General features: G+C 35.5%; 4 protein-coding genes across 4 annotated transcripts; 3 read left to right on the plus strand and 1 right to left on the minus strand.

Annotated features, from left to right (window-relative positions):
- The first annotated feature begins 2,799 nt into the window (after positions 1-2,799).
- LOC132554411 (uncharacterized) lies at positions 2,800-5,258 on the plus strand. Its single transcript, XM_060218729.1, has 3 exons — positions 2,800-2,941; positions 4,188-4,641; positions 4,805-5,258. Exons 1-3 carry the CDS (start codon positions 2,800-2,802, stop codon positions 5,256-5,258), a joined length of 1,050 nt encoding a protein of 349 aa, XP_060074712.1.
- Positions 5,259-16,074: 10,816 nt separating this feature from the next.
- On the minus strand, positions 16,075-17,141 carry LOC132554419 (uncharacterized). Its single transcript, XM_060218741.1, has 2 exons — positions 17,094-17,141; positions 16,075-16,623 (listed from the first exon to the last, which is right to left on the minus strand). The coding sequence occupies exons 1-2, from the start codon at positions 17,139-17,141 to the stop codon at positions 16,075-16,077; spliced, it is 597 nt and encodes a 198-aa protein (XP_060074724.1).
- A 9,045-nt stretch (positions 17,142-26,186) lies between these two features.
- Positions 26,187-37,339, plus strand: LOC132554429 (putative ammonium transporter 3). The gene is made up of 8 exons (XM_060218752.1): positions 26,187-26,328; positions 29,457-30,006; positions 33,185-33,256; positions 33,654-33,713; positions 34,592-34,668; positions 36,174-36,322; positions 36,603-36,770; positions 36,995-37,339. Exons 1-8 carry the CDS (start codon positions 26,187-26,189, stop codon positions 37,337-37,339), a joined length of 1,563 nt encoding a protein of 520 aa, XP_060074735.1.
- Positions 37,340-54,547: 17,208 nt separating this feature from the next.
- On the plus strand, positions 54,548-113,985 carry LOC132554037 (alpha-2-macroglobulin-like). Its single transcript, XM_060218337.1, has 39 exons — positions 54,548-54,605; positions 60,723-60,874; positions 61,660-61,839; positions 63,711-63,763; positions 68,311-68,383; positions 68,603-68,716; positions 69,808-69,892; positions 70,132-70,255; positions 71,565-71,679; positions 71,793-71,908; positions 72,771-72,944; positions 75,555-75,779; positions 76,285-76,444; positions 76,614-76,759; positions 77,185-77,355; positions 77,993-78,142; positions 79,035-79,143; positions 79,486-79,556; positions 80,240-80,333; positions 81,603-81,756; positions 89,924-90,152; positions 90,491-90,637; positions 92,575-92,673; positions 92,958-93,009; positions 94,522-94,608; positions 95,773-95,949; positions 97,689-98,011; positions 99,254-99,413; positions 99,910-100,136; positions 100,586-100,801; positions 101,561-101,685; positions 105,542-105,632; positions 107,195-107,269; positions 107,543-107,645; positions 109,105-109,257; positions 110,348-110,379; positions 110,717-110,795; positions 111,840-111,980; positions 112,793-113,985. The coding sequence occupies exons 1-39, from the start codon at positions 54,550-54,552 to the stop codon at positions 112,945-112,947; spliced, it is 5,193 nt and encodes a 1,730-aa protein (XP_060074320.1). The 5' UTR covers positions 54,548-54,549; the 3' UTR covers positions 112,948-113,985.
- The last annotated feature ends 12,680 nt before the right edge of the window (positions 113,986-126,665 follow it).

Below are 126,665 nucleotides of genomic sequence, written 5' to 3' on the forward strand. Positions count from 1 at the left end.
TACAGAAAATGTAACATTATTGGCTAAGTACAGGGCAATAGAATGTAACATTCTTGGCTAAGTACAGGGCAATAGAATGTAACATTCTTGGCTATATAGGAATAATATATGTATAATGATTATTTACAAATGATCATATTCGTAAATATTTTTTTCCTACAGGCTGTGGAACTTTTAGAATGAAATAACATTTTGATAATTGATGGCTAAAGTGGTCGTTTAGATATCAAAAGTAAACAAACGAATTTATTGTAACTTTTATCAATCTACTAGTTTAATTGATTTCGTCTTATTTCTTGCAAGAAACAATGCATAAATGATATTCTATTCAAACTTATATTGAACCCATGGAAATCATATTTTCATTGGAAGCCGCATAAGCTGGTACATAACTATGATATACTGTACAAGCTAAAATAAGACATTGTGTAATTACTAGAACGTTCGGAAAGCAATTTGTTATCACATCTATTTAAATGGATTTTTCCTCTAAATATCAATAAGTTACAATGATAATTGATTTATGTTGACATTGTAATGTTATGCCCCACTTCTTGTCAAGAGAAACGATTTTTATAATTGACGCGCCGGAATTCTGTAGAGGAAATTAGATATAATAACTCGTTGTTGTTAAGAAAAATACCATAGAAAAGTCGTTCCGTTTTTACTGAATAATTGGTAGCTCTCTCTATAAAAATTATAGTCAGTTTCCTCACCAACCCTCAAAATCGTACAATTCATCAACAAAAATTCAACGTCATGAGAGTTACATTTACCTTGGCTACGACATATGTATGTATGTATGTATGTGTGTGTGTGTGTGTGTGTGTGTGTGTGTGTGTGTGTGTGTGTGTGTGTGTGTGTGTGTGTGTGTTGGTGTTGGTGGTGGTGTGAGTGGGGGTGGGTGGGAGGGGTGTGTGTGTGCGTGCGTGCGTGCGTGGTGGGAGGGGGTGAGTGGGATGGGGTGGTGTGTGTGTTTGTATGTGTGTGTGTGTGTGTGTGTGTGTGTGTGTGTGCGCGTGGTGGTGGAGGGTGAGTGGGGTGTGTGTGTGTGTGTGTGTGTGTGTGAGGGTGTGTGTGTGTGTTTGTATGTGTGTGTGTTGCTGAGACATTGCTAAATTTCCATACGCACGTTATTGCTTGTAAGAGAAAGAAACTCTGAAGTTGTCCTAGATTTCGTCCATCTTATGCCACTGATGTCGGTTACTATACAAACAAAGAACAAGACTGCCATGTAATGACTCGATAATGTGGAAATTATACGTTCTCTGTGACGGAAAACAAATACTTCCGTTGTTGTATGGCTTCTGTATTGTTAGTGATCGATGTTCCTTGTTTCTTGTGTGATAATGATAAAATACATTTATAACATTCAAAAGTCACTCATTGTTAACAATCCCTGTCGGAACACAGCCTTTAACATAATCGAATTCTCTTAGACTATCTTAGTGACCGTTCAATAACAACGACGAAAAAAATAGAATTTTATTCAAAATAGAAACTCCGTGGAACTATGCCAATAGGAACACGGGCCATATTTACATAGAGACCCTGGAAAAGTCAAATAAGACCAGGCCCCACTTGTATAAAACATCTCAACTTGAGATTTCCTCAAGTCGAGATTTTCCTCAGCTGATATTTCCTCGAAAACGGCTTGTATAAAATTTTCTCAGGGAACAGGAGGAAGTCATCGGCTATGATGTCCTGAAATTCCTTAAGGAATTTTCATTCAAGATATTTTCAAGGAGATATTTGCTGAGGAAAATATGGGCTTGGGGAAATCTTAAATTGAGATATTTTATACAAGTAGGGCCAGGTGTTCTGGCAGGGTGAGCTATTTCATCTTTATCGACCACACCCGTCGTGAAAATCATCTTAATCAATCTCAGAAGTAATATTACATATACGTTCTAGTTAAAACGGAACCAACAAACAAACTAACGAGTATCAAACACATCCAACATCATATCGCACAAATCTTTGTGAGGTCATTATGACGACCGTATTACTTTAACGCATCTCTTGAAACCCTGTGTTGTAATTTTCTGTCAGTAACCGACTCTGGTGGGTATATACAATGAATATGGTTAATACATTTCTTGTTATTAAAGGCAAGACGTCATTAATATATTTGATAGTGAAATTGAAGGACTTCGCAAGATCTTTGTAACCTATTTTGATATTTTCGATAAATTGGAAACGCCATCCTGATATCAGTGGCTCAGAGAAAACAAATTGTATCGTCGGTGTCACTTCCAGCTGTATTGTCTGTCGTTTATAGCTGTGTATTTCATTTTACTTTCCAACACCACAGTCTTTTCGAGAAGCATAGCAAGGTGTCGCCTATCAGATGACATATACAACACAAAGTCAGCTGAGGATTCCTTGAGAAGTCGTCGTCATGTTCTCTTTAACAAATATCATATTATGATATATACATGTTGACGTACTTCGTTTTGTTTGTTAATGTAATGTCCATTGCGACATCATGGGTGTTGTCGGTGAATCTGAAGTCACTAACCCTTCCGGAACGTCTTGTTCTCCTTACATCTTAATCTGTAATCACAAGAGTAAAACATCTCATCACGATTACTTGCGTGCATAAAAAACATGTAAACTGTTTGTATTCTGTTCTACCATTTACAAGTGTAAACGCTATCGTGCAACGTGAATATTGCAGAAGGTTCTGCCATAAAGAATATTGTGATTATAACCCTTCCGTTTACATTCATGTCTAATCGACCAACACTGTGTTGTTTTACAGAATGAGACATCCCACTTAAAGGACCGAACGGCACAATGTACTACCGTAATGGAGAAAGGTCGGACACGTGTCCACGAGTATTACAGAAGCGATCTCAGTCAGCACGTGAAACCTACCACCCGTCAATCACAGACCTCAGCGAGCAGGCACTTAGGCTCTCTAACGGCTTCGGCTCAGGTAAACATTGCAAAGGTTCAATGAATCCTGTGTTACGTTGTATGAATATGACCGTGTATCTGGTCAGTTTGACCCCAATTAGACCCATACCCTGTATACTATATGCCAATATGCTATTTAGTACACCTGTCGACGGCTTAGGCTGACATGCTCGTAGAAAACCCAGGTATAGCCATGCTGTCATGTTGTACCGTAGAACAAGTTTATATAGAATAAACCAGTTCTGTTATATATTATATATTATTATATTATAGTTGTGTCTTTTACACGTGTTCAATTGTCTGATGTAGGTGACCGTGTAGTCATTGAGACATCACACTCTAATCTTTTACTGGATGTGTTATAAAACGAAGGTGACCGTGTAGTCATCGAAACGTCACACTCTAATCTTCTACTGGTTGTGTTATAAGATGAAGGTGACCGTGTAGTCATCGAAACGTCACACTCTAATCTTCTACTGGTTGTGTTATAAGATGAAGGTGACCGTGTAGTCATCACTACGTCACAATCTAATCTTTTACTGGTTGTGTTATAAGATGAAGGTGACTGTGTAATCATCGAAACATCACACTCTAATCTTCTACTGGTTGAGTTATAAGATGAAGGTGACTGTGTAATCATCGAAACATCACACTCTAATTTTCTACTGGTTGTGTTATAAGATGAAGGTGACTGTGTAGTCATCGAAACGTCACACTCTAATCTTCTACTGGTTGTGCTATCAGATGAAGGTGACTGTGTAATCATCGAAACATCACACTCAATTTTTTTACTGGTTGTGGTATAAGATGAAGGTGACTGTGTAATCATCGAAACATCGCACTCTAATCTTCTACTGATTGTGTTATAAGATGAAGGTGACCGTGTAGTCATCGAAACATCACACTCTAATCTTCTACTGGTTGTGTTATAAGAACTTCCATTCTATTGCAATTACCAATCTGAAGAAAATGTTCTAAGACATGGACTTTTGTTCTAGTAGATTTCAGGAGTAAGATTCATGCACGAACTTTGATCCTACTCAAAACAATATCATAAAAATTTAATCATTTTACCAACTTCTTATCAAGTATTTTAATCATATAAAATAATTTAGTATATAAAATGAGTAGGTGGCACGATCATATAATAAAATAAATACATTTTGTACCAGTTCAATTTGGGAATATTATAAACCATCAATGTGACTTACAATAAAATCGAATAATTTTGATTTATTATTGAATTTGAGTTTATTTTTTTTCAGATGAAGAGACAAGTATTTACCCTTTAACTAATGGGCACTTCGGCGACAAGCCAGTTAGACTGGATCTGACGAATGAAGATTTAAGCTCGAGAGGAGATGATATCACTAATGGGAAAGTCTCGGACATAAATGGTGGGAATCACGTGAACGACAGGTCATCATCTCGACCACCTAGTATTCGTATACAATGTATGAGGCTCCCGAAGGTTCCCGATGGTAGTTACAGAGAAAGGGTTTGTTTGTCCGCCAATAATCGGTATAAGATCGGTGCCTATTACCGACGCCCGCGCAGTGTTGAAATAGGGCGACTCTCGTCAGCTCGATCGCCTCGTTCTATTCCGAGTGGATGTTCAGACTCTGACATGGAAAATAACAACTTTGTACCACCAAATTTTATAATAAGAAACTCATGTTCGACTTCTCCAAATAATGTCAAGTCGGTCTCCAACTCAAAGTAAGTATTGTACAATGTCACTTATCGTTTTGGATGATGGTGACACGATGTGTACATGAAATAATTCGTAAAATTTGCAAATGAATCGAATGTCACGACTTTATAGTTGCCAAGTGTTACTGTATAATTTAGACTTTATTTAACGATTTTGATTTGTTGTCAGGAAAAACATGGATGACAATCAACAGCGACCACAAAACAAGGGGAGACAACTAGGAACTCAAATGTCTGACGGTTGTGAAGAAAAAGTCAATGGATTTCACCAACATCTGGTTAATAAACATCCCCTCCTGAAACAAAGAATATCTCGTTGGTTGACAAACGGTTTCAAAATTCAAAGCTTAAGATCAAAGAGTGTTCGAAATTTACCGGGTGATCGCCGACCGTCTTCCGAACGGCATTCATGGAGCCGAGGATCTCGAAGGAAGTTTTCGGAACACAATCTAGTTGAAGAAATGAGGAAAATAAAATTGCGTCAGCAGAACATTACAAATGATGTCGAACCTTGTGATCAAAATGACTGGGCATTGACATCATCATTAACAATCACAAACCTGTCTAGGGAACCAAGTATTAGTTCACAAAGAACCATTTCTCTCACAAACTCACATGAATGAAATAGCATTTAATATTTATTTGGCAAACGGGAACCCTTAGCGGTCTCCTTCCGTCCATTTTCAAAATGTGTTTGTAAGTTGTGAGATATTTTTATAGATAAGTAACGCTATAAATCAGCCATTAAGACCACCAATATACTGACAATTTGGTTAAACAATATACTACAACGATAAGCATACTGACGGACACGTGACCAAAGTACTACAATGATAAACATACTGACGAACACGTGACCAAAGTACTACAATGATAAACATACTGACGAACACGTGACCAAAGTACTACAATGATAAACATACTGACGAACACGTGACCAAAGTACTACAATGATAGACATACTGACGAACACGTGACCAAAGTACTACAATGATAGACATACTGACGAACACGTGACCAAAGTACTACAATGATAAACATACTGACGAACACGTGACCAAAGTACTACAATGATAAACATACTGACGAACACGTGACCAAAGTACTACAATAATGAACAAACTGACGAACACGTGACCAAAGTACTACAATGATAGACATACTGACGGACACGTGACCAAAGTACTACAATGATAGACATACTGACGAACACGTGACCAAAGTACTACAATGATAGACATACTGACGGACACGTGACCAAAGTACTACAATGATAAACATACTGACGGACACGTGACCAAAGTACTCCAATGATAAACATACTGACAGACACGTGACCAAAGTACTACAATGATAAACATACTGACGGACACGTGACTAAAGTACCACTAAAATGCCAAAATGGCGGTCACATAACTAAGGCAACATGTAGGTGGTTTTTCTGACATTCACACAACATTCATGTCATGAAGATGCTTCATTCACGAGGACAGTCATATTGACGGTCACGTGATGAAGATATCTCATTAGATGGACAAAGTCATGGACAAGTAACCAAAGTATGAGATAGATAACCTTACTTACACTTATGTAATCAAGGTATCAAGGTTACACTGTAGAATACATAACACGATGATTTTGTGTTGTTAAATATACGCACTCCACACTTGTACTAGTGTTTTCGATGATTGAAACTGTCCTGGTTTAACCGAAACCTTGGTGCAAAAACGAAATCTGCTAAATTTAGTAAAAGGTATTCTGTATCAATGTTAAAGGTGTCTGTTTTCTCTACGTTATTCCGTTCTCGAAAATAGCCGAACTAGTTAGCCAAGAGAATATCATTATTTATAGTATCATATGTATGAGGTTTACAGTTGTATCGTAACAGCCTCAAAAAATATGATAATGTACCTGTTTTTACCGACAGTGGATAACTTACAAAGTCTTAACAGATACTACATCTATGATAACGAATCATTGAAGACATCAACATCAAATGTGCAGATTTTATCATCGTTATACATGTTGTGCTTAATTTGGTAGCTTAGTGCTTTAGCTATGTAATCTCCCACATTTATCACTTTATCTTCACAACAAGTTTAAGTCTGATTCGATTCCAGCTGTGTTTTGAAAAAAAATGTCAAGCCACTATTTCCCTATTTTGCTGAATGTCCATACATATGCTTTATAAAAGGTAGTCCTACTGTTTTCGGTATTGTTTTCTCTCTGCTAGCTAGTTTTAGATTGGAACACCAGGATTGATATCACCAATTTACAATAAACTTCATCATTTACCAGCCAGGTTGGTAAGTTTGATACGATAAATATGTTTAATTGTTTTCCAATAAGGTTAGCTAGCAAGTGTTTCAATATAGCGACGGCTTCTCTTGTCTTAATGTCATTTACTAAAATGAAATAAGATATTCTGAACTTCTACCATCAAATAATGAATCTGTCTATGTTGAGCTTTTAGTTGGTTTTTACAAAATTAACGTCGTAAGAACCGCCACACAAATACACCGAAACTAGTAACCCTGAATTGACGATTCTATGAATATCCTGTCAAAACTTAATTGTCATTGTGTACCTTCAATGCTATCCTTGGACCTACACGAGACACTGAATACACTATGGTGAGGCGCTGTTTCACCTACAAACGTTATTGTTGCTTTCCGACTTGTTATATGTCAGCGTATTAAGTAATGTGAAGCATTGCCGTTTATTTGTGTAATATTTAATTTATCAATATTCTGTATACATTTTTAGTCAATATGTATATATAGAAATTTTATTTGGTACATTATCGAGAAGTGGGATGTAATTTATGTGTAATCCGTCCTCGTGGTGATGATACAATGTCACTTAAACCACGGATATCGTGTATTGTTTGTATCACACACATAGCGATGACTTTCTTTACAAAGCAGTATTGGTTAAGTACATATCACATGAATGAAGTCATGGATATATTCTTTACAGATCAACTACACAAACGTGTCCTTGTGATGGCAGGCATGACGACGACAGTTTCTGTACAAAATACAATATTTATGTATCCTCGAAATTAAACAAAAATAAAATCATTCGTCGTGTTCGATATTTGTGTTCCCTTTTGTCCTACAATACAATTAGATAGTTTGGAATGTCAGATTTAGGATACGTCTTCAGTGAGAAAAAAACTCACCAAGAACATCTGTATTTATAACCAGTTTGAGTTGTCTCCCTTCATTTGTATTTATTTTCATTCAGTATACATTTAACTACTCATATTTATTCATAACAGTTTGGTAAAAGTTGTATATGATTGTTATGACACCCATGTAACAGATTGGTGTATGAGGTGATGTTATATACCATGATTTGTCGTCATGGAAACTTAATGACGTTATAACTCGGACAATAAATCTAGGACTTAAATGGCTTCAGTATGGAGTTTTCTTCCTTCATCGGAAATAGCTGATATCGCCATCAATATCTAAAGATATATTACAAACAAAACGATTTTTATTCATTTTTTTATCAATTTAATCATACAAGACATGCATACAATAAATTCAGATTAAAACTGAGTTGATGAAAGATTCTATGCCCTGCTAAATACAATTAATGGATTTTATGTGTAATTTGAATGTATTTCATTTAGTATGCTGTGAGCATACTTGATTTGGCACAATCAAATTTTAGCACAATACCAATTTTTAACAATAAAATACAATAATAAATTAGCAATATTTTTTACTTGAAACTGAAACATGAAAATCATATCTTATCGCAATATCTTTATCCCAAAAAGCGCCGAAATAAGATAACCGCGAAATCATGTGGGTTTACAGTATGTCGCGGTCTTGCAAATCATAACTTATCGCAATATCTTTAGCCTGAACAGCGCTGAAATAAGATAACCGCGAAACTATGTGGGTTTACAGTATGTCGCGGTCTTGCAAATCATAACTTATCGCAATATCTTTATCCCAAAAAGCGCCGAAATAAGATAACCGCGAAATCATGTGGGTTTACAGTATGTCGCGGTCTTGCAAAGACTTCGCGGTATATAAAAATGGGAGTACGACCAAAATGCAATATTCAATTGAACGCTTGTACCAATCAAGTCAACGATTGGGGAAACGTTAAATATGTAACCGTTTCTAAACATTTTCATGTTAACAGTATGAATGTTTGTGTCATGAACGTTCCGTTTTCTGAACAGTATTGACTTTTTTTTATTAAGAACGGTCAATACATTGTGTGCAGTGGACGAAACCTATAATAAACATGGCCTAATGCTTATCACAGCCACTTTAAGTTGTATACATACCGGAATAGATTTTGTCTCATTGCTATAGGATCTAAATTATTCAACACATTTTTTTTCACACAAACTATCGTACCACTTTTTAGAAGTCCAGCCTTACTGCCTGACATATTGCCTTGCGTTGCACTAAGAATCCATCAAGTTGTCAGATTAATTATTCATACGAGATATAAACCAGGCAGAACTGGCCCACTGACCTAAACAAAGGACGCTGGGGTCTACCGCCGGGTACGCGACCTTCCAATCCCAATGGGCTGTAGGATCAATCCCCAAGTGTTCCCACGACTTAAATATAACTACAGTTTACATTGGTAGATTCTGTCAATTTTGATGAGACATACGATTGCAATAAAACCCATCACCCATCCTCATTAGGATTAAACATTTAGATAAAAAGAATTTGTGTGTACTGTGGAATAATGAACGGACGACATTAATCTGTCAATACTAGCATGTTGGTACATACAAAGGGACCAACAGGGCCGACTTACAACTCCTCTCTATAATTATCACTATTATTTACTTCCTATGTCTTATCCCTGCTGTCCAAGCTGTCTACATGTCGATGTTAATTCAGACCAAGTAGAACCATTTCCGTGACAGATGTTGATAGCTGACAGGGAACAACAAGATCTCGGTGGAATAGTGTTTGCTGTCACTTGCAGTTGCTGTTGCTGCTACTACCACCACTATGGTTTTGAGAACGTCACATCTCGTGTATCTGCGCCTGCTGAAATATTTGATAGAACCCTCCTTCCTCCTGTTTTAGGACCAGCGAGTAAACGTTTCAATGTTTATAATCTTTCCCTTGAGTCTTAGTTAGAATTGCGATTTCCATCCCGATTATTGTCTTGGGAAAGCATAGATACAGACATAGTTCCGTCTAAGAAATTTATATATCTGGATATAGATTCTCACACACTACATCAGACAGTGTGTGTTATTAACTGATGAGAGGAAATACTAACAAAAAGGCATGTCTCAAGCCATATAGCTACTGGAGACACCAGGCAGTCAGCAAACATCACAGAAAACAAAACAACCGGGACAAATGTACCATAAAACAAACCAAATAACAACAACAGAGAAACAACAAGAAATACTGGCATGTTAAAAATCTCAATACCAATAATAAGAAACTTTCAAAGCAAAACGACATCACCATCTGGAACACACTGAGCATCAAAACAAACCGACATCACCATCTGGAACACACTGAGCATCAAAACAAACCGACATCACCATCTGGAACACAGGAGCATCAAAACAAACCGACATCACCATCTGGAACACACAGAGCATCAACACAAACCGACATCACCATCTGGAACACAGGAGCATCAAAACATACCGACATCACCATCTGGAACACACAGAGCATCAACACAAACCGACATCACCATCACGAACACACAGAGCATCAACACAAACCGACATCACCATCTGGAACACACAGAGCATCAACACAAACCGACATCACCATCACGAACACACAGCGCATCAACGCAAACCGACATCACCATCTGGAACACACAGAGCATCAAAACAAACCGACATCACCATCTGGAACACACTGAGCATCAAAATACACCGACATCACCATCTGGAACACACAGAGCATCAACATAAACCGACATCATCATCTGGAACACAGGAGCATCAAAACAAACCGACATCACCATCACGAACACACAGAGCATCAAAACAAACCGACATCACCATCTGGAACACACTGAGCATCAAAACACACCGACATCACCATCTGGAACACACAGAGCATCAACACAAACCGACATCATCATCTGGAACACAGGAGCATCAAAACAAACCGACATCACCATCTGGAACACACAGAGCGTCAAAACACACCGACATCACCATCTGGAACACAGGAGCATCAAAACAAACCGACATCACCATCTGGAACACACAGAGCATCAACACAAACCGACATCACCATCACGAACACACAGAGCATCAACACAAACCGACATCACCATCTGGAACACAGGAGCATCAAAACATACCGACATCACCATCTGGAACACACTGAGCATCAAAACAAACCGACATCACCATTACGAACACACAGAGCATCAACACAAACCGACATCACCATCACGAACACACAGAGCGTCAAAACACACCGACATCACCATCTGGAACACACAGAGCATCAAAACAAATCGACATCACCATCACGAACACACAGAGCATCAAAACAAACCGACATCATCATCTGGAACACACAGAGCATCAAAACAAACTGACATCACCATCTGGAACACACTGAGCATCAAAACAAACCGACATCACCATCTGGAACACACTGAGCATCAAAACAAACCGACATCACCATCTGGAACACACAGAGTATCAGAACACACCGACATCACAATCTGGAACACACAGAGTATCAACACACAGTCAAAATAAGGAACACACTGGGTATCAAAACAAATCAAAACCAAACGGAACATTCAAACCAAAACAAATTAAATACCAACAACAGGAACACACGGGAACAGAAAGACAGACGAACATCAACGAATGAAAACCAATCAAACCAAAGACTGAATACACTAGGACAAAATATGAATAATGACCTGCAATGGTCGTTTAAAAAGTTCAAGAAGGTTAAGATTCATTTTCGCTAGACAAGGGTAACCCTTCGCTAATGAAGATGAGTCAGATCATATTTTCCGGAACGTTTAAGTAACAACAAACTGGAGGACAAAGAAGACGTTGTGTATTTATAGGATTGAACAATACCGTACAATTACCAGATACACAGTCATGTACATCACTTGTTATTCTAATCTCTGGATTTCGATAACTACACGATCGCCTTCATCAGACAAAAAAACTGTGATACTTTGCTCTATGTTCAACGTAGTTTTACTTGGCTATGTTTTAGACGTTTAGACTCTATGTTGGACATTGTGATGTTTGACTCTACTGCAGAGGTTGTGTTGTTTGGCTCTACTGTGGAGGCTGTGATGTTTGACTCTACAGTGGAGGTTGTGATGTTTGGCTCTACTGCAGAGGTTGTGATGTTTGACTCTATGTTGGACATTGTAATATTTGCCTCTACTGTGAAGGTTGTGATGTTTGTCTCTACTGTGGAGGTTGTGATGTTTGACTCTACTGCGGATGTTGTGTTGTTTGACTCTATGTTGGACATTGTAATATTTGCCTCTACCGTGAAGGTTGTGATGTTTGTCTCTACTGTGGAGGTTGTGTTGTTTGACTCTATGTTGGACATTGTCATATTTGACTCTACTGCGGAGGTTGTGATATTTGACTCTACTGCGGAGTTTGTGATATTTGACTCTACTGAGGAGTTTGTAATATTTGACTCTACTGCGGAGGTTGTGTTGTTTGACTCTTTGTTGGACATTGTGATGTTTGACTCTACTGCGGAGGTTGTGTTGTTTGACTCTATGTTGGACATTGGTTGTCTATAGGTTGTGTTTTGTTTGTCATACTCTACTGCGCAGGTTGTAATATTTGCCTCTACTTTGAAGGTTGTGTTGTTTGGCTCTACTGTGGAGGTTGTGATGTTTGTCTCAACTGTGGAGGTTGTGTTGTTTGACTCTATGTTGGACATTGTCATATTTGACTCTACTGCGGAGTTTGTGATGTTTGACTCTACTGCGGAGGTTGTAATATTTGACTCTACTGCGGAGGTTGTGATGTTTGACTCTTTGTTTGACATTGTGATGTTTGACTCTACTGCGGAGGTTGTGTTGTTTGGCTCTACTGTGGAGGTTGTGATGTTTGCCTCTACTGTGGAGGTTGTGTTGTTTGACTCTATGATGGACATTGTCATATTTGACTCTACTGTGGAGGCTGTGATGTTTGCCTCTACTGCGGAGTTTGTGATGTTTGACTCTACAGTGGAGGTTGTGATATTTTCACTACTGCGCAGGTTGTAATATTTGCCTCTACTTTGAAGGTTGTGATGTTTGTCTCTACTGCGGAGGTTGTGTTGTTTGACTCTACTGCGGAGGTTGTGATGTTTGACTCTATGTTGGACATTGTAATATTTGCCTCTACTGCGGAGGTTGTGTTGTTTGACTCTACTGCGGAGGCTGTGATGTTTGACTCTATGTTTGACATTGTAATATTTGTAATATTTGACTCTATTGCGGAGGTTGTGATGTTTGACTCTACTGCGGAGTTTGGACTGCGGAGGTTGTAATATTTGACTCTACTGCGGAGGTTGTGATGTTTGTCTCTACTGTGGAGGTTGTGTTGTTTGACTCTATGTTGGACATTGTCATATTTGACTCTACTGCGGAGGTTGTGATATTTGACTCTACTGCGGAGTTTGTGATGTTTGACTCTACTGCGGAGTTTGTGATGTTTGACTCTACTGCGGAGTTTGTGATGTTTGACTCTACTGCGGAGGTTGTGTTGTTTGACTCTATGTTGGACATTGTAATATTTGCCTCTACCGTGAAGGTTGTGATGTTTGTCTCTACTGTGGAGGTTGTGTTGTTTGACTCTATGTTGGATATTGTCATATTTGACTCTACTGCGGAGTTTGTGATATTTGACTCTACTGCGGAGTTTGTGATGTTTGACTCTACTGCGGAAGTTGTGATGTTTGACTCTTTGTTTGACATTGTGATGTTTGCCTCTACTGCGGAGGTTGTGATGTTTGACTCTTTGTTGGACATTGTGATGTTTGACTCTACTGCGGATGTTGTGTTGTTTGACTCTACTGTGGAGGTTGTGTCGGAGTTTGTGATATTTGACTCTACTGCGGAGGTTGTAATATTTGACTCTACTGCGGAGGTTGTGTTGTTTGACTCTATGTTGGACATTGTCATATTTGACTCTATTGCGGAGGTTGTGATGTTTGACTCTACTGCGGATGTTTGACTCTACTGCGGAGAGGTTTGTGTGATGTTTGACTCTACTACAGGTTGTGTGGAGGCTGTGATATTTTCTCTACTGCGCAGGTTGAAATATTTGCCTCTACTGAAGGTTGAAGGTCTCTGTGTTGTTTGGCTCTACTGTGGAGGTTGTGATGTTTGACTCTATGGAGGTTGTGACATTTTGACTAAGGTTGTAATATTTGACGGAGGTTGTGATGTTTGACTCTACTGCGGAGGTTGTGTTGTTTGGCTCTACTGTGGAGGCTGTGATGTTTGACTCTACTGCGGAGGTTGTGATGTTTGACTCTACTGCGGAGGTTGTGTTGTTTGACTCTATGTTGGACATTGTAATATTTGCCTCTACTGCGGAGGTTGTAATATTTGACTCTACTGCGGAGGTTGTGTTGTTTGACTCTACTGCGGAGGCTGTGATGTTTGACTCTACTGCGGAGGTTGTGTTGTTTGACTCTACTGCGGAGGTTATGATATTTGACTCCATGTTGAACATTGTAATATTTTACTCTACTGCGGAGGTTGTGATGTTTGACTCTACTGTGCAGTTTGTGATATTTGGCTCTATGGTAGACATTGTGATGTTTTGCTATATGTTGGACATTGTGTTGTTTGGTTCAACTGCGGAGGTTGTGATATTTGGCTCTACTGCGGAGACTGTGATATTTGACTCTACTGCGGAGACTGTGATATTTAGTTCTATGTTGAACCTTGTGATATTTGGTCTCTTTCAGCCATTATGGTATCTTTTTTTATCGATTTAAGCTCAATGGCGAGTATGAAAGCGATAAAAGAGCCGTATGACACAGTAATGATTGATTACTTGGCTATGCTGTTTTCAGTTCTGAATTTGTTTTGAAAGACACACAACAAGGCGTATGCCACATTTTGCTTTATTAAAATATACTAATTGATTTTGCATTATTTTGCTCAAAAGCAAATCATAATTCTGTTGAATTTTCGGGCTAGTACCCCACCATTTCTGGGTTTGGACATCCTTTGTATCACTTGATTGTCACTACAGGAATTTAATATTAAATATATTCATTCGACAAAGATTTTTTTTCTTTTTTTGGTGGTATGTGGGTGGGGATATTTCATTATGAAATTCCCGGGTTCGGATCAGAGTCTACCAATATGTGCATTGATTAGAGTGGTCCTATGACAACGACATCTTGTGTTAAGTCAAGTGTTTGGAGAATGTCAGAAGGTAATTAAGTAATTTTAGTCTCCTATCAGGGTTTTCCTAATGTAATTCTCAAGAGATAAATTGATGCTGATTAGGGTTATAAGAAACAGTCTAATGGTGTTGAGTTTAAAGAGTTCGCATTCAGTCCCAGTAGCAAGTATATCACTGTCATCATGTTGATGGCACACTCCCACGTGATGTGCGCTACCTTCAGCGAATATGTTTTGTTTCTTAAGCTTTAACGATAATGATATAAAAATAAAACAATATCACATTACCCAGTATCCTAGATTCTAAGATTAATCATCTCCAATCCGGCCGTACAATCAATGGTTCACAAATAAATGTACAAGTACATTGTCAGGTAATGTTACATTAAACATTTTATCTGTGTTTATATAGCAGAATATATCATTAACACATATGTACACACGTGTACACAGGTGTATTAAATCAAACATTCTATGAATTTCAGTTAGGTCAGTAGAGAAAACGTTTCAGACAAACCTCACGTAACTGCTTCCTTCGCTCATATTATTAAACGTTCTTAAATACGATCACTAGTAAAAATTCAATGTCTTTACTTCAGGTGTAGGGCTTCCAGGAATATTCTGATATCTTCAGGTCAAGGTTTGAACACTTAAATGTTTTACCTTTACGCTGTGTACAAAATGACGAAGAAAAATTAAGCGAAGAAACATCAGTTGAAAACACATTTAAAGCGGCTTCACTTTACCAGGAGGGGTTCGTTTTACTATGATGGTAAAATGAACTGCGGTTCACTTCACCACTATAAAAGTTTGACCCCGGTTCATTTCATCATCAATATTTGTTGAGACTTTAAAACATTATTTATTTTCGTCATTTCAATTTTATCATTGTGATAAATGTAATAAATTATTTCTTTCATAATTTCATAAGTCAAAGTATCTTATTGATGATATTTTAACGGTTACTTAATTATCTACTTTTCTTCATGTTGCATCCTGCGGTTCTCATCACTTCTCCAGTCTCACCTGTTTTTCATTTACCTCATTACCTCATTTGGGGTTCTTTGAGCCGATGATAAACGGTTGGACGGGTTGGGGGTTCTTTGAGACGATGATAAACGGTTGGACGGGTTGGGGTTTCTTTGAGACGATGATAAACGGTTGGACGGGTTGGGGGTTCTTTGAGACGATGATAAACGGTTGGACGGGTTGGAGGTCTTTGAGAAGATGATAAACGGTTGGACGGGTTGGGGGTTCTTTGAGACGATGATAAACATTTGGACGGGTTGGGGGTTCTTTGAGACGATGATAAAAGGTTGGACGGGTTGGGGTTCTTTGAGACGATGATAAAAGGTTGGACGGGTTGGGGTTCTTTGAGACGATGATAAAAGGTTGGACGGGTTGGGGTTCTTTGAGACGATGATAAAAGGTTGGACGGGTTGGGGTTCTTTGAGACGATGATAAAAGGTTGGACGGGTTGGGGTTCTTTGAGACGATGATAAAAGGTTGGATGGGTTGGGGTTCTTTTAAACGATGATAAAAGGTTGGACGGTTTGGGAGTTCTTTGAGACGATGATTAACGGTTGGACGGTTGGAGGTCTTTGAGACGATGATTCTCAACTCCGTTCATTTATTTAATCTCAAGCCTTTTTCTTGCATGCATTGTCAGTATAAGATTAAGTTCTAATCGTTTTATCTAAAAGGAAACTTGTTCTGTGAAGAACGAATGTGTATACAGGAAAACTTACTAGGTATACAATATTTCCAGTGAGAAAACATTATTTAAATATTGTTTCCACCAATAATTTGTATGACGACGGTTCCTATGTGTTCCCAAGTTTCGGAAATTTTCCTTCTGATCTGTCTATTTTCGTGCGAGCATCCACTCACATCTTACAATTATCTGCTGTTAGTGTTTATTTGCCTTTCTTGTGACTTAGGATTCACTCTGTATAGAAGGATGGAGATGTGATAGATTAATTTATTTGGTTGTGATATCATAATTGAAGTTGATCCTTGCATTGAGAACATCACCTATTCTGACGGTCATCACCAACAAATTCACTTGCCATAGAGATTCTGGTCATCATACTCTCCACTCCATATTTAGATGACATGTTTGAGTATGTCGTTATGATAAATTTCCCTAACGTCGATCATTCTACATCAACAGGAAAGATGACCGCCATCTTTAGGCTAGCATCAGACTATTCATGACTATATTGGGAATTCGATCATGAAAACCAACCAATAAAAACGCGTTACATAACCATTATTTTAAAATTAATATTAGATCAGATGTTTCACGAGTCTGGATCTTGATATTCCATCAGTATCCTTACCTATAATTTGTATTGAAAATACGAAGATGTTCCCTGAAGACTAAGTGAAGATTTTCTCCTTTTCAATAAAGTATATTTTCATACAAACTTTTAATTATTTTGTAGGAGATTGGTGGCATGAGTTCAATATCGGGAACTCATCTGTGATCTTTAGGGAGCCATACACCTAAGTAATTATGGACGTATGCACTCACAATATCATTTCTGTCATTATCAGTACTCACGGCACTGCTGGGACTATGCCATCCAGGTGGTCGACGACTGGCCTTTACTTAATCAAGTATGTATGGCGGGATTTGTATTTTTACTATATGAAGAGATAAATTATACTAAATACTACAAAGAGAGCGACATAAATTAATTTAAATTAATCTTAATCTAAAACATTGTTTACACTCTCCGAACGATAATGATATGAATTAGTGAGGGGTCGCTCCTATTTTATTTCAATTTTTTGACGTTTTAATAAAATGGTTATACAAACTTTAAAATATTACCATTAACAGAAATTGCGCCATTTCAACAGACATGTTTTATAATGTTTTCTGTCAGTGAAGAACTGAATATCTAACCATTTAGTCAATTAAATACTTTGGTGACCTTTCGTCCAAGCAAATGAAAAAAATATCTGTTGAGTCGAAATGATTGTCATCTAATGCATGGAGTGTTACATAATTCTGTTATCAGAATGGCATTGCTAATGTGTTAGAGAAAACGACTTGACAATGATCTATCTATCTCATTGATTAATAAACGTATTCGGAATTCAAAAATCAATGTCGGCCATGTGATGAAATTTAAAAAAATGAAAATGCATTGTAACGAAAATTAAATGTAAGTTTATAAATAACTGACCTTTAAAATATGGAAGTTGACATTTTTCTATTGTGTTTTAAAAGTATGGATAAACGTCATTAACGAAAGAGATACGTGGACTGTTTTAAGAGATTTGCTGAATGTCACGGGATAATGGTGTTTATCATACCTTACACAACCTCGGAATCATAAACAGATCTGCCAAGGTTAAACTCGTGCATCGCGCAACCACAACGCATTGACAAGACGGAGGTCCAGAGACTGCAGACATACGACACTGGTGAGTGTTTGGCAAGAAACCATCAATAATCGTAAGTATTGGTATAACACTATTTTTATTACATAGTTTGATAAACGTTTGTCTTGTACAGTAGAAATCATAGGTAAAGAACAAACACTTATACTACTTAACATTTATGTGATTTATTGGTCTATATTCTATAACTTCGTTGATTACTAATGACTTTTAATTGGACGTAAATCAAACAAATAAAATATATAATGTAAGTATATTTTGTCTAGGTCACATGGTGTAAGTGGTAATGAGTCCATATAGGTATAGAATATAGATCTCAATATTGATATCGGACAACAAAGTGTGTCTTTATCTATATAGAACTGTATGGCTTAGATGTTGATAAATATATAGGACTGTATGGTGTATGTGTTGATAAATATATAGAACTATATGGTGTAGGTGTTGATAAATATATAGGACTGTATGGTGTAGGTGTTGATAAATATATAGAACTGTATGGTGTAGATGTTGATAAATATATAGGGCTGTATGGTGTAGGTGTTGATAAATATAGAACTGTATGGTGTAGGTGTTGATAAATATATAGAACTGTATGGTGTAGGTGTTGATAAATATAGAACTGTATGGTGTAGGTGTTGATAAATATATAGAACTGTATGGTGTAGATGTTGATAAATATAGAACTGTATGGTGTAGGTGTTGATAAATATACAGAACTGTATGGTGTAGGTGTTGATAAATATATAGAACTGTATGGTGTAGATGTTGATCAATATAGAACTGTATGGCGTAGATGTTGATAAATATAGAACTATATGGCGTAGATGTTGATAGATATAGAACTGTATGGTGTAGATGTTGATAAATATAGAACTATATGGCGTAGATGTTGATAAATATAGAACTGTATGGTGTAGGTGTTGATATATATATAGAACTATATGGTGTAGGTGTTGATAAATATAGAACTGTATGGCTTAGGTGTTGATAAATATATAGAACTGTATGGTGTAGGTGTTGATAAATATAGAACTGTATGGTGTAGGTGTTGATAAATATATAGAACTGTATGGTGTAGGTGTTGATAAATATAGAACTGTATGGTGTAGGTGTTGATAAATATATAGAACTGTATGGTGTAGATGTTGATAAATATAGAACTGTATGGTGTAGGTGTTGATAAATATACAGAACTGTATGGTGTAGGTGTTGATAAATATATAGAACTGTATGGTGTAGATGTTGATCAATATAGAACTGTATGGCGTAGATGTTGATAAATATAGAACTATATGGCGTAGATGTTGATAGATATAGAACTTTATGGTGTAGATGTTGATAAATATAGAACTATATGGCGTAGATGTTGATAAATATAGAACTGTATGGTGTAGGTGTTGATATATATATAGAACTGTATGGTGTAGGTGTTGATAAATATAGAACTGTATGGCTTAGGTGTTGATAAATATATAGAACTGTATGGTGTAGGTGTTGATATATATATAGAACTGTATGGCGTAGGTGTTGATAAATATAGAACTGTATGGCTTAGGTGTTGATAAATATATAGATCTGTATGGTGTAGGTGTTGATAAATATAGAACTGTATGGTGTAGGTGTTGATAAATATATAGAACTGTATGGTGTAGATGTTGATAAATATAGAACTGTATGGTGTAGGTGTTGATAAATATACAGAACTGTATGGTGTAGGTGTTGATAAATATAGAACTGTATGGTGTAGGTGTTGATAAATATATAGAACTGTATGGTGTAGGTGTTGATAGATATAGAACTGTATGGTGTAGGTGTTGATAAATATAGAACTGTATGGTGTAGGTGTTGATAAATATATAGAACTGTATGGTGTAGGTGTTGATAAATATAGAACTGTATGGTGTAGGTGTTGATAAATATAGAACTGTATGGTGTAGGTGTTGATAAATATATAGGGCTGTATGGTGTAGGTGTTGATAAATATATAGAACTGTATGGTGTAGGTGTTGATAAATATATAGAACTGTATGGTGTAGATGTTGATAAATATAGAACTGTATGGTGTAGGTGTTGATAAATATACAGAACTGTATGGTGTAGGTGTTGATAAATATAGAACTGTATGGTGTAGGTGTTGATAAATATATAGAACTGTATGGTGTAGGTGTTGATAGATATAGAACTGTATGGTGTAGGTGTTGATAAATATAGAACTGTATGGTGTAGGTGTTGATAAATATATAGAACTGTATGGTGTAGGTGTTGATAAATATAGAACTGTATGGTGTAGGTGTTGATAAATATAGAACTGTATGGTGTAGGTGTTGATAAATATAGAACTGTATGGTGTAGGTGTTGATAAATATATAGAACTGTATGGTGTAGGTGTTGATAGATATAGAACTGTATGGTGTAGATGTTGATAAATATAGAACTATATGGCGTAGATGTTGATAAATATAGAACTGTATGGCGTAGATGTTGATAGATATAGAACTGTATGGTGTAGGTGTTGATAAATATAGAACTGTATGGCGTAGATGTTGATAAATATATAGAACTGTATGGTGTAGGTGTTGATAAATATATAGAACTGTATGGTGTAGGTGTTGATAAATATATAGAACTGTATGGTGTATGTGTTGATAAATATATAGAACTGTATGGTGTAGGTGTTGATAAATATATAGAACTGTATGGTGTAGGTGTTGATATATATATAGAACTGAATGGTGTAGGTGTTGATAGATATAGAACTGTATGGTGTAGATGTTGATAAATATAGAACTATATGGCGTAGATGTTGATAGATATAGAACTGTATGGTGTAGGTGTTGATAAATATAGAACTGTATGGCGTAGATGTTGATAAATATATAGAACTGTATGGTGTAGGTGTTGATAGATATATAGAACTGTATGGTGTAGGTGTTGATAAATATATAGAACTGTATGGTGTAGGTGTTGATAAATATATAGAACTGTATGGTGTAGGTGTTGATAAATTTATAGAACTGTATGGTGTAGGTGTTGATAAATATATAGAACTGTATGGTGTAGGTGTTGATAAATATAGAACTGTATGGCTTAGGTGTTGATAAATATATAGAACTGTATGGTGTAGGTGTTGATATATATATAGAACTGTATGGCGTAGGTGTTGATAAATATAGAACTGTATGGCGTAGGTGTTGATAAATATAGAACTGTATGGTGTAGGTGTTGATAAATATATAGATCTGTATGGTGTAGGTGTTGATAAATATAGAACTGTATGGTGTAGGTGTTGATAAATATATAGAACTGTATGGTGTAGATGTTGATAAATATAGAACTGTATGGTGTAGGTGTTGATAAATATACAGAACTGTATGGTGTAGGTGTTGATAAATATAGAACTGTATGGTGTAGGTGTTGATAAATATATAGAACTGTATGGTGTAGGTGTTGATAGATATAGAACTGTATGGTGTAGGTGTTGATAAATATAGAACTGTATGGTGTAGGTGTTGATAAATATATAGAACTGTATGGTGTAGGTGTTGATAAATATAGAATTGTATGGTGTAGGTGTTGATAAATATAGAACTGTATGGTGTAGGTGTTGATAAATATAGAACTGTATGGTGTAGGTGTTGATAAATATATAGAACTGTATGGTGTAGGTGTTGATAGATATAGAACTGTATGGTGTAGATGTTGATAAATATAGAACTATATGGCGTAGATGTTGATAAATATAGAACTGTATGGCGTAGATGTTGATAGATATAGAACTGTATGGTGTAGGTGTTGATAAATATAGAACTGTATGGCGTAGATGTTGATAAATATATAGAACTGTATGGCGTAGGTGTTGATAAATATATAGAACTGTATGGTGTAGGTGTTGATAAATATATAGAACTGTATGGCGTAGGTGTTGATAAATATATAGAACTGTATGGTGTAGGTGTTGATAAATATATAGAACTGTATGGTGTAGGTGTTGATATATATATAGAACTGAATGGTGTAGGTGTTGATAGATATAGAACTGTATGGTGTAGATGTTGATAAATTGATAAATATACAGAACTGTATGGTGTAGGTGTTGATAAATATAGAACTGTATGGCGTAGTTGTTGATAAATATATAGAACTGTATGGTGTAGGTGTTGATAGATATATAGAACTGTATGGTGTAGGTGTTGATAAATATATAGAACTGTATGGTGTAGGTGTTGATAAATATATAGAACTGTATGGTGTAGGTGTTGATAAATTTATAGAACTGTATGGTGTAGGTGTTGATAAATATATAGAACTGTATGGTGTAGGTGTTGATAAATATAGAACTGTATGGCTTAGGTGTTGATAAATATATAGAACTGTATGGTGTAGGTGTTGATATATATATAGAACTGTATGGCGTAGGTGTTGATAAATATAGAACTGTATGGCGTAGGTGTTGATATATATATAGCTCTGTATGGTGTTGGTGTTGATAAATATAGAACTGTATGGTGTAGGTGTTGATAAATATATAGAACTGTATGGTGTAGGTGTTGATAGATATAGAACTGTATGGTGTAGGTGTTGATAAATATATAGGGCTGTATGGTGTAGGTGTTGATAGATATACAGAACTGTATGGCGTAGGTGTTGATAAATATATAGGGCTGTATGGTGTAGGTGTTGATAAATATAGAACTGTATGGTGTAGGTGTTGATAAATATAGAACTGTATGGTGTAGGTGTTGATAAATATATAGGGCTGTATGGTGTAGGTGTTGATAAATATATAGGGCTGTATGGTGTAGGTGTTGATAAATATAGAACTGTATGGTGTAGGTGTTGATAGATATAGAACTCTATGGTGTAGGCGTTGATAAATATATAGGGCTGTATGGTGTAGGTGTTGATAGATATACAGAACTGTATGGTGTAGGTGTTGATAAATACAGAACTGTATGCTGTAGATGTTGATAAATATATAGGGCTGTATGGTGTAGGTGTTGATAAATATAGAACTGTATGGCGTAGATGTTGATAGATATAGAACTGTATGGTGTAGGTGTTGATAAATATAGAACTGTATGGCGTAGTTGTTGATAAATATATAGAACTGTATGGTGTAGGTGTTGATAGATATATAGAACTGTATGGTGTAGGTGTTGATAAATATATAGAACTGTATGGTGTAGGTGTTGATAAATATATAGAACTGTATGGTGTAGGTGTTGATAGATATATAGAACTGTATGGTGTAGGTGTTGATAAATATATAGAACTGTATGGTGTAGGTGTTGATAAATATAGAACTGTATGGCTTAGGTGTTGATAAATATATAGAACTGTATGGTGTAGGTGTTGATATATATATAGAACTGTATGGCGTAGGTGTTGATAAATATAGAACTGTATGGCGTAGGTGTTGATATATATATAGAACTGTATGGTGTAGGTGTTGATAAATATAGAACTGTATGGTGTAGGTGTTGATAAATATATAGAACTGTATGGTGTAGGTGTTGATAGATATAGAACTGTATGGTGTAGGTGTTGATAAATATATAGGGCTGTATGGTGTAGGTGTTGATAAATATATAGAACTGTATGGCGTAGGTGTTGATAAATATATAGGGCTGTATGGTGTAGGTGTTGATAAATATAGAACTGTATGGTGTAGGTGTTGATAAATATAGAACTGTATGGTGTAGGTGTTGATAAATATATAGGGCTGTATGGTGTAGGTGTTGATAAATATATAGGGCTGTATGGTGTAGGTGTTGATAAATATAGAACTGTATGGTGTAGGTGTTGATAGATATAGAACTGTATGGTGTAGGTGTTGATTAATATATAGGGCTGTATGGTGTAGGTGTTGATAAATATAGAACTGTATGGTGTAGGTGTTGATATATATAGAACTCTATGGTGTAGGCGTTGATAAATATATAGGGCTGTATGGTGTAGGTGTTGATAGATATACAGAACTGTATGGCGTAGGTGTTGATAAATACAGAACTGTATGCTGTAGATGTTGATAAATATATAGGGCTGTATGGTGTAGGTGTTGATAAATATAGAACTGTATGGTGTAGGTGTTGATATATATAGAACTCTATGGTGTAGGCGTTGATAAATATATAGGGCTGTATGGTGTAGGTGTTGATAGATATACAGAACTGTATGGTGTAGGTGTTGATAAATACAGAACTGTATGCTGTAGATGTTGATAAATATATAGGGCTGTATGGTGTAGGTGTTGATAAATATAGAACTGTATGGTGTAGGTGTTGATATATATAGAACTGTATGGTGTAGGCGTTGATAAATATATAGGGCTGTATGGTGTAGGTGTTGATATATATACAGAACTGTATGGTGTAGGTGTTGATAAATACAGAACTGTATGCTGTAGATGTTGATAAATATATAGGGCTGTATGGTGTAGGTGTTGATAAATATATAGAACTGTATGGTGTTGCTGTGATTATTTACAGCGAGCTACATGGGCTAGGTAGTAAGATTAACATAGGGCCATACGGTCTAGGTGTCATTATTTATATAGGGTTACATTGTGTAGGTGTGGTTATATACAGCAAGCTACATGGGCTAGATAGTAAGATTAACATAGGATCATACGGTCTAAGTGTCATCATTTCTATAGGACTGCATGTTTTCTGAAATGTTACACTGTCAAACTAAATGACAATAGACCTTGACTGTAATCCTTAACAACCTCTCTTTCTTTGTACACTTGTAGGCATTCTATCTATCACCAATGCTATAATACAAATCATGTGTTATTATCGTTATAAAGGTTATCATCTAGAGATATAAACTGTCCTGTTTTATTATGTGTGGCTCCATAGATATAGAACAATAGAAAATAATAGAAAGTTTGGTGTTAGGGGGGAAATAATTATTATTTTATATTTATATTTATTATTGATCTGTCATTAAGTTATACAATTTTACAGTTTCTAACACTCCGCGTGAAATGTATGTAAATTATACCGCCTTCTGAAATTTTCACGTGATTTAAATTATTCTGAATTTCTTGTTATCTTTATCTAAAATTGATTAAGATGATTTCTGCGTCGGTATGTTTGTCTTTGAAAGAAGCCTGCTTCAGAGAGTTCATAAAGTAATCCAATTGTAAAAATACTTCATTTTATTTATCAAGATTAGATCTCCCATTCTTTTAAATTTCAAAATTTAATCTGAAATCTCGCGGGTTTTTAATATTCATTCCGTCTTCGTTTACGTGGACGATAACCTTTTACAGTAAAGTCATGACATTAACAATACACTGTTAACTATTCCTTAGGGAGATAGAGATGGGCATGTCCATAGAAAGCCGTAGGTGATTATGTCTCAGGTAATTAAAATGGCTTAAGGACAGATACACCTATTTACCCACCTATAGAGGACATTCCAGGCATCGACCAGTGTAGAAATTTCTGATACGTCACCAGCAAGTCTAGTTCATCTACTAGAGGGAAATTAACTCGCTGCTGAGCCTGATAAATCGAAAATAGATGTTTTATGTTAATCATTAATGTATGTGAAATGAACAGGTCAGCTGTCAGATCGTCACTAACAGAGCATTACTTCTGTTTTATAGGGCTAGATAAAACATATCAGATCATAACATCTGGAGCAGCATGTGCATTTTTAAAGTTTAATGGTTTACTCTCTCATTATCACAAAAATGGAAGTTCTTATAAAAACAGGTCGCCAACACAATACTAGAAATGAGTACAGAAAGCACAGAAAACTTTTCTAGTGCCGCGGGTGACTCCCCAAACATGGGCGTGGGCAGTATCGGGCCTATCACCTGGGACGATGCCACGTGGATACTCACAAGCTCCTTTATTATTTTCACTATGCAATCAGGTAAGAAATGTGATTAATTTATAATCAACGGTTTACAATCTGAAAATAATATGCAAATGTATTACAAAATGATTTTTTTTAGGCTATTTCTAATCCAGTCTCATCCTCAGACAGGAATGATGTCAACTTGGCCTACAGTTATTTACATCAAAATTCGTCAAATTACTTAATTTTTTATTGTCGGCATAAGTTTGAGATCATAAAGACATAGAATATATATATGAAGTAGCATTAACGCTGTACAATTATGGCGTATACATTACAAGTATTTGATTGCAAAAGATTGAAAGCGCCACGATGTAAAAAGAGGATTTGTGTTGAACAATATTATACTCATACATTTTCCATTTGGCTTTTTCAATATTCAGTTCATGTATAATAAAGCTGGGAAACGGTGAAAATTTATTGTTATATTTCCATATACACATTAATTTAATTTAATTACATTGTAAAGGGTCTCAATTTTTGTGTTTTTGTTTTCAAGCGATTTTGTGTACGCTTAATTTTATACATAAATGTAACGCAATACATTGACATGTGCTTATTTCAACAGTTCGTGGAAATACGAATACATGAATGAAGAGTACACAAAAATTGAATGATAATAAATTCCACTACAAAATAGATCATTTTAAAGTAGTTCAGCATTGTCTGTACATTTGTATTTGGGGCAAACTTTGCATAATCTAATTATCATTTATATCACACATCTTTTTATAAATCGTCGAAATAACACCAGCGTATTCTCATCAACTTTAACATCACAGAGAAAATAAAAATAACGTGAATTCCCAATATAAAATAAAAATGCCTTGCTTTCTCGAAAGTGCATTTGGAGTACAAGAACATGGAAGAATGTCATGAAAACAGGACCGTGCTCTTTATAAACCCCGACAATCCTTTCCATTACTTATGGACAATGTAGACTACTGTACTGCACTGTTCCCTATATATAGTAGGACAATTCTCTATGATATAAAATGATATGTGATATTCTTGGGGGATATTCTGTTTCCTCCTTAAAATCATATATTTTACGCAACGCTATTAATCCCTTTTCAAATCCAATTACAACTTCAATTTTCTATATGACTGCCCTAATTCAGAATTGGATACTGTAGAGCTAAACAATGATTTAAACTGCATCATACAGATGTTTCTACTTCCTAGGATTCGTCAGTGATGCTCAGGGCCTAAGTTTGGAAACCGTGGAGGCGATTGGGAGGAAACCGAAATTTATCTTTGTGTTCTCGTTTGAGTTGTCTTCGATTTGATCAGTAGAGAAGAATATTTAAATGTGTTTCGATAATATGAAATATTTTTTGTTACTTATTCTTATCGTTAAATTGTTTATTAATATTTGTAGGTTATGATAAACTTCTAAACGCCAAGCATAAGTATTATGTTATAGTCATGTTTTAATGTAATACAATTTACGTGCGGTATTCTAAACAGGATAAGTTATAAGTTTAAATGTCCTCACTAATGGCTTATAATCTGTAATAGAACCACAGCAAGCCGGGGACACAGATACAGCCGATAGTTTTTATAATATATTCTTACTACACAACTGCTATTTGTTCACGCATTCTTCAATTAATGAAAGGGATTTAGAATTTAGACAGAGAATTGTTTGTTATAACTTACTCGTTTCGGCACTTAACCACTGTAACCATGGTCAATAAGGTGCATTCGTGACAGGTACTCGTTTCGGCACTTTACCTCTGTAACCATGGTCAATACGGTGCATTTGTGACAGGTACTCGTTTCAGCACTTTACCACTGTACCCATGGGTTATAATCCCCGATGCATTCGTGACAGGTACTCGTTTCGGCACTATACTACTGTAACCATGGTCAATACGGTGCATTCGTGACAGGTACTCATTTCGGCACTATACTACTGTAACCATGGTCAATACGGTGCATTCGTGACAGGTACTCGTTTCGGCACTTTACCTCTGTAACCATGGTCAATACGGTGCATTCGTGACAGGTACTCGTTTCGGCACTATACCATGGTACCCATTGGTTATAAGGTGCATTACAATCACCCTAATATGTCATACATTTGTAATTTTTATAGGTTTTGGACTTTTGGAAGCAGGCTTTGTTTGCGGTCAAAATCAAATCAGCCTTAAGTGCAATCCTCCTGGTGAGAGTTAAATTAGTCCCGCATATTCTATATTGATGAAGTTCGTGTTTCTGTCATTCTTGTTCCTGGATTTGATTCAGCGTCTTGGAAAATATCAATATCAACATTACTTATTAAGCTGATACAATACATTTCTTTGGTAACTATGCATAGATTATAAAGATATTAAAATAACATCTCCGATCTCATAAAATTTCTTTGTTTTTATATACAGTTTGATTAAATCGGATTAAGAACTTTCAGGTTTTCACTTCGCTATAGCTTCGTTAACTAATTAGAACTTAGAGTTTAATTTCTTTTTTGTTGGCCTAGATTAGCCTTTCATTTTCTAATGTTCAGTTAAAAATTGTGTGGACATCACTCTCCGCAACACACATTGAACGTGGTATATAGGAATTATCTGCAAAAAATGTAGGCGAGTTGAAAATCAAAACGGATGTTTCTGTGCTATCTAATCTGCTGCGACTTTCCTCACATTCACCTAATAATGAGAAATGCTTCTAATACAAAATATATTTCACTGCAAGTTTCTTTTAAAGTCATTGTAATAGAAAATTAATGTAGGATTCGTTTGAGTCCGCAAAAGTCATTTGGAAAACTTTATTTGATTACAGATAATTTGTGTGTTACTGTGGCGTACAAAGAACAAGAATGACAGCCCTAACACAAACTCGTCTCCTCAACACATCAACTGTTACTTGTTTTAGTCTAATCACTTACACATTAAGATACAGCAGAAACATGCAACAATGATGAATTTTTAATGTAGGATAGCTTTAAGATAATGTAGAAATTCTTTAAAGCTTGAAGATATGGTTTATGTAAATAGCAACATAAAAACAATCAAAACGGTTCTAAAGATAACTTTCTGACGGACCAAATCATTCCTATATTATGTGTTTTTAAACAATTCCAATAATTTCTTTAAACAAGGATTCTATTTAGATAATAACTGTTTGGGGTTTGTTTACAGGTTTCGGACTACTTGAAGTAGGCTGTGTAACAGGAAGAAACGAGGTAAATATTATGATGAAGAACGCCGTAGATGTTATTTTCGGAGGAATATCCTACTGGGCAGTGGGATATGGTCTCAGTTTCGGAATGGATTACGGTTCCAACCCTTTCTGTGGCGTAGGTGAATTCTTTGTGGATTCCAGTGACGAACGCATGGGGCTTTTATATGCAACATTTGTATTCCAGTTGTCCTTTGCTACAACTGCAACAACCATTGTCTCGGGTGCTATGGCGGAGCGGACCAAGTTGACGGCCTACATATTGTTTTCGGTGTTAAACACATTCGTGTATTGTATACCTGCTCATTGGGAGTGGGCAACCAACGGGTTCCTGAGGACCATGGGGTGCGTCGATATCGCGGGATCCGGTGCTGTGCACCTTACTGGTGGTGTATCGGCTATGGTTGCCGCCATCATCCTTCAACCTCGCTCAGGAAGGTACGAAAATGGCACTAATCAGAAAACGCCACCAAATCCAGTCAGCGCCCTTGTTGGCATGTTCATGCTTTGGTAAGTTAACTCTATCTTACATGTTTTGCACATAGCTTATGTTATTTTCCAATACGGGTTAGGTGAGCTATAGACAAACCGCGGAGTCCGTTGTCAATCCGTCAACATTTCCTACAAATCGCTATTAGGCATAAACCACTGAGCTGATCTTGTCCTAATTTGTTCCGAAGTATCCAAATTCCTTGCGTTAAGCGGAATCAATTTAGTGTAAATGGTGGGTCTTGACCCCCTTGGGCGGGAGTGGCAGAGCCAAATAGGAGAAATAAGGGACATTCTTTAAAATCCTACTCCTCCTGCAGGAATAATTGGTCAGAAGTGTTCTAGGCTTCAATGGTGGGTCTTGAATCCAAGGGGCATGAGGGATGAGCCCAACAGGTGAAATAGAAAATATTCTTTAAAATCCTACTCCCACTGATATTTTTTCCCAAATTTGGTTTGAAACATTCTTTTGTAAAGGGAATCTTTTTTTTACATATGGTGGGTTTTGGCTCCATAGAGTGAGAATGGCAGAGTCGAATAGGGGAAATAGAGCAATTATTACAAATCCTGCTTTTTCTGTAGAAATACTTGGATGTTGTCCTAATTAGGTCTAAAGTATTCAAAGGTGAAAGGGAATCAATTTTGTGTAAACGGTGGATCTCAGCCCCATCGGGCGGAAGGGGCAGGCCCAATAGTGGAACTAGTGCAAATGCTTTAAAATCATTCCTCTTATGTAGAAATACCCTAATAATGTCAGAATTTGGTCTGAGACATTCTTGGAAAAAATTATTTAAACAGTGGTTTTCGGCCCTCTGGGGCGGGCAGGACGGGGTTCAATACTGGAAATGGAGCAAATTATTAAAAATCCTTCCTGTGTCGAAATGATTCAATTTTGTCCAGATTTGATCTGCAGCATCCTTTGGTGACGAGAACTTAGTTTAGTACAAACAGTGTATCTAACCCCCTTGGGTGGAGGGGCAGGGCCTAATAGGGGAAATAAATACAAGCGTTATAAACACTTTTCCTTCAGTTTAAAGTGATCAAATTTAGCAAACTCAACCAGGTATGAAAGAAAAATATTTACAGTTAATGAGTTTGTTGCAATGTGTTTTTGTGTAATAGTTCATAAAAACGTTCAGTTACTAGCCTTTATAAGAAATGTCATAGATCAGATACATTCCGGATATTACAAAAGAAAATTATCCCTAAAATAATATCTCCTTTATGACAACGTGTAATTAGATAAGAGTTTTTACAACAACAAAAAAAAGGGGGGGATCATCTTAAACTAATGGACTTCAATGTCGAACACAAGCATCACTTCTGTTTCTATTTGTGTCGCAGTGTGTGATATTTAAAATGTAGTATAACATTTCTTTAGTGTACTTTAGTGTACTTTAATGAAGTTTTAGTCTATGTGATGTGTTCGACATTAACTTAAGTTTCAAATTATAGACGTACACGCCATGTAATCGCCTAGTCTTTTAACGATCTTCCGCCTACAGACTACTCATGATATCATCAAATACTTACATTCTAACAAAGGTGGGATTATAAAACAACAGAACACACGCCACTGAAACATTAGAAAATTGCGTGAAACCTGTTTAGAAAAGAGGGTTTGTCACTTACATCCTCCTCCAATAGTGTCTATTACCGGTCGTGCCACCGTATACAGATTGACTAAGTTGTATTATCGGTTAATTTATGTAATAACCCACTGCATGTGGCTCTAGGTTCATAAAGCTTGATAAAATCAGAGTACCTTGGTAAGAAAGTTTCGTCCGATTACACCATCCCGCCCTTGCGCGTTCCCAAGTAAGCTGAAAAGAGGATAAGTTGATATATGACTTGTGGCTAAAAGAAATGGTTTTTATTTGTAACAACAAGCCCATGTCAGGAGAGTCATAATCCAAAGTCAGATTCAAGAACACTTGCTCATAATTTGAACAAAAGGATTCTCACGGAAACACATGAAAAAGGAGAATAAGACCAGCTGTTCCAGATGTGTCAGCGTCTTCTGTTCCATTGACGACACCAGCCATGTAAACCTTGGTCATTCCAATTAAACAAATTTAGTAGACGACATATTCTGTGTCTAGTCAGATAGTTTAAATCATGGAAGTCGATTTATGTCGGCGGATAAGGCATTCAATATATTGAACTCTGTCGACAAACATTATAACATTTCCTGCTTACAAAAAGAACTATGTTTGCTTGAAAGCCAAAGAAATGCCTACTTTTACACTATCAAATCTTTCTAGAGACCCAATACTAAAACAGCCAGATATATTCAGAAAAGAAGTCGTTCATTTCATATTAAATCTAAGTGTTGATACAATCTTGATTGTAACGATTATGGTGTGACGGTTGTAAAGGTTGTATAATTTTTGCTGTCTAAATCTCAATGGGGTGAATCTGTTAAATATCAGTTTTGAATTAATGAATGTTCAAATGATTTTCGATCATCTATTTTCAACAAGTATTTATACATTTCAACACTAGACTAAAGCTCTATTTCCACATGAGTGCCGATAGTGTCTGCGGAAGGAAAACGGTTTGGGGCGTGGTATATGTGTGGGGAAAGATCGGATTGTATCAGTTAACTGAAAGCTGAAGTTCTATATTAGGATGGAATTTTAACACCAGTGGCTCTACTGTTTTTAAGACGTTTTAGCGTTGGCGTCATTTTCAAGCAGGATAACGCCACAGTGCACACCAGTCGCATCAGGAGAATTTTTCTCTTCTGTCACCATGATAATGTTTGAAAGGTTCTTGAGCTAGGCGTGAGGTCATCAAAACCAGTTGTCATGCTTGCAGAAGCTGGTCTAAGCCTTGAACAATAGAACCTCTCCTTGAATTACCTTCCAGTTTACTAGTTCCATGCTGTTTACCTCGCTGTCTACCCATCACTCACGGATTACATTTGATGTTGTTCTTCTTGTCTTAAACGTCGAATAAGACCAACAAGTTTGTAATTAACGAAGACAGCAGTTTCAAATCCGAATTAATTGATTTTTGATAAGTACTTAATGGAGATATATGAAGGGAATCATTGATTAAATCACAATGTAAGTTATCGTTACATTTCCTTTTAGTTTAGTATATATCATGTTTGCTTTAATTGTCAGTCTATGATATTCATAATTTGCTTTCTTTCTAATTCTGCTTTGGAGATATAAAATTCTTTTCCTTTCAGGTGGGGTTGGTTAGCCTTCAATTGCGGTAGTACATTTGGTATATCCGGTGGAAAATGGCAGCTTGCATCAAAGTACGTAAATGTCAGAGACGGCGGAGGGTTTGGTTAATCATTATACTTAGTAATAACACACTGTTAAACCAAACCAGTGTTAAACAGGGTACAATATGAACGAAGAGTTTTTTTCCTTTGAAAATTATCAAACGTAAAATACGAATGTCTCACAAAAACGAGATTTTCAATTCATATCGCGTCTACATAGTGTTGCACTTCACTATCATTATCTGATATTAATTATTTGCCAATCGAACTCTTCAGTTGTTGTTAACTGTGTAAAGAGAATAATATATCGGTACTACGGGTGTAAAAGACCTGTGAGTACATATGTAACAATGTCCCTACAGGTATATTCTACAATCACAGATTCCCTCAGGTTCCTTTATCATATTTCTGATTTTTTTCATTACAGAGCAGCTGTTGTCACGTTGATTGGTTCTATGGGTGGAGGGGCCACGGGAGTCATTATTTCGTAAGTGCAATCGTTTGGTAGACACTGCTGGTGGACTTTCAGTCCCTACGGTTTGCTTTAACCTGCATGCCAAGTTGAATTCATTCGAATAGTGGCACGGTTCAGAATATACACATGTACTTGACGCTGTTCTGAAATTATCTGATATATGAAATTTAAGAAATTTATTTAATTATTTTCTTTCGCTTACTTTGAAATTTTCTCTGTCGTCTCCTAGGCGTCATAACTTAGGCCCTTAGCCTCACTGAGGAGTCCTAGGAGGACGAAATAATATTTCATTGTTTCCCTGTATCTTATACTATATCTTATCTTAAATCTGTATTTAAAGGGGCTATTCACTTGTGTGTCTTTTGCAAAATCTTATAACTGAATAGAAAAATATATTTTTCCAATCCGTTAATATATTCGTTGTTACAATTCCCGAGGCAGTGTCACCCGTGCAGGTGACAAGGAAAGTATGTACATTATATATATCACTGCTTAACATAAAAAACGAATAACAATATGCATATCGTGGATGATTTCTCCTAATCAAGGGAAATCCAAGGGTCAAACAATGGTCGTATAGGAGGCGACTAAATGTGGGCTCCCAGTAGAATAGGACTTTTTCTGGGTCTTTCTTCCAACTGGACATTAAAGAGACCACTTGGGACTTTGATCCTTTTTATTTCTCTGTAATTCTGCTCTGTTCTGTGATATTTTTTACGCTCTAGGTGCCTCTCTTGACACTCGTCATCGTATCATCCTGATTGTTGCATTAAACCCTGTAGATAAAAAGTAAAACAGGCCGAGGTAATTGTGATACCTATGGTAATCTCAGACTCTTTAATTTCATTATTCGCAATAATTTAGCTTGATGTCGTTCTCTCTTTGATCAGCTTTATCATGAATAACCGGAAGTACAATGTGGACTACTTGGTAAACTCTGTACTCTGTGCTCTGGTATCGATCACAGGTAAGTCTGTACCTTGTTTGTATCACAAGTTGAACTCTTTAAAATAAACACGTGACCAGGAAGTGTAAACAGACCTACTCGTGTAAAAACAGAAAAAGTTACTTACATCAGAGAATATAACTTGGGGAAAGTCGTGTCTTATACATCGGAACAGCCATTGTTTATGTGACAATTATGGCATTTAATTGCTATAGGTTGCTCACTGAACAATGAAGATGATTTCAACTATAATAGAATACAAGCATTTTTATGAGTTGTTCGTTTGATAAATCTTATACTGTTTCCATATTGCATGCAAATGCATCATTTATATGACAAAACAAAAAATAAAAACATTTCCTTGTTCAGTTATCGATAATGACGGATGCTAAATAAGAGGCGTGAAAAAAGTTCTGGACCAAAATCTGCACCCTTGTAAATATATCTCAGAAACATTCGTTGTAACCTTTGTATTTCTAAAATGTGATGATAGAAAGTGCTGTCTCAGTATATAGTGTTAGATAAATTTAAATCCACTGGGTAATGAACACTGAAATCGATCGCACAGATCCTAAAATAAGGTTCGGACTTCAATAAGTATTGATAAGTTAGACATTTAATGGTTAATGGAAACGCGTCGACCAAAATAAGCTGTATCAGTATTACAGAAGTATTAACACTCTTTCTCGATTTATATATGAATACCATATTTGTTCAATATCCCGACTTATGAATTAGGGATTAAAACATTTAACCTTTGATCTTATTTTAACATGCACTTATATAACATATTAATGATATATCATCACATTTTGTAATGCTGTGCTGTAATCAGGCCCTGTAATATAGTCCCGTTTGATTTACTGTATACTATACATGTTTTACAGCCGGCTGTGCTGTAATCAGGCCCTGTAATATAGTCCCGTTTGATTTACTGTATACTATACATGTTTTACAGCCGGCTGTGCTGTAATCAGGTCCTGTAATATAGTCCCGTTTGATTTACTGTATACTATACATGTTTTACAGCCGGCTGTGCTGTAATCAGACCCTGTAATATAGTCCCGTTTGATTTACTGTATACTATACATGTTTTACAGCCGGATGTGCTGTAATCAGGCCCTGTAATATAGTTCCGTTTGATTTACTGTATACTATACATGTTTTACAGCCGGCTGTGCTGTAATCAGGCCCTGTAATATAGTTCCGTTTGATTTACTGTATACTATACATGTTTTACAGCCGGATGTGCTGTAATCAGGCCCTGTAATATAGTTCCGTTTGATTTACTGTATACTATACATGTTTTACAGCCGGCTGTGCTGTAATCAGGCCCTGTAATATAGTTCCGTTTGATTTACTGTATACTATACATATTTTACAGCCGGCTGTGCTGTAATCAGGCCCTGTAATATAGTCCCGTTTGATTTACTGTATACTATACATGTTTTACAGCCGGCTGTGCTGTAATCAGGCCCTGTAATATAGTCCCGTTTTATTTACTGTATACTCTACATGTTTTACAGCCGGCTGTGCTGTAATCAGACCGTGGGAAGCACTCTTAATCGGATCCATTGGAGGTGTAATAGCTATTTTCTCCGTCAAACTCATGGACAAAATGAAAATTGATGATCCCGTGGGAGCCGCTGGTGTTCACGGGGCCGGGGGAATCTGGGTAATATCAGAATAATGTTACGTATCGTGTAATATTGTTTCTACAGTAGGTTGAAGGTAAAGATTGTTACCATCTAGAAATAGGATGTATCAGAATAACATGGTGAATTTCTATCGTGGAAACTAAAGGGCTTTGTTTCCTTTCATATCAACGAATGCTTTATGATTTTATGGGCGATCACATTCAACGAACATGAGATTGGCTCAAATATATTACCTAAATTTCGTCTGAGAAGGGTTTGAAATAGTATTTATTTAAATCTGTTTTCATTCCTTTTTAGGGTATGCTAGCGGTAGGTTTGTTCGCCCAGAATGACTCGTTAGAGAACACAACTCAAGGACGATCCGGAGTGTTTCACGGAGGCGGTTTTTATCTAATAGGAATACAGCTTCTCTCAGTCGTTTGTCTGATAGTGTGGAGTGCTCTAACTTCTCTCATATTACTCGTGGTAAGGCACAAACTTAAGGTGTTAACCGTGTTTCCTTAAGTTTCAAATACTATTCCATCTCTATAAAATTCTTGTAACGTAAACCGGTCCCAAAGCTGCGATGATATTTGTGATATGAATGGCATCATAATGAACGTGTTCTGTCAAACGATATGTACATTGTATATCTATAACACATGCTGTCAGTGTTGGTAAGTTCATTATATTCCATTTCTTTAACATAGATTATCAAGTATACAGTTGGCCTTCGTTTGAGTAAAGAGGAAGAACGCCTCGGGGCAGACTTCGTTGAACACAATATCGGAGCGAATATGATCACAGGTCAGTTTCTTAGTAGACCAGACAGTGTCTTCGCCATTCGCCAAGACACAGTATCACGTAATCACGTCACTGTCGACGAAACAACGACCGTCGAGTCGAACGAATGCACGAGACGCCGGGATTCTGTTACGTCCAGAAAGTTGAAGACCACTGCCACCGCAACTGTTCATCACCAACGCAAGATGCTTCGACGACAGGACAAAATTGTACCTGAAAGTATACCTGGACAGTGTGTTTTGTATCAGTAATACCAAGTCGTGGATAGTGTGTCTGTTATAGCCTATGTCACAATGTATACTATAATATAGTACAATAATATAGTAATTTTGCTGTCAATACATACAGGTGTATATAAACTACCAGCACAGAGCTTTGTGTAAATTTTCCCTTATACTGTTTATTGTCAGAATTCTGGAAATGGTATAAACATTTGTAGTTTTAAACAAAAAACAAAATAACGGAAAAAAAGACTGACAAAGAGTAATCATTATAAACAAGGAGAGAAATAAACTTTTGGGAAATTGAGAGATTAAAATCCACAACAGATTAACGAACTGAAGAAAACTGATACATGTTGTTGTTTCAGTCTAGTCGTTAATCCCAGCTCTGAATTACCAAGAGTAACTGCCATACTCATGTTAACTGCAGCAGTTTTGTATAATGTGATCGCTATTTTTGTTAAATCGATTCACTTCGATTTACCCGGAAAACCATACAAGTCACCGTATTAAAGTTGTAAACGATATAATTTTCGTATCCTCAGTTATTGTGCATTGTCTCAAACAATAAATAAACAGAAAAGTTATTATTCATAATGAAAGGCATTGTATATTGTTTCTTGTTTAATGTAATCAACATCACAATATGCCGATATGTTATAGATCGCGATCATAGGAAAAGTAATTATATTAGAACCCTTGCTGGTGATGGGAACTGTTCTTGTGACTGGATTAGAGCTGATGGCGAGAGTGGGATCTGTGTAGTGACGGTATGTAACGGGAAACAGTGGAGCTGGTGGTAACAGTGGCGGTGTGTAATGAAACGGGTGGCGGTATGTAATGATACAGGTGGCGGTGTGTAACGAAACGGGTGGCAGTGGCGGTGGTGGGAATAGTGACGGTATGTAATGAAACGGGTGGCGGTGGTGGCGGGAATATTGGTGATGGTGGTAATAGTGGCGGTATGTAATGAAACGGGTGGCGGTATGTAATGATACGGGTGGTGGTGTGTAATGAAACAGGTGGTGGTGGCGGAGGTGGGAATAGTGGCGATATGTAATGAAACGGGTGGTGGTATGTAATGATACGGATGGTGGTGTGTAATGAAACGGGTGGCGGTAGCGGTGGTGGGAATAGTGGCGGTATGTAATGATACAGGTGGCGGTGTGTAACGAAACGGGTGGCAGTGGCGGTGGTGGGAATAATGACGGTATGTAATGATACGGATGGTTGTGTGTAATGAAACGGGTGGCGGCGGCGGTGGTGGGAATAGTGACGGTATGTAATGAAACGGGCTGAGGTGGTGGCGGGAATATTGGTGATGGTGGTAATAGTGGCGGTATGTAATGAAACGGGTGGCGGTATGTAATGATACGGATGGTGGTGTGTAATGAAACGGGTGGCGGCGGCGGTGGTGGGAATAGTGGCGGTATGTAATGATACGGATGGTGGTGTGTAATGAAACGGGTGGCAGTGGCGGTGGTGGGAATAGTGGCGGTATGTAATGAAACGGGTGGCGGTGGGTAACGAAACGGGTGGCAGTGGCGGTGGTGGGAATAGTGACGGTATGTAATGATACGGATGGTGGTGTGTAATGAAACGGGTGGCGGTGGCGGTGGTGGGATTAGTGGCGGTATGTAATGAAACGGGTGGCGGTGGGTAACGATACGGGTGGCAGTGGCGGTGGTGGGAATAGTGACGGTATGTAATGAAACGGGTGGTGGTGTGTAAAGAAACGGGTGGCGGTGGCGGTGGTGGGATTAGTGGCGGTATGTAATGATACGGATGGTGGTGTGTAATGAAACGGGTGGCGGTGGCGGTGGTGGGATTAGTGGCGGTATGTAATGAAACGGGTGGCGGTGGGTAACGATACGGGTGGCAGTGGCGGTGGTGGGAATAGTGACGGTATGTAATGAAACGGGTGGCGGTGGGTAACGAAACGGGTGGCGGTGGTGGTGGTGGGAATGGTGGTGATGGTGGTAACAGTGGCGGTGTGTAATGAAACGGGTGGTGGTGTTGGTGGTGGTGGAAATAGTGGTGGTGGTGGCGGTGGCGGCGGCGGTGGCGGTGGTGGGAATAGTGGTGATGGTGGTAACAGTGGCGGTGTGTTATGAAAATGGCGGCGGTTGAGAACGCAATGATAGTGGGAATTGTGATAGTGGGGACCAGAATGGTGATAATGGTTATGATGTGGTAGAAAATTTGCAAACGAAGGGAAAAATTATCGCTTGTGGTGAGAGTTGTTATAGAATAAATGGTGACAGTAACAATAGCTATAGTGGTAATGGCGGTTAAGTACAATAAAAGTAGGATGTGTTCACAATACTAAAACGTCACTGATGTTTACTTAACAAACCATCAGATTTAATTTGCTGTTAAAATATAAAAGACACTACTATTGATCTTCAATGTAATTCTTTACAGTATTTCGAGGTTTACCCATAATGTGATAGTTAATGAAAAACTTTAGAGATGATAGATGACGTGTTTGTCATACCTTCTTTAAATCTACATTATACATTAAGTAAAACAATAGAGCACCTTTATTGTCGACATTGTTCCCTATTAATTACTGACAACATCCCCGGATATAACACTCTATACCCCGACATTGTTCCCTACTAATTACTGACAACATCCCCGGATATAACACTCTATACCCCGACATTGTTCCATACTAATTACTGACAACATCCCCGGATATAACACTCTATACCCCGACATTGTTCCCTACTAATTACTGACAACATCCCTAGATATAACAATCTATACCCCGACATTGTTCGCTACTAATTACTGACAGCATCCCCAGATATAACACTCTATACTCCGACATTGTTCGCTACTAATTACTGACAACATCCCCAGATATAACACTCTATACTCCGACATTGTTCGCTACTAATTACTGACAACATCCCTAGATATAACAATCTATACCCCGACATTGTTCGCTACTAATTACTGACAACATCCCTAGATATAACACTCTATACCCCGACATTGTTCCCTACTAATTACTGACAACATCCCTAGATATAACACTTTACACCCCGACATTGTTCCCTACTAATTACTGACAACATCCCCGGATATAACACTCTATACCCCGACATTGTTCCCTACTAATTACTGACAACATCCCTAGATATAACACTCTATACCCCGACAATGTTCCCTACTAATTACTGACAACATCCCCGGATATAACACTCTATACCCCGACATTGTTCCCTACTAATTACTGACAACATCCCCGGATATAACACTCTATACCCCGACATTGTTCGCTACTAATTACTGACAACATCCCTAGATATAACACTCTATACCCCGACAATGTTCCTTACTAATTACTGACAACATCCCCGGATATAACACTCTATACCCCGACAATGTTCCCTACTAATTACTGACAACATCCCTAGATATAACAATCTATACCCCGACATTATTCCCCACTAATTACTGACAACATCCCCGGATATAACACTCTAAACCCCGAAATTGTTCCCTACTCATTACTGACAACATCCCCGGACATCTATACCCCGACATTGTTCCCCACTAATTACTGACAACATCCCCGGATATAACACTTTACACCCCGACATTGTTCCCTACTCATTACTGACAACATCCCCGGATATAACAATCTATACCCCGACATTGTTCCCTACTAATTACTGACAACATCCCCAGATATAACACTCTATACCCCGACATTGTTCGCTACTAATTACTGAGAACATCCCCAGATATAACAATCTATACCCCGACATTATTCCCCACTAATTACTGACAACATTCCCGGATATAACAATCTGTACCCCGACATTGTTCCCTATTAATTACTGACAACATTCCCGGATATAACACTCTATACCTCGACATTGTTCCCTAGTAATTACTGACAACATCCCCAGATATAACACTCTATACCCCGACAATGTTCCCTACTAATTACTGACAACATTCCCGGATATAACAATCTGTACCCCGACATTGTTCCCTATTAATTACTGACAACATTCCCGGATATAACACTCTATACCTCGACATTGTTCCCTAGTAATTACTGACAACATCCCCAGATATAACACTCTATACCCCGACAATGTTCCCTACTAATTACTGACAACATTCCCGGATATAACACTCTATACCCCGACAATGTTCCCTATTAATTACTGACAACATCCCCAGATATAACACTCTATACCCCGACAATGTTCCCTATTAATTACTGACAACATCCCCAGATATAACACTCTATACCCCGACATTGTTCCCTACTAATTACTGACAACATCCCCAGATATAACACTCTATACCCCGACATTGTTCCCTACTAATTACTGACAACATCCCCAGATATAACAATCTATACCCCGACAATGTTCCCTACTAATTACTGACAACATCCCTAGATATAACACTCTATACCCCGACAATGTTCCCTACTAATTACAGACATCCCCAGATATAACAATCTATACCCCGACATTGTTCCCCACTAATTACAGACAACATCCCCGGATATAACACTCTATACCCCGACATTGTTCGCTACTAATTACTGACAACATCCCCAGATATAACAATCTATACCCCGACATTGTTCCCCACTAGTTACCGACAACATCCCCGGATATAACAATCTATACCCCGACATTGTTCCCCACTAATTACTGACAACATCCCCGGATATAACACTCTATACCCCGACATTGTTCCCTACTAATTACTGACAACATCCCCGGATATAACACTCTATACCCCGACATTGTTCCATACTAATTACTGACAACATCCCCAGATATAACACTCTATACCCCGACATTGTTCCCTACTAATTACTGACAACATCCCTAGATATAACAATCTATACCCCGACATTGTTCCCTACTAATTACTGACAACATCCCCAGATATAACACTCTATACCCCGACATCTTCCTATACTAAGCACTGACATCCCCTGAACCAATGTATACCCTGATACCCTGACATTGTTCCATTAAATCATGTTAAATTTCCAATATTGCTTGCTGTTTCCAGATCATTTACTATTTCTTTCTTTGTTTAGGTCAACAATATGATATGTAAGCTTACATTGTTTAATATGTGAATACCATATAAGGATATTTTCGTTTTAGAGGTGGCTATAATTCTTATTTCCAGTCATGCCAGTATCTTCATTAATTAAATCTTTAATTAAATGTAGTGCAAAATGATTTGTATCAAAATATATCCATATATTGTTGTTGATATCCCCGTTAATGTGCAGGACTTCTTTTATTTTTATACAGATTTGATATGACAGTATAATATACCACTTAAGAACGAATGTTATCATCAGTGTAACATTCTTGCCGATCTTATACACTTGACCTTCAGTTATGTAGTGTGCTTGACCTTTTAATCTGACATGGCAAACATTTCTATAACGGACGTGATACCGGAAGTGGGAAAAGTGATTCACATCACAACTAAAGAGTCAGCAGTTACTGCTATAGTAACAGCTTAAAAGTTTGGGAAAGAGAAAAATTCACAAGTATCTTGGTATATTTTAGAGTTTCATACAACGTACACGTTTAATACGTTCATCTATTCCGAGCGAATAATATAAAAGGCTTGCCTGTGTGTGTAGGGGTTGGGGTAGGATAAGGATTGCTGATGATCTGTGTGAGTGGGTTGTTGGTCAGTGTGAGTGGGTTGATGGTCAGTGTGAGTGGGTTGATGGTCAGTGTGAGTGGGTTGATGGTCAGTGTGAGTGGGTTGATGGTCAGTGTGAGTGGGTTGATGGTCAGCGTGAGTGGGTTGATGGTCAGTGTGAGTGGGTTGTTGGTCAGTGTGAGTGGGTTGATGGTCAGTGTGAGTGGGTTGTTGGTCAGTGTGAGTGGGTTGTTGGTCAGTGTGAGTGGGTTGTTGGTCAGTGTGAGTGGGTTGTTGGTCAGTGTGAGTGGGTTGATGGTAAGTGTGAGTTGGTAAATGGACCTTGGGAGTAAGCTGGTCTGCGAAAATGTGTTTAAAGACTGTGTGAGCATTTTTAGGTAATACACAATCCATGTAAGTAATACATAATCTATGTAAGTAATATACAATCTATGTAAGTAATACACAATTTATGTAAGTAATACACAATCCATGTAAGTAATACCGACCCATGTAAGTAATACACAAACCATGTAAGTAATACCGACTCATGTAAGTAATACACATTTTATGTAAGTAATACACAATGCATGTAAGTAATACACAATCCATGTAAGTAATACACATTTTATGTAAGTAATACACATTTTATGTAAGTAATACACAATCCATGTAAGTAATACACAATCTATGTAAGTAATACACATTCCATGTAAGTAATACACAATCTATGTAAGTAATACACAACCCATGTAAGTAATACACATTTTATGTAAGTAATACACAATCCATGTAAGTAATACACATTTTATGTAAGTAATACACAATCCATGTAAGTAATACACAATCCATGTAAGTAATACACAATGCATGTAAGTAATACACAATCCATGTAAGTAATACACATTCCATGTAAGTAATACACATTTTATGTAAGTAATACACAATCCATGTAAGTAATACACATTCCATGTAAGTAATACACAATCCATGTAATACACAGTGCATGTAAGTAATACACATTGCATGTAAGTAATACACAATTTATGTAAGTAATTCACAATCTATGTAAGTAATACACATTGCATGTAAGTAATACACAATTTATGTAAGTAATACACAATCCATGTAAGTAATACACAATGCATGTAAGTAATACACATTCCATGTAAGTAATACACAATCCATGTAAGTAATACACATTCCATGTAAGTAATACACAATCCATGTAAGTAATACACATTCCATGTAAGTAATACACATTCCATGTAAGTAATACACATTCCATGTAAGTAATACACAATTTATGTAAGTAATACACAATCCATGTAAGTAATACACAATCCATGTAATACACAGTGCATGTAAGTAATACACATTGCATGTAAGTAATACACAATTTATGTAAGTAATTCACAATCTATGTAAGTAATACACATTGCATGTAAGTAATACACAATTTATGTAAGTAATTCACAATCTATGTAAGTAATACACAATGCATGTAAGTAATACACATTCCATGTAAGTACTACACATTCCATGTAAGTAATACACAATCCATGTAAGTAATACACAATGCATGTAAGTACTACACAATCCATGTAAGTAATACACAATCCATGTAAGTAATACACAATCCATGTAAGTAATACACAATCCATGTAAGAAACATATGAGAACAAGGTTTACTACAATGAAATCACCAGGTAAGCTAACGCACATGAAATACATCTAATGTCGCTCAAGGAAATAGAATGTTTCCCAATGAAACATGTTGGCCACTATACATTTTCACCAAAAGCAACCACGGAACCTGTTAAACTACGGCACAAATAGAAAACATTGTCAATTGAAACAATGAAGATACAGATAATATGCCGTAACAACACAGGACCAATTTAAAACATGAAAAAAAGGAGTGTACAAAAGACACATGAAAAAAAGGAATGTACAAAAGACACATGAAAAAAAGGAGTGTACAAAAGACACATGAAACAAAGAGTGTACAAAAGACACGTGAAACAAAGGTGTGTACAAAAGACACATGAAACAAAGAGTGTACAAAAGACACATGAAACAATGGTGTGTACAAAAGACACATGAAACAATGGTGTGTACAAAAGACACATGAAACAAAGAGTGCACAAAAGACACATGAAACAATGGTGTGTACAAAAGACACATGAAACAAAGAGTGTACAAAAGACACATGAAACAAAGGAGTGTACAAAAGACACATGAAACAAAGGAGTGTACAAAAGACACACGAAACAATGGTGTGTACAAAAGACACATGAAACAAAGAGTGTACAAAAGGCACATGAAACAAAGGAGTGTACAAAAGACACATAAAACAAAGAGTGTACAACAGACACATGAAACAAAGAGTGTGCAAAAGACACATGAAACAAAGGAGTGTACAAAAGACACATGAAACAAAGAGTGTACAAAAGAAACGTGAAACAATGGTGTGTACAAAAGACACATGAAACAAAGAGTGTACAAAAGACACATGAAACAATGGTGTGTACAAAAGACACATGAAACAAAGTAGTGTACAAAAGACACATGAAACAAAGGTGTGTACAAAAGACACATGAAACAAAGAGTGTACAAAAGGCACATGAAACAAAGGAGTGTACAAAAGACACATGAAACAAAGAGTGTACAAAAGAACTATGAAACAAAGGTGTGTACAAAAGACACACGAAACAAAGTTGAGTACAAAAGACACATGAAACAAAGGAGTGTACAAAAGACACATGAAACAAAGAGTGTACGAAAGACACATGAAACAAAGTTGAGTACAAAAGACATATGAAACAAAGAGTGTACAAAAGACACATGAAACAAAGGAGTGTACAAAAGACACATGAAACAAAGTTGAGTACAAAAGACACATGAAACAAAGGAGTGTACAAAAGACACATGAAACAAAGAGTGTACGAAAGACACAAGAAACAAAGTTGAGTACAAAAGACACATGAAACAAAGGGGTGTACAAAAAACACATGAAACAAAGGAGTGTACAAAAGACACATGAAACAAAGGTGTGTACAAAAGACACATGAAACAAAGTAGTGTACAAAAGACACATGAAACAAAGGAGTGTACAAAAGACACATGAAACAATGGTTTGTACAAAAGACACATGAAACAAAGTTGAGTACAAAAGACACATGAAACAAAGGAGTGTACAAAAGACACATGAAACAAATGAGTGTAGAAAAGGCACATGAAACAAAGAGTGTACAAAAGAACTATGAAACAAAGGAGTGTCCAAAAGACACATGAAACAAAGAGTGAACGAAAGACACATGAAACAAAGTTGAGTACAAAAGACATATGAAACAAAGAGTGTACAAAAGACACATGAAACAAAGTTGAGTACAAAAGACATTTGAAACAAAGAGTGTACAAAAGACATATGAAACAAAGGAGTGTACAAAAGACACGTGAAACAATGGTGTGTACAAAAGAACTATGAAACAAAGGAGTATAGAGAAGACACATGAAACAAAGGAGTGTACAAAAGACATATGAAACAAAGAGTGTACAAAAGACACATGAAACAAAGGAGTGTACAAAAGACACATGAAACAATGGTGTGTACAAAAGACACATGAAACAATGGTGTGTACAAAAGACACATGAAACAAAGGAGTGTACAAAAGACATATGAAACAAAGGAATGTACAAAAGACACACGAAACAAAGGGGTGCACAAAAGACACATGAAACAAAGGTGTGTACAAAAGACACATGAAACAAAGGAGTGTACAAAAGACACATGAAACAAAGGAGTGTACAAAAGACACATGAAACAATGGTGTGTACAAAAGACATATGAAACAAAGGAGTGTACAAAAGACACATGAAACAAAGGTGTGTACTAAAGACACACGAAACAAAGGTGAGTACAAAAGACACATGAAACAAAGGAGTGTAGAGAAGACACACCAAACAAAGGAGTGTACAAAAGACATATGAAACAAAGAGTGTACAAAAGGCACATGAAACAAAGTGTACAAAAGAACTATGAAACAAAGGAGTATAGAGAAGACACATGAAACAAAGGAGTGTACAAAAGACATATGAAACAAAGAGTGTACAAAAGACACATGAAACAAAGGAGTGTACAAAAGACACATGAAACAATGGTGTGTACAAAAGACACATGAAACAATGGTGTGCACAAAAGACACATGAAACAAAGGAGTGTACAAAAGACACATGAAACAAAGGAATGTACAAAAGACACACGAAACAAAGGGGTGCACAAAAGACCCATGAAACAAAGGTGTGTACTAAAGACACACGAAACAAAGGTGAGTACAAAAGACACATGAAACAAAGAAGTGTACAAAAGACACATGAAACAATGGTGTGTACAAAAGACATATGAAATAAAGGAGTGTACAAAAGACACATGAAACAAAGAGTGTACGAAAGACACACGAAACAAAGGGGTGCACAAAAGACACACGAAACAAAGGTGTGCACATAAGACCCATGAAACAAAGGTGTGTACTAAAGACACACGAAACAAAGGTGAGTACAAAAGACACATGAAACAAAGAAGTGTACAAAAGACACATGAAACAATGGTGTGTACAAAAGACATATGAAATAAAGGAGTGTACAAAAGACACATGAAACAAAGAGTGTACGAAAGACGCATGGAATAAAGGAGTGTACAAAAGAAACACGAAACAAATGAGTGTACAAAAGAAACACGAAACAAAGGAGTGAACAAAAGAAAGACATATGAAACAAAGAGTGTACAAAAGACACGGAAAAATGACTCGTTAATAGAGTAATAAAGTACAACTGAGGGGAAAATACATACAAGTCATTAACACAGAATTGGAAGAGAAAGGATACCAAAACAGAAATAATCGATACAAAAACATTTAGAACATATACCGGACAAATTAACCTTCTACAACTGGGTTAGAAAGAGCAGTGAACGGACAAGAGAATCTTCTACAATTGGGTTAGAAAGCACAGGTACCGGACAAATTAATTATCTACAACTGGAATAGAAAGAAGAGATGTCATTCTACTTATCTGCCACCTATATTGCATTCACATTGACAATAAATACAATCTGACCGTCGTACATTGGTTAAATAGAGATAAAACAAATCACATTGCGGAACAGATACCAACACAAGCTAATAACGTACAAAGAGATATATTTCTAAACACAACACCTACTTCAATTTTACATTGATATGTTGTGCGTATATCTGTAAACTTCTGTATGAATCGGGTGGAGCAGTGGCGTGGTGGAGGTATATCGTTAACAAGAAAAGTAAGACAGCAGGTCAAGGTCACGACGAAGCGATGGGAATTCCCCAGATTCATCATATACAAATCCCACGTGGCGTTTGCTCGTGAAAAACATTTGGTAAACACTTTATTTCAGGTCAAAAGACATTCTTTCAAATGAGTTCTTATAATGGCAAGTTAACAGCATTCTTGCGTTAATTTGAAAAAAGGCCCGTGTATCATTACAGATTTGTTCCACCATATTAACTCTATCAGCGAAATGAAAAAATAGATGAATGTTGATGAAAAATAGATGAATATTTATGAAAAAAATGAAAGGTCGACGAAATTCCTCTTGGAAGAAAAATACATCATTTGAAAAATTAATCTTCGGTTGAAAAATTGTTTACTTTACGACGTGGCAAAGCGAACAAATGAGGGAAGGGGGATACCTATGGTGTGTATGATAACGAGGAAACCCAGTCAAGGTCAGGACATCCTAACTTTGGTTTTCCCTAGTCCGTCACGCAAAACCCCATGATTAACTTTGGTAAACATGGTACAACGAGAGCTAAAGCGCTGCATGGATCGCCGATTAAGATGTAGATATTTCTAGAATGAGCTGGTACTTAGTACAAAATCTGAACTTTATTTTTTCTTTATCATTAATAGATTAATTTGTTACAATGTAACTTCATCGACAAATTTCTTGACTTATACAATGATACTACCTATACATGCTATTTACTTCCCATGTTTTCAATGTACAGTGTATGTAAGAACAGAGTTGAAGAGGGGGTACCATATTATTCATATGTACTAGGATCCTTTTGTTATTAGTATTTTATATTGATCTAGAATTTGAAATAGCGACCGCAAATTGCCTTTCCAATCAGTCTCAAATCTAAACATAAGGAAGCATCAACGATAACCTAGATATAAAACTTTGGTTAGATAATTTCTCAAAGTCCAAGATACTTTTTTTCGCGATTGTACCCAAAAATGAGCACCAAGCTCTAAGGACCAAGGAAAACCGACACATATCGCGTACGAATTTTGTGGAAAGGATCCCTCCATTTCTTCCTAGAAATAAAGGCAACAATCCTTTTTATCTTATCGACGGTGCGGTCCCAAATATGACTCTTTATACATGAAGAGAATGACCTCTAGAGCTATTCGCAAGAAATAGCGACAGGAATTTTTGAAGTTTATCGTATACCTTTAATCGAGTCTTGTATTTACAAATGAATGTCTATTTTATATGTGTTTATCATTGCCCTAAATGACTGCTAAACCATGTAGTATATTGGCACCGATTAACACCATCTGTGTTATGGAAAGTCCGTTCGAAGAACGCGTTAAGGATGGCCCATGTTGCGCGTAATGAGCTAGAGGTAAACAGATCAAGGTCAGTAAACCCCAGCGATGGGGATTCCATTAGTGCGTCATGTAAAATCCCGAGTGACGTCACAACCCATCTACAACTGGCATGGTAAAACTAGGCATATTGGGAGAATGTGTGATGAAAAGAATTTCAAACACTTATTTCAACAAGACCATAACCAAGATTTTATTTTTTAAAAACCTAGAATACTCGCAACATATAGCAAATTGCTCATGACAATGCTTTGTGTTTAACGTGTTGTCTTTTCGTGGGGGCACAGTGCTTTTAGTGGTATTTGTGGTGATAGCAAATATGTGTGCAGTTGTTGTTACGATGCTCAGTTTCATACAGTCCTAAACTATGATACGTAATTAATTGGATAAGGAACATCATATCTGACAACGTCAATGGCTATGGTGGATTCAGAATGTTGAACTCTGACCTTTGCACAAAGAGTGGTAGCTGTCTGTGTGAGATCGAGGTGCAATATAAGAGGTTAACTGTGACATGTGCGCGCTAGCCTTAAGTAAGAACAATGCACATGTTGTTATGCAACTTACACATCCCATCCCACTCCTTAAACAAACAAAAACATTTCATTGTCAAAATACATTTAGTAAAAGGGACAGACACAAGTTATTATAACCAGAGACGTATATAACACCTGGCCCCACTTGTATAAAACATCTCAACTTGAGATTTCCTCAAGCCCAGATTTTCCTCAGCTAATATCTCCTTGAAAATATCTTGTATGAAAATTCCTCAAGGAATTTCAGGACATCCTAGCCGATGCCTTCCTCTTGTTCCTTGAGAAAATTTTATACAAGCCGTTTTTGAGGATATCAGCTGAGGAAAATCTCGACTTGAGGAAATCTCAAGTTGAGATGTTTAATACAAGTGGAGCCTGTTATATATGTCTCTGCTATAACATTGTTGGATGTCCAATCATCCCGTTCTAATCATCCCGTTCCACTCCCTGAGTTGTCCTCTGTTGCTTTTAACTTGAAATTTCTGTACAAATGAAAGATATTCGGCTGCATTTCAATCGATCTGTTTAGAATACGGAAGTATATCATTTACTTACAGTTAGTTTAGCGCAGTTCATACTGAAAGGCACCATTTTATTCGGATTAATACAATTTTGGTGTTTTTTATTAATGTTCGTCGAGTATGTTATATATTTTTATTTATTGTTTTTGCTCGATGTGTGTGTATATGTACAATTGTATATAAACATGTATTCTGACAAATTGATCGATTGATTGATTGATTGATTTACTGACTGACTGACTGACTGACTGATTGATTGATTGATTGATTGATTGATTAAAGCCTGATACTTTTATGATTTCCATGTACTAAAGACGTATGATATTCTTTGTTATATGTATATCATATTATATGTGTATATGTGTATCATATTATATGTGTGTATGTATATCATATTATATGTGTATATGTGTATCATATTATATGTGTATATGTATATCGTATTATATGTGTATATGTGTATCATATTATATGTGTATATGTGTATCATATTGTATGTGTGTATGTATATCATATTATATGTGTATATGTGTATCATATTATATGTGTATATGTATATCGTATTATATGTGTATATGTGTATCATATTATATGTGTATATGTATATCATATTATATGTGTGTATGTATATCATATTATATGTGTATATGTGTATCATATTATATGTGTATATGTATATCGTATTATATGTGTATATGTGTATCATATTATATGTGTATATGTGTATCATATTATAGTGTATATGTATATCATATTATATGTGTATATGTATATCATATTATATGTGTGTATGTATATCATATTATATGTGTATATGTGTATCATATTATATGTGTGTATGTATATCATATTATATGTGTATATGTGTATCATATTATATGTGTATATGTATATCGTATTATATGTGTATATGTGTATCATATTATATGTGTATATGTGTATCATATTATATGTGTGTATGTATATCATATTATATGTGTGTATGTATATCATATTATATGTGTATATGTGTATCATATTATATGTGTATATGTGTATCATATATGTGTATATGTATATCATATTATATGTGTATATGTGTATCATATATGTGTATATGTATATCATATTATATGTGTATATGTATATCATATTATATGTGTGTATGTATATCATATTATATGTGTGTATGTATATCATATTATATGTTTGTATGTATATCATATTATATGTGTATATGTATATCATATTATATGTGTATATGTATATCGTATTATATGTGTATATGTGTATCATATTATATGTGTATATGTGTATCATATTGTATGTGTGTATGTATATCATATTATATGTGTATATGTGTATCATATTATATGTGTATATGTATATCGTATTATATGTGTATATGTGTATCATATTATATGTGTATATGTATATCATATTATATGTGTGTATGTATATCATATTATATGTGTATATGTGTATCATATTATATGTGTATATGTATATCGTATTATATGTGTATATGTGTATCATATTATATGTGTATATGTGTATCATATTATAGTGTATATGTATATCATATTATATGTGTATATGTATATCATATTATATGTGTGTATGTATATCATATTATATGTGTATATGTGTATCATATTATATGTGTGTATGTATATCATATTATATGTGTATATGTGTATCATATTATATGTGTATATGTATATCGTATTATATGTGTATATGTGTATCATATTATATGTGTATATGTGTATCATATTATATGTGTGTATGTATATCATATTATATGTGTGTATGTATATCATATTATATGTGTATATGTGTATCATATTATATGTGTATATGTGTATCATATATGTGTATATGTATATCATATTATATGTGTATATGTGTATCATATATGTGTATATGTATATCATATTATATGTGTATATGTATATCATATTATATGTGTGTATGTATATCATATTATATGTGTGTATGTATATCATATTATATGTTTGTATGTATATCATATTATATGTGTGTATGTATATCATATTATATGTGTGTATGTATATCATATTATATGTGTGTATGTATATCATATTATATGTGTATATGTATATCGTATTATATGTGTATATGTGTATCATATTATATGTGTGTATGTGTATCATATTATATGTGTATATGTATATCATATTATATGTGTATATGTATATCATATTATATGTGTATATGTATATCGTATTATATGTGTATATGTGTATCATATTATATGTGTATATGTGTATCATATTATATGTGTGTATGTATATCATATTATATGTGTGTATGTATATCATATTATATGTGTATATGTGTATCATATTATATGTGTATATGTATATCGTATTATATGTGTATATGTGTATCATATTATATGTGTATATGTGTATCATATTGTATGTGTGTATGTATATCATATTATATGTGTATATGTGTATCATATTATATGTGTATATGTATATCATATTATATGTGTGTATGTATATCATATTATATGTGTGTATGTATATCATATTATATGTTTGTATGTATATCATATTATATGTGTGTATGTATATCATATTATATGTGTGTATGTATATCATATTATATGTGTGTATGTATATCATATTATATGTGTATATGTATATCGTATTATATGTGTATATGTGTATCATATTATATGTGTGTATGTGTATCATATTATATGTGTATATGTATATCATATTATATGTGTATATGTATATCATATTATATGTGTATATGTACGTCCTGTAAGTGTATTGGACAATGATTTTCACTACATTTAAGATACATGTACATATATTCAATAATATTGTTCACGGGTTTGAAACAATTTTCAAAACATTGATTACGAAAAGGATATTTTGTTTCACAAACCAAAAGGAAATAATTAGCATTATGTTTTCATAGAGTGAAATAGCAATATGAATATAAACCAGCAAAGGCTGAAATCAGAAATCACACTTGTTAGATTCTGTGATAGATATATTGTTTCCATATCGTAAATAGTATAGCATAAACCAGGGACGTATATATAGGTCCCTGCATAAACCAGGAACGTATATATAGGTTCCTGCATAAACCAGGGACGTATATATAGGTCCCTACATAAACCAGGGACGTATATATAGGTCCCTACATAAACCAGGGACGTATATATAGGTCCCTGCACAAACCAGGGACGTATATATAGGTCCCTGCATAAACCTATGGAAAACAAATTGAAAATGAATTCTATTATTCATTATTATTAGATATTTCAACTAATTGTTTGATTTTAAGACCAAAATCTTGTTTAAATAAAGTACTTTCAAATACTCCGAATCAAGTATTTCGGAAACCCCACGAGCAAAGCATGGTAAACAAATTAGTGAGCTTACGCACGTGGTATTTATTTATTTAACAGGTTTTATGTCCACTATTACAGCCTTTCGGTCGTTCAGCGGACGAGCCCTGATGCACGTGGCTTCTCGCCAGTTGTTTATGTTTACAAGTCGGCAGGTCAAAGGTTACGCGGAACCTTTGTTGCTGAAGCCATCGGGTAGAATTAATCCGCGGTTCACTGAAAAGGGAGAGAGCAAAGAAGGGAGGGGGTGTGTCTTCACAAATGATGTTTCGATTTGGCAGAGATTATCTTATTTGGAGACGGTTAATTGCATAAATAAACGAGCTAATGTATTATATAACAATGAGCATAAAGATAAAGTGATTCGTGAGTAATGTGCCATTATATAGAGAACTATTTTGTTATTGTAAGTTACGTTGGTAGTAAGTTGACCAGCAAACTGCGGGGAAAAGTTTTTGACGGCGAAAGAGTTGAGCAGAGGAGCAGAGTACAACGATGAGGGAGGTTGTGTTATTTTTGATGTCAGTAACCGGTGTCCTGTCCTCAGAGGCGTAAGTAATCCGTACAGTAATCATATGTAGTCTAAACATAGAAGAAATAATCAAATTTCTTAATTGTTCAATTCTCTTTAAAATTTCAAGTTGAGCAGGAATATCCGTGCGTGTTCCGATTTTTTGTGAGAATTCATTTCCAATGTGTTTTTATCGTTTTGTTCTTGGATTGATATGTCTCAAATGCTGTATCTTTAACTATTTGGTATTCCAAATACCAACATGAAGAAAATTAACCGAAATATTTGGAATACCATTTTTTTTTACTTTTTAATTTGTACACGCAAGTGATCGGAATTGATACTGGTATTCGCGATTGCATATTTTGAAGACTAATATAATTCCTTGCATGAGGTAAGATCTTTGAATAACTATGATAAATATTTTGGAAATGATGTATGGTATGTGTTAAATGAATAGCGCTTCACCTAATTTCATAATAGTTAATTAAAATTATACCGTGTGATGTGACATACAATGTACATGTAGAATCTTGTACATGTGAAATATTAATCATATCATTTAAGCAGTTTTATAGCAACAGTTCACGTATGTCCGATTCCTGTGATTGTACATAGAAATTTTGATTGATTTGGGAACTAGCCTGATATTTGCAGAGTACTGTATAGGGGAAATGGCAGATTTTCTTCCCCTTGGATGAAGGACTAATGTGTAAAATCCAAACCTTAACAAACAGCAGTGTTTGATTACTTGCATATAGATTTTATTTATTATTTTCACTTAAAATTACCTCCCTTCTATTAACGTACTGTAAACAGTGATATGACCAGCAGTATCCTTCTTGTAGTTCATTGCATCAAGTTACGGTTACATTCAGTGATGCCATCATGAATATTTTACAGAAGATTCTTTTATGTTAGAAGCGTGTAAACATTTGTGTGCATGGACACATGCACTATACAGTATTTCACGCACAACTGTGCGATAGTGTTGCACATTTTGTGCATTTGGTAAATATGGCTGGCTTATATTACGAACTAAAAATTAAACTGAAAATTTGTGTTGTTTGGACTTAATATTGATCATAGGCTTATTAAAATTGACCAGTGATTATAAAAGTCATTTTAATTTGACAATTTTCGAAATAAGTCTTGACCCTGCATTAATTAGTCTTTTTTATAGTATGGTTTCGTACCTCAGAGAGTTGCAAGTTGTGTCTTTGGCAACAAAAATACCTGTGTTCTGGTATGTATATGTGACAGGTCAGGATCTTTACCGGCTAGGTCTCCCTTGTAACAAACACAGAACTTAAGATTTACCTGATTATATAATTCTTCTTCTTTCAAAACGACAGAAAAATAAGAGCAACAAAGAAGTAATGACAATAAGATATCTTTTGTGACGGTAGGAGATTTTAGAATAGTTATTGCTGAGACAAAAACAGAGGCTGAACACTTCTGGGACTTTGTAAACAAACCACTTTGAATTACGATTGTATATAACTACATGTATTGAGCCTGTATCTAATAGATCTACATGTGTCCAGTCTGTAGATTTATCACCTAATTAGGAAATGTACTTCGTTGTACTTTTACATATTTAAGAGCAAATAAACCCCATCCCACACTTACATATATCTATAAGTGAATTCTAAATTCTTACCAACCATGATAGAATCTCACATATATGTGATATAGAACTGCACACATATGTACAGTAACTTATTTCATCCTGTTTTGCTATTGTTGGTCCATTGCACATCTTGTCACATTGTACCATTCCATATCTACATGTGTGGGCTGACTTAACTGCTTTGGCTATGCAAATATTTTGGTACCAGAGAAGTATCATGTTATATAAACTTTTGTTTGAATGATGATCACCTGAAATAAGTTACTGTGACCTGTATTTTGACCTTTGACCCACTTAAGTAAAGATTGTTTCAGGAGTTTTATTAGTACTCTGTCATTAGGGACTATCTTTGAAGACATCACATTTTTGCTTGTGAGATAAAGAGTCGTCAGGTTTGCTGCATTCCTCTTGTATTTTTCTGAAGTGGCTATGAAACCTGAACACTTGTGATATTACTGATTAAATCTAGCATGAGAGGTTTCCTCAAACTTCATTCTCCTCCTACTTACTGAAATAGTTTGTCATCTTAAGAATTACTGCACATTTTTACCAGTGAAGAACATTGAACTACAGTTTTTGACTTAATTGTAACTAGCACTTATTCAGTGAAGTCTCCTGGATATAAGTAAGATGGTAAGATATTCTATAAATTGTCTCCCTATTTCTTGCCTATAAATGATATTTTACATGTATACATCCTAGATAGGTGATTTGTATGCATACCTGCAAATTCAGTTGCAATGACTACAAGAAGCAATATCTATCAGTGTCATTGATTTTCTTAGTTTACTATACTTCACATTCAAGAAAAACATGAAAGTTTGTTAAAAATCTTCATTTGCTTGAAGCCAAGAATGATTGTGGCCACTTACACATGTGGTGTCTGAATTTCAAGTGTTTTATGACTGGATATAATAGGTGTATATGTCTGTAGTTTCTGCCACTTCATTAGGGAATCACCCATTGTTGTCAGCTTCCTGAAAGTAACTGTAATAGTTAAATGTGTATACAATGTGACACAGTTTGACACAATGAATATTTATGGAGAGTCAAACCACTATCAACTGAAGAGAGATTTTCCAGGGTGTTCATTTGACATTTGGCAATTTCAGAATTCAAATCACAAATCTGGAAAGTCAAAACATATATGAAATAGATATGGCCTTTCAAACCCCAAAAAATCATTTCTAAGAGTCAAGAAGCATACTATTATGGGTCCAATACCTAAAATGTTTTTAATATATAATTCATCTTTGTTCAGTCATATGAATCCAGCTACATGTCAACCTTTCAGGAACTAATATTTGGAACTGTTTTCTGGTGATGGTTTTTTTTTTATCTCACTTGGCACTTTAAGCCAAAGGAGTTGTAGGGATACTGTGGCATCTGTCATTTGTCATCAGTCAACTTTTTCTACAAAATGCTACTAGTCATGAACAACTGAGGGGATTTTGACCATATTTGGTCAGAAGCATCCTTAGGGAAAGCGGAACATTTTTTTTATATAAATGGTGTGTCCCGGCCTCCCATGACCTGTCGGATGGGGCAGGCCTGAAAGGGGAAATTTGACTAGTTCTTTAAAATTCTACTCCTCCTGTAGGAATAATTGGATTACAACCAAATTTGAACAGAAGCATCTTTAGGTGAAGAGAAATTAATTTTGCATAAACAGTGGATTTTGGGCATGAGAAGTGGGGCCCAATATGGGAAGTAGAACTTTAAAATCATATTCCTCCAGTTGGAATTTTGTCCTAAATTGGTGAGAATCATGTTTAGGTGAAGGGGGATCAATTTTTATGATAAATGGTAGATTTTGACCCCTTGGGGCCTGAGGGATGGCCCCCAGTAGAGGAAATAGTTCAATTTCTTTTAAAAATAGTGTACTTCTTCTGTAGGAGTAATTGGACTTTTCAAGATTTGGTCATAAGCATCTTTTGGCGAAGGGGAATGAATTGTATGAATGGTAGATCTCTTCATCCTAGGGTATGAGGGATGGGGCCCAATGTTGGAAATACAGCAAATTCTTTAAAATCCTACTCCTCCATTAGGAATCTTTGAATTTTGCCCAGATTCGGTGTGAGTGATACAGGCCCTATGTGCCTCTTGTTTTAGTATGCAAATATACACCTGCAAATCAATGTAATACCTTGGGAAAATCCTGAAGATTCCAGGAATTATTACTTCTGTCTTGTATTTCTAAAAAGGCAAATTTTATCAAATTATGTTTGCATTGGTCTACAGTTGTTTGATAAAGTTTTATGAGAAACATATGCTGGATGATTTACAAATTCCTTTGGTTCTTTGTTGTAATACTGTATTTTCTGGATTATAAGTGGAATCTTTTTTCCTCGTGAGTTTGGCATGTGTTTTATATACTGCTGCAGCATATATGTGGATGGAAACAAAACACAGGAAGCATACCAGTACATTACTACAAGGCGTTACTGCGTTTTGTACCTGCCCGTCACATGTTTGTGACTGAAACAGAACGTCTATAACTGCCATTTGCTATCATTTACTGGATAATTTGAAAATTAAAATAAAAAAGGAACATTTTCATGGATCATTCCTTTTAATATGAACAACATTAGCTATAGTGGAAGTTAACAATAGCCTTTCACGGTTACTTTGAACCTGTAGTGGAAGTTTACAATAGCCTTTTGCATCCTGGTATCATAAGGTCATCAGGTTACAGGTCAAATTCTTAAGCGACCACCATGCCATGCTTGTTTATGATATGAATAGCTTCATGTAAAAAAAAAAATATATATTGGACTATAGAATTTGGTCAGCATACAAAGGCCTTCGTTAATATTTAATAGTACAGACACCAATGGAGAGATTGTTTAGTAAAACGTACTTAACTTCAGGCCCTATATCTTTGCGTAGACAAGCTGAAGGCAACCAAGCCAAACAAATTTGACATTTGCTACTAAATGGTTTTTGAAATACATCAATAAAATAAAGGATAGTCTATGTATGATTCATTTGCAACCTTTATTAAATGTTTCACTGATGGTCTTGATAAATTGCCTTCTATTGTCTGTTATATCAACAGATTTTGGGCAATGCAAAGGTTACCACTTCCTTAGGAAGGGTGCAGCTTATTTTCCAGTGCGGTTTGTATGTCGATCAAATTGGAAAAAAATCCATAAAATTCAGCTCTACAGCTTATATACCAATGCAGTTTCTAACCCAGAAAATACAGTTAAAAAAAGGGAGAAAATGTCCAATGGTAGATTGATCAAGTAAAATATTTCTGTAATCTCTTGAGATTTTATGTGATAAAGTGAAATATTTGAGCATTCTGTTGAGATTTTATGTGATAAATTGGAATATTTGAGCATTCTGTTGAGATTTTATGTGATAAATTGGAATATTTGAGCATTCTGTTGAGATTTTATGTGATAAATTGGAATATTTGAGCATTCTGTTGAGATTTTATGTGATAAATTGGTATATTTATAGCATTCTGTTGAGATTTTATGTGAGAAAGTGAAATATTTGAGCATTCTGTTGAAATATTACGTGATAAAGTGAAATATTTCAGCATTCTGTTGAGATATTATGTGATAAAGTGAAATATTTCAGCATTCTGTTGAGATATTATGTGATAAAGTGAAATATTTCAGCATTCTGTTGAGATATTACGTGATAAAGTGAAATATTTCAGCATTCTGTTGAGATATTATGTGATAAGGTGAAATATTTAAAGTGAAATATTTCAGCATTCTGTTGAGATATTACATGATAAAGTGAAATATTTCAGCATTCTGTTGAGATATTATGTGATAAAGTGAAATATTTCAGCATTCTGTTGAGATATTATGTGATAAGGTGAAATATTTCAGCATTCTGTTGAGATATTATGTGATAAAGTGAAATATTTCAGCATTCTGTTGAGATATTACATGATAAAGTGAAATATTTCAGCATTCTGTTGAGATATTACATGATAAAGTGAAATATTTCAGCATTCTGTTGAGATATTACGTGATAAAGTGAAATATTTCAGCATTCTGTTGAGATATTACATGATAAAGTGAAATATTTGAGCATTCTGTTGAAATATTACGTGATAAGGTGAAATATTTCAGCATTCTGTTGAGATATTATGTGATAAAGTGAAATATTTCAGCATTCTGTTGAGATATTACATGATAAAGTGAAATATTTCAGCATTCTGTTGAGATATTACATGATAAAGTGAAATATTTCAGCATTCTGTTTAGATAAGGTGAAATTATTCGTGATAAAGTGAAATATTTCAGCATTCTGTTGAGTGAAATATTTCAGCATTCTGTTGAGATATTATGTGATAAAGTGAAATATTTCAGCACTGTCTTCAGGTATTATGGGCTAAATGCAAACCCTTATCCACTTGGTTCAACATGGCCAAGATTAAGAGGTGACACATAGTTGAAAGTAAAGGTCTGTGCTTTCTTTAAACCTCATTAATTAGGCCAAGTGGCAGTTCATTTGTCCTACAATGATTAATATACTGATATGTACGTTTGGTTGCAGAGGATACCTGTTCACAATGCCACGCCAGCTCTGGCAGGGCACCAAGGAGAAGTTATGTATCACCAGGTTTGCTGAAGGGGATCCTCTTGAATACAACCTTGACCTAGTTCACACCCAAAACAATAGCACCACAAGATACATATTTGAATCTGGTAGGTGACTGTTGACAACATTGAATGTAACATATACATCTGTGGATGCATCACCAAATATTATTTCTGTCTGAATTTAATTCACAAATCAATATGCCAGCTAAATATAGACCGGACCAATGATTGGCAGGATTATTTTTTGTTCCACTGAATTGCAATTGATGTGATTTCATACAAAAGCATGTGACAATCAAATTTTTATGTTGAATTTCTCAATTAAATGTCTGATTTGTTGTAAACACCAAGGGTGTCAGATATTGCTTAATGAACAATAGTTTCTATCTAAGAAATACATGATAAAGAAATACACATATTTTGGTTATTATCATGCAGTGTAAGCATATAGACAAGATGTCAGTATCTTACACCTCATAGTCATTTGTTTTGATTTCATAGGACACTCATTCAGCAGGTAGTTCTCGAGATCTCCGTTCAATAAAATCAATGTACAAATTATTTCGCTTTCAGAAGTTTCTTACAAATACATTTATCAAATCTTATCACATGAAATCTTAAGTCATATTTGAGACAGGAACTTTACATTCAACATTTATGCACATCATATATGGTATGTACGGCTACCAATGTGATTCTGTGTTTGAGGTGTTATTTATACGGCACATTTATTGATAACATTGATATTACATGACAGATTTAAATCATTATGAGGGACCAATAACAACTGTGTATTATACCTATTGTCCATAGTTCTGAGTAACCAGAAGTTATCTACATCGTTTTAAATATTCTTTACACCAGACTTTAATTAAAATTTGGTTCCACAGGTAGTAGCCAATGCTGGAATTTTGATGTTCCTAATACTGAAGGGAAGTACACAGCCTCTTTCTCAGGCAGTCATGGAAATGGGACAGAGTTCAGGCACAAAACTGAAGTCACTATCCAGAAAACCAGTCAGATAACCCTTATACAGTGTGACAAACCTATGTATAAACCAGGACAAACAGGTGAGCATCCTCAATGTCACAGAAAGTAAACCGTATGCATACACAAAGAGAAAGACTAGGGGCATGGGTTAATTATAATGTCTGAAGGTCAGTGACATTTCTGTCTGTTCTTCGTCCATGACCATGTTCATATGAACCTTAATTCAGTTTGTATGGTACTATTGGTTTTATAAAGTGTTAGATTTTCATTTTCTTTTCATGTAATAATATGTGTTTCAACACATATGTACAGTAAAACTCGCTGGTGTTGAACGTGCTTGAATCAAATACATCAGATGAGTGTAATGTTTGGTTAGGTCAAGATTTTTTCTCTTCTTTATGTTATGTTAGTAAATTTAAGCATGGATGATTCGAACACTGCTGAGTCGCATACTGCATTTGTGCTGAATGCCTCTTTTGGATATAAATGTGAATACAATGTTTGTATTACTTTAGGTATTGGTTTCACAAAGTTTATGAGAACGGATGCTTGTGCTGCAATGACGATTGTCTCACATTACATTTTTAGGCCATCTGACCTGAAGGGTCAAGGTGACCTATAGTCATCAGACTTTGTCTGTTGTCCTGCATCGTGTGTAAACTTTACTTTAAAACCCTACTCTTTTCATATTCGAATGGATTTCAATCTAATTTGGTATGATGCATCATTGGGTGAGGGTTATCATATCTTTAGTTCAGAATTTTGATTCAATCCCTAGGGGTCAAGGGACGGGGCCCCAAAGGGGGAGGTGCTAAAATTAGATTTAAAAGCCTACTCCTCCTTTCTCCTTGGGTGGATTTCAACAAGCTTTTGCCTGATTCATCAGTTAGAGTAGGCAATTATTTCTTAAAGTCAGAAATTTGATTAACTTCTAGGGACTTTGGGGCTGGGCACCAAAAGGAAAGTGAGACAATATTTTGCTTCAAAATGCTACTCCTTTTTAATGCTTGAATGGATTTCAACCAAATTTAGTTTGAAACATCAATGAGAGTGGGAAATCATTTTTTTGAATTCAGAAATTTGATTCCACCCCTTTTTACTTGGGGGCAAGTCCCAATATAGAAAATGAGACAGTATTTTGCTTCAAAATACTACTTTTTAATGCTTAAATGGATTTCAAGCAAATTTGGTTTGAAAAGTCATTGATAGTGGGAAAATATATCCTAAATTCAGAAAGATGATTTGACCCCTTTGGGTCCCAAAAGGGGAAGTTAGGCAATATTTTGCTTCAAAATGCTAATCTCTCTTAATGCTTGAATGGATTTTAACCAAATTTAGTTTCAAACATCATTGAGAGCGTGGAATCATTTCCTATATTCAGAAAGATAATTCAAACCCTAAGGACTTTGGGGTGGGCCCAAAAAGTGGAAATTAGTCAATATTTTGCATCATCATGCTACTTTTTTTCATAATGCTTAAATGGATTTCAACCAAATTTAGTCTGAAATATCATTGAGAATGGGGAATCATTTCTTAAATTCAGAAAGTTGATTTGACCTCTTGGGACCTGGGCGTGGACACATCCCCAAATGGGAAAGTTAGTCAATATTTTGCTTCAAAATGCTACACTTTCTTAATGCATAAATGAATTTTAACCAAATTTGGTCTGAAACATCATAGAGAAACTGTTTGTTTAAATAAAAGATATAGTGGGTGTACAAAAATATAACATGTTTTTATTTATATATTACTTAATCATTGCTGTCACACTATGCTTTGGAACACGTATCCAGTAAACAACCAATGAAATTAGGGTCAATCATGGATGTAAAATATCTCTGTTCATAGAAGCATAGCTAAGTCGAACCATCAGATAAGTCAAATATTTCATTTGGTCCTGTCTACCTCAACTTGTTCGTGTTTTACTGTATCTTTACTTTTATTGTTACAGTAAAATTCAGAATCATGACGATTGATGGAATGATGAAACCAAAAACAGAAATGGTAAGTTCAACTGTTTTTTAGTTTGTTAAAACAGACCTGCATTCAAAAAAGGCAATAGATCATCAGAGTAATTCAGATTACCATATCACATTACAACTCATCTTTCCTCCCTATCATATTGGATTTGCTACCATAACAACCTGTAGAAAATCGTAAAATAATAAACATTACAGCCAGTAGAGAATCATTGCCACCATCAAACATTACAGCCAGTAGAGAATCATTGCCACCATCAAACATTACAGCCAGTAGAGAATCATTGCCACCATCAAACATTACAGCCAGTAGAGAATCATTGCCACCATCAAACATTACAGCCAGTAGAGAATCATTGCTACCATCAAACATTACAGCCAGTAGAGAATCATTGCCACCATCAAACATTACAGCCAGTAGAGAATCATTGCAACCATCAAACATTACAGCCAGTAGAGAATCATTGCTACCATTACAGCCAGTAGAGAATCATTGCCACCATTACAGCCAGTAGAGAATCATTACCACCATCAAACATTACAGCCAGTAGAGAATCATTGCTACCATCAAACATTACAGCCAGTAGAGAATCATTGCCACCATCAAACATTACAGCCAGTAGAGAATCATTGCTACCATTACAGCCAGTAGAGAATCATTGCTACCATTACAGCCAGTAGAGAATCATTGCCACCATTACAGCCAGTAGAGAATCATTACCACCATCAAACATTACAGCCAGTAGAGAATCATTGCTACCATCAAACATTACAGCCAGTAGAGAATCATTGCCACCATCAAACATTACAGCCAGTAGAGAATCATTGCTACCATTACAGCCAGTAGAGAATCATTGCCACCATTACAGGCAGTAGAGAATCATTGCCACCATCAAACATTACGGCCAGTAGAGAATCATTGCCACCATCAAACATTACAGCCAGTAGAGAATCATTGCTACCATTAAACATTACAGCCAGTAGAGAATCATTGCCACCATCAAACATTACAGCCAGTAGAGAATCATTGCCACCATCAAACATTACAGCCAGTAGAGAATCATTGCCACCATCAAACATTACAGCCAGTAGAGAATCATTGCCACCATCAAACATTACAGCCAGTAGAGAATCATTGCCACCATCAAACATTACAGCCAGTAGAGAATCATTGCCACCATCAAACATTACAGCCAGTAGAGAATCATTGCCACCATCAAACATTACAGCCAGTAGAGAATAATTGCCACCATCAAACATTACAGCCAGTAGAGAATCATTGCCACCATCAAACATTACAGCCAGTAGAGAATCATTGCCACCATCAAACATTACAGCCAGTAGAGAATCATTGCCACCATCAAACATTACAGCCAGTAGAGAATCATTGCAACCATCAAACATTACAGCCAGTAGAGAATCATTGCTACCATTACAGTCAGTAGAGAATCATTGCCACCATTACAGCCAGTAGAGAATCATTGCCACCATCAAACATTACAGCCAGTAGAGAATCATTGCTACCATCAAACATTACAGCCAGTAGAGAATCATTGCCACCATCAAACATTACAGCCAGTAGAGAATCATTGCTACCATTACAGCCAGTAGAGAATCATTGCCACCATTACAGCCAGTAGAGAATCATTGCCACCATCAAACATTACAGCCAATAGAGAATCATTGCTACCATCAAACATTACAGCCAGTAGAGAATCATTGCTAACATCAAACATTACAGCCAGTAGAGAATCATTGCCACCATCAAACATTACAGCCAGTAGAGAATCATTGCCACCATCAAACATTACAGCCAGTAGAGAATCATTGCCACCATCAAACATTACAGCCAGTAGAGAATCATTGCCACCATCAAACATTACAGCCAGTAGAGAATCATTGCCACCATCAAACATTACAGCCAGTAGAGAATCATTGCCACCATCAAACATTACAGCCAGTAGAGAATCATTGCCACCATCAAACATTACAGCCAGTAGAGAATCATTGCCACCATCAAACATTACAGCCAGTAGAGAATCATTGCCACCATCAAACATTACAGCCAGTAGAGAATCATTGCCACCATCAAACATTACAGCCAGTAGAGAATCATTGCAACCATCAAACATTACAGCCAGTAGAGAATCATTGCTACCATTACAGTCAGTAGAGAATCATTGCCACCATTACAGCCAGTAGAGAATCATTGCCACCATCAAACATTACAGCCAGTAGAGAATCATTGCTACCATCAAACATTACAGCCAGTAGAGAATCATTGCCACCATCAAACATTACAGCCAGTAGAGAATCATTGCTACCATTACAGCCAGTAGAGAATCATTGCCACCATTACAGCCAGTAGAGAATCATTGCCACCATCAAACATTACAGCCAGTAGAGAATCATTGCTACCATCAAACATTACAGCCAGTAGAGAATCATTGCTAACATCAAACATTACAGCCAGTAGAGAATCATTGCCACCATCAAACATTACAGCCAGTAGAGAATCATTGCCACCATCAAACATTACAGCCAGTAGAGAATCATTGCCACCATCAAACATTACAGCCAGTAGAGAATCATTGCCACCATCAAACATTACAGCCAGTAGAGAATCATTGCCACCATCAAACATTACAGCCAGTAATCATTGCCACCATCAAACATTACAGCCAGTAGAGAATCATTGCCACCATTACAGCCAGTAGAGAATCATTGCCACCATCAAACATTACGGCCAGTAGAGAATCATTGCTACCATCAAACATTACGGCCAGTAGAGAATCATTGCTACCATCAAACATTACAGCCAGTAGAGAATCATTGCCACCATCAAACATTACAGCCAGTAGAGAATCATTGCTACCATTACAGCCAGTAGAGAATCATTGCCACCATTACAGCCAGTAGAGAATCATTGCCACCATCAAACATTACAGCCAGTAGAGAATCATTGCTACCATCAAACATTACAGCCAGTAGAGAATCATTGCTAACATCAAACATTACAGCCAGTAGAGAATCATTGCCACCATCAAACATTACAGCCAGTAGAGAATCATTGCCACCATCAAACATTACAGCCAGTAGAGAATCATTGCCACCATCAAACATTACAGCCAGTAGAGAATCATTGCCACCATCAAACATTACAGCCAGTAGAGAATCATTGCCACCATCAAACATTACAGCCAGTAATCATTGCCACCATCAAACATTACAGCCAGTAGAGAATCATTGCCACCATTACAGCCAGTAGAGAATCATTGCCACCATCAAACTTTACAGCCAGTAGAGAATCATTGCTACCATCAAACATTACAGAGAATCATTGCTACCATCAAACATTACAGCCAGTAGAGAATCATTGCCACCATCAAACATTACAGCCAGTAGAGAATCATTGCCACCATCAAACATTACAGCCAGTAGAGAATCATTGCCACCATCAAACATTACAGCCAGTAGAGAATCATTGCTACCATTAAACATTACAGCCAGTAGAGAATCATTGCCACCATCAAACATTACAGCCAGTAGAGAATCATTGCCACCATCAAACATTACAGCCAGTAGAGAATCATTGCCACCATCAAACATTACAGCCAGTAGAGAATCATTGCCACCATCAAACATTACAGCCAGTAGAGAATCATTGCCACCATCAAACATTACAGCCAGTAGAGAATCAATGCCACCATCAAACATTACAGCCAGTAGAGGATCATTGCCACCATCAAACATTACAGCCAGTAGAGAATCATTGCCACCATCAAACATTACAGCCAGTAGAGAATCATTGCCACCATTACAGCCAGTAGAGAATCATTGCCACCATCAAACATTACAGCCAGTAGAGAATCATTGCCACCATCAAACATTACAGCCAGTAGAGAATCATTGCCACCATCAAACATTACAGCCAGTAGAGAATCATTGCCACCATCAAACATTACAGCCAGTAGAGAATCATTGCCACCATCAAACATTACAGCCAGTAGAGAATCATTGCCACCATCAAACATTACAGCCAGTAGAGAATCATTGCCACCATCAAACATTACAGCCAGTAGAGAATCATTGCCACCATCAAACATTACAGCCAGTAGAGAATCATTGCCACCATCAAACATTACAGCCAGTAGAGAATCATTGCCACCATCAAACATTACAGCCAGTAGAGAATCAATGCCACCATCAAACATTACAGCCAGTAGAGAATCATTGCCACCATCAAACATTACAGCCAGTAGAGAATCATAGCCACCATCAAACATTACAGCCAGTAGAGAATCAATGCCACCATCAAACATTACAGCCAGTAGAGAATCATTGCCACCATCAAACATTACAGCCAGTAGAGAATCATTGCCACCATCAAACATTACAGCCAGTAGAGAATCATTGCCACCATCAAACATTACAGCCAGTAGAGAATCATTGCCACCATCAAACATTACAGCCAGTAGAGAATCATTGCCGCCATCAAATTTTACAGCCATTAAAAATCATCTATACCATCTGACATTTCATTCTATCATGTGCCAGTGGTAAATGTTTCAGATATCCTTGGTCAGCATAGAGAATCCAGCAGGTGTCAGAGTACGCCAATGGAGGGATGTTAACATGTCTAGAGGTAAAATTTCAAAGAACTCGATATACTGAAGATATACAGGTGTACATTTCTTGTAAATATTTCATGGAGTGGATTGTCTAACAAAAACATATTTTAATTAATTGATATTCTGGGAACTTTCTGATATTTCAAGAGTTTCAACTGAAGTGAGATACATCTAAACTTTTTGAGTACAACATGTAAACAAAGAAATGATGTATTCCATTTTGCTTAATGTAGGTTTAGCAAGTCTTGAAATGGCACTTTCCTCTGACCCCCCTATGGGAAAATGGACCATCTCTGTCAAAGTGGAGGGAAAAAGCAACAAACAGGAATTTGTTGTCAAGGAATATGGTAAGTTGAATTTACTGTTTTATAAACATGCCAAGTTTGTACAATTCTTCAATCTTTATATTGTAAAATCAATAATATTTGGACTGGATAAGTATATATATTAGTGGATCTATTTTCATTGATTTAGAGCGGACTCTAAATCTACAAATTAATACGTCTATAAAATGTATGAATAGGTATACATATTAGTGCGGACTCTAAATCTACAAATTAATACGTCTATAAAATGTATAAATATGTATACATATTAGTGCGGACTCTAAATCTACAAATTAATATGTGTATAAAATGTATAAATAAGTATACATATTAGTGTGGACTCTAAATCTACAAATTAATACGTCTATAAAATGTATAATTAAGTATACATATTAGTGGATCTATCTAAATCTACAAATTAATACGTCTATAAAATGTATAAATAGGTATACATATTAGTGCGGACTCTAAATCTACAAATTAATACATCTATAAAATGTATAATTAAGTATACATATTAGTGGATTTGTTGAGCTGTATTATCCATGAAATCAAGGTCCCCAATCTTGAATCTTGAAAATTGTGCCACAGTTATAAATATAAGTTTACAGTATTCCTTGAAATGTAAATAGGCTCAACATATGGAATAGAAATGAAATATTAGTTTTCCTTTTTTTTATTAATTTTTTCTTTATTTTGTTATAATCTTCTGGTTAGAATTGTTGTCTTTGATTAAGATTAATACAAGATTGTATGGCGATGACTTTGTGTAAGAGGGCACATTGTGGCTGGTCTTATGCTCTTTCCAAAAACGTTGTAGAGTGATATGGAGGAGAGAGGCAGGGTCAAAACATACTACTGAATTGAACAAAAATATCAGAAGACCTTTTATATATGATTATCAGTGCAGGTAATCATAGGATATGGCCTCCATTGTAGGTCCCGATTGTTAGGATATGCTGTTGTAGAAACAAAGTTTTATGTCTGCTTTAGGCAAGAATCTTGCTTTAACATAGTATTGGTTAGTCAGAGTATAATAATTATTCTGTATTATCATATAAGTAAGAAGTCATTCACATTCATTCTGATGGTTTTGTGAATTGTTCTTGCAGTACTTCCCAAGTTTGAGGTGACAGTCACACCACCAAAATACCTGTTACCAGACACTACTTTGATAGAGGGAACAGTATGTGCTAAGTAAGTATACCACTGTCACTAGATATATGTACATGTCACAATATACAGTTTGGATTAGAACACAGGCAAATGAAGCACATTCAAAGGTTTTATTTTGATTTCAACGTTGCACAAAATTCCCAAATTATACATTATCAGATATGAAATATTGATAAAATCTACTTCATACAAATACTACTTTGTCAAAATTTATTCGAGAGATTTTAAAGTCAGAAATATTTATGAATGATTTTTCAAAGGTACACCTATGGAAAGCCAGTGCGAGGCATTATGGGGCTGGAGATTTGCTATGTTAATGACTACTACTACTATGGTGCTAGAAGTGATAATGATGTTCGTCCATGTCACAAAAGTCTGGTTGAGGTAATGCTTATTAAGACAGTAATTGCAAACAGTATGGTTTTGGTTAAATCTCTTTGTTCAGTGAGATGTGATATTTGGAAAGTGTCAGATGAAGAAGATATCTAATGCTTTCCCATTTAATATCATATTTCATAAGTATGACAGAATATCTATATTTCTCACTTGGGCAATTTTTTTTTCTTTTTATTGCATTTTTTAAAAGAAAAGTAAATGAAAAATAGCAGATCCAAACAGCAGAGTTATGAAATATCACCATACTCTTTGATGTCAGATCATTTGACAAGATGATGCAATTTTGAATAGGCTGTTTGATATGTTACGGTTTTATGCTGTTATCTCATAAGAATCACTAACAAAACTGTTCTAATATACAGGCTGTCAGCTGATTCCTATATTCCTACATTTTCCTATAATTTGCTTCAAAAAACCATATTTTGAAAGCCCTCCTATATTTCCACAGCCTGTATATACCAAATTGTAGAAAACCATGATTGTAAACAGGAATTATTTGATGTAAAGTTAACTTATTCAACCTTCACTTGTTCCGAACATGAAAATTGGCAAATTTTTATGCCATGACTAAAAAGCAACACTCTGGTTGGTCAAAACTATTGTCAAACACATCAAAATTTATCTTGATTTTAAAAGCGTTTTTAATCATGATAAAATATATTTCAAGCATTTCTAAGTGTCAATGGATAATTAGATTTGCTGTGGATTACAAGGATCCAAACTAAAATCTTAACCTAGAAACATGTTTAGACATTGTTGGCAGTACTGTTAAGTTGGTTTACTTATAACTTCCGGGAAAGACCCCAAATAGGTGATTCAGTCACCAACAACTACATATATAGGTCCTGCCTCAAAATGACCTTGGCTGTACAGACAAAATGGCTTATTTTCAAATTCTGTTCGTCATGCCTGAATTTTCTTGGGATAGCCCCCTTAGACATTATTTTAACAAAAAATTGGGCATTGTTAATAGGCATACCACAAAAGAGTAGTGCTTGTCAGCCAGAGATTGTCTTGACTGATGAAACTAGTTGTGTCAAGTTGATGATGAAGAGTGATATAATTAATTTCAGAATACTAAATTAATGTTTTTTATGAAAAAGGAGTTTGTATGGCCATTGTGCCCTCCAGTGTGTTGACTGTATGAGAAATCAGAAAAAAGTTAAAAGTATTACCCAGTACTAAAGAAGTGAAACTTTACTATATACCTGAGATACACCATCTATTAGGAGATAGAATACAACTTATATCAATTAAGATGTCCTGATGAAATTTAACCCAATATATTCCTTACCAGATTGATGGCTGTTACCAGTTTTCTGTGAACTCGTCTGACTTGGCAATGTCATCAAACCGATACAGTCTCTGGGGCAGTCTGTCAGTCAAGGCCAACATTACAGAGACAGGAACAGGTAAGATTTGAAACGGAAAGAAAGCTGCTTTCAATTAGCACAATTTTAAGTGATTGTTAAGCATTGATACATGTGTGGACCAGTAGATATTACAGTAATTATGTACTTTTAAGGTGTGACATTATTTGGTGAATCAAGTGGACCAGAGATGACACAGACTCCTTACACTATTACGATGACCGATGAAACCAAGGGATACTTCAAACCTTCCTTTCCTTACAGAGTAAAGGTATTTATCAAAACAGATCAATCTCGAAACAGAAATATACACTTATGGGAGTGTATGGGTATGGGATCCTCTTTCACTCATTCACTCTTTCTTTCGGATTAGTTGCCCTTGGTAAGGAATTGACATTTCATAGTCCAAATTTTAAGTCATTTGAGTGAAATCCTGCACTATCATATACTAGGAAGAAATTTCCAGCAAATGTTTAATCAGATATGGCAAAATTCTGTAAAACTAATGATTAGTGATTTAAACATTGTGATGTAACAGTTACTCCTCCTAGACTACTGAATTTATTTCAACTATACATGCTGGCTATAACCATACACATTGTAGATGTGTCTAATCTGTGTCAGGTTGAGTTACCTCCCCATTTGATATGTTCTTAAACTTGTGTGGCATTACATAATTTCAAAATTATGTTTTTTCAGTACACAGCTGCATTAAATTAAGCTATTGCTCTCTTTTGTATACATTTGTTCTATTGTGATATATCATAATATCCCTTTGTATCATATTACTGTATAGTGCAATATTGACCCAACCTTATTAAGTGCATGTGGTCAGATAATTGTCTCTAGTTAAAAAATGACTGAGATTGCTTGGGTATTGTTGAATATGAACGATGTCATAGATATAGTCATGGATAGTGTAATATTTGTTTAAAATCTGTAAAGATGTTATCTATATCAAGTTGTTGATTTCTTGATAAAATTATCACCAGTACAATATGTTGTATTTTTCGGAATTATAAGAAGTCTGCTGTAGACAGATATACATTGTTTACTAATGATAAAATGTACCAAGAATTCCACTAAAGACTTTGATCTCATTACACTAAATCATGTGAAAATTTGCACTCCAGTTGACAGCTAAAAAGCCCGATGGTTCTCCAGCGGCTGGGGAATTAATTGAAATCAGTACAAGGAATTGGGACTGGGACTTTTTTCAGCATAAGAATTTTACTACAGATAGAAAAGGAGAGGTGATGTTTGCTGTAACTGATATTCCAGAAAATGTAACCAGCCTCAATATTCAGGTATGTATGATTTTTTCCTATGTATCTGTAGGAATGAAATGGCTCTCCTTCTGAAAACTTGTTGTCATCTGATGTTACCTTCATCTGTAATATTATTATTTAACAATTTCTATTTTAGACAAATGAAGCTAGTAACTAGATAGACAAAACTTTTTGAAGAGAAATTATTTTGTATTTTTACTCAGCATAGCAATGCTCAAAATTTTAAGGGTCTTGAAACCTTCACCTCTGTTTCTCCAGAAAGAGTTTTTACAGGGTAGAATGATTTTTAAGCTCATAATCAGATGCTGTGATATTTATGAAGGATTGAAATGGTATTTTAGGACAAACTCCTGTATAAATCTTATAAAAACATGAAATCTATAGTATTTTGTGTTATTAAGTAAAACTTTTAAGTTTATACACATGCAAGGAAAATAATTTCGCTTTCACAGTCTTACTATTTTATTTAATTTTGTTCTATGAAGCATAGAGATAAGTAGTATTTTGTACTTTACAACAATTTTAGGTTAGAACTGAATACAGTATATCAATTAGAACTGAGTACAATATCCGTTGTAGAACTGAGTACAGTGAACTGAGTACAATATCCAGTGTAGAACTGAGTACAATATCTAGTGTAGAACTGAGTACAATATCTAATGTGGAACTGAGTACAATATCTAGTGTAGAACTGAGTACAATATCTAGTGTGGAACTGAGTACAATATCTAGTGTAGAACGGAGTACAATATCTAATGTAGAACTGAGTACAATATCTAGTGTAGAACTGAGTACAATATCTAGTGTAGAACTGAGTACAATATCTAGTGTAGAACTGAGTACAATATCTAGTGTGGAACTGAGTACAATATCTAGTGTAGAACTGAGTACAATATCTAATGTAGAACTGAGTACAATATCTAGTGTGGAACTGAGTACAATATCTAGTGTAGAACTGAGTACAATATCTAGTGTAGAACTGAGTACAATATCTAATGTAGAACTGAGTACAATATCTAGTGTAGAACTGAGTACAATATCTAGTGTGGAACTGAGTACAATATCTAATGCAAACTGAGTACAATATCTAATGTGGAAGTGAGTACAATATCCACTGTAGAACTGAGTACAATATCTAATGTGGAACTGAGTACAATATCCGTTGTAGAACTGAGTACAGTGAACTGAGTACAATATCTAGTGTAGAACTGAGTACAATATCTAGTGTAGAAATGAGTACAATATCTAATGTAGAACTGAGTACAATATCTAGTGTGGAACTGAGTACAATATCTAGTGTAGAACTGAGTACAATATCTAGTGTAGAACTGAGTACAATATCTAATGTAGAACTGAGTACAATATCTAGTGTGGAACTGAGTACAATATCTAATGCAAACTGAGTACAATATCTAATGTAGAACTGAGTACAATATCCACTGTAGAACTGAGTACGATATCTAGTGTAGAACTGAGTACAATATCTAGTGTGGAACTGAGTACAATATCTAGTGTAGAACTGAGTACAATATCTAGTGTAGAACTGAGTACAATATCTAGTGTAGAACTGAGTACAATATCTAATGTAGAACTGAGTACAATATCTAGTGTGGAACTGAGTACAATATCTAATGCAAACTGAGTACAATATCTAATGTGGAACTGAGTACAATATCCACTGTAGAACTGAGTACAATATCTAATGTAGAACTGAGTACAATATCCACTGTAGAACTGAGTACAATATCTAGTGTAGAACTGAGTACAATATCCGTTGTAGAACTGAGTACAGTGAACTGAGTACAATATCTAGTGTAGAACTGAGTACAATATCTAGTGTAGAACTGAGTACAATATCTAGTGTAGAACTGAGTACAATATCTAGTGTAGAACTGAGTACAATATCTAATGTAGAACTGAGTACAATATCTAGTGTAGAACTGAGTACAATATCTAATGTAGAACTGAGTACAATATCTAGTGTAGAACTGAGTACAATATCCTGTGTAAAACTGAGTACAATATCTAGTGTAGAACTGAGTATAATATCTAGTGTGGAACTGAGTACAATATCTAGTGTAGAACTGAGTACAATATCTAGTGTAGAACTGAGTACAATATCTAGTGTGGAACTGAGTACAATATCTAGTGTAGAACTGAGTACAGTATCTAGTGTGGAACTGAGTACAATATCTAATGTAGAACTGAGTACAATATCTAGTGTAGAACTGAGTACAATATCTAGTGTGGAACTGAGTACAATATCTAGTGTAGAACTGAGTACAATATCTAGTGTAGAACTGAGTACAATATCTAGTGTAGAACTGAGTACAATATCCTGTGTAGAACTGAGTACAATATTTAGTGTGGAACTGAGTACAATATCTAGTGTAGAACTGAGTACAATATCTAATGTAGAACTGAGTACAATATCCTGTGTAGAACTGAGTACAATATCTAGTGTGGAACTGAGTACAATATCTAGTGTAGAACTGAGTACAATATCTAGTGTAGAACTGAGTACAATATCTAGTGTAGAACTGAGTACAATATCTAATGTAAAACTGAGTATCATTTTGTTCTATACTGTGTAAAACAGAGTATTTATATCTGAGTAATATTTTGTAGGCAAACTCTCCCCATTACCGTAGGAGCTATAACTACTACATGTCAATGGATTTCCATCGCCTGTACGAGCCCCAAGGCTACCAATCAGCCCGCCGATGGTATTCTCCATCCAACAACTACATGCACATAGAGCGGGTCACTTCCACCCCCAGCTGTGGTCAGATGCTAAATGTAAATGTGTTGTACACAACACAGGTCAACACAACCTACAAATTTTACTACATGGTAAGAATTTATTTATAATGTAAACCTTTCACATATCTCATGTTTTACCTGGTTCTGAGATAGATTACTGTGTTGGTACTGAGATAGATTACTATGTTGGTACTGAGATAGATTACTATGTTGGTACTGAGATAGATTACTATGTTGGTACTGAGATAGATTACTATGTTGGTACTGAGATAGATTACTGTAATGGTAGACAATGATACCAAGTTGGTACTGAGATAGATTACTATGTTGGTACTGAGATAGATTACTATGTTGGTACTGAGATAGATTACTGTAATGGTAGACAATGATACCAAGTTTGTACTGAGATAGATTACTATGTTGGTACTGAGATAGATTACTATGTTGGTACTGAGATGGATTACTATGTAACCAGTATAGTTACACAGAGAAGAAACATGATAAAATATTGAGTCAGTTACACTACATGTTAATGATCGACTGATTTATTGAACATTGAATTACATGAACTGATTACAATATTTTTCTGTAATAGGTGATGTCCCAGCGCCACGTAGTTTACCACAGTCACAAGCACCATCACTTTTTAAGACGCCATGCTGTAGAGACAAATCCTGTGGAAGACGCTATGAAACTGGAAAATTTCACTCCTCCTCCCAGACGCCCATTTTACAGACGTCCTCGTGTAATCAAAGGTCAGGTCATGATTTCTGTACACTAAATAAGACGCCTTATGTAGTCATTGTATGAGCACGATCGTTTGAAAAAATATTGTATGTCCGTTCTGATGATTAAATCAAAAGTATTTTTCTGAGATATCTGTGTGATCATAAATTTTCTTTAAATGGCTTTGTTGTTTTACAGTGCGAATTCCTGCTGTGCTTGTGAATGGAACAAATGCAACATCAAGCAGTGAACCTGAACCAACTGAAGCCCCAGAACCTGAACCAGAGACAGAGGATCCAGAACCGGAACCAGAAACAGAACCAGAAACAGAGCCAGAAACAGAGGTCTTTACGCAAACACATGTCATCTAGTCTTCAAAAGCAGCTATTGAAAATGCTGAATTTTTTTATATGCTTCCTAGTCAAATCCTTGCAGATGTTTTATAATCCAATCAAAATGAACGGCCTCTTGCTTTACATATAACTAATGTGAAAGTATATATCAGAAGTTTTTCAGGGGCATATTCAGAAAAATGTGAAATGTGACAAAATTGCCATTGAGGAGAGACATGAATTAGAAACCACAAAAAAGAAACATTGATTTCCATTATGAACATAATATTGCTGATGTTCTTTTACAGCTGATTTTATCCAGTCTAATGAGCTACAAAATTAACTATATAGTTTCTTTGACTGTAAGAACTTTTTTTATTTCTCATTAACCAGTAGAAATGATGTTAATATTTCCTTACTGTACTTGTGGTGTTTAGGAGGAGGAGGAACAAGAACCAACAAGTTTTATAGCATCCTTCACCTTACACATTCCGGTTGTGGCAGCCATGGCTCCTGAGGCCAAGCTCCTGGTTTACTACATACGTGAAGATGCGGAGACAGTAGCAGACAGTATCACGTTTGAGGTTGAGAAGTGCTTCAACAATAAGGTAGGTGATACAGAAAAAGGACGAAGTATGAGGTGATAATATACCACACTCCTTCCTTCCTATGAAATAAGGAAACCAATTCGTCTGACCGTTAGAATTTTGTCTAAAAAATGTTCTTTAAATCTAAGTTTTATACAATTTTATTTTTTATTTATTTTACACAGATAGCAAATTCATCAACTCTTGGTTTATGAAAAAATCCTAAACATGTATCATATACATCTGTATTATATACTTATAATCTTGTATCATATACATCAGTATTGTATACTTATAACCTTATATCATAAACACCTGTATTGTATACTTATAACCTTATATTCTAAACACCTGTATTGTATACTTATAACCTTATATCATAAACACCTGTATTGTATACTTATAACCTTATATCATAAACACCTGTGTTGTATACTTATAACTTATATCATAAACACCTGTATTGTATACTTATAACCTTATATCATAAACACCTGTATTGTATACTTATAACCTTATATCATAAACACCTGTATTGTATACTTATAACCTTATATCATAAACACCTGTATTGTATACTTATAACCTTATATCATAAACACCTGTGTTGTATACTTATAAACTTATAAAACTTAAGGTGTTGCTTTTATCTATATAGGTGGTTATGAGTTTTGAACCAAAGACTGCCTATCCAGGTAGCGAGGCAAACATCCGCATCAAAGCTGCGCCAGGCTCCTTCTGTTCCGTTGGTGCGGTGGATAAAAGTATCAACCTCCTCGGGGGAAACCATCAACTGACTCCAAAAATGGCAAGAAACAGTTTTCTGAAGCAGGGATTCAAACCTTATTGTTTAAGCATAAGCAGCAGTTCGTGACCATTGCTTGTAATGTAGTCATCAGAAGAAGTGTTTCTAGAAAATCTCTGATGATATTTTATTGTTTGATCTTGTTAGTTTTTGATAATTTGTTAATTTCCATTGGAAAATACTTCAAACTTTGTTAGAATTATTAGTATAAGATGACCGTTTGATTGTATGCACATGTTGATACTGGCTGATAGACAGAGCCAAAATGGGTCAGATTGACTCAAATTTCAAAATTCTCTATTTCAACACCCAGATTTGATCAAATCAAATGTTCTGCAGGGATTGAAGAGTGCTTTACCAAACGTCATGAAATTCACTTAGGAGTGAATATAATTCACTAAAGTTATGTAACAAAATTACATTTTTGAACATGATTTCTTTTGATTCAAACATGATCAAGAAGCACAGTTTACATTTGCATTATGTGTACAATTTAATTCATGTTATCTTACTTCGTTAACAGGATAATTTCTTGTTACAAGAACAAGGATAGCATTGTAACCCCAGTGACTATTAATGACCTTGGACGTCTTCTATGTAAATTTGAATTATCACAAGGTCATAAGTCCTGATATATAGCAATCACCTTCCTGTTTTGTTAGATCCCTAGATCATACATTGTATAATTCCAGTCATCATAAAGGTTTGGAATACTTAGACCCAGTTTTCAGATGAGAAGATTTGGGTAGACTTTTAAAATTCTAAGAAAGTTCTCTCCAACTTTGTAACACCTTCAACAAACAATGTGCTTGAGCGTGTGGAACGTTTATTATTGACAACATTAGAACTTTGACTTACAATGTTTTCAGATATTTAATTTTGCTTGTCCTTCCAGATATACAGTATGATAGAACAACCAAACTTTTACTACGGACACTGGAATGATGACCAGGAATATTGTAAACAACACTTTCCACAACCTGAACTAGAAACCCTTGATGATGGTACATGTATATTTACTGTCTGAAACCCTGATAGCACCTATTAATAGATATGTACAGGAGACTTCTGGGGGAAAGTTTAGGTTCAGATCCATCATCATAAGCTGCTTTGGTCATGATGTTTCCAAAAAATCTGATGATGTTAAAAAGGGATGGGTTTTTGATCATCACAAGGGGATCAGTGTGTGTATCTTTTGAATTAGGTAGAGCCCTGTAATATTGTATGCTTGTGAATTGCCTGCTTTGTTTACAGGAGATAAAACCATTGGTATGCTCTATCTGTACTGGTAGTATTCAACAGAAAATTACATGTTGTTTCTGTACAATGACTGGATTGTATTACAGTGCCCACATTTTACTATGGAGGATATTATGCCTATGACACCAACACAGTGGATGCTATCCAAGCCTTCAGAGTAAGTTAAACTACCAGGTGTGGAAAATTGCCTTAAATAAAGCCTGGTTTCCAATCTTCTACTTCTACCAAACACATTGTGTAGTAGATTATCTAAAGATCAGGGTAAACAATGGCACCCATTTCCCTCATATCAATGGACATGTGTGAAAAGTTATGTTTGGGATGGAATTTGCCTGTGTTTTACCTGTGTGTATGCAGGATATGCTTTAAGCTTTGATGCAAAACAGTCTTACAAACCTTCATTAGATACCACTTATCTTTACAACATATCTTATGCTTTGTATAAGTGGGATGTTTTAAACATGATATTTTTCTTTAATGATAAGTGCAGTAAACCATTGGCTGTCCTCATTGAGAATACCCACATGACCAATGTTTGTAACAATTCTGTAGTAATTCATTGTTTCTTTACATGATCATTGATATCAAAATCATTGGTTTTTATTCAATATGATTTAGTTATCAGGACGCCATTATAAAGAGAATATCTCCTTTTTGTTTTTAATAACATATTTTGCGATTTCAATGTTCATATTCCAAATTTGACACAAAAAACTTATGGTACATATATCACAGTGAGATATTGGACAGTAGTTCACCTTTACAATGATGAGGAGGATGGTGTTTCAGTGTGTACTTGGTGATCACTATGAAAGAAAACCTTTATATTTCAAATTGCAGGAACTTGATATGGTGGTATTCACAGATTTGACTTTGGAAACTCGTCCTTGCTCCCGTAGAAGAAGAATCCCAGTTGCCATTCATAGGCAATTTTGTAAGTGATAGCTCCATTTTGCATTTAAATTTGAGTTTATCTGACTGAAGGACATTTCCAACAGCTTTTTTTTAATAACAAAACAGCCAATAGCATGTTAGGATGAAAAGCAGTCAACTTTTTCAAATAGATTACCTTGATCTTTTTTTAAAAGTCACAGGTTTTAGTTTTCTAAACTTTTGGAATAATTCGACAATATCTTATGAATAACCAAAAGTGATTCATTTTGACCCACACTTAGGACAAGTGTCAAATGTCCTACCATCCTCAAAAATTCAGAAGATCATGACATTTGGCTAGAAGCATGCCGGGATGAAGAGTTCTCAAATGTGTTTATTCAAACAATGTCTTCAGAAAAAGCAAATGCTAATATGATTGCCTTGATGAATGGCTATGAAATTTGCTTAAATGAGTCTCTTTGTCCCACTCTCAAGGGCACAGGAGCCTAAATGTGTTAAAATCTATAGTGACTTCAGCCAAATGGCCTCGAGTCAGAGTTTTTATGCTATAGTATACGAGGATGAAAAGCTTTCAAATTTGTGGAAATGAATGACTTTGATCTACATTTAATGATGCAAGAAAACTACTAGAATCTTCTAGAAGTTTTTAGAAGAACCAAAATGCCCAGTCTCTTTTTTATAGACAATTGCAGATGAATGATCTTGAAATGTGTTTAAAAAAAAAAAAAAAACCTATACACAATTTCTGAAATACCAAAAGGCTCTTTCAATATAATGGGAATGATGACTCAGAAAAAAAATCATAATTGCCTGAATGCACCCTTCCAACAAAGTTTCCTTCTCATGAGCTGCAGAACAAGTTAGATACACAGGCCTGTTAGGGCTTTTGTTAAATATACAGATTCAGATTATTTACATAAATCCAGCTGAAATTGTTCAAACTATCCTGCTGTATGGTTATTGGTAGAGCTAAAATTAACAATTTCTTTTCAAATATAAAGCAATACTGAATAAGCCATTTTAAGTTATACTGAACATCATAAAATTTCTGGACATATTTGTGTACACATACTACTAACATTAATCAGTTACTACGTTTTTGATGGATACATCTGGCCCCCTAGAACTCCATGTGCTGATTATTCCACATTCCAGCCTCCTTCGCGATCTATACCTGTCAATTTTCTTGCATGTTCAACCTGTGCAACCTTTTCAATTGTTTGCATGAAAGCAACCCATATATCAAAGTACTATACAATGATTTAGGTCTGATACTCGTCCCATACCACGAAATGTATTTATGTTGTAGCTGTAAGGTCGGAAGGCATGCCAGGCGGAATTGTTGATGAAGATGTTGTATATGATACTGAAGGTGTATTGACAGCCATTCCAGATAAAAAGAAACCCACAAAGACTCGGAGCTTTTTTCCTGAGACATTTCTTTGGGATTTGGAGCTTATAGGGTATCTACAATTCTATTCTATATACAGATTTATTTTATTTTAATAGTCTCCCAGCCTGGGATGGCCCCAGTCCCAGGGATGCCTGCACTTTCAGGAGTAGGAGTAAGACAGCCCAAACATGTAGCTATAAGAAGCTATTTTCCAGAGACTTGGTTATGGGATATAGAACTAGTGGGGTATGTTCAATGGAAAGCTTTGTGTGATTTTAGATAACAATAAAGAAAAGAATTTTAGGACAAACACAAAAAAAAAACAAAGATTAACATATTTGGCAACAATTCTTCCGTAATAGAAATTGGAAGAGAGACTTTCTTGTAAACCAATGAATGACTTGCGTATAAGCACAAAGCTTTTTCCTAAACAAGATACTTACTCATGTGCTTATATAGAGACTGTATTTAGTGAGTGTCCTGATGATTATATAGAGACTGTATTTAGTGAGTGTCCTGATGGTTATATAGAGACTGTATTTAGTGAGTGTCCTGATGGTTATATAGAGACTGTATTTAGTGGGTGTCCTGATGGTTATATACAGGCTTTATTTAGTGAGTGTCCTGATGGTTATATACAGGCTTTATTTAGTGAGTGTCCTGATGGTTATATACAGGCTGTATTTAGTGAGTGTCCTGATGATTATATAGAGACTGTATTTAGTGAGTGTCCTGATGATTATATAGAGACTGTATTTAGTGAGTGTCCTGATGATTATATAGAGACTGTATTTAGTGAGTGTCCTGATGGTTATATACAGGCTTTATTTAGTGAGTGTCCTGATGGTTATATACAGGCTGTATTTAGTGAGTGTCCTGATGGTTATATACAGGCTGTATTTAGTGAGTGTCCTGATGATTATATAGAGACTGTATTTAGTGAGTGTCCTGATGATTATATAGAGACTGTATTTAGTGAGTGTCCTGATGATTATATAGAGACTGTATTTAGTGAGTGTCCTGATGGTTATATACAGGCTTTATTTAGTGAGTGTCCTGATGGTTATATACAGGCTGTATTTAGTGAGTGTCCTGATGATTATATAGAGACTGTATTTAGTGAGTGTCCTGATGATTATATACAGGCTGTATTTAGTGAGTGTCCTGATGATTATATAGAGACTGTATTTAGTGAGTGTCCTGATGATTATATAGAGACTGTATTTAGTGAGTGTCCTGATGGTTATATAGAGACTGTATTTAGTGAGTGTCCTGATGATTATATAGAGACTGTATTTAGTGAGTGTCCTGATGATTATATAGAGACTGTATTTAGTGAGTGTCCTGATGGTTATATACAGGCTTTATTTAGTGAGTGTCCTGATGGTTATATACAGGCTGTATTTAGTGAGTGTCCTGATGATTATATAGAGACTGTATTTAGTGAGTGTCCTGATGATTATATACAGGCTGTATTTAGTGAGTGTCCTGATGATTATATAGAGACTGTATTTAGTGAGTGTCCTGATGATTATATAGAGACTGTATTTAGTGAGTGTCCTGATGATTATATACAGGCTGTATTTAGTGAGTGTCCTGATGATTATATAGAGACTGTATTTAGTGAGTGTCCTGATGATTATATAGAGACTGTATTTAGTGAGTGTCCTGATGGTTATATAGAGACTGTATTTAGTGAGTGTCCTGATGATTATATAGAGACTGTATTTAGTGAGTGTCCTGATGGTTATATACAGGCTTTATTTAGTGAGTGTCCTGATGGTTATATACAGGCTGTATTTAGTGAGTGTCCTGATGATTATATAGAGACTGTATTTAGTGAGTGTCCTGATGATTATATAGAGACTGTATTTAGTGAGTGTCCTGATGATTATATAGAGACTGTATTTAGTGAGTGTCCTGATGATTATATAGAGACTGTATTTAGTGAGTGTCCTGATGGTTATATACAGGCTTTATTTAGTGGGTGTCCTGATGGTTATATACAGGCTGTATTTAGTGAGTGTCCTGATGGTTATATAGAGGCTGTATTTAGTGGGTGTCCTGATGGTTATATAGAGACTGTATTTAGTGAGTGTCCTGATGATTATATAGAGACTGTATTTAGTGGGTGTCCTGATGGTTATATAGAGGCTGTATTTAGTGAGTGTCCTGATGGTTATATAGAGACTGTATTTAGTGGGTGTCCTGATGGTTATATAGAGACTGTATTTAGTGAGTGTCCTGATGATTATATAGAGACTGTATTTAGTGAGTGTCCTGATGGTTATATACAGGCTTTATTTAGTGGGTGTCCTGATGGTTATATACAGGCTGTATTTAGTGAGTGTCCTGATGATTATATAGAGACTGTATTTAGTGAGTGTCCTGATGATTATATAGAGACTGTATTTAGTGGGTGTCCTGATGGTTATATAGAGGCTGTATTTAGTGAGTGTCCTGATGGTTATATAGAGACTGTATTTAGTGGGTGTCCTGATGGTTATATAGAGACTGTATTTAGTGAGTGTCCTGATGATTATATAGAGACTGTATTTAGTGAGTGTCCTGATGGTTATATACAGGCTTTATTTAGTGGGTGTCCTGATGGTTATATACAGGCTGTATTTAGTGAGTGTCCTGATGATTATATAGAGACTGTATTTAGTGAGTGTCCTGATGATTATATAGAGACTGTATTTAGTGAGTGTCCTGATGGTTATATACAGGCTTTATTTAGTGGGTGTCCTGATGGTTATATACAGGCTGTATTTAGTGAGTGTCCTGATGATTATATAGAGACTGTATTTAGTGAGTGTCCTGATGATTATATAGAGACTGTATTTAGTGAGTGTCCTGATGGTTATATACAGGCTTTATTTAGTGGGTGTCCTGATGGTTATATACAGGCTGTATTTAGTGAGTGTCCTGATGATTATATAGAGACTGTATTTAGTGAGTGTCCTGATGATTATATACAGGCTGTATTTAGTGAGTGTCCTGATGGTTATATACAGGCTGTATTTAGTGGGTGTCCTGATGATTATATAGAGACTGTATTTAGTGAGTGTCCTGATGGTTATATACAGGCTGTATTTAGTGGGTGTCCTGATGATTATATAGAGACTGTATTTAGTGAGTGTCCTGATGGTTATATAGAGACTGTATTTAGTGAGTGTCCTGATGATTATATACAGGCTGTATTTAGTGAGTGTCCTGATGGTTATATAGAGACTGTATTTAGTGAGTGTCCTGATGATTATATACAGTCTGTATTTAGTGAGTGTCCTGATGATTATATACAGGCTGTATTTAGTGGGTGTCCTGATGATTATATAGAGACTGTATTTAGTGAGTGTCCTGATGGTTATATAGAGGCTGTATTTAGTGGGTGTCCTGATGGTTATATAGAGACTGTATTTAGTGAGTGTCCTGATGGTTATATACAGGCTGTATTTAGTGGGTGTCCTGATGGTTATATAGAGACTGTATTTAGTGGGTGTCCTGATGATTATATAGAGACTGTATTTAGTGGGTGTCCTGATGATTATATACAGGCTGTATTTAGTGAGTGTCCTGATGGTTATATAGAGGCTGTATTTAGTGGGTATCCTGATGATTATATAGAGACTGTATTTAGTGAGTGTCCTGATGGTTATATACAGGCTGTATTTAGTGGGTGTCCTGATGATTATATAGAGACTGTATTTAGTGAGTGTCCTGATGGTTATATACAGGCTGTATTTAGTGAGTGTCCTGATGGTTATATACAGGCTGTATTTAGTGGGTGTCCTGATGATTATATAGAGACTGTATTTAGTGAGTGTCCTGATGGTTATATACAGGCTGTATTTAGTGGGTGTCCTGATGATTATATAGAGACTGTATTTAGTGAGTGTCCTGATGGTTATATAGAGACTGTATTTAGTGGGTGTCCTGATGATTATATAGAGACTGTATTTAGTGAGTGTCCTGATGGTTATATACAGGCTGTATTTAGTGAGTGTCCTGATGATTATATACAGGCTGTATTTAGTGAGTGTCCTGATGGTTATATAGAGACTGTATTTAGTGAGTGTCCTGATGGTTATATACAGGCTGTATTTAGTGAGTGTCCTGATGATTATATACAGGCTGTATTTAGTGAGTGTCCTGATGATTATATACAGACTGTATTTAGTGGGTGTCCTGATGGTTATATAGAGGCTGTATTTAGTGGGTGTCCTGATGATTATATAGAGACTGATGGTTATATAGAGGCTGTATTTAGTGAGTGTCCAGTGATGATTATATAGAGACTGTATTTAGTGAGTGTCCTGATGGTTATATAGAGGCTGTATTTAGTGGGTGTCCTGATGTTATATTATATGATGGTTATATAGAGGCTGTATTTAGTGAGTGTCCTATGGTTATATACAGGCTGTATTTAGTGGGTGTCCTGATGGTTATATACAGGCTGTATATATAGTGTATTTAGTGGGTGTCCTGATGATTATATAGAGACTGTCCTGATGGTTATATAGCTGTATTTAGTGGGTGTCCTGATGATTATATAGAGACTGTATTTAGTGAGTGTCCTGATGGTTATATACAGGCTGTATTTAGTGAGTGTCCTGATGATTATATACAGGCTGTATTTAGTGAGTGTCCTGATGGTTATATAGAGACTGTATTTAGTGAGTGTCCTGATGATTATATACAGGCTGTATTTAGTGAGTGTCCTGATGATTATATACAGGCTGTATTTAGTGGGTGTCCTGATGATTATATAGAGACTGTATTTAGTGAGTGTCCTGATGGTTATATAGAGGCTGTATTTAGTGGGTGTCCTGATGATTATATAGAGACTGTATTTAGTGGGTGTCCTGATGGTTATATAGAGACTGTATTTAGTGAGTGTCCTGATGATTACATAGAGGCTGTATTTAGTGAGTGTCCTGATGGTTATATAGAGGCTGTATTTAGTGGGTGTCCTGATGATTATATAGAGACTGTATTTAGTGGGTGTCCTGATGGTTATATAGAGACTGTATTTAGTGGGTGTCCTGATGATTATATACAGGCTGTATTTAGTGAGTGTCCTGATGGTTATATACAGGCTGTATTTAGTGGGTGTCCTGATGATTATATACAGGCTGTATTTAGTGAGTGTCCTGATGGTTATATAGAGACTGTATTTAGTGGGTGTCCTGATGATTATATACAGGCTGTATTTAGTGGGTGTCCTGATGGTTATATAGAGACTGTATTTAGTGAGTGTCCTGATGATTATATAGAGACTGTATTTAGTGAGTGTCCTGATGATTATATACAGGCTGTATTTAGTGAGTGTCCTGATGGTTATATACAGGCTTTATTTAGTGGGTGTCCTGATGATTATATAGAGACTGTATTTAGTGAGTGTCCTGATGGTTATATAGAGACTGTATTTAGTGAGTGTCCTGATGATTATATACAGGCTGTATTTAGTGAGTGTCCTGATGGTTATATAGAGACTGTATTTAGTGAGCGTCCTGATGATTATATACAGGCTGTATTTAGTGAGTGTCCTGATGATTATATACAGGCTGTATTTAGTGGGTGTCCTGATGATTATATAGAGACTGTATTTAGTGAGTGTCCTGATGGTTATATAGAGACTGTATTTAGTGAGTGTCCTGATGATTATATACAGGCTGTATTTAGTGAGTGTCCTGATGGTTATATAGAGACTGTATTTAGTGAGTGTCCTGATGATTATATACAGGCTGTATTTAGTGAGTGTCCTGATGATTATATACAGGCTGTATTTAGTGGGTGTCCTGATGATTATATAGAGACTGTATTTAGTGAGTGTCCTGATGGTTATATAGAGGCTGTATTTAGTGGGTGTCCTGATGATTATATAGAGACTGTATTTAGTGAGTGTCCTGATGGTTATATAGAGGCTGTATTTAGTGGGTGTCCTGATGATTATATAGAGACTGTATTTAGTGAGTGTCCTGATGATTATATACAGGCTGTATTTAGTGAGTGTCCTGATGGTTATATAGAGGCTGTATTTAGTGGGTGTCCTGATGATTATATACAGGCTGTATTTAGTGAGTGTCCTGATGGTTATATACAGGCTGTATTTAGTGAGTGTCCTGATGGTTATATAGAGACTGTATTTAGTGAGTGTCCTGATGGTTATATAGAGGCTGTATTTAGTGGGTGTCCTGATGATTATATAGAGACTGTATTTAGTGGGTGTCCTGATGATTATATAGAGACTGTATTTAGTGAGTGCCCTGATGGTTATATACAGGCTGTATTTAGTGGGTGTCCTGATGATTATATAGAGACTGTATTTAGTGAGTGTCCTGATGATTATATACAGGCTGTATTTAGTGGGTGTCCTGATGATTATATACAGGCTGTATTTAGTGAGTGTCCTGATGGTTATATAGAGGCTGTATTTAGTGGGTGTCCTGATGGTTATATAGAGGCTGTATTTAGTGAGTGTCCTGATGATTATATACAGGCTGTATTTAGTGAGTGTCCTGATGATTATATAGAGACTGTATTTAGTGAGTGTCCTGATGATTATATAGAGACTGTATTTAGTGGGTGTCCTGATGATTATATAGAGACTGTATTTAGTGAGTGTCCTGATGATTATATAGAGGCTGTATTTAGTGAACATGCTTGGGTTACAGGTTGACCTTGATGAGGCCTGTGACCTATATTGTGTTTTGACCTTCATAAAAGAAGTTGTTTCTTCAAGCTCTGTTTTCTACACTACCTGTCACTGAAACTTCAGGATTCGGTATATGTTCACCTGAGAAACACCAGCATATTTCTCAATGTGTATTATGAATTATAAATGAGGTTATTAAAGACATATCTTCTGCTGTGATTGTTATATATGGTGGACGTGAAAAGCATTGATGTGCTTAATTATATAAAACGATTTTCATTCATGAAATATTTCATAATTATTGACTAGGTGATGGTTTACTTCCTTCTTTATAAGCTTGTTATTGGCTGTAACAAAATACCTGTGCTTTGTCCATGACTTGAGCCTGGATAAAGCAGACACCTGTTGCAAGCTGTTTAAGTCATGGTACCCCATGGATGAGCACTTAACACGAGTTTGCCTGTAGGAAATCTTGATCTTGTTATCAAAGTCCCACTTTTGACTTAAGCAATTTTGAGACGAACTTTAACTGTATTCGTCAACCTCTACTAACATTATGTATATAGTGATACTGTTGTCAAGAGTTATTGTGATACTGATGTCAGGATTATTGTGATACTGTTGTCAAGAGTTATTGTGATACTGTTGTCAGTGGTTATTGTGATACTGTTGTCAGGGGTTATTGTGATACTGTTGTCAGGGGTTATAGTGATACTGTTGTCAGGGGTTATAGTGATACTGTTGTCAGGGTTATGGTAATACAGATGTCAGGGGTTATATTCATACTGATATTTGGGGGGTTATTGTGATACTGTTGTCAGTGGTTATTGTGATACTGTTGTCAGTGGTTATTGTGATACTGTTGTCAGTGGTTATTGTGATACTGTTGTCAGGGTTATTGTGATACTGTTGTCAGGGTTATGGTAATACAGATGTCAGGGGTTATATTCATACTGATATTTGGGGGGTTATTGTGATACTGTTGTCAGTGGTTATTGTGATACTGTTGTCAGTGGTTATTGTGATACTGTTGTCAGTGGTTATTGTGATACTGTTGTCAGTGGTTATTGTGATACTGTTGTCAGTGGTTATTGTGATACTGATGTCAGGGTTATTGTGATACTGTTGTCAGTGGTTATTGTGATACAGGTGTTAGGGTTTATTGTTATACTAAGTCAGGGTTTTTTGTGATACTAATGTCAGTGGTTATCGTGATACTGAGGTCAGGGATTGTGGTGATGCTGATATCGGGGATTATTGCGATACTGATGTCAGGGTTATTGCAATACTGAGTTCAGTGGTTATTGTGATACAGGTGTTAGGGTTTATTGTTATACTAAGTCAGGGTTTTTGTGATACTAATGTCAGGGTTATTGTGATACTGTTGTCAGGGTTATTGCGATACTGAGTTCTGGGATGGTGGTGATGCTGATATTGGGGATTATTGTGATACTGATGTCAGGTTATTGCGATACTGAGTTCAGAGGTTAAGACAATGCTAATATAGGGTGCTATTATAAATGTTTTTACATTCTGATACTGATGTAATAAGTTACTGATGATGATTTGCCTGTTACAGTGATGAAGGTGAAGTGGTTTTAACTAAACAGCTACCACACACAATTACCGAGTGGGTTGGCAATACCATTTGTGCCAACACAGAGGTTGGAATTGGTACTTCGCCCTTGGCAACCATCACTGCCTTCCAGCCATTCTTTTTGTCCTTCACTCTGCCCTATTCTGCAGTAAGGGGTGAAACTGTGCCAGTTACTATCACCATCTTCAACTACCTCTCCGAATGTCTTGTTGTAAGTTTAAAATTAAAATGACATAGGACATATTATTCTGACCATTCATACTTTCATTTTCTTCAGTTTGATTGATTTCAAGGATGGTCAGAATTTTATTTAATTTAGAATATTGACCGTGAATGAGAATTACGTGACAAACAATTAGTTCATGGTAAAGCTTGATTACTATGGAGTTGTATAGCCCAATACTTTAAAACAAAATGGCCAACTTAAGGAAAAATAATAACATACAGTATACCCTGATTGATATACCTTACTTGGAACAAGAGGGTTATGTTAACTCCATGTAAAACCCAGTTCCTCTCAGCATGTTGATTGCTAATGTTTCTTTACAGATGTTATTGAGACTAGAGCCATCTGATGGTTTTGAGCTGGTGTCGGATGATCGTGTTGTACAGAGTTGTGTTTGTGGTGGAGAATCAGAAAGCATCAAATACTACATCAAACCTACACAACTCGGAGAGATCGGCATCCTAGCAGCAGTGAGTCGAGCACTCGCAGTGCTGGTTTTAGGTTTATGTGAATAAAGGAAGATTGGGAGTAATATTTACTGAAACAAATTGTTTCCTATTTCCTGTAATTCATGCATGGAAGTGTGCTAACATTGGGGTAACTACATATTGCTTGATGTACTAACCAAGTAAAACATCCCAATGTAACTACACTTTGATGCACACACAGAAAATCAAAAACAATGTTTATATCTAATAACCATATTTTCATGAAATATTTAAAACAAAAATTACGCTATACAAGTTAGAACAGTTGCAAATTAGTTAAACTGACATATTGCACTAGAAGCAGCAGATAGAGCCATTTGGGTGTCATTGACAATGCCATGATAACAAAATAATTACAAGAACAAATGATTAGATTTACATATTATATGCTCCTTGAAGGAAAAGCATATGTTTGTCGCTTTGTCTGTCTGTCCGACCATCCATCTGTCTGTCCATCATAATTTTTGTCCTAAGCATAACTCAAAAACTATAAGAGGTATCAACATAAAACTACATAGGTAGATAGATCTCAACAAGGAGAGGTGCAGTGCACCAGAACCATCACTTGCTTTTGCATAATTTAGGAGTTATTACCCTTTGTTATTTTTCATACTTAAATTTTGTCCAGAGCATTACACTAAAACTGATAGCAATATCAACATGAACTTCATAGGTAGATAAATCTCAGCAAGAAGTGCAGTGCACAAGAATCATCACTCATTGTTTTGCATAATTCAGAAGTTATTGTCTTTTTTCATACTTAAATCTTGTCCAGTGCATTGCTGTTAAACTATAAGAGTTAAAAACATTAATTTTCATAGGTAGATAGATCTCATCAGGGAGAATTGCAGTGCACACAAACCATCACTTTTTTTGCGTAATTAGGAGTTATTGCCCTTGGTTATTTTTCATAGTTAAATTTTGTCCAGAGCATTACACTAAAACTAAAAGGGGTATTGCAATGAAACTTCATAGTAGATAGATCTTAGCGAGAAGGAGGGCAGTATACAAGAATCATCACCCTTTAATTGCCCTTTGTTATTTCTAATAGTTAAATTTTCTCCCATTCGGGGACCATAACCCCTCTCTGACGTGGTATTTACTATTTGGAAATTTTTTAGATAGTAACATTATATCTTGATGTCTCTTTACATTTAAACCATGTATCTCTAAAACTTCAGGAATTAAGTTAACATTTCACATTTACAACTGGTGCAATATATGGTTAGATTATATACATTACATGTTTGATAAATACACCCATTGTGATTGGTTATTATTGACTTAAGACACCCATTGTGATTGGTTAGTATTGACTTAAGACACCTATTGTGATTGGTTAGTATTGACTTAAGACACCAATTATGATTGGTTAGTATCGACTAAAGACTGTGCAATGCAAGTGTTCATATTGTTCTAAAAGTTATCGAGTTTTGTGGTGAAATTTTCTGTACATGCTTGTTAAGATGGAGGCTTTAAATTTCACCCATATTATAAATATAAATTGTACAACTACTACACAATGAATGATAGTGGTTCACTATGATATCATTTGTTATAATCTGCACTGAATTTTTCATTTGGAACACTGAAGTTTTTGATGCACATTCAGAGTTAGATATGGAAAAATTAAAAATATAGACACTGAATATTATTTGACTTAAAATTTGGGGAAATAATGGTTCCAAATCAGTGCTTTTTCTATACATTTGGTTTGGTAAATATAAAGAAAAGTATACATCTATTAAATAAAATGCTTTTATCATCATTGTTCTAAGGACTTATTGTTCTGATAAATATTGGAACTTTTTACATTTCAAGATAAAAATGAAAAGAAAAAAAAGTTAACTCCATAAAACATTAATGAAAAGGTTAAGACATTTTCTTACATTTTGTACAAAAAATGATTGATGTTGTAGGCAGAATCTATTCAAGATGATGGAACATGCGGTAACAATGCTGTCCATGATGAGACCACAGGTGTATCAGATGCTGTCAAAAGGATGCTACTGATAGAAGTGTGTAGAACATTTTGTCAGCTTTTCTAATGTAATGGCTTTGGTAGAGTGAATCAAAGGATTTTCAAGTGATAGTTGAAAAGTAAATCAAGAATTTTTGATTGATGATGTATGTTGGCATATATTTCACTGGGATGGTAAACTGTATAAAAGCCTTGTCATTGTATTTATGTGTATGTGGTCCTGTTTTAAATTGAGGTTGATGAGGTGCATATTAATGAAATGTTTAAAATATATATTTTTCAGCTAACATAGGCTAGAAATATTACATTTCTTTCTTTCAGGCTGAGGGTGTTGAGAAGGAATATACATTCAGTTCTTACATGTGTTCTGAGGGTATGTATTGCATTTTATTGAATACTGAAACCTGCATGTTATGATATGTTTTTAAGATATAAAAAATATCATAGTAAACAGTATATCATGATAACCAAAAGGTATTTCAATTTGGAGATAATCAAACTTAGTCAACCATTATAATCCATCTTAGTAAAGTTAGTTATGTGTTGTAACATCATAAATAATTACCTATATCAGTGCTGATTTGTGTATATTTAATCATTGTAAGCAGTCACCTCAGACCGAGATCATTTTTACTTTCACTTTTAGTTGTTTCTAAAGACTGAGTTAAACTGGACGTAAAATAGGTTACTGTACTGCAATTTTCAGAAAGATTCACATGTAGTCTTGGTCACCTTTTTATTGATTATCTTGATTTGTCGTTTTGCTGAGAAAAAGAATGGATCTGGCTACAATTACTGTGAACACGATTTTGTAATGTGGAAAGACACATTGATTATTACATCCTATAAGTTTTGCTATGTAAGCAGATTTTTCTGATTAAAATCAAGTAACTTTCCAATTTGATTGGTTCAAATCTTTGAACTAGTTCCTTTGTAAGTGAGCTCAGATGAATGGAAAATCATATATTTTGAATAAAATCAATATGGTACCTTTTTGTAAATACTACAATGATATGAACATTGACCTATTTCTGGCGCTTTGCTGTTATGTCTAGAACATGAGAGGTCAAGCTGGATTTATGGCAGAATACTGGATATTGTATGGTTATGAAAAACAAAATGCTTGACAAGTAGGAGTGTATTTTTATTCTATAAAAGTCTTTAAATATTTATAATATAAAAATAAAGACTGTCCCAAAATTGTGCTAGCTAGTTAACACTTATCAATTTTCTTTCTTAAACTAATTGATTGGGCTGAATAAAGTGTCTTATTTAAGCAGTCAGTAATGACTGAAGGATTTTTCAGGTATGTCTGAAATCCAAGATGGTCGCCATGGCCACCATCTTCAAAAACATATTTTAAACTTCTTCTGCAGTTCCACTGGTGTCATTGAGCTAAAACTTAGTGGGAATGTTAAGGAAAGGTAGCCAACAAAGTTGTTATTTTTCGAACTTGTCAAAACTTTGATACGGCAGCCAGGGAGGCTGATTGCACAATCATGGTTTTCCACAACAACACCTATTTCAAACTTCTCAAGTTCACCAGTTGGATTGAGCTCCAACTTTACAGTCAAAAAAATAGGTAACGCTTGTTACAGTTACCTACTCCTCACCAAAACAACCATCTGCATCATGGAAAACAGCTTCTTAGTAAAATTTCATTCAAAGTAGAAAATAACCCTTCTCCCTGCTAAAAGTTTTTGTAGTCAGATGACCGTTAAGGACTGTGAGCCTCTCTTGTTAAAGGATGTTGCAAGATGTTAATTTTTAGTAATGGTTCAGACATTTTTCTGTGACAATAACCTAGGTCAGATAAGCATCTATACTTTGACAAAATACTGCCAAAAAGAAGCAAGTGATCTGTACATTGTGTGTTTGCCTGCAGGTGTTTCTCAAATAGCTACAATAGACCTCATCCTTCCCCCAGAAGGGTTAGTGGAAGACTCTGCAAGGGGCAAAGTTAGCGTCATAGGTGAGTATAAATTTGTATAAACAAGGAATTTTAGTGCTCATTTAGTATCAGGGATTTTCACATGTAACCATTGAAGTGCTAAATATTGAATTGCTAAAATTTCCATGATGCTTGAAACAGATCAACAAAAATTGGAAACTGGAAACAAAATTTATTAACACCAATAATTAGTACAATAGTCAGTAACACATTGTCAAATGGCTTGGACAGTCTGTTGTTTTTATAACACTTCAAAATATTCCTGTCGTCTCAAACAACTTACTCAGGAGTTCTTTGTTTTGTATGATGGTGTCGTGCACTCTCACAAGTCACACAGCGTGAAGAGGCTTCAGAGCTGAGAGTCTTAAGTCAATGTTAGTTAAGTCCGTGTCACCCAAGGAAATGAAAAACAATGCATACTACTATTTGTGATTTGTAATAATTCATTCAGCATCTACATTGACACATACCCCAAAAAAAACGTGAACCATACCTTAACTGTTCAGCTATTATAACTGCCGATAAATTTCAGCTGCAAAAAAGGTATCCAGAAAACTAAAATTAACTGCGCCAAATTAGATTGTTTTACAGCAATGCAAATTCAGGATCACAGGTAAATGTATACCAAATATTGAGAGGAAATGTCAATGTTGTATATGTGTGTGTATCATCAGTGTTGAGAGGAAATGTCAATGTTGTATATGTGTGTGTATCATCAGTGTTGAGATGTCAATGTTGTATATGTGTGTATCATCAGTGTTGAGAGGAAATGTCAATGTTGTATATGTGTGTATCATCAGTGTTGAGATGTCAATAATGTATATGTGTGTGTATCATCAGTGTTGAGATGTCAATAATGTATATGTGTGTGTATCATCAGTGTTGAGATGTCAATGTTGTATATGTGTGTGTATCATCAGTGTTGAGATTTCAATGTTGTATATGTGTGTTTATCATCAGTGTTGAGATGTCAATGTTGTATATGTGTGTGTATCATCAGTGTTGAGATGTCAATGTTGTATATGTGTGTGTATCATCAGTCTTGAGATGTCAATGTTGTGTATATGTGTGTATCATCAGTGTTTAGAGGAAATGTCAATGTTGTATATATGTGTGTATCATCTGTGTTGAGAGGAAATGTCAATGTTGTATATGTGTGTGTATAATCTAGTATTGATGTTTCAGGTGACATCATGGGTCCAGCATTATCAAACCTACAAGGGTTGCTGAGAATGCCGTATGGTTGTGGAGAGCAGAACATGGCTTCATGGTCACCTAATATTGTGGTTCTTCAGTACCTCACCAACACAAACCAGCTCACTAGCAAGATTGAGACAGAAGCTCTGAACTACATGAGGATTGGTCAGTTGATACTTTCAGTCTCTAAATCTCAAAAAACTTGAAAAAGTATAAATTGTCCACACAGTAATACATTCTGATATATGGGAGGGTTCTGGAAAAGTCACGTATCCACACACATTTAGACCTGCAAGATTTTCTAGAATAACAGTAAACTAAATTCTTCTTAGCTGTACTTTTGTCCTGTTCTTATCAATATATTTTCAAAGGGAGAAATTTTGAAGTCCTTCTCTTCCTGTAGGAATGATTGTATTTAGTCCAAATTTATTCTGAAGCATTGTTGGGTGGAGGGGAATCAATTTTGCATAAATGGTAGGTCTTAATGCCCTGGGGCAGGACCCAATAAGGGTAATAGAGCAAATTTTTTTGAAATCCTACTTCTCCTGTCGGAATTATTTGATTTTTCCAAAATTTCATCATAGCCATTTTTGGGTGAGAGGAAATCAATTTTGTATATACAGTGAGTCTCTGCCTCTGGGGTGGGAGGGGTGAGGCCCAATAGGGGAAATAGAGCAAATTCCTTAAAATCCTACTTCTCCAGTAAGAATGATTAGATATCTCCTAAACTTGATCAGAAGTATTCTTTGGTGAAGGGGAATCAATTTTGTGTAAAGTGTTGGTCTACGCCCCCTAGCTTGGAGGGGCTGGGCCCAAAAGGAGAAATACAGTAAATTCTTTAAAATCCTACTCCTCCTGTAGGAGTCCGTGGATATTTCCCATTTGGTCAGAAGTATTCTTGGGTGAAAGGGAACAAAGTTTGTCAAGGATTAGCTCACAGTTTCCAGGGGCCAAAGGGGTAGCGCCCAAAAGGGGAAATTTTGCATCTTGGGTAGAGGTGAATAAGTTCTGTATAAAAGGTGCATTTCAGCCCCCAACCCCCTTGGGCCTCCTGTTATCTCCAGCGAAACACGTTTGCGGAAAATATTAATTTGAGTTTTGTCCGTCCGTCTATGCATCCATCCATCTGAGGGCTTTTCTGGGCTATAAATTCAAAACGGTTCAACTCAACTTTACAAAACCTGCTGTATATAGAGTTAGTGCCCTTGTTGTGTCTTTAGCTATTGACAACATTTTATTTTTTGTGTTACCATGGAAACATAGCCAAAAAAAACCACAAAATTAGTGTTTACATCCCTTTCTGGGCTACAATTTCTGAACCACTCTACTCAACTACATGAAACTTTCTGTATATTTAGGTTAGTGCCCTAGTTGTGCCTTTTGCTATTGACGACATTTCATTTCAATTTTTGTTATCATTATTTCTTGAGTAGATGGATCTCTCTCAAATTTCAGATGTACCAGTAGGTACCCTGTGGTCCTTAGTTTTGCCCGTTCAATCTTGGTACTGATCAGAAAAACAAAATGGCCAACAGGCAGTCATGTTGGATTTTGACTTTGACAGATTGTTATCGCTATTTCTTGAGAAATATTGCATAGATCTTTCTTACATTTCATATATAGGTTCCTCTTGGTCCCTAGTTGTGGCTGTATGAGTTTGTGACTGATCATAAAAAAAACATGGCCAACAGGGAGTCATTATGGATTATGCCTAGTAAAGATTGTTATCCCTTCAGGTTTTAAAGCAACTGTCTGATAGTGCAGTAAATTATATAATATATTGCTCTACACAAGTAAGTTCCTTTCATTTCAATCTTTTTAACCTAAAGTTTTTCCATATGTACTTACTGTATTTATTTCAATATGAATTTGGTTATTTTTTAATTGTAAATTCACTATTGCAGGGTATCAGAGACAACTGAAGTATCGCCATAACGATGGTTCTTATAGTGCCTTTGGAAACTCCAACGCTGATGGTAGTATGTGGTTGACTGCTTTTGTAGTCAAGTGCTTTGGGCAGTCTTTGCCTTTCATTGACATTGACAATAAGGACCTCATCAAAAGTCTCAACTGGTTCAGAAAGAGGCAGCTGGAGAACGGCTGTTTCCCTAAAATAGGCTATACGCATAGCTACTACCTGAAGGGTGGAATAAGCGAAAACAGCAACGAGGCTGCTATGACTGCCTTTGTTCTTATTGCAATGTTGGAAGCAGGTGTCAATAAGATGGTAAGTAGCTAACTGTCATTTAGGTAAGTAGCTAACTGTCATTTAGGTAAGTAGCTAACTGTCATTTGGGTAAGTAGCTAACTGTCATTTAGGTAAGTAGCTTACTGTCATTTAGGTAAGTAGCTAACTGTCATTTAGGTAAGTAGCTTACTGTCATTTGGGTAAGTAGCTAACTGTCATTTAGGTAAGTAGCTTACTGTCATTTGGGTAAGTAGCTAACTGTCATTTGGGTAAGTAGCTAACTGTCATTTGGGTAAGTAGCTTACTGTCATTTGGGTAAGTAGCTAACTGTCATTTAGGTAAGTAGCTAACTGTCATTTAGGTAAGTAGCTAACTGTCATTTAGGTAAGTAGCTTACTGTCATTTAGGTAAGTAGCTAAATGCCATTTAGGTAAGTAGCTAACTGTCATTTAGGTAAGTAGCTTACTGTCATTTAGGTAAGTAGCTTACTGTCATTTAGGTAAGTAGCTTACTGTCATTTAGGTAAGTAGCTTACTGTCATTTAGGTAAGTAGCTAACTGTCATTTAGGTAAGTAGCTAACTGTCATTTGGGTAAGTAGCTTACTGTCATTTGGGTAAGTAGCTAACTGTCATTTAGGTAAGTAGCTTACTGTCATTTAGGTAAGTAGCTTACTGTCATTTAGGTAAGTAGCTTACTGTCATTTAGGTAAGTAGCTAACTGTCATTTAGGTAAGTAGCTAACTGTCATTTGGGTAAGTAGCTTACTGTCATTTGGGTAAGTAGCTTACTGTCATTTAGGTAAGTAGCTTACTGTCATTTAGGTAAGTAGCTAACTGTCATTTAGGTAAGTAGCTAACTGTCATTTGGGTAAGTAGCTTACTGTCATTTAGGTAAGTAGCTAACTGTCATTTAGGTAAGTAGCTTACTGTCATTTAGGTAAGTAGCTTACTGTCATTTAGGTAAGTAGCTAAGTGTCATTTAGGTAAGTAGCTAACTGTAATTTAGGTAAGTAGCTTACTGTCATTTAGGTAAGTAGCTACCTGTCATTTATATGAGAGTGTCAATGTTATTCCCTTATTTCCTTGTTGGAAACAGGTGTAAATAGGATAGTATGAAACTTAGGATCCTTTTGACAATTTGTTAAGTTCAGGGATTTTCTCCAAAACAAAAACGATCATTTGTGCCCAAAGCAATGTTGCAGTAAAAGCTCAACAGACCTCATTTTTTTGTTGAATATGTTTATGAAGGTAAGCATCAACAACTGTTCTGTCTGAATTTCAGGATAATGCTGTTGTTAATGCTGTAAGGTGCTTAGACGTTCAAGACAACAATGACACATACACATTGTCATTAATGGCCTATGCCTACACACTATATGATGTTAACTGGCCAAAGAGGTTAATGGTGATGGCTGAACTTGAGGAAAGGGCCATGTATAAAGGTAACCATCTCCAAAAATATGGCTTAATATCTTCTTATTAAGAACAACAGTTCCATAAAAGTTAGCACTGTGAAAGCAACACTGGTACCATTTATGTCTAGAGGTGAGAATGATAACAAGACTGCCTACACAATGTTTAGGAACTAGACTGCCTACACAATGTTTAGGAACTAGACTGCCTACACAATGTTTAGGAACTAGACTGCCTACACAATGTTTAGGAACTAGACTGCCTACACAATGTTTAGGAACTAGACTGCCTACACAATGTTTAGGAACTAGACTGCCTACACAATGTTTAGGAACTAGACTGCCTATTCAATGTTTAGGAACAAGACTGCCTATTCAATGTTTAGGAACAAGACTGATGTTTAGGAACAAGACTGCCTATTCATATTTAGGAACAAGACTGTCTATTCAAAACAATCTATATGAAACTTGACTATAACTTAGACTTTGTTACACTACTAGTACAGGTAAGAATTTTCTTTACCAGAGGATGGTATACAGAAGTATTGGACTCGTAATGATGAAGAGGAGCCAACTCCAGAGCCCTATTCTTGGCAATGGTACCAAGCACCATCAGCAGAGATTGAGATCACCTCCTACATTCTACTGTCTGTCATCATAGGGGAACAGGAAAACGCTGTCGTTAATGCACAGCCCATTGTCATGTGGCTGACAAAACAGAGAAATGAACTTGGAGGCTTCTCTTCTACCCAGGTGAGTTACCTACTGTTAACAGTTAGCTCATTTGCCTGATATCATTCTAGGTATCCATTGAAATTTGTTCAGGGACACTTGATAGATCCCAAGGCCCTGATTATGTATACATGTTATGTGAACAATAAATTAAGTAATTTGTCTACAGGCCAGATTATGTATACATGTTTTGTGTTACAGGACAATGTAATTGAACTGCAGGCCCTGATTATGTATACATGTTTTGTGTTACAGGACAATGTAATTGAACTGCAAGCCCTGATTATGTATACATGTTTTGTGTTACAGGACAATGTAATTGAACTGCAGGCCCTGATTTTGTATACATGTTTTGTGTTACAAGACAATGTAATTGAACTGCAGACCCTGATTATGAATTAGTATTGTATATTAAAAGACAAGTAATGAGTATACAGGCCCTAATTATGTATACATACTGTCTGTTACAGGATACTGTAATAGGTCTGCAGGCCCTGTCTGTGTATGCAACGCTAGTGTACCGGGGAGGGATGAGATTAGGTGTGACTTTTAGAGGGATTGAAAATGAGGAGAGATCATTCAGTATCACAGAAGACAACAATCTTGTCCACCAATCATCACAGTTAGAGGTTGTTCCTGATGGGATGGAGGTAGAGGTCACTGGTGTTGGCTGTGCTCTTGTGCAGGTAAGGCCATGAAATCAGAAAAAACCTAGTGCTGAAATGAACCAGGTGAAACAGATCACACCGTTTAAGTGATCAGGCATGTTTATAATGCTTAAATTCTTTGTTTTACGAGGCAATTCAAAATTATGATAATCAGACATGTTATCATTATACCCTCACAACAAATGTGGGAAAAGGGGGTGGGGTTGCATTATGGAATCTGGAATCACCTTGTCTGTCTGTCTGTCTGTCTGTCTGTCTGTCTTCCACAGTTAACAACAGATCTTTTTTCACAAATGTCTGGGAATATTTAGTACAAGATGGAGATGTACTTTGTTTTAGAGACTTAATTACAACCTATAGTAGGATGCATTACATATTTCAGAAAATGTTACTATGCCAACACAATCCTGGACTCTTGATTGGTCCAAATTTAGATATTATCTAATTTTGTCTAAATTTTTTTATGGGTATGTAAGGGGATGCCAAATATCACTACTTATTTTATTGTCCTGACAAGTATCCTGAGACACATTATGGTCTCTTTTTGGTTGAGATTTAGATATTGTCTGATTTTTACTGGATTTTGTATATTGAGGTATTAGGGCATGCTGAAAATCAGTTTTCAGCTGCTTTTTTCATTGAACACGAATAAATGCATTCTGCTGCAAGACAAAGGGAAGTGACTGCAAGAGGCAAATACTTATATATTTGAATACATGATTTGCAATATTTTGCAGTCTATCAGATCAAATTTGATCATTGTTTATTGATGCTCAGGCTAATATGAAGTACAATATACATGAAGCCCCAGCCGGCCCTGCCTTCAATGTACGGATCAATGCATTCCGCTCCAAGACCATGAGGAATGACTGCAAAAGGCGAACCCTCAACATATGTGCCTCGTAAGTACTTTCAGAACCCTCAACATACATACATCGTTAGCACTACCTGAAACCCTCAGTCCATATGTGCATCATAAGCTCTTCCTAGAACCATCACATTGCTCCCCAAACCCTCAATATAAGTCTGTGTCATAGTACTCCCCAAACCCTCAATATAAGTCTGTCATAGTACTCCCCAAACCCTCAATATAAGTCTGTCATAGTACTCCCCAAACCCTCAATGTAAGTCTGTCATAGTACTCCCCAAACCCTCAATATAAGTCTGTGTCATAGTACTCCCCAAACCCTCAATATAAGTCTGTGTCATAGTACTCCCCAAACCCTCAATATAAGTCTGTGTCATAGTACTCCCCAAACCCTCAATATAAGTCTGAGTCATAGTACTCCCCAAACCCTCAATATGTCATAGTACTCCCCAAACCCTCAATATAAGTCTGTCATAGTACTCCCCAAACCCTCAATATAAGTCTGTCATAGTACTCCCCAAACCCTCAATATAAGTCTGTGTCATAGTACTCCCCAAACCCTCAATATAAGTCTGTGTCATAGTACTCCCCAAACCCTCAATATAAGTCTGTGTCATAGTACTCCCCAAACCCTCAATGTAAGTCTGTGTCATAGTACTCCCCAAACCCTCAATGTAAGTCTGTGTCATAGTACTCCCCAAACCCTCAATATAAGTCTGTGTCATAGTACTCCCCAAACCCTCAATATAAGTCTGTCATAGTACTCCCCAAACCCTCAATATAAGTCTGTCATAGTACTCCCCAAACCCTCAATATAAGTCTGTGTCATAGTACTCCCCAAACCCTCAATATAAGTCTGTGTCATAGTACTCCCCAAACCCTCAATGTAAGTCTGTCATAGTACTCCCCAAACCCTCAATATAAGTCTGTCATAGTACTCCCCAAACCCTCAATATAAGTCTGTGTCATAGTACTCCCCAAACCCTCAATATAAGTCTGTGTCATAGTACTCCCCAAACCCTCAATATAAGTCTGTGTCATAGTACTCCCCAAACCCTCAATATAAGTCTGTGTCATAGTACTCCCCAAACCCTCAATATAAGTCTGTGTCATAGTACTCCCCAAACCCTCAATTTAAGTCTGTGTCATAGTACTCCCCAAACCCTCAATATAAGTCTGTGTCATAGTACTCCCCAAACCCTCAATATAAGTCTGTGTCATAGTACTCCCCAAACCCTCAATATAAGTCTGTGTCATAGTACTCCCCAAACCCTCAATATAAGTCTGTGTCATAGTACTCCTCCCCAAACCCTCAATATAAGTCTGTGTCATAGTACTCCCCAAACCCTCAATATAAGTCTGTCATAGTACTCCCCAAACCCTCAATATAAGTCTGTGTCATAGTACTCCCCAAACCCTCAATATAAGTCTGTCATAGTACTCCCCAAACCCTCAATATAAGTCTGTGTCATAGTACTCCCCAAACCCTCAATATAAGTCTGTGTCATAGTACTCCCCAAACCCTCAATATAAGTCTGTGTCATAGTACTCCCCAAACCCTCAATATAAGTCTGTCATAGTACTCCCCAAACCCTCAATATAAGTCTGTGTCATAGTACTCCCCAAACCCTCAATGTAAGTCTGTGTCATAGTACTCCCCAAACCCTCAATATAAGTCTGTGTCATAGTACTCCCCAAACCCTCAATATAAGTCTGTGTCATAGTAATCCCCAAACCCTCAATATAAGTCTGTCAGTCTGTGTACTCCCCAAACCCTCAATATAAGTCTGTGTCATAGTACTCCCCAAACCCTCAATATAAGTCTGTGTCATAGTACTCCCCAAACCCTCAATATAAGTCTGTGTCATAGTACTCCCCAAACCCTCAATATAAGTCTGTGTCATAGTACTCCCCAAACCCTCAATATAAGTCTGTGTCATAGTACTCCCCAAACCCTCAATATAAGTCTGTGTCATAGTACTCCCCAAACCCTCAATATAAGTCTGTGTCATAGTACTCCCCAAACCCTCAATATAAGTCTGTGTCATAGTACTCCCCAAACCCTCAATATAAGTCTGTGTCATAGTACTCCCCAAACCCTCAATATAAGTCTGTGTCATAGTACTCCCCAAACCCTCAATATAAGTCTGTGTCATAGTACTCCCCAAACCCTCAATATAAGTCTGTGTCATAGTACTCCCCAAACCCTCAATATAAGTCTGTGTCATAGTACTCCCCAAACCCTCAATATAAGTCTGTGTCATAGTACTCCCCAAACCCTCAATATAAGTCTGTGTCATAGTACTCCCCAAACCCTCAATATAAGTCAATATGTGTCATAGTACTCCCCAAACCCTCAATATAAGTCTGTGTCATAGTACTCCCCAAACCCTCAATATAAGTCTGTGTCATAGTACTCCCCAAACCCTCAATATAAGTCCCCAAACCCTCAATATAAGTCTGTCATAGTACTCCCCAAACCCTCAATATAAGTCTGTGTCAAAAATAGTACTCCCCAAACCCTCAATATAAGTCTGTGTCATAGTACTCCCCAAACCCTCAATATAAGTCTGTGTCATAGTACTCCCCAAACCCTCAATATAAGTCTGTGTCATAGTACTCCCCAAACCCTCAATATAAGTCTGTGTCATAGTACTCCCCAAACCCTCAATATAAGTCTGTGTCATAGTACTCCCCAAACCCTCAATATAAGTCTGTGTCATAGTACTCCCCAAACCCTCAATATAAGTCTGTCAAACCCTCAAGTACTCCCCAAACCCTCAATATAAGTCTGTGTCATAGTACTCCCCAAACCCTCAATTTATGTCTGTGTCATAGTACTCCCCAAACCCTCAATATAAGTCTGTGTCATAGTACTCCCCAAACCCTCAATATAAGTCTGTGTCATAGTACTCCCCAAACCCTCAATATAAGTCTGTGTCATAGTACTCCCCAAACCCTCAATATAAGTCTGTGTCATAGTACTCCCCAAACCCTCAATATAAGTCTGTGTCATAGTACTCCCCAAACCCTCAATATAAGTCTGTGTCATAGTACTCCCCAAACCCTCAATATAAGTCTGTGTCATAGTACTCCCCAAACCCTCAATATAAGTCTGTGTCATAGTACTCCCCAAACCCTCAATATAAGTCTGTGTCATAGTACTCCCCAAACCCTCAATATAAGTCTGTGTCATAGTACTCCCCAAACCCTCAATATAAGTCTGTCATAGTACTCCCCAAACCCTCAATATAAGTCTGTGTCATAGTACTCCCCAAACCCTCAATATAAGTCTGTGTCATAGTACTCCCCAAACCCTCAATGTAAGTCTGTGTCATAGTACTCCCTAAACCCTCAATATAAGTCTGTGTCATAGTACTCCCCAAACCCTCAATATAAGTCTGTGTCATAGTACTCCCCAAACCCTCAATATAAGTCTGTGTCATAGTACTCCCCAAACCCTCAATATAAGTCTGTGTCATAGTACTCCCCAAACCCTCAATGTAAGTCTGTGTCATAGTACTCCCCAAACCCTCAATATAAGTCTGTGTCATAGTACTCCCCAAACCCTCAATATCAGTCTGTGTCATAGTACTCCCCAAACCCTCAATATAAGTCTGTGTCATAGTACTCCCCAAACCCTCAATATAAGTCTGTCATAGTACTCCCCAAACCCTCAATATAAGTCTGTGTCATAGTACTCCCCCAACCCTCAATATAAGTCTGTGTCATAGTACTCCCCAAACCCTCTATATAAATGTGGATCTTGATTGTGTGTAATGAGCATTGTGAATGACCTATTTTTTCTGTATGTTTTGGTCTGGTTTAGCATGAGAGTAGGTTCAAATAAGGTAATATATATCATAACACATTCTATTGGTCTTTGACAGGTTTAGTGGACCTGGAGGAGTGAGTAACATGGCTTTAGTCGACATTAAGATGGTCACTGGTTGGGTTCCAGTCACTTCCACTCTACAAGAGGTAAACAAGTATTAGACATATTTAACATAAATTATTATCAGGTCTAGTGCATTACAGGTCTAGTGCATTAGAGATCTAGTGCAGAGAGCTAGTACATTAGAGGTCTAGTGCATTAGAGGTCTAGTCCATTAGAGGTCTAGTGCATTAGAGGTCTAGTGTGTTAGAGGTCTAGTGCATTACAGATCTAGTGCATGAGAGGTCTAGTGCATTTCAGATCTAGTGCATTACAGGTCAAGTGTGTTAGAGGTCTAGTGCATTACAGATCTAGTGCATGAGAGGTCTAGTGCATTTCAGATCTAGTGCATTAGAGGTCTAGTGTGTTAGAGGTCTAGTGCATTACAGATCTAGTGTATGAGAGGTCTAGTGCATTTCAGATCTAGTGCATTACAGGTCAAGTGTGTTAGAGGTCTAGTGCATTACAGGTCTAGTATGTTAGAGGTCTAGTGCATTACAGGTCTAGTGCATTAGAGGTCTAGTGTGTTAGAGGTCTAGTGCATTACAGGTCTAGTGCATTACAGATCTAGTGCATGAGAGGTCTAGTACATTTCAGATCTAGTGCATTACAGGTCTAGTGCATTACAGGTTTGGTGCATTAGAGATCTAGTGCATTACAGGTCTAGTGCATCAGAGGTCTAGTGCATTTCAGATCTAGTGCATTACAGGTCTAGTGCATTACAGGTCTGGTGCATTAGAGATCTAGTGCATTACAGGTCTGGTGTGTTAGAGATCTAGTACATTAGAGGTCTAGTGCATTAGATGTCTAGTGCATTACAGGTCTAGTGCATTACAGATCTCCAGTGTCTCTTCAAAGAACTTTTTATTTTAATGGCGTTTTGTTCCTCCGAGTGTGTTATCAAGTGCCTTATTGTAACATGATATTTTTTACTTTAAGACCGATTGCAATTATCCTTGGTTTGTAATCTTTAAGAAAACCTAATACTCTCTCGGGGCAGAGGGACCACATGACAAACGACACCTGTTTCAGATGTCGGTACATATTATCAAGGAAGTGATCCAGAACTGCTGACAGGATAACCGTGAATTTACACCAATATTTTATATGATAACCTGTAGATTCTTGTCCGTTTATTCATCATGTTTACATTGTGTACACATTGCGTAGTACAACAAAGTTAGGTTTGTGTATAACGCAAAGTGAAACCAGCTAGAGAGTTACATTGTGGTCACTTTTACCTGTTGGGAGTCCCTCAGGTGTGCCCATGGATCATCAAACCAGGAAAACTCAATAAACAGAATTGACCAGAAATAAATACTGGGTACATGAAATTGTCCTAGCCTGTGTAGCTTCACTGGGTAGGAAATATGTGAAGGACCTGTACATACAAACTCTGTTTTTTTTCGGGTTTTTTTTTTAGCTATGTATACTTAGCAAGTGTAAAACAAATCTTAGCAAAACAGTGAAGAAATGAATGGTTACAGTTGAAAAATGAGTAATTATTTGTAGACTCAGGTAGGTAACTTTAAAGGATGTTTTGAAAGTTACTCCAATAATATAGTAGTTTAGAAATTTTCACAAATATTTTTCAATATTTTTTTTCAAGCTTGTGTATGATCAGGCCTTGGACATTCAGAAATATGAAGAAGATGGCAACATGGTGCACATCTACTTTGACAAGGTATATACCCGACATTATTTTATCAGCTCAGATTTGACTTGAAATTTTCTTTTCAGATTTTATTTGTGAAGAAAGGCAAATATCAATATTTTGTTTTCAATTGAAGTTATCTCAAGTGCGACATGCTATAGACTTGCTTAATATTTCTGTTACCTTTACTTACGTTTAAAAAAAAAGGCCAAATTTCCAGTACAATTTTTTTCTGACCATTCAAATCTATTATAAAACCCTTGGAAACCATTATCCTACATTTGAGTTATTTCCCTTATCCAGTTTGACTCTGCAGGCCAGTGTTTCTACTTTGATGTAGAACAGGATATAGAAGTGTCAGATCCTAAGAAGGCATTCATCAAAGTGTTTGATTACTATGAGACAGGTAAGATGATCAATGTTTTCCTTACATTGGCATGCCTTTTTCAAAAACAGAATTATTATAATATTCTAAAGAATCTAGAATGGAAAAACTCACTGTTTGTCGAATGTATGACGTGAACTCATAATATTTATAGTTGATGCACGTATGTTTTGGCAAGACCAAGTATATCAATGGTTTCGATTGTTTCTGTGTATATTAACACTTGCTGTATATATAAATCCATTATATACAGACAGTTCTTGTATTATCTTCATTTTTGTTGTCAGGTGGTGATATCATACTGATAGTTCTGGTATTATACTGATAGTTCTGGTATTATACTGATAGTTCTGGTATTATACTGATAGTTCTAGTATTATACTGATAGTTCTGGTATTATACTGATAGTTCTAGTATTATACTGATAGTTCTAGTATTATACTGATAGTTCTGGTATTGTACTGATAGTTCTAGTATTATACTGATAGTTCTGGTATTGTACTGATAGTTCTGGTATTATACTGATAGTTCTGGTATTATACTGATAGTTCTGGCATTATACTGATAGTTTTGGTATTTAACTGATAGTTCTGGTATTGTACTGATAGTTCTGGTATTATACTGATAGTTTTAGTATTTTCTAGATTTTGTAACCATTTAGTGATGCCATTATGATATTAAACTGATCATTCTGGTGTTTTGTGGATTTTTGAAGACAAAGTAATACAAGTTTATGCTGATTATTCTGGTGTTCTCTGGATTCTTGCAGGCATATAGTGATACAGTTTCATATTGGTCATTCTGGTGTTCTCTGGATTCTTATAGGCAGATAGTCATACAGTTTTATACTGACCATTCTGGTGTTCTCTGCATTCTTGTAGGCATATAGTGATACAGTTTCATACTGGTCATTCTGGTGTTCTCTGGATTCTTATAGGCAGATAGTCATACAGTTTTATACTGACCATTCTGGTATTCTCTGGATTCTTGTAGGCATATAGTCATACAGTTTTATACTGACCATTCTGGTGTTCTCTGGATTCTTCTAGGCAGATAGTACTACAGTTTTATACTTACCATTCTGGTATTCTCTGGATTCTTGTAGGCATATAGTCATACAGTTTTATACTGACCATTCTGGTGTTTTCTGGATTCTTGTAGGCATATAGTCATACAGTTTTATACTGACCATTCTGGTGTTCTCTGGATTCTTCTAGGCAGATAGTACTACAGTTTTATACTTACCATTCTGGTATTCTCTGGATTCTTGTAGGCATATAGTCATACAGTTTTATACTGACCATTCTGGTGTTCTCTGGATTCTTGTAGGCAGATAGTACTACAGTTTTATACTTACCATTCTGGTATTCTCTGGATTTTTTAGACTGATAGTAATACAGTATAATACTGATTGTTCTGGCATCATATTGCTTTTTGTAGGCAGATAGTGGACACAGTATAATACTGATACTTTTTGTAGACTTACAGGCAGTAATACAGTACAGCTTGAAAACGACTTGTGGAACTAAACAGGAATTACCTGAAATCTCAGTGGATCAGTACCTACGTGGTGTGTTCTTTTCATCTGTTGATGAGATAGTACAAGTTCGAGTTCCTATTGGTCTTCCTGATGGTAAGTCCATATAATATTTTTTTCCATAAAAATTTTGATGAGAAACAGTCACTGTAAACGACCTTTCTTAATATAACAAGTTAAAGGTGATTTACTTTTGTAAGTTATGAGCCACCATTGTAAAATTCAAAGTGCATGGTCTTCATTTAAACCCAACAGAGCCCCATATCCAGTCATTCATTTGGCCACAACAGGTGATCTTCAGGGGTGCTTCTGGGATGTCAGTACTGACCTCGTAATAGATCAGAACCACTTTTGACATCTTATTAACAGCAAATGTTACAATAATCCCAAAGAGATGAATCTGTCTAACTTTGAAATTCATGTGATGTCTCCTGGCTTTGTTTATACAGCAATGTGGACGTTGATCAAAATGTTGCATGACTTTGTATAAAGGTGATCTAATCCTGTCATAGAATTCAAACACAGTACAGATCGCTATCAGAGTGGTTCATTTACCAAATGTGAATTTTCATAGTCAAACACTCAAGGGAATACATTGTCCTCTTTAACACTGAATTTCAACATAGATTTACGAAACATGTTAAAGCTGTATATACTGTACACATAGATTCTTGATAAACTGTACGTAGGTAAATGATCATTTTTATAAAGCAACAAATGGTTACTATGGAAATCAATCTTCATTATCTGATGTTTTAATTAACAATGATTAATTATCACAATTTACTTTGGCCAGAAATTCGTAAAAGTCAATCACACACAAAAACAGCAGGTTTTCAGTATTAAACTTTGTATAAGTAAACTTACTCATCACAAACATGGTTGGAGATATTTAGTGTTATTGGATTCCTTGTCCTTAGTAATAACTTCTGTTACAGACAGAAATACTCTTGGTAAAAAGCACATTTACTGAAGTCTGTGGGTTTTTTTTAGTCGTGTCCTCCTTTACACAAGACTAAAAAGGAAAATATGTATATTTTTTTCATTACATTTTCGTGATTTGTTGTATTGCAGATTTAGGTGAAATAAGTTCAAAATTTGAAATCTTGTATTTTATGTCAGATGACCGTTAAGGCCCATGGGCCTCTTGTTTTCCTCACATTGTAGTGATTTTGTTGTGTTACAGATGAAAGAGCAGGTCCAGCACAGCCAGTCATAGTAAGTCTATTATGATATAACGATATTCTGGCTTACCTATTAGGAATCTATGCTGCTTGGTAAACTTCACAAAACTGTCAATGTATGTATTTCATTTTCTGTTATCAGCTGGTTTGAGATTTCTTCGTGTTTTGATCTGTTGTTGTTTTCTCTTTTTTAACTTTCAGATTTTACTGTTTTTGTGATTCAGTGAGGACTGTGGTACATATCACATGTCTGCCATATTAAACAAAAGTAGACATTTCACATCCTCATTGGGATACTTTGTATAGATGGAAGACAATACTTTAGGTGTGTAAGAATTGGTTCAATGTTTATTATCTGCTTTGTTTTTCAGACATGCCCTTTGTGCACAAATGCAACCATTGACAAAAAGAGTGCGGAATTCAAGAATTTGGTTTGTGGATCTGATAAAGGTAAGTTTAAATTAGCTGACTGTACCATAGGATTGTATAGTTATGAAAGGAACTGTTAGACACGGTAGATGTTGTACCATTTTTAGACTGACCCAAAAAACAAAATGACTGACAAATGATTGTTATCTGACATTGGTTATTTCTCAATGGAAATAATGTTATAAGAATTCTCAGTATAGGATGACAGTTTTGGTGGTATGCATGTTTCATGACACTTGATAACTATCCTTTAACCTTTATATTCTATATTGCTTATCTCAGAGGATCATCAAGGCCACTAGGCCTTTTGATGTTTTGCTAATCTTTTGAATTTTGAAGTTAAACTGTAGAATATTTTCACTATATTTCTGTTGAATATTTTCATTATATTTCGGGGAAGTACAAGACAGATAATTCCCAAACTTCATGTGTAGATTCCATGTGGTTCTAAGTTGTGCCCTTTTGATTTTGGAACTGACCATCTTGGATTATGACAAATTTTACTTGTAGATTTCCCTTGGTCTCGAGTGGTGCTCTTTCAATGTTGAGTCTGCTTAAAAAAGATGGCTTACAGATGGCTATCTTAGATTTTGACATTGAAAGATTGTTATTGCTATTTCTTTAGAAGTACTGAATTGATCTATTTCAAATTTCATATGTAGGTCCCCATTAATTTTTACTTGTGCCTGTTTGATTTTGGGATTGATCAGAAAGAAAAAAATGGCTTTGAGGTGACTTTCTTGGATTTAGCAGCTAAAGATTATCATTGCTATTTCTGCAAAAGAACATTAAATTTTTTGTCATTAAGAATGAGATAAGATATGAGAAAAAAGGGAAAAAATCCAATTTCAAAAAGCAAATAAAGATCAAATAATGGTATTGTTGGTATTTCTTGAGAAGAATTCTCAAATTTTGTATAAATAAGAGAAAAGAAGGGAAAAGATCCATTTTTTAAAAAACACAGGAAGATGTAGCAATAATGGACGCTAAAATTCCTATGGGATCTCTTGTTTTAACTTGATGATAATGTTATCTAATCATTAAATCTTACATTGATTATTTCAGTATACAAAGCAGTGGCAGGACGTACCGGAAAATACTCTATGAAAATTTATGGGGACATGCGAACAAAGAGGAAGACAAAAATCAATGGTTTTGCTGAATATGACCTTGGAGACTGTGTGTGTGACTCTTTGCCAACAACAGGTAAGGATTTTATTCATTGCTGAAGAGTTGACAAAAGGATAAAAATGATGGATAAAGAACTTAAACCAATTTTGCCATCTTTTGCCTTTTTATCTCCAAATATATTTCCTCTCTGTCCGTACACCTCTGCATCTCTGATTGATTGTCAGTGTTCAAAGTAGCTTCATTCCTGGAGGAACTCTAAGGGAGAGTTACTGTCCCTTATTGATTTTGTAATGTTAATCTTTTGTGGAAATTTCCTCTCAAATTTTGAGCACTTTTGTTGAAACTATTTAGGCTTAATCACTTACATGAAAGCCTGTTTTTGATAACGGCATCATAGTATTAAATTTTTAGAAAGAGTTATTGCCCTTTGTTTATTAATATTTTATATTATCCAGATATTTCCTTTCTCAGTCTTTGAAACTTGGCAGACTTTAATACCATAACCTGACATTGTGTTTTCGTAAACAGCATTTTGATTTTACTACATTTCAAAAAAAATTTTGGGCCTTTGTTCTTTTCAGCATTTTGATCTTGTGTAGAGATTCCTTTCAGTTTTCCCTCATCTTTTTATTCTTATAACACATAACACTGTTATATATCCTTGACATTTGACTCATTATTACCAGTTCCATATTTGTATCCTTTTCTTTGTAATTAATCATATTTCTTCAGCATGGGAGGGACATATATTGCTCTGCCCTACAGTACTTTTGTTCCAAATCAATCATCACTGTGTAATAGCTTAAAGGGAGATAATACAAGGTATTCTTATAATTACAATATTTCTTTAATGATCAATTGAATTATTTACAAACATTTTTTTACAGAGAGTAAAGTGCTGATTTTTGCATATGAAGGAGCATACGAAAAGGACATCAAAACACTGCATCTGGATGACCAAGTGACAGTTATGCCTTGGACAAGAGACTTGGAGAAAGCACTACGACGATTGGTGACCCGGCGACGAAGGGGCTGTAATTAAACCAGGAACACATATGTATTCAAAAAATCTGTTCTGGAATTAAGTCAAATTTGGACCTGTAAATATTATGATGAAGACATTTTCATTCAAGCTGCCAAACAAGATGTTTTCTGTATTAAAACAGGGTTACCTTTGGTAACAAGACTCCTCAACTTACATTTTTATTTTTTTTTTATTTTAGTCAAACTTTGATGATAAGAATAACAGAAACTGCACTGTGACTGTGAATGTCCAAGTCTTGTGAAGTATGGGGATTGTAATGAGGTTTTAGCGACTGTGTTATTTGTACAGTACATATGGGCCTTGGCAAAGACAGTGAATTCTGTTCAGATCAGCATTACCAATACTGTATGATCATTAATCTGTTTTTAAGAAAGTCTACATTTACAACATTATATATATTTTGTTGTAGTTAATCTCAGTGTTTAATTGCAGTAGTACAGGGACTGTAAATGGCATGTCTTTTATGAAGAAAATTATATTTTAGTCACTTTCTGTATTTTGAGCAAACATTTATTGTGTGAACTAGTTGATCATTTATTTGAATTAGAAACAGATTTGTTTGTATTCTGAATCTTTCCTTGGAGAATTGTAAGTCATTTGATAATATCATGAGTGTATTTTTGAGTATACTGTCTTTGCTTTTACATTTCTTGTCAGTTTTTGGGGCCATTTTTCTACTTATTTTTCACTTATTTTTTTATTAGAATGTTTTAATCTGAACTGTCTCAAATGATTTTAACTCTTAACAGTAAAGAGTATTTGATTTTTTTTCCTGTTAAATGTTTCAGAAATCAAGTATCATGTCTTTTATATTTTTATATTATCCTACCTCACATCTTCATAACATTTTGCTTGACTACATAAATTTTTTCTATCAACCGTGAGACATACTTATGTATGTTAAGTGGGATATAATAAACTTGTTTTAATAAGGATAACTTTTTTTTATACCAGCACACAGTTTATATATCTGTATACATCTTGCATAAGTACCTCTGTTCTTTCTATGCGTTAATAAAGAAATGTGATATTTGAGCTCTTTTTGTTTGTACTGTGTATTCTGTTTTGACCGAATGTGTTAACCTGCCAACTTTTAAAATTCTCATGGGGGAGAAAAGTGTGTGAACGACTTACACATCACGACATTTGTCACAAAGGAGAAGTTAATTAATGTATATTTAACTTATTAATTAAAACATGCCTTTAAATAAGCACCTAAGCATTCCTTGTTACAATTGAAACTGAGCTTTTAACACTGGTGCATTCTTTCTGGCAGATGGCATTTTAAGATACAGTCTGTCTGGTAGATGGCATTTTAAGATACAGTCTGTCTGGCAGATGGCATTTTAAGATACAGTCTGTCTGGTAGATGGCATTTTAAGATACAGTCTGTCTGGTAGATGGCATTTTAAGATACAGTCTGTCTGGTAGATGGCATTTTAAGATACAGTCTGTCTGGTAGATGGCAATTCAGAATTACAAGAGTGAAATCTAGCTATAATGTAACTTAACACTTTCTGTGGTGCACTCCATCTGATAAATGTTTATTAAACTTAAAATTACATTTTGTCACCTGATTTCTAAAAAGAAAAAAACTCTTATTAAACAAAAACTGTATGGTGATGAACCATTGCTATGGTTTAAGTATGTGTAACCCAAGCCAGTAATGGTAGTGCAATGATACTTATACAGATGTCTGAAGAAGTAACCTGGAGCCATTGTGTGAGGTAACTGGTTAATGATCCAAGGGACTGACTGCATAATTATAACCTTTAGATTGATATTTGTAAATTCCAGGAGTAAGCTGCTACTAAGTTTATCCAAATAAACTGCTAAGGTGAAGGATATTTGTAATCTGGCGTAGTATGTAGTGAACATTGTCCTCGTAGCTACCTAGATGAATAATATTTTCTGACTTCCTGGAAGGAGATGCTATCAAGTATATCCAAATAAATAACCTAGTTTACAATTTTGTAATTTCCTTAAGTAATCTGCAGTGGACTTTGTCCAAATTAACTACCTAGATTAAAAAGAACAAGTAAATTCTTGCAGTAAGATGAAGTGGACTTTGTCCAAATTAACTACATAGATTAAAATTAAATTCTTGCAGTAAGTTGAAGTGGACTTTGTCAACATTAACAACCTAGATTAAAAATTGTAAATTCTTGCAGAAAGGTGAAGTGGACTTTGTCAACATTAACTACCTAGATTAAAAATTGTTGTAAATTCTTGCAGCAAGGTGAAGTGGACTTTGTCCAAATTAACTACATAGATTAAAAATTGTTGTAAATTCTTGCAGCAAGGTGAAGTGGACTTTGACCGAATTAACTACCTAGATTAAAAATTGTTGTAAATTCTTGCAGCAAGGTGAAGTGGACTTTGTCCAAATTAACTGCCGAGATTAAGAATTGTAAATTCTTGCTGTAAGGTGAAGTGGACTTTGTCAAAATTAACTGCCGAAATTAAAAATTGTTGTAAATTCTTGCAGCAAGGTGAAGTGGACTTTGTCCAAATTAACTGCCTAGATTAAGAATTGTAAATTCTTGCTGTAAGGTGAAGTGGACTTTGTCAAAATTAACTACCTAGATTAAAAATTGTTGTAAATTCTTGCAGCAAGGTGAAGTGGACTTTGTCCAAATTAACTGCCTAGATTAAGAATTGTAAATTCTTGCTGTAAGGTGAAGTGGACTTTGTCCAAATTAACTGCCGAGATTAAAACTAAATTCTTGCAGTAAGTTGAAGTGGACTTTGTCAAAATTAACTGCCGAGATGAAAAATTGTAAATTCTTGCAGCAAGGTGAAGCGGACTTTGTTCAAATTAACTACATAGATTAAAAAGTATAAGTAAATTCTTGCAGTAAGATGAAGTGGACTTTGTCAAAGTTAACTGCCGAGATGAAAAATTGTTGTCAATACTTGCAGCAAGGTGAAGTGGACTTTGTCCAAATTAACAACCTAGATTAGAAATTGTTGTAAATTCTTGCAGCAAAGTGAAGTGGGTTTGTCCAAATTAACTGCCGAGATGAAAAATTGTTGTAAATACATGCAGCAAGGTGAAGTGGACTTTGTCAAAATTAACTACATAGATTAAAAAGTTTAAGTAAATTCTTGCAGTAAGTTGAAGTGGACTTTGTCAAAATTAACTACCTAGATTAAAAAGTACAAGTAAATTCTTGATGTAAGGTGAAGTGGACTTTGTCAAAATTAACTGCCCAGATAAAACAAAAAGCTGTAAATTCTTGCAGCAAGGTGCAGTGGACTTTTTCTGAATGAACTACAGAGAATAATTGTAATTTTCTGAGTGAGGTGCTGTGAACTGTGTCCAAATTACCTACATACCTAGACTGATGGTATTTGTAACTTTCTGTAAGTGACGTACTATTCAATTTGTCTGAAAAAAACTACCTAGACTAAGGATATTTAAAAATTTCTCATGTGGAAATACTATCAACTTTGTGATTGGATGAGAATCCTTCTTGCCGGTTGATTTCTCAGTGGGAAAATTGTTAAAGAAAAAATTTAGTTGAAATGAGACGAAGTCTAATGGTGACCTATTTCCCCTAAACTCTTTAGCACCTTTATCAATGAAAGTTTATTATCAATATTTCTTGAGAAGTTTTCGATGGATTTCTCTCAGATTTCATACAAAAAGTTTCGTGTGGTGTCAAGTTTTTCCCGTTTGATTTTGGGTGCGACATAGTTGAAAGGCAGCCATCTTGGATTTTTTACAATGCTTCGGATCAAATTTGGTTGAAATCTACCGAGTCATTAAGAAGGAGTAGTATTCTGCAGCAACTTAATAAAATTGTTGCAGGTTGTAAAACATGTAAAAAAATCCAAGATGGTTGCCTGTCGGCTATTTTGTAATGTTTATTACCAATTATCTTTTGATGATTTAGATAAAGACTTATACATTAATACCATTTTTAGGTCACCTGAGTTCTCAAGAACCACTGAATGGATTTTGACCAACCTTGGCACAAAGCATCCCCATGGGAAGCCGCTTCAAATTTGCGAAGAAAAAGGGCATGGCTCCAATAGGGGCCCCAGGAGAGGAAAAATGGGGTAAAATTAGGTAAATCTTTAAAAATCTTCTTCTCATGAACCAGCAGTCAGATTAAGTCATATTTGATATTTAGGGTCCTTATGGAAAGGTCTACAAAGTTTGCGAATGAAAAAAAAATCAGGTCAAAAACGGCCCCACTAAGGGGCGCTCAAAAGTGTCAAAAATTCAACTTTGACGGATTTCAACCAAATTTGGTAGAAAGCATCCCTTAGTGAAGAACATATGAAATTAAGTTGAAAAAAGTGATTATATCCCCTTTGGGGCCCATAAGGGATGTAAAAGGGGCCATATGTAAAAACTTTTAAATGACTTCCTCTCAAGAACCAGTGGATGGATTTTGACCAAACTTGGCACAAAGCATCCCCATGGGAAGCCGCAAAGTTTGCGAAGAAAAAGGGCGTGGCCCCAATAGGGGCCCCAGGAGGGGAAAAAGGGGGTAAAATTAGGTAAATCTTTAAACATCTTCTTCGCATGAACCAACAGTCAGATTAACCACTGGGTTGGTCATGTCTAAACGATACGAATGTTCTTCACAAGGTCCTGGCAAGTGTTTTAACTTTTTGGGGCAATGCAAAATCCAAGATGGCCACCTTGGCCTCTGTTTGGCTAAGACATTTTGGACTTCCTCTCAAAAACCACTGGATGGATCATGTTCAAACTTGGTACAGATGTTTTACATACAGTCCTGCACAAGTGTTGTTACATTTTTGCAACATTTTAAAATCCCCAGATTATTGACATATATTCCTCAGGTGACCGTTATGGCCCCTTGGGCCTCTTGTTATGTTAATGCCAATAGCGACTGAACTGAATACATCATGGCTTAATTATATGATTTGTCCTCTGGTTATCGCCGTCATTTTATCTAAAATGCTGTGTCATGCAAAAGAACATTTGCGTGTTTGAAAGATTCTGTATTGCAAAGTTTCTAAACTACTCTGAAGTTACTGGTCTAAGGGAGATAACTTTGTCAGCGAAGTTGAGTAAAAAGAAAATTCAAAATAAAGTAAAGCCGTCCTCAGACCGGCAGACGACGAACGTAAATAAAACCACACTTTCGCTGTCAGAAAACCGGGTAACATGAAAAGATCATGTCCACAAGAATTTGATACACACAAACAATAGCCTTTTGATAACTAAACAGACATGGAGAGGAGAGATCAACTATTAAACTCGTGTGGCTAACGTGTTCAGTGTTGCACGTTTGTCGTCTGGATCCGATAGTCACGCTGACTCACGTCCTGCCTATATAAAGGTTTGTTTCAGGGTTTTTGTTCTATATTTGAATTGTGTTACATTTAATTTTTTCAATCATTCAACCTCCAGAATAGTCCCAATTGAATCCTTCACACTTACTTGCTTTATCAAAGTAGTTAATTTCATGTATTAATGGATTATGTTGCAGGGTCCTTCAAAATCACCTATCCTAGTCTGCGAAGTATACTGTTGATGTCATGTATTAATGGATTATATTGCAGGGTCCTTCAAAATCACCCATCCTAGTCTGCTATGTATACTGTTGTATTAATGGATTATATTGCAGGGTCCTTCAAAATCACCCATCCTAGTCTGCTATGTATACTGTTGTATTAATGGATTATATTGCAGGGTCCTTCAAAATCACCCATCCTAGTCTGCTATGTATACTGTTGTATTAATGGATTATATTGCAGGGTCCTTCAAAATATACTGTTGTATTAATGGATTATATTGCAGGGTCCTTCAAAATTCACCCATCCTAGTCCTATGTCTGTATTAATGGATTATAAGTATACTGTTGATGTCATGTGTTAATGGATTATATTGCAGGGTCCTTCAAAATCACCCATCCTAGTCTGCTATGTATACTGTTGTATTAATGGATTATATTGCAGGGTCCTTTAAAATCACCCATCCTAGTCTGCTATGTATACTGTTGTATTAATGGATTATATTGCAGGGTCCTTCAAAATCACCCATCCTAGTCTGCTATGTTTACTGTTGTATTAATGGATTATATTGCAGGGTCCTTCAAAATCACCCATCCTTGTCTGCTATGTATACTGTTGTATTAATGGATTATATTGCAGGGTCCTTCAAAATCACCCATCCTAGTCTGCTATGTATACTGTTGTATTAATGGATTATATTGCAGGGTCCTTCAAAATCACCCATCCCAGTCTGCGAAGTATACTGTTGACCTCCATAAGACCTTGTGATCATTTGGTTCTTTATTGGTCACTTTCAGTTTATTGTGCTTTTAACCGCACAAATGTCAAAATTACTTCATAAGTAAGAAAGACATACACACTTGTATGTTATACATGTGTACCACAATATATTTTTTTTCTTCAGGTTCTATGTTCAAGTAATATTTCCGGTCAACATGAAGATAATGGTCAAACAGACAAAAGATAGAGGATGCCAACAGTAAGCTTAAATCAGGTATTGTTACTTATTTAGTAGTCTGTTTTCCTGAAAGAAAATGGTTTTCACATGTTTTTGATTTTTTATTGAATTAATAGCTGGATGTGTTACTGATATATGATGCGGTGCTGGCAGAAACTCTCAAAAGTACATTACAGTTGATTTCATCCAAAACAGTTTTCTGTATATTACTGAAAAGTTAAATAGAATTGAAATTTACTATGTACATTGTATATCAGTAAATAATTAAAACAAATCCTTATTGAAAACCTTCTCAGTGATCAAGTTATTTAGCTTTCTCTACTGCCGTATTATAGTAATTATTAATTTGTTATCAGCAGTTCCTCAATTCTTGCCAATTTTAACTCCGGCATCACTCATTACAATATTGTTGTCTTTTACTGAGACAAAAGATGGGCTACAAATTACCTACATCATACTTAAATTTCAGATGCTTATCTCGACTGCTGTATCAAATCAAAAATATCATCAGTATCGTCATACCTAATCAGGCAAAATATGTTAAACCATGTTTCATCGTTACTGGACACAACATCAAAATCTTTGTTTGAAAGCATTGTATGTTGAAATCAGCAAATCTGCCATTATGCACAAAGAAGTTCAACTGCCATTGGTTGGTCATATATCAACAGGCTTTTTATAGCTTTATTATTTTAAACTGTGTTGTTCTTTCCCTTGTGTGTTGGTGTATTTTGTAATTGTATTTTTTATATAGTAGTTCTTCCCAAAATTTATATTTTATATTGATTTTATTTAATGATTTTTTTTTCAAAGAGTTATATGTAGCACTCTGTGTCAGTCCCCTTTATCATTGTTTATCATAGCATATAGACTTATTCTACTCCTTGTATCATTTTGATTTGTTAATCCTTATCAATTGAAGATTTAATGCCCTTTGTTTCAGGATTTTCATATGCATTGATAAAGGAGATCATTCAGTAGCTAGGTACAGATAGACAAATGTATATTATGTTATTGCATCTGATTTTGTTTTTTTGTTTTTTTAATAGAAATTTTTTTTTTTTATTCTATTCAATTTTTGTGAATATCATTTTTTTTAGGATTTTTAGGCCGTTTAAATTTTTAATATCACAAATGCTCATTATTTATTTTCAATTTTGCAAGGTTATTTCATTTCATACATACAAATAACTTTCGTTACCCTTGGTTGTCATATTTAACCGAAGGGAAAATAAAATTGATATTTTTTGTCAATAGGGATAATTCAAACCAATAAAGAAGTAGTCCACTGGTCCATTGTTTTCATTTCGTGGTAACAATAGAAACAAATTGTGAGAAGAACTATGACAGGTTTACATTTGAAATAAACTGAAATGCCAAGGTTTTTTGTTGTTGTTTTTTTATCTTATTTTTGTCATAATTTATTCACCATATATATCACCCATCCCCTTGGCCAATATTACATGTAGGATTCTTTTTTTAAAAAATTCTCAGACACAGCTGCATTTTAAATCCATTTATGTATAAATACTTATCATCGGTTAGCGTGTAACGATTACTAAATAATAGCAATTAATAACTAAAATCAGCTATTATTATTAGAAATTTTAAAAAATGAAATGAATTTTGCACAAATGTTGGTGTAAGTAATGTAAGTAACTCGACAACGATTAATTTGCATACAATATAATATTGTCGAAGGAACTGTATATTTCAACGACAGTTAATATAGCTATGCTACGAACCGCGAAAAAGGCTGTTCTCTCTGACTAACGTTTTGATCTTTGACGTAAATCAAAGAAACTGTTTGCCCTGGCCTAGCAGAATATTATTCACAGCACGTTAACACAGTTTGAGGTAAATAGAATGTTTAATAGATAAACATAAGTATATCTAGAATGTATTTCAGATAAAATCTAGATCAATCAAGATTTAAAATGCATTATCAAAAACCATAAGAGAGTAAAACGTAAATTCGATGATATGTCGAGCGTGATAATTGACTGGACATAAAGACAAGTTTCCTGGAATCAGTGGCGTTTCTCTACTGTCTGGCTGAGCCGAAGAAGCTAGATTCATGTCCCATTCCTTCTCTGAAAACTTAAAGGGCTGTATCGCGGTCATATGTGGCACCGTTTATGAAATTTATCGCATTTTTCAGTGCACTTCCTTAGGTGAAGTTGTTTGCTACCCAAGTTTTGAATACATCAGTATTCGGCTGAAATACTTCTAGAGAGAGGGATGGAGGGGAATGGGGGAGACATTACGACGTACCATTTTTAGATTTTTTAGTCCAAATCTGATAAGTATACAAGGACTACCGACGCACATAATTGTCTAATTTTCTATTCAAATCACAGTAAACATACCAACGTGAATACTCCATTACATATTGCCTCGATGAATATCAGTATTGTAAAGCGAGAAACAAGTACAAGATACCAGACCTGGTCAGTTAGAACAATATCTTAAAGCTCAGGGCTATCCAGTGGATGTGATAGAAGATGGTATCAGTAAAGACAATGGGAAATTTACATCACGTGTACACAAACAAAAAGGGCGCACAAGGCTAATCACTTTGTTTCTATTTGTAATCCATGAAATTTCGATGCATTCCGTGTTTAAAAAATAGATATGATAATGTATAACAAAGTAGATGTTGTAGGGGAGTCCGTTTAATAATTATGCTATTTTGCATCGTCGACGACACATTTTGGCATGTTCGGAGTTTCATATATCTGTTGTTAACCATGTGTCGCCTATATGTAAGACACCTAGATGTGGTACATGTCTGGTGTTTATTGAATGTAGTATGTATATGTTTAAAAGTTGCGTAAATTTCACGGTAAAAGCAAACATGAACGTAAATTTAAGTATGTTATTTATACCATAATCTCTTCTAAATGTGGTGATTTTTTTAATTAAGAATCACCATGACTGTACATAAGCCTATCAAAATTGACTCTTAACGAAATGTGGAAGTCAATAATTTATCAATTTCGTTCATTTGACAATGATGTTCTAGAACAGAAAGAGAATCAGTTCATTAAAGTAAAAAAAGCTGGTCTGAACCGGCCATACAATACTTTAAGATTGGGCTATTGTGTATGCTAGTTATGTGAATATATGTATGTTTTGACGTCACGTTATTTATGAAATAAATCTTACATGGAAGCTCCAGCCGAGAAGGGTGAAATCTGTTAATAGGTCTTTAGTCATAATTTATTTCTTCCCTATTTGCCCGCTCAACGTGGACTGGTATACAATCAAGTTATGCTAACGAGAGATAATCAAATGGATCCGTTTAGACGGGTAAAAAATTCCGACTTACTTATCCAGTATATGTCAGTGCTTAATTAAAGAAACCATTGAAAGCTTAATTCATTGTCCTAAATACTTCAATGTGCTTTGAATGACAAAAATGTTAAAACGGAAGAAAACATAAATGTTGACATTTAAATGAATCAAAGATTTGAAAGTGCATTTTGATTCAATAATATATTCGCTTTACTTATGTTATACTCTGTAAATTGTAGACCAATGTTTGATTACTTTTGGTAATATAGAGAACACGATGTGTTATGTTTTACTGATATATGTATGAATTATATGTAATATGTATACCTAGGGGTATATTTTGTAGTCTAAACCATACACTAAGTTTCCTTTTTGTAAGATATAAATGCCGTCACGTTTGTAAAATGTGACCATTTTAATTAAATAATATTCAAAACAAACATGTACTTGTTCATTCTATGTATCAAGTAGCCAAGTAACATCTTAAATTTATCATTTATTTATATACCCAATTAATATTTATTGTAGAAGACGTGTAACGTGTGTGTGTGTTGCAACATATAGAGTGTGTGGTGTAACATCTTAAATTTATCATTTCTTTATATACCCAATTAATGTTTATTGTAGAAGACGTGTAACGTGTGTGTTGCTACATATATAATGTGTGGTGTTGTTTATTTCTGACGGATATATAACAGAAAACAATACAATTGACAAATGCATAGACGAATACAAAGTTTATGTATAACATTTTCTCATTTAAATACATCATTGAGACATACAGCACTCTATCTGGAAGGATAGACAAATTTATAATTCAGTTTCAAACCAAACCCTGTCTTTGACGTAAACCTGCTTTTATAGATCGGAAATAGCGATTCGAATTTTTGTATGTAAATATTTACCTAAAGCTAATGCTTTGTCGGTATTCCTTCAGGTGACGTAGGTTTTCGCTGTGTATGTTGCATCACCTACGTAAATTGTAAGTTTCTAAATGACATACATACCCCATCAACCTTTGTTCCCAGCCATTCCCACAACTTAAGACATGAGGCCAACGACACAAGGAAATAGATTTCCAAACCGGCGGCTTTTTTGACATAATCCACATACGCCTGGCATGCACTGCCAAGCTTGATACCTGAGGGTTTATCGGGATTGATGTGCCATGTTTGGAAGGCAGATTTGTAATACCTGCAAATCAACGATTTATAAAAATTGGAATAGAATGCCGATATGGCAACAGAATCGGCTTTTAGATTAAAGAAACAGTGGGAAGTTGTTAGAGCAGAGAATAAAACCAGTTTATAATTAAGTACTACAAAACGTTACTACACTGAACTCAGTCGTTTAATTTATTAAAGACGACATCGTGGTTACCACGTTAAGACGTCTTGTTTAATTAAGCGCCCCCAATACTGATAAAATGGTGACAAACTATGCATAGACGAACTGACACGGAGACATTTGAAAAAGACGAGAATTTTGTTCCTATTTTGTCCTAATTAATACACCTGGTCCCAGTTATGAACTTAGTATAGTAAACTAGTGGTTAGTGAAAACAGACACTGAACAAACAAGAGTGTTGAATGGAAAATAAACACTCACAATATATAAATCTTACCTGTCTCAAAGAACTTACAACTGTGAAAATATTTCATTTTTTTTTCGCTTTGTCTTAACCAGCATGCCACGTTTTAATTCATACATATGTACTCGACACTGTTTTAAAGTTATCTGATTATGACACTATTGCGTTCCCCAATCTAAAGTTTTACATTTCGATCACTTTGGATTTCCCTTAGTCGCTTCCTCAAAGAAGGACGAAACAGCTGTATGAGGCACTTTGCTTTCTTGTTTCGCTCTACCGCATCTTGCATAAAATTCATTTGAAAAGCGCTATTCACTTGTGTGCTTTTTGTCAATGTGTCGTAATGTTTTTCTTATCATAATGAGGTATTCTAGTTATATTTACCTTATTTTGAGACACATAATTTGTGTCTACTTAGATATGTCATGTTTATGTTACCTTAAGTTAAATTCATGAGCACATATATGTGTATTTGTAATCGTATGTATATATGTCGGTTTAGAAACAAAGAAAACAATATACTTCTCATATTTAGTAGCAGTTCTCTCAAGAAATTCTTTCAGAGCTCCCTCTTTTGCTTTTTGCGCTGCCGCCAATATACTTTATACTGTTCATAGAGGTAGACACAGTCTTGGACCACGAATCTACCTGTTAAAAACAATTCAAAAAGTTAAATTCTAAAGGAATAACTATGTTATACTAATTGAAGTAGGAAATAATTCTACCCAACAGCTAAACCTATCTACACTAAGCGAAACCTGTGGTGTACATTCTCTAGACCAGAGAGGGAGTCGTGCCAGTCAACAGACGATCACAGTCGACACTGGATGGTATATAGCTGATATACATCTATAAAGCGATATCAACAAATGCAAGGTTTGGAAGAGCCATGACATGCACCATTAGCAATATTAAAGTTTCAAAGTTTAAACGTTTGTGACGGTAATGTTTGTTGTTCTATCAAAACATTGATTGCACCGTTGTGTTGCTTATATTAGACAAAAACTTTATCTTAGTTTCCATCAAAATTGAACAACATTTGAATTCTACTTGCTATGGTGGCCATCTTGAATTTTTGAAAAAAAAATGTCTCACACAAACAATGACATGGTGAGCTATATAAACGGCATGTTTCATTTCAATCTTACCCACTTTTTTATCTATATTCTAATCAATAACACAACGCTTGTCTCTAACTCTTCAAGACAACAATTATTTGTCTCCAACTCCTCGAAACAATAATCACTTTTCCATTTCGTTCTCTGCAAAACAGTTGGCTTCTAGTACTCTATACTATATACCACTATGATGATAACCGAAATCTTACTTTTAACTACTAATTTTACCATTTGTGTTGCCATTGGTATGACATTAAAAGGGAATATTAACATCGATTTTGTTAATGCCCCACTTATACCTGTGCTACGACAGAGTACTCTACAAAAGACACACCAATGAACAGCATTCTTCGAAAAATTATCAAAAATTAAACTTATTGAATTATTGTACTACTGCATCTCCCTATCAAGATTTTGACATTTCTTTCATACACTTTACTTATTCCACAGTCGTTTCCTAGGTTTCAAACTTCTAGGCTCTTAACGCCATTGACGAGTCATAAATGAGCGAAACAGCTGTATGATGTAATCTAATTCTGTATTTGGAACTACTGAATCTTTGTAACGTCTATCTCAATATAAGTGGTAAAATTCAATTACGAAAATTGAATGAAAAAATACAATAATGGAATGATAAGACTAAATCAAAAGTAAATTGTAAGATGTGACAAGGCTGAATGAACAACTTCTAAGATGTTTTAGACATACAGTTTAGGTGATAATAAGGCTAGAATAAAACAAAATATTTCGACATGATCATGCTAAATGACAAAATAAGATATTAATGTGATATAAGATATTAGTAACTGAAAATTTGAAGTCGATATTTACAACTTAAGGTTTGCAAGTGAAAGAATATATCAGTAAGTCAAGAAACTCCGCTTGTATCAACCATTTGTCTGAGATCTTTGATTGTGTACTTGGGCCACAAGTGGACAGAAAATAGTTTTACACTTAATATATTTTGTTAGTTATGATAACATTTTAATTCAAAGGTTGCTGGAATTCTTCTGTGCATGAACAAATCCCAGTGTCTGTAGTAATAAATCCTTTACGAATATCACTGTAAAATTAGGTCAGTTTTCTTAGATGTATCATTATGCGATATTTGTACTCAATCAACTTGATTGCAAAGTTAAAAATTCGGTCTACTATTTAAGTAGTGGTGGAGGGGCCTTTCGTCCCATCCTACTTATAGCTTGCTCTCCTTATGCCTCCACCATTGTTTACATGAACAGTAAATATATAAATAACA

The sequence above is a fragment of the Ylistrum balloti genome, unplaced genomic scaffold, assembly GCF_031769215.1.
Source record: "Ylistrum balloti isolate Yb309-2 unplaced genomic scaffold, AGI_CSIRO_Ybal_v1 Utg369640, whole genome shotgun sequence".
In the NCBI taxonomy this organism is placed as follows: Eukaryota; Metazoa; Mollusca; class Bivalvia; order Pectinida; family Pectinidae; genus Ylistrum; species Ylistrum balloti.

Coding starts and splice junctions, on each gene's coding strand:
- LOC132554429 (XM_060218752.1), top strand. CDS start 26,187: ATGAGTACAGAAAGCACAGAAAACTTTTCTAGTGCCGCGGGTGACTCC. Junction 33,714..34,591: donor GCCACGGGAGTCATTATTTC/GTAAGTGCAATC, acceptor CTCTTTGATCAG/CTTTATCATGAATAACCGGA. Junction 34,669..36,173: donor TGCTCTGGTATCGATCACAG/GTAAGTCTGTAC, acceptor CATGTTTTACAG/CCGGCTGTGCTGTAATCAGA.
- LOC132554411 (XM_060218729.1), top strand. CDS start 2,800: ATGTACTACCGTAATGGAGAAAGGTCGGACACGTGTCCACGAGTATTA. Junction 2,942..4,187: donor CTCTAACGGCTTCGGCTCAG/GTAAACATTGCA, acceptor ATTTTTTTTCAG/ATGAAGAGACAAGTATTTAC. Junction 4,642..4,804: donor AAGTCGGTCTCCAACTCAAA/GTAAGTATTGTA, acceptor ATTTGTTGTCAG/GAAAAACATGGATGACAATC.
- LOC132554419 (XM_060218741.1), bottom strand. CDS start 17,141: ATGTCATCTAAATATGGAGTGGAGAGTATGATGACCAGAATCTCTATG. Junction 16,624..17,093: donor TGATGACCAGAATCTCTATG/GCAAGTGAATTT, acceptor ATCGTCTCAAAG/ACCTCCAACCGTCCAACCGT.
- LOC132554037 (XM_060218337.1), top strand. CDS start 54,550: ATGAGGGAGGTTGTGTTATTTTTGATGTCAGTAACCGGTGTCCTGTCC. Junction 81,757..89,923: donor TGGGATTTGGAGCTTATAGG/GTATCTACAATT, acceptor TGCCTGTTACAG/TGATGAAGGTGAAGTGGTTT. Junction 101,686..105,541: donor ACCCTCAACATATGTGCCTC/GTAAGTACTTTC, acceptor GGTCTTTGACAG/GTTTAGTGGACCTGGAGGAG.